The 144,179-nt window shown below is 43.0% G+C and overlaps 1 long non-coding RNA gene across 2 annotated transcripts; it reads right to left on the minus strand.

Annotated features, from left to right (window-relative positions):
• Nucleotides 1-29,850: 29,850 nt before the first annotated feature.
• Nucleotides 29,851-117,015, minus strand: LOC118530327 (uncharacterized). 2 transcript variants are annotated; one of them, XR_013444679.1, is made up of 7 exons: nt 116,911-117,015; nt 112,774-112,951; nt 69,333-69,488; nt 55,269-55,378; nt 54,625-54,720; nt 32,591-32,648; nt 29,851-29,971 (listed from the first exon to the last, which is right to left on the minus strand). It is a non-coding gene; the product is annotated as an uncharacterized LOC118530327 (long non-coding RNA). The 2 variants fall into 2 exon arrangements; XR_013444680.1 differs by lacking the exons at nt 29,851-29,971; nt 32,591-32,648; nt 54,625-54,720; nt 55,269-55,378 and adding an exon at nt 68,695-69,098.
• Nucleotides 117,016-144,179: the final 27,164 nt, after the last annotated feature.

The following is a 144,179-nucleotide window of genomic DNA, read 5'->3' on the forward strand; positions in this document are numbered from 1 at the left end:
CTCTCTATAAAAGGACACATCCCAGGACAGCATCTTTATCTCCATTCTCTTTCCAAGTCATCAATTTTAAATTAGCACGTGACCCAGAGGCACTGCAGATCCCAGGTCCGCAATCTCTTCAGAATCAGGAAAGAGAGTGGAGAGGATCAATCTTCAGCCTGTCAGCAAACCCTGAAACAACAATATCCCTGTTAACCTCGTTAGGAAGAAATCCCATTCTCTCATGCCTGGGGAGGACAGAGGCTGCAGCCCCTGAAATTAGATTATCTTCTCTGCTGGTGCAAGATGGGGCAAGACCAGGGGTGACTTCATTTTGGATTTAGTGGGTGACTAAGTGGGGCGCCTGAAGGATGTCTTTTGGGTGCGGGCACTCTGGGCAGGGAAGATATATAAAGTGACACAAAGACTTCGGAAGAAAATGCTATAAAGGCAATTGATGAAGTTGTTGACAGAACACAGACTTGGAAACCTAGTTACGTAGTATGGGTGTCGGGAATCAGTGCTATTGATGACCACAAAGAGGATACTGGATGCCGAAAGTAGAGCAGCATCTTTACTTTCCCATTTTTTTTTTCCTCAGAAAATCTCTCTGGCTGAAGTCGACGTCACTCCATGTCAAACCCAGCCAGACTGAGGAGATTATAATAACCATGGGGAAGGATCTGAAGAACAAGAGCACATTTTATCATTGCAGGAGAGATGAAAGCTTCCTTCACAGTCCAGAATAAAATTGTTAGGGCTCTGGAATGTAAGGATTTAATACAAAGTGTTCACCCATGTAAAGTCCTATTAGAACAGCCAGATGTATGTTACAGAGCCTGATATCTTGATTAGGTAACATATCTCGTCTTATTTGAAGCCATGAGAACCTACTGGTGGTGGCATGCGACTTTTTTTTTTTTTTTAAAGATTTTATTTATTTGACAGAAAGAGACACAGCCAGAGAGGGAACACAAGCAGGGGGAGTGGGAGAGGGAGAAGCAGGCTTCCCGCGGAGCAGAGAGCCCGATGTGGGGCTCGATCCCAGGACCCTGGGATCATGACCTGAGCCGAAGGCAGACGCTTAACGACTGAGCCACCCAGGCGCCCCGGCATGCGACTTTTATGAAAGGAAGCTGAGGTAACTTGCAGAGCTGTCAGTCAGCAAACATTCACAGTTGGCATGAAGTGAGGTGTATTCCCTGGTCTCGGGCAACTCACCATTGGCTGGGAGATGAGCATCACCTGGGGGCTGGGTTGAAGGGCAGAATCCCGAGCCCCTCCCCGCTCCTGAGTCAGAACCTGCACTGGAGTAGGATTCCAAGGTGGTTTACACCCACATTTAAATTGGAAAAGCTTTGAGCCTAAATGACACTCTAGCTCAGTTATTCTCAACCCTGGCCACACATTAGAACTTTCTAGAGAACTTGAAAAGTCCTGGTTCCCAGTAGAGCAGTATGTCACAAGAGGACCTGGGCCTGAAACATGAGGTGGGACCAATGTTGGTGTATTCCAGGAGCAGCAAGCAGAGCTGAGTGATGGCAAGAGTGGTGGGTGGTAAGGTCAGCAGGATAGGCTGTTCCAAGGCGACGTTCAGGCCATTAGAACTAGTAAGGGTTTTATTTGATGGGAAATTATTGGTGGGTTTTGAACTGGGACTAGCTTGTAAGCATTCAGAATAGGAAAAAACTCAAGCATTAGAAAGCAAAACAAGGGGCACCTGGGTGGCTCAGTTGGTTGAGCGTCTGACTCTTGATTTCAGCTCAGGGTCCTAGGATCAAGCTCCACATTGGGCTCCACACTCAGCAGGGAGTCTGCTTGTCCTTCTCCCTCTGCTCCCCCACTCTGCTCCCCCCCTCTAATAAATGAATAAAATATTTTTTAAAAAAGCAAAACAAAACCCCTGAGAGTAGTTAGTCTATTAATGCAGTGTAGAAACCAAAACTTTGGGGGTGCCTGGGTGGCTCAGTCGTTAAGCGTCTGCCTTCGGCTCAGGTCATGATCCCAGGGTCCTGGGATAGAGCCCAGAGCCCCGCACTGGGTTTCCTGCTCAGCAGGAGGACTGCTTCTCCCTCTCCCACTCCCCCTGCTTGTGTTCCCTCTCTCGCTGTGTTTCTGTCAAATAAATAAAATCTTTAAAAAAAAAAAAAAAGAAACCAATACTTTGTTAGGATAACAGAATCCACAGAGAAAAATGAATTAAGTAAACCCACAGGTTGAAGTTCTTACCTGCTGTTGCAAGATCAGTTGATCAACTGGTAGGGTGGGAGGAAGAAGCCGAGAGGGAGAGATTGAGAGAGAGAGCGCCCCTCCGTGGACGGGAGATTATTTACAAGGGAGCACAATAGACTGGACACCCTTCCCAGGCTACTTCTTGGGCCGCTCCCTCCCCCACCTCCAACACTTCCTCTACTACATCCTTTTTTCCAGACCCTCAGTAATGTCCCCCTGAGCGAAGTCACTGAACATCAGTTAGATGAGCTCTGGTCGAGTCTGTGTGCATGGCTCTGGTCCTCGTCCTGAAATGGGCCTACCTCCCTTCTCCCTCAAAATCACAATTCTGGGCGGGGGGATGACAGAGCAAAGTGAGGGATGGAGAAGGACATGGTGCAAAGCGTGGGAGATGACTCTCAAGGACTGTTAAATCCACCAAAGACAGTAAATAGCCTCCAACCCAGTTCTCCCCACTTCATAGATATGGAAACTGAAACCCAGCAAAGTGAAGTCTTCTGTTTGTCTGTTCATTCGTCATCAGAAATGTAGAGCTAGTTTGTGACCAGGTCCAGTCTAGAGCCCAGGCCCTCCATGAAGTTGCCAGTCCTCTGAGGAGGGCAAAACCCCTTCTTCATGAGTGCGGTTTGCCTCCAGAGAGCCCGGCACCCTCCTACCCCTGAGCCTATAGTGTGTGGGCCTGCCCTTGTCCCTGTCCTTGGAGCTTCTGTGACTATATCAAAGATTCTCACTTGAGTCAGGACAAATCCAGGAAACATGGCAATGTCAGAGGACCCTCAGAGGCTGCGGACTATAAAGAACTCTTAACTGGTGGAGGAAGTTCGAGGCCTTCCCCAACTTCATGGACCTGAGCCATTTTGGCAGGCCAGCAGGAAACCCCAAAGAACCAGAATTATAAGCCCCTTCACAGAGGTGGCTGCCAGCCCAAGAATGTCCCCTAGGGCTTGGCATGATCCCTGTACCCCATAAACAAGCCCCAGCAATCAGCACATAGCCCAGCAGGCTTCCACAGACTTGTATATAATGGCCCCCACAGTTGGGCAAATTCTGGGCAAAAGCAGTGTGACTGGACCTCTTGGATTCAGGAACCACTCAGGGTCCACTACCCAGGCATCTACTCTAGCTCATGCTGCATAACAAGTCCCTCCACAATGTGGTGGCTTCAAATAATAAGCATTTGTTAATTCTCCTGATGCTGTGGATCAGCTGAGAGGTTCTGCTCTGGGCTACCTAGGATGGTCTCACTCACATGCCTGCTCATTGGCAGGTGGCTGGTCTCAGGGGCCACAGCTGAGATGGCTGGTCTGCTCCCTGAAGTGCGACAGGCTAGCCTGGGCTTCTTCACACGGTGGGATCGGCTTGCAAAGAGCACCAAGAGAGGGCAAATTCCAAAGGGAGGACAGGGGCTCTTGAAGATTCTGTTTGTGTCATTATTTGCTACTGTCCTGCGACCAAGTCCAGATTCAAGGGGTGGGAAGATAGACTCCACCTCTTGCTGGGAGAAGCAGTAAAATTAACTTGCAGAGGGAGTACCTACAGAGATGGGAGGAATTTGTGGCCTTTTTTGCAATCAACCAAATCAACCACACTACCTGTGGTGGAGGAAATGCTCTCTAGGAGCGCTTTGTTCAAAGTCCTCTGAGCGTAAATTTCCTTCCTCACCCCATGCATGATACAGGGCTTCTCTTCCTTGTTTCCCACAATCATTTGCTTTGCCTCTTCAGTGACCGGATCCTACAGAGACATCACAATATTCCAACATGAGAAAATTCTAATAAAAATCGCTGGTGTTCCATATTATCTCCTGATTTATATATTACATCCACACACTAGTTATTTTTATCCTCGGGGTCATTCGTGCATGTACCGAGTAAAATTTTTAAAATGTATTGTTTTCCTATTAAGGATATTTTACGGGACACTTTTACTCACAGAGCCTGCTTGTGGGCAGGGGCTTTCTGCCCAATAGCAATGTCACAAATTATATTTAGTAAATCAACGTGCTGTGAGACAATAGCAGACTACATTAGAAATATAATGCTTGGCCGGTCGTTCATTGCATATATTGGATATTTTTCATATATCAACGCATGGATGTTTAAAGGTCAGGATTGCATTTACACTTGAGTTGTCTAAAATAAGAAAGCCATAACCAGGAAACTCAACAATATATTTTTCTGTGCGTGCTCCATTTTCTCTCTGGCCAAGTTCTCCAGTGTTCGGATAACACACAACCGAGCATGCATTCTGGGGTATGGCAGTGAGTTGGTGTCGAAGAGGCTGTGATTGTTTTTTAATGTGGCAGGTTTCTATGAAGAACTTGGTTTTCATTGGTACTGGTGACATCCGATATGTTTAAATTTGGAAAGACCTGACCTTGGTATTCCTCTCTGTATATGTCTAGAATTTTATGAAATAGCTCAGTCACATGCAGCCCATCTATTCCAGTCATAAAGAGAAGAGAAAAACCACCAGGAATCTATTCCAAATGCTCATCTCCTCTTAGAAGTAGCTCTCTAGCTAGTATGTGAATTCACCCTTCTATCAAAAGCATCCATGAGGGGCGCCTGGGTGGCTCAGTCGGTTAAGTGTCTGACTCTTGATTTCAGCTCAGGTCATGATCTCAGGGTCGTGGGATTGAGCCCTGAGGTGGGCCCTGCACTGGGCGTGGAGCCTGCTCAAGATTCTCTGTCTCCTTTTCCCTCTGCGCCTCCTACCCCACCCACCCCCTTCTCTCTCTCTCTCTCTCTTTCTCTAAAAAAACAAAAGCCAAAACCACCAAAAGCATCCATGAGATGTATTAGCTGCCCTTACAGGTCTTCTGGAGGTGCCCCATTTGTGTGTGCATGGAGCTAAGTGTATCTGGGCATCTGCATAAGAGAATATTGTTTCCTTCCAATGTCAAGTCACATGAAGTCCCAGCCTCTTTGGAAACACGTCCTCTTTTGAGTATAAATATGTCATGAATCATATAACACAAGGGTTGCCAAACTTTTCCTATAAAGGGCCAGATAACGAACGTTTTAGGCTTCTCGGGCCATACGTTCTCTCCCAACTACTCAGCTGAAAGCCACCACGGGAATCTGTAAGCACACGGAGGCTGTGTTCCAGTAACACTTCATTTATGGACCCCGAATTTGGAATTTCATGTCCTTTTCACACATCATGAAATAGTATTCTTTAAAAAAAAAAAATGTTGCAACCATCTGCAAATGCAAAACATGGTTGGCCCTTGGGGGGTAGAGAAACAGGCTGTGGGTCAGATTTCGCCCATGAGCCATAGTTTAGCGACTCCTGCCCTGGTACATTCATGAAGGGAGCGAAGGGAGCGAAGGGAGCAGTCATGCGACAGAGGAAGCAGGGATTCCAGACTTGAGCCCTCCCAACTCCATTTTGGCATGTCTCTTTTCTCTATAAATACATTTCTCTGGGAAAGCTGATTTCTTAAAAAAATTTAAGCGACTCTGCTTTTATATATAACCTCAGGGAAGAATTGCTTCTTTGTGCTTCTGTATTTTTTTAAGTAAATATAAAAGCCATTTGATAGCAAATTAGTTTTCCCTTTCTTTATTTGCACATCATTTCCCGGGTTTAGGTCTCTCCCTTTCCTTATTTATTCTTTACAAAGCTCCGGATTTCTTTGTCTGAGTGACGCGACAATAATCGGTGAATTGGCAACATGAGTAATAAATCACTAAGTTGTGGAACAAAACTCATTCCAATAATGGCAGCTCATTCCTCCATCCCAGAATCCGCAAATTCCATCCTTCGAGACCTTCCATTATGCATTGTAGTCCTCGCACTGTATTGTCTTTGATTATAGTATATCATAAAGACCTGTGTTCAATCTGATCCTTTTTGATCTTCCAATTTAGATCTCAAGAAGTGAATAAAATCAATGTCAGCATTTTGACAGCGGTAGTACTTCAGACTTTGTTCAGCATTTTCTGGTAACTTATGTCTCTCTGTATTCTGATGATACATGGAGAATGTTTCGCAGTGTTTGCATTCGTCTCATTGGATTGAATGTTTCTGTCTGATAGGGAGGAGGCTGAATGCCTCCATGGCCAGATAAAACCGTTCCCCGGCTCATCTCCTTCCAGATGAAGTCAACGGGTCTGAGGAATCTTTTAATGTTATTTTGCCATCCGATGCCTTCGGATTTTTTTGGTAAAAATACCAAAAATACCAGATTTATTTAGTAGCAGTTTTAACCTTTTAAGTGACTGTTTGAATACTAAACCCATTTTGATTTTCTTTCCCCATAGTCAACGTGATATGACATCAAACTGTTCTGAGTGGTTAAGGTCTCCCCTGAGGTTCTTTTGAAGCACTTCCACCAAGGTATTATTTACATCCTCCTTCATTCCTTTGTTACCACCTAAAAAAAAAATTGCACAAATCTCTGTTTTTCAGCGTAAGCCTTTTCCTTCCTTGGGTTAACCATGAATTCAATTCAGCGATTATTGGAGACTTAACGGAACACCGAGTTTGGTGCTAGGTATTGTGGAAGGTACAAATATGAGCGGGACGATGCCCAACCTCAAGGCATTCACAGTCGTCCTGAGGAAGAAGAGCCCAAATGCCAATAAGGACCAAATGGAATAGAATGTGTGAACTGGGTTTTAGGTGGAGGGCTCTAGATAACGGAGAGATTCCTTACTGCAGGTCTCATAGCATCAATTTTAACCTTTAAGGGTCCTCGGCTGTTCATATTAAACTACTGCTGTCGTTGTCTACTTTGGTCAGATAAAATGAGTCAGCAGCCTCTTTCTGCTTTGAGATCCAACAATGAAACTTTAAACCATATTAAAAACGGCATTCCCTACACCAACCAAATGTACTCAGGATTCTTGCAGGGGGGAAAAGAGCCAAAAATATGACATTGTTTGAGACATGACCTATTTTCTGTTTTGACTTTATCGTTTGAGTGCAGTAAAAAAAAACTGCTCATTAATTGCACAAAAAGTAAATCCACTGAATCGAAGAACTAGTGCGGCAGAGTTTGGGAATGTAAATTGAATTGACTGACTCAGCTGGCTGCTCAGCTCAAACTGGTAGAGCTCAAACCTCGTTCGGCTGGGCCTGGGCACAGACAGCTGAGGTTACGCTATGTGGAGAAAAGCAGAGGGACAGTTATTAAGGATCAGAGGTGAGAGGAAGTGATGGGGCTCAGAAGTCAGCAGTGAGTAAGCAGTCAAGATCTGGCCCATCTGAGATGAGGTCAGGGTAAACAGGTGTAAACAGCAACCGAAAAGCTAAACCAGCGATCCCAAGGGAAGGCAGTCTACGTGACTGAAGGAAAAAAAGCAATCCACCAGAGAATCCCTGGACCAAACGCCTGGGCTGTTTGAAAGGGCTGGTGATTATTCACATCTGACCCCAGTGAAGAGAAAATTAAGTAGGATTGTCATTTCTGGAAGCAAACGGGAAGAACATATTCTTTCACTTGGCTTCTTTAAGCCTATCACCAGAAAGATACTTTTTAAAGACAGACCTTATTGTGAATGAGCACTTGATTTAGCAAACTATGAGGTTTAACTTTTGGGATGAAACTTTGGCTGAGGACAGATCCTGATGCTCCTGAGAATGGCGCTAGGAATATTGTAGAAATCGAGAGCTTCAAGCTTTTAGGGCTCACTCTACAAGTTCTTAAATGGTCAGTCGGGAACTTGAAATTGGTAGATATTTTCTTCTCCCTTTCCAAGCTTGCACTGCTTCTTCTCTTCCTTATAAAGGACTATGTGAGAGGTCTCTGATAAAAGGTATTGCTCTGATAAAGTGCAGGTGCTGTTGGAACATAGCCCATCACCACCGGCTCAGTCACAGATTCTTGTATCTACAGATCACAGCGAAATTGAAAAGAGTGGGAGTTGGCCCTGTGGACGGATCTAATGGACCAGCAGCTGTCAGTTCATTGTTCAAACACTTGCTGTTCCTCAGTGGTGATTTTTTTCCCCCAGAAACTGGCTCAAACCAACATATGACCCTTTTGTATAATCTATATAGACTGTTGGTTTACTGCAGAGCACTTGAAATTGAAAATACAAAAGGTTTCTTTGAGTGTTAGAACAAAACAGCTTCTGACTTGCTCTGAAAATGCACATTGTGGAGATTCTTATCTGGAGGGGCCTTTGATTTCCAGCCAAGTTTAGGGGAGGATGGTCTAATAATAACACAGCAAAGCAGTTTTGAGTAGTAAATTCACATAGAGTTTTTCAGAGAATGTGGAGATAAAATCCGAAAGAGAAATTCTCAAAACAGTCCCCAAACCAATATATTCTACTCCTCCACCTCCCCGAAGCTGAAAATGAAAGCGCAGAGCAAGCCTCTCTGCATTAGCAAGAGTTGGTTATTTTTGCTCCTTTTAAAAAAATAAATAAATAACACTTGTTGGCTATTTCTGATTACTAAAAAAAATACATGCTGATTGTAGAAAATGGGAAAGTACCCAGAATCCCAGCACTCTAAGATAACCTTTCTTTCTGTAGACGCCCGTACTGTATTTTTTTTTAATTTATTCATTTATTAGAGAGAGAGTACAAGCAGGGGGAGCAGCAGAGGGAGAGGGAGAAGCAGGCTCCCCACTGAGCCCGGAGCCCGATGCGGGGCTCGATCCCAGGACCCAGAGACCATGACCTGAGTGGAAGGCAGACACTCAACCATCTGAACCACCCAGGTGCCCCTATTGTTTCTAATGAAAGTTTTGTCATGGTGTGTGTACAATTTTGTAGGAGGAAGTTATTCCTGAGAAGGTAGCCACGGTCAGTTAAATCTTCAAGAAACATCCACTGTAAATGTCAGCTGACAACAGTTGTCACTTCCCTGATATACTTTCTCCCAGGGCTTTGGCCAAATGTAATGCCTCTCACGGGATCAAAAGAGACAGTGGCACCTCAACAAATTGAGGAGAAACAAGGTAGGTGCACAGAGAGTGAGCACGGAATTGAAAGCTAGTCTTGGCCTTTTGACGCTTCCTCTATGTTAATTAGCCAAGAATTTTGTGAGCTTCTCATTTCATCCTATTCTACCCCAAAACCAAGCTAACTCCCACTCACCTGGGCTCCCCAAATGACCGTGAATGCAAACAGAAACGTGCTCTAGAAGGAGACGGCTGAACCCACAGCAAACCTCTCCGGCGTGCGTCGGTGTGCGTGTGCGCAGGCGCTGCTGTGTGCACACGCCCGTCTGCAACGATCACCCCAAATAAAGGCATTTTGGCTTTCCGAAGGGCAACAAGAAGCAATCATGAACTGATCATAAAAGCTACCATTTGCTAAGTACTACCTAGGCTCTGTGCTAGTGATTCTGCTCGCATTATTTGAATCACACTTCTTTCCTGATCACACTATTCAAACTGCAGCCTCCCTCCCGCCCCTGCCCCAGCACCCTTGAGTCCCCTTACCACACTCTACGGGGCACTTTTTTCCCTAACGCTTGTCACCTTTTACGAACTTTATCATTTACTTGTTCTGTCGTTGTTATTACTATGATCTCTGTCCCACCATTGTCTGTTTTGTTCATCAATGTAACCCAAGCTCCTCAAACAGTTTCTGGCACATAGTAGGGGTACATTAGATATGTGTTCACTGAATGAATGCGTGAAGCTTTACTCCATCTTCACACCAACCCTTTGAGATTGATGCTATCATCTCCATTTTTTAAAGATTTTATTTATTTATTTGAGAGAGACAGAAAGCGAGAGAGAGAGAGAGAGCACGATGGGGTGGGGGAGGGGCATAGGGAGATGGAGAAGCAGGCTCCTCGCTTAGCAGGGAGCCCGACTCAGGGCTCGATCCCAGGACCCTGGGATCACGACCTGAGCCCAAAGGCAGACACTTAACCAACTGAGCCACCCAGGCACCCCAATCATCTCCATTTTAAAGAAGAGAAGGTTGCAAAGGAGATTGTAAAAACTGGCCTAGGGTCACATAGCTAGTAAGTAATAACATTTTGGTTTTGAAATCAAATCTCTCTAGACTCCAAATCTCATACTTTAAAGAGTGGTCCCCAGACCAGTGCTGTTCCATGAACTGTTATGGTCGAGGTAAGTGAAATTGAGAGGGGATCTTTGGAAACTTTTATAACAGTCTGACATTGCTGCAACATCTAAGAAAGCATCTCTCGGTGGACTGGTCTCATGGAACAGGGCGCGGACCAGCTTGGCTGTTGTCATGCTCACCTGGTGAGTTACACGCGGGGCCAAGTGCACACGAGTCATGCACGGTAAGACCACATTACCGTACGTCATATTTTAGGACTACTCTGTCACCTGTAACTCTAAAGTCTATAAGAATCAAAGACAATTTAGGAATTTATTTCTTTTAATAATTTTTCATTTTTACAATGCTTTAACTTTTAGGGATTCAGATGATTAACTAAATTAAGGAAGTAAATGTTGATGCTGAATTACATTTGACAAAATAAGCTTCACTGGGACATTTTTGTCAAGAAGATAAACCATTTCTGATGGCAGCAGGAGTAGTAAACCAGATGATGCTAATCAAAGTTGAGTCCTGAGAAAGGAAGGCCAAGAGGAGTTTGTACTAGTTTTATTTGCAAGTATTTTCCTTCAAGTGGTAAGTTCAGGGTTGTAGCCATAACTGCTGGTAAAGTGCTTCAGAGTGTATTATTTGTAGAGATTTTCTAGCTTAAAAAAGCAATAAAAATATCAAAATGTGAGCAGCATTTACAGGCCAAACATAAGAAAGAAAGAGTATTGAAATAAAAAGTCAACAGAAACAGATACTCAATTTTTCACATATAAACACTAGTGCTGTGCAGGCTTCTTTTTTTAAAGATTTTATTTATTTACTTGAGAGAGAGAACAAGCACTAGCGGGGTTAGGGGCAGAGGGAGAGAGAGAAGCAGACTCCCCACTGAACAGGGAGTCCGACGTGGGGCTCGATCCCAGGACCCCAGGATCATGACCTGAGCCGAAGGCAGACGCTTAACTGGCTAAGTCACCCAGGTGCCCCATCTGTGCAGGCTTCTTATAATGTAGCCCTTCGTTTGCTAAGACTCCAAATCCATATACAATTGCCAAGGCATCAGAGAAAGACACAGCAAAGATATTCGCTTGGAAATGTTGGGTGTATTGGTGGCAAAGAAGGTCGCTCAGGTATCACTTTCCAACAAGAGGAACGGGCTAGTTTATGAAAGAGCAACTCATAGAAAACATAAAGCTTGCAAAGTGTTTTCCATTGCAACTTGGTATCATTAGCAAATAATTCATATAGCAACTTTTAGCAGATGTATGATTTCAACATGATGGAAATATTAAGAAGAATTGTTTTGTCAACCTCATTGCTAAAAATACAACTTGCACCGCACTGTGTAAAACTGGGAAGGCAAATGTTTCATCTGATAAAACACTGCCAATAAATGTGGTCAGAAGTTTAGGTTTCATGCGAAAGTAATGCTTGTTTTGTTTTTAAATAGGCTCCATGCCCAACATGGAGCTTGAACTCACAACCTTGAGATTGAGAGGCACACACTCTACCAACGGAGCCAGCCGGGCGCCTCTGGAAGTGACATGCTGGTAAGTCAGCTGCAATCACAAAAAAAAAAAAAAACATTCTGAGTAGTTACTCAGATTAAGGTGTCTCTAGAATGTAAATCAACACACTTTCCTTCATCAAGAAAATCTTGCTACGAAAATAATGTCAGCTGAACTAAACAGTGGGCTTAGTGACATGTTAAAGCTGAGAATTACGTTAAAACAAATGCATTATGGGGCGCCTGGGTGGCTCATCAGTTGAGTGTCTGACTTTGGCTCAGATCATGATCTCGGGGTCCTGGGATTGAGGACTGTTGGGCTCCCTGCTTAGTGGGGAATTTGCCTGTCCCTCTCCCTCTGCCCCTTACGCCCCCACACAGACCACTCATGTGCGCTCAATCTCTCTCTCTAAAAAAGAAACTAATGCATTACACTTCAGATTATTATCTATATTTTGTGATAACATAGAAGCTGAACATAAACAATGATTATTGCATGCTGGGTATGATGATAAGCAAGAGAAGAGTTTTATCGAGAATGTTTACACTACAGAATAAACTCTCAGTGTTTCTGCAAAATAGGAAACCAGTTTAATCCAACTTTTTAAAGGTACAAATTAGACAGCCAGTTTGATATTTTTGTGTTATATTTTCAGTATATTTTTTGATCTGAGCTCCGTGCCTATCCCATGCAAAGACATAGTGTGACATGTTTTCCGATGGCAGATAAGATCTAAAAACCAAAACAGAAGTTAGAACCTTGGAAGAACAAAATTTGTACAGATTGTTATGACCTATTTCCTAATTTAACAATTATCACAGACTTGGGTAACGATCTCGATATTGCGTATCTGCAGAAAGTTTTCTCTGAATACCTTACAATTCTGATAGAACATTTTGAGTTTTATTTTCCTTCAAAAAAAATCACACACAGGAAATTCATGGATCTTTAACCCCTCCCTTTCCTAAAAAGAGAACTTAAATTCAGTTATACTTTATAAGATTAATTGTTAGAACAGGCTGCTGATGAAAGACTGAAGATGAATTTTGAAAATACAGCATTGCTTAGTTCATTTTGGATAAAAGTTAAAAACAAATATCCCCAGCTTGCTGGAACTGCCTTAAAATACCGTCTTCCATTTCCCTCAGCACACTTAAGTAAGACTGATCTCTCTACTATGAGTGTTATTAAAACAAAACATAGAAACATTTTAGATATGCATTATGCTCTGTGAGTAGTCATGTCTAGATTAGTTAACGAGCAAGAAGGAGGCTCATTTGTTACATCAAAACTGCAAATATTAGTATATACAATGTTTGTCCAAAAATGTATATAGGCGTTTAATATAAGGAATTGCCACTTTGCTCAACTTTTATTTAGTCGTGATTATAGCGTAACAAGAAGTTATGTGTAATGATGATTATATTAATAGCCTATATGCACATTTTCATAAACAACATATATGCTTTCTGTCCTTCTCTTTTTTGCTTTATTTGCTTTGATTATATTTATTCAAACGTAATTCGATGTCTGCTGAATCTAATAAGACAGACTTGAATTTTATGTCTTTGTTTCTTTTTTCTTTTATTTTTCTAGGATTTGGGTTTTATTGCATTTTTACAAAAGTATTGGTTTACTGTGGGCCAGAAAATCGTTTGAATATCTAATCCTTTACCACAGATAGCTTGAGAAGCACTGCCCTAACCACCTCCACTTCCGGGCCATGTTGGCCTAACCAGGGAATCTGCCTCCATGTTGGTCCTTTAGATTTGGGCTGGTCCGACTCACTCACTGAATCTCCCTGAGATTTTGGATCAAAGGATTTAGCACAGATTGTTCCCTGGCATCCACGCACTCAGGTCTATTCATGTAGACTCAACCTCCTGAGCCCTCTGGAACCCCTGAGTCTTGCCTAGGACCCCAAACCGAAAGAAAGCATGACAGAGTCCTTCGGGCTGTTGAGAAATGCTGATGGAAATGTCTCTCCTTGTCCCTTAAGCACACAGATGGAATTGTGTTGAGCCAGGGCAGGGGAGGTGGACTGAAAATCAAGTTGACAAGGAGAAACATGCTAAGAATAGAGCAGAGCCTAATTATTAATGACAAGAAAGCTTGCCAGAGAGAAACAGGAGGAGGCCCAGCAACCTGCTGGGCCTTGGAGACAGGTTTGGCTTCTGTTGCCACGTACCAGTTTGCCGGAGGCCTTCAGCATGCCCTTGTCTCCTTGGAGAAACTCTCAGAGATTTGGTAGTAGATTCTCCACACTCCAGACAACACACACACAAAACCAAATCATCCAACAAATGCACCCACAAGCACTCTCAATTCTGTGTCATGGGGCACCTCTTACCAACCGGGCACTTGATAGAAATCAGGTCTTTAATCCTTACAACAACCCCATGAGCTAAATATTCTTAGCCATGTCTTACAGATGTGATGAATGAAGCGCCAAGAATTTAAAGAAGTTGTTTACCCTCCAATCCACCTACTTTTCTCCTGCTACGTCATCATCCCACCTTGGCTCCCCCCAGCACCATTTGCCTGAATTCTGCTGATCTTTCATGACCCAGCCCAAAACCTGTGGTTCTCAGCTTGGACTTTATCTCAGAATCACCTGAGAAGTTAATGCTCTCGGGTCCCGTTCCCAGGGAGTCTGGTTTCATCAATCTGAGGTGTGGCCAATTAACATAGTTACCTAGCTTTCAAAAATTCTAAATAATTCTAATGTTCACCCAAAGTAGAACACCATTAGCCCAGTCTCCACAGCTGAGTTAGATGCCCCTTTTCTGTGGGCCCACGGCACCTTATTTTTATTTAGTCATTCATTCATTTATTTACTTTTTATTACCTGTTATCAAATTTAACTTTACAGTATTTGTATTGCCTGTTGCCCCTTGTAGATTTTAAATCATTGAAGACAGGGACTTCCCTATTCATATTTGTTCATTCATTCATTCACTAACTTAGCAAGTATGCATCAAGTACCCACTGTGACTCAGGCTCTGCGCTAGTACTTAGCAATACAAAAGTGAGCAAGGTGCCACATGCACCCAGAGTTTAGTGAAGGAAACAGAAAATACAAAGACAATACATGTGTTCTTAAATATGCAGCAGAAGGATGCATCTGGGGGAAAGGTCCCAAGAGGGGTTAAGAGCCCTTTGGGCAAGAGATTCTTGGGCCCCAGCTCTCTTGAGCAGGACTAGCAGCTACATGTTTGCACGCCCAGTACAAAATGAAAATGCAAAGCCCCTTGTTCAAAAGGCAGGAGAAAAGTGCTGTCGAGGGTACTAAAATATAAATCTTGCTCTCTTTTTCCACAGCCTGACTTGTCACAGTGTTGTTTATTTGCTATTTAATGCCATTCTAAAAAAGAAAAAGTAAAATTTTAAATTATTAGCATGAATTTTTACCATTCATCTTTATACCATGCAGTGCCAGTTTTAAATGCAAATGTAAGAGCTTTTAATTCATATGAAGGATCGCTAAAATTACACAATTCCTATTTTAAAACCAGCATATGCATTCATATTTCATTCTTACTGGAACAACAGAAAGCCTGCACGAAATTAATTCAACCATTTTTATTTCACTTCTTGTTGTGCGCACATTCTACCAATACTCCGTACCTTCAGCGTCCTCATGAGTAAGGAAGGAGTTAACGGAACAGGAACTGTGTATTCGCCTATTTCCCTCTTTCCTTCTGTGTCTTCATGTTCAGCAAAAGCGGTTAGCTAATACAGGAAAGTAAATGAGTAAGAAAGGGTACGATAGGGTTTCTTGCTCATTTGTGCTTTCTTAGAATTCCTTTCGCACTCAAACAAGTTCTAGTGCACATGGGAAGTGTGGCCTTTCTGGGTCGTTTGCCCTCACTGCCTCAATTACAGATGTAACATATTTATTCTGGGCTTGCTTTGAGTCTCACAAAACTCCTACACATGTGGGTCCAGCAGAATCTCAGACTCAGGGGGCACTGTAAACGCTCTGTGCTAGAGGAGGGGCAATGAGCAGCGGAGACGGAGCGTATGGGAAATGCAGGTACTTCCTCCGCTCACGCGCGTGTCCACTGTCCCATCAGACTTCAGTTACAAAACACAAGTTCAAAGATAAAACTATAAGCATTTCAAGACAGTAATAGCAGAGCATTAAATCAAGGAGGGGATGTTCTGAGCGCAGGGCCCTGTGGGACCGCCCAGGTGGCACACTTATAAACCTGGCCCTGACTCAGAGTTTGGGCTAGAAGGGTGGGAGAAGAGGCTCTCAGTGGCCACAAGCTTTCGGTGGACTAATCTCAGGGGGTGTATTTCCTCAGTCCCGTGGACTCCTCACGCTCTGATGAGGGCTGTAATCAAAAGAGGACCCAAGTGGGACCCTCCAAAGGCAGGTCCCAGGGCAGGAGCCCTGTCCCTTACACCTGGTTCCAAAAGCAAGAGAGATGGTGACTTCTACTCCCAAAGGAAAGATGGTGGGAGCGACAGGTCTAGGAAGACTAAAAGAGTTACTGTATCCTCAACCAAGCATATTGAACAGACTCAATACATATTTATGAATAAATGAATGCAACACACATACAGCAAACAAGTGGTTGTGCGAGCAAACAGATGAGAGCATGTGTTTTGATGAAATGATACCTGACTTCCATTGGGAATGCAGGCCTACATTCAAAGCCAACTCTTTCTCCGGTTCATTAAAATGTGATTTTACATATGCCCTAATTGTGTACCATTCATATCATGCTATCATACCACACAAAGAACCACCAAAGCACCATCTTCCGTCTTCCTCTTTATATATAAATGATTTTTTTAATTACCCAAACTAACAAAATACTGAGCTCTGTGCTTTCTTGCCTCAATTATGTTTTTCATCATTATATTCCTTCTTCAACCTTGAGATTTACTTTTCTTAAATTGCATTCCCCACATCTGGGATACAAACCATTCTGTTGATACAGCAAATGCATATGATAAGGGAAATGTGCATCTGTTTTAATTCTCTAAAACCCAGGCAAGATTTGACCAAACAAATCACTAGGCCATTCAAAAATCCACTTTTTTCGTTGAGTATATTCATACAGAACTGGTAAGAAGTCAACACTGCACAAGAAAATGTTGCTCACCTATTTTTTTTTCTTGATGAACAAGGCTGAAATATTTGGATTCTGTTTGTATGCCTTTTTTCAGTTTGATTAGGACAGTGAATCTCTGTAAAATGTCCTACCACCAAAAAAGAAAAATTCATACATTCACTGAAAGAAAATAACCCACTAAAAGAAAAAAAAACCCACTAATATAGGCCTAATAGGTTCAATAAATATTACCTCTAGTTTCTCTTTTTGTTTTGAATTTTGTGTTTTAAGCAGGTACTTTGTACGTGGTCTCATTGCATGACTATGACTACCTAACCTTTATAAAGAAAAAATACTTTTCCTACTACACTCTGAAACCTTCAGAAATTCTCCCTTCACTTTTGTGGCTGAATTCTCTCAACACTGGGCTTTTTTCTTCAAAAAGGCAGACCTTGGTTGACAGACCTAACTCCTGTCTTGCTCACATGCGTATTTTCCATTACCTTCAACAATTCTAAGGCAATCTAATCAAAAGAAATCAGCCAGATTTTAAAAGGCTATGCTAATTGCTCTAATTCCTTTTATTCACTAAACCTTCCTATATTTCACCCTTCCTTAAAAGAGAATGGTAATTTTTCTTTAGGAATCAATAAACTCTCCCGGAGCCATTAAAGCTTCCAGAAAAGGCTGTCAGGTAAAATTTCTATTTTATCTGAAGTTCTTTCCATATTCATTGGTCCTACTGGCTCAAAAACACAGAAACAAGACTGGATCTGAAAAAAGTGAAATACAGCCACCAGAGCACGAAGTAATTAGCCATCTCTAGTACGAGTGGTTGGCCTGTTTCTGATGCAGAAGAGATGCTCAGGCATGATTTGTTGATTGTTTGACTGAGGTTTAAAGGGCAAGCACCTGAGGGGAAATTGGAACATTCCTTATCATTGTATCCTTTCCAACTGTGTGAAATACGTGATTTTCTATAAATCATTCTCAAAATACGTTGTGTCAGTTTCAAGAATCAGAGAAAGGCAATGTAGACCAGTTCTCCAGCAATTTGTGATGAAAATTTGATGACAAAACAGTTCAATAGCAAATAGCATTCACATTTAGTGAGACGTCGCTACGGGCCAGCCACTTACTAGGTACCAGACATGTAAGATTGAGTCCTTGATTTCTAAAAGTTCACAGTGAAGCGGGGGAAATAGTGGCATAAATAATCATCATGAAATGTGCAGGCTTGTAATACAGGTATGTGTGAAGTAGGGCAGGGACACAGAGACCCAACAGTCAATGGGGATTCAGTAGAGTGGTTAAGAGCAGAGGCTCTGGAGTTAAATGGGGTTTGAATCCTGGATCTGTAATTCACTGGGTGATCTTGCAAGTTACTTGGCCTCTCTGGACCTCAGTTTTCTCCTCTGTTATAGTGACAATGACAGTACCTATCTTATAGGGTCATTGTGAAGATTAAATGAGTAACTTACAACAGTGTCTGGGAACACAGCACTCAAGAAATTTACTCACTATTAATATGATCAGATTACACCTAAAAGGGAGCCTGGAACTTGACCTACAAAAGTAGATGGAGAAGTACAGGCTTCGCGTTATAGACACGCTTGGAGAATCCCAAGCAACTCTGTGGCTGGAGGACAGATTAACAGAATGAAAATGTGAGAATAACACATGCTGGTCTGGACTGTGACGTACGTGAACCTTAGTTCTGCTACTCACTTACGAGCTGAGCGCCTGAGCAAGTCAAACTGGCAGGAAAAGAGCAGGTGCTCCATGCATGAGAACAAGTATTACTCTAGGTGCATGGAGGGAAATGGTTTGACGTTGGCACTGAAAGTCTGGCTGAGGTGAAGTTGTGGAAGACTTAGATATTGCATGTATTACTCCACTACTGCCACAATAATGCTGTGTAACAAATAATCTCCCCCCCCCCCGAATCTTAGTAGCTTCCAACAGCAAACATTTGTTTTCTACCTCCCAGGTGGGTCAGCTGAGGTTTGGCTTATTTTGGTTGATTTTTGCTTGCAGCCGGGTTGGCCCCAGGCTGCAGACCAGTTCTGCTCCACATGTGTCACTCTGGGACTCGAAGCCACCTGTACAGAGCATGTATTTCTGGGCATGCATTCCTCATGACAATAACTGAAACCAGAGAGGGGGATCCAAGCCACATAAGTACAGTTGAAGTCTTCTCATGTCTCGTCAGCCAAGATTCCATTGACCAACGCAAGTCATGTGGGATGGGGAAATATACTGTGTTCACATTACGGAAAGAATTGCAGTCACATGGCAAAGGGCATGGATATATAATTCTATTGTGAGGAGAGGGAAGAATTAGGAACAGTAATCCAATCTGCCTGTTTAGGGGTTTTCATTCATTCTATAGATTTAAAGATCCATGAATGACGTTATATTAAGAAAATGCATGATTAGATCTAAATTTTGGAATGTTCATCCTGGTGACTATGTGGAGGATGAATGGGGTGGGGAAGAACTTGAGACATTTAGACCAGTGCTTCTGATCCATGGGCCAGACAAGACATGGTTAGGATATCGGATTGTATAAAGAGGATAAATGTGAAGAAAATTAACAGGGATGCTTGGGTGGCTCAGTTGGTTAAGTGCCTGCCTTTGGCTCAGGTCATGATCCTAGGGTCATGGTATCAAGTCCCACATCGGGCTCCTTGCTCACCGAGGAGCCTGCTTCTCCCTCTGCCCTTCACCTTGCTTGTGCGCTCTCGCTCACTCACTCTCTCTCTCTCTGACGAATAAATAAAATCTTTTAAAAAAATAAATTAGGATTAGCAAGACCTGGTGACTAACTGGATGTGCCATGAGGGGAGGGGCAGGGTTGCAAGAGAAAAAAGGTAGAGATGAGTCAGAGGTTCTAGGTTAGACAATCAGGAGGGTGGTAATGATATAGGGAGAGTGACAGAAAAGCGTTTTTCTGAGAAAAAAGACACAGGAAGATAGTGAATCTAATTTTGAAAAGTAGAGTGGTTTTGTAACATGTCAGCTTGCCTAGGCTAATCTTTGTTTCCCAGCATTCTTTTCTGTGAATGTGTTTGGTTACAATTGGTCATAGGAGACATTTTGTGTGAGATTCAGAAGGGACACCCGATGACGTTGCAGTTCCTGCGCACTGTCGCTTATCTGTTGGCTCACCTGGGTGGTGTGGGTCAGCAGCTGGGCCTGCAGCTGTTCCGCCTTCCACCTTGTCTACCTTCTGATCCTCTGACTGCTGGACCAGGGGCATGATTAGCCCCATGGCAAAGGATGCCACCTTCTCCTCCAGGACAACTACATCATTCACGTTATAGCCATAGGCCACAAGAGACGCACATGGGTTCCAGTCCTTTCTCATGGATTCCTATTTGTCCTTGCTCCACCCCCATCGACAGCTATCTTCCCTTCCCAGTTGCTCACCCTGCTGACTTTAAGCTACAGAATCCAGTGTGGAGACCACATCTTTACAGAAATAGTTGACTAACTTCTACAAGTACAAAAGTTCAAGTCCCTGTAAGAAATCATATATATGTGATTTCCTGGTGGTTCTATCTCTGCTCAAACCCTGACTACTACAGATAGGTTGAATCTGAAATGCATGTAGTAAATCTGTGTAGAAATAAGAAATATGGTCTATAGTTAAGAAAGAGAGCAGAAATGTAGAGGCGCCTGGGTGGATCAGTCACTTGGGCGACCAACTCTTGGTTTTGCCTCAGGTCATGATCTCAGGGTCCTGGGACTGAGCCCCGCATCAGCCCCATGCTCAGCGTGGAATCTGCCTGTTCCTCTCCCTCTGCTCCTCCCCCTGCTTGTGCTCGTTCTTTCTCTCTCTCTCTCTCTCTCTCACAAATAAATAAATAAGATCTTAAAAAACAAAAGAAAGAAAGTGAGCCAAAATCAGATTTGATAGTATTGGCTAGGAAGTGGGAATGATACAGGGAACAGATGCAGTTCTTTAGAGATTGTTTAAAGTAAAAGAGAGACTACCTGAAGAGAAAAAGATGGGAAATTCCAATATTCAAAGATCTGGAAGAGAGAGAAGAATCAGGAAAATGCAAGCAACAATCAAAGGGATAAGGAGGAAATCAGATGCAAAGGGATGCTCTGGAAGCCACAGGAAGAAGTGTTTGAGAAGAATGGGGTACCCACTGGGTGTCCCGGTTCTGCACAAAAGTCAAAGAGAATGAGAGGAGGATAAAGGGCCACTGACTTGGAGAATTAGAAGGGCTACAGCAGGTGGACATGACTTTGAGATAGAATCTGCTCTCAAAAGCTTAGTGAGAAGTCAAGGAATAGATAAGGCATCTGTTTTTCGAGTTTCCGAGGCATGGTGACAATGTCAAGAGATTTTTTCCTTAGGGTGAAGCAGTACAAACTTACTTCTATTTGGAAGGGAGGAAGAAAATCGGAGATCAGGATTCCAGAGAGAATGAGGGTAATGGGTGTGGTAGGTGCCGCGGCACGTGGTAGGAAGAAGCACCTATGTATAGAAGTCAGCCTTGACCAAAGCCATTGAACACAGTGTTCCTCCAAGGCAGGCAGGCAGGAAGGAAGGATATGGTGGACAGTGTATGGGGATTCCTTGATGGGCATTATCTTCTTAGTAAACTAGGAAACCCTATCATTATAGCTGTTCGGGCTTTTTTACTAATCTACATAAAAGCACTATGCTCACACTTCGCTGTGAGCCCCTGAGACTGCATCCGCTCAGAGGAGAGACCTTTTTCTAGAGGCTATGCAGGCTGGCACTGGTGCTGCCATCACTCTGGCTTCAAAGGAAGCTGAAGAGGGGCGCCTGGGTGGCTCAGTCGTTAAGCGTCTGCCTTCGGCTCAGGTCATGGTCCCAGGGTCCTGGGATCGAGCCCCACGTCGGGCTCCCTGCTCGGCCGGAAACCTGCTTCTCCCTCTCCCACTCCCCCTGCTTGTGTTCCCTCTCTTCGCTGTGTGTCTCTCTGTCAAATAAATAAATAAAATCTTAAAAAAAAAAAAAAAACAAAGGAAGCTGAAGAGCGTATTTCTCCCTTATACTTTGGGGAGATGGGAGGGGGAAGGGTCTTCTAAAGATTCTGGGAAGCTAAAAAAGCAAAACAAATACTTTCTGTGACTACTGAGCTAAAAGGGAAGATTTCATGAGAACCATAAGTGTCTCAAGTCACCATTAGGAAGACAAATAGTCATTAAGTAAAATGATTTCTCAGCAATGTGAGGTTCCAAATAAGATTGGAATGTAAAAATTTATAATTCATTTGTTCAGTTAATTATTTAGCAAATATTTCTTGAATGCCATGTGCCAGGTACTGTTGTAGCTACTGAGAATATGGTGGTGAACATGAGAATAATTAAAGTAGGCGTTATGGAGACGATGATAAAATGATGATAAATATGTGGGGAGGGGGATGCAGCAGGCTTAAGGGACTGAAAGGGATGGAAATAAAGGTTGCAAGTTTAGATGGGACTTTAAGGGAATGTCTCTCAAAGGAAGGGACTTTTGAACAGAGCCCTGAATGCAGTGAGGGAGAGAGCTGTATAAAGTGTCCCCCAAAAGGTGTTTCCAGAATAGGCAGCAGCAAGTGCAAAGTCCCTGAGGGAGAAATAACCTTGGAGTGTTTGAAGAACACCCAAATGGCCCATGTGACTGTAGCAGGTGGTGTGGGGAGGGACGGGGGAAATGGTAAGAGGTAAGACCATCAGGTGAGTGAGCCTCAGTAACATAGGGCCTTGTAAGCCATGGTAAGAAGACTGCATTTTCTTTTAAGCATGAGGAAATCTATTAGGGAATTTTGAGCAGGAGAGTGACATGATTTGATCGTGTTGATGGCTGGACGAGAGTATAAACTATAGGTGGGCAGCACTGGAAGCAGAGAGACTAGATCAGAAGGCATTACGCTGGTTACAGCTGTGGGGAGAGGGTCTGAGCTGCAAGAAGTTGTCTTAACGAGGCTGTTATCACTAAATACCACAGGTGGCTGGCTTCAACAATACACATTTATTTCTGGGGCGCCTGGGTAGCTCAGTTGGTTACGCATCCAACTCTTGAATTTCGGCTCAGGTCATGGTCTCGTGGTCCTGGGATGGAGCCCCACGTCGGGCTCTGTGTTCAGCAGGGAGTCTGCTGGAGTGTCTCCCTCTCCCTCTGCCCCTCCCCCTATTCGTGTGCTCTCTCTCTCTCTAATAAATAAATCTTCAAAAAAATTTTTTTAAAAGATAAGAACACAAGCCAAGGCAGAAAACTGGAAAATGTGTCAAGCAGAATAAAAGCTACAAGAGTCCAGATGAAGATTGGATGGGCAGTGAGGACGGGGCATGGGAAGGGGAAGGTCGAGAAGAGACTGTTGGAAAGGTAAGTGGGGGCGAGATAATGGAGGATCTGCTTGTGTGCTTCCGACTGTATTTTGTTTAAGATTTTATTTTTAAGTAAGCTCTACACCCAACGTGGGGCTTGAACCTATGGCCCCAAGATCAAGCGTCACACGCTCCACTGACTGAGCCAGCCAGGTGCCTCCAGATTGTATTTGAAAACATAATTCCCCCCTCAGAGAATTTTCTTTGCTTCTGCAGGGGGCATGGGGACACCAGCAATTCAGGATCCCTCAATCCAGTTTTTGGGCAGGAAATGTTCTGATGTTCTTAGACGACTTGAGTCTGGGCTGCAAGTTCATGGTAGGTTTGCTTCTGGCGTTTTCTGACTCCTAGAGTGGCTTACTAGCGTCCCTACCCTCGACAGCCCCTGGACTCTGACTTTTACCTTCCTCGCCCTGAGAATCTGTCAAAGCACAGCTTGTTCTCTCAGCTGCCTGGTCAGGATGCTGCCGTCATCTTCCCGAATTTCCTCCCAGATCAGTCTCTCGTTACTATTTTGTTTACCTGCTCAATGTTTTTAAGAAGATTGAAAAATATGTTGTCCAGCTGGAACATTGTTCAGAATCACTTCGTTCCCCTTGCTGGGTGTGGAAGTTCTGCTGAGTTGCTACTTTCAATTTATGATAAAAAATCTGAAGTGGACGCTCAGCACTGCGGAGCAATCTTAATACATTCTGCAGTGAAGTCACTCCCTCTTTTTCTGAGATCACTGATAGAAGCTTTCTTCTTTCTTCTCGAGTGTTCAGCACCCCTTCCTGCCTCCTCACTCTCAGCTGGGGCTCTCGATCCAAATTACACTGAAGTATTAGAAGCGAAGGGAATGGCTGCTTCTTTCCACCGCTTGTCATCATAACTGCAGCTCTACCCCTGTGCTCCTCATCTACCATGGAGGAAATGTCTCAACTCCTACCGGAGCCCAGGGATCTACTTACCACTGGATCCCATCCCCTGTGCCTACTCGGTGATCTTCCCCTGTTGTTTATCCCCTTGTCCTGTAGCACTCCTTTCCCTTTTCCAACCGCATCATCATGAAAACATAGCCATCACATATTTACGATGTTTCATATTAAAAAGCAAAACAAGGGCGCCTGGGTGGTTCAGTTGGTTAAGCGACTGCCTTCGGCTCAGGTCATGATCCCAGGGTCCCAGGATCAAGTCCTGCATCGGGCTCCCTGCTCAGCGGGGAGTCTGTCTCTCCCTCTGCCCCTCCCCCCTCTCGTGCTCTCTCTTTCTCTCTCTCTCTTGCTCTTTCCCTCGCTCTCTCAAATAAATAAATAAATAAATCTGAAAAAAGGGCAAAACAAAACAACAACCTTTTCCTTGTTTAATTTTTATTTAAATTCAAGTTAGTTAATATATAGTGTAGTATTGGTTTCAGGGGTAGAATTTAGTGATTCATCACTTGCATACAATACCCCGTGCTCATCCTAACAAGCGCTCTCCCTAACGCCCATCACGGTTACCCCATCCCCTGCCCACCTCCCCTGCAGCAACCCTCAGTTTGTTCTCTATCATGAAGAGTCTGTTATGGTTCGCCTCCCTCTCTGTTTTTATCTTATTTTATTTTTCCTTCCCTTCCAACAACAGCCTTTTCTTGACTACATATTCCCCCTCAGCTAAGCAAAACTCCCCAAAGGAGGCATTTCTTACTTGATTCTGTTTTCTTAATCTCTCATCCCCTCGCCAACAGGTCCCAGTTATGGTTTCTTCCCCAGCTCTCTGCTGAAACCTCTCCTGTCATGCTTGCTTATGACCTCCATCTTGTTAAATCCAAAGGTCAATTCTCAAGTAACTTTTAACATAGTTTGTCTCTCTCTTGTCTTTCAACTTTTTATTTTATTTTTTTAAAGATATATTTTACTTATTTTAGAGAGAGAGAGTGTGTGAGCATGAGTGGGAGAGAGAGAGAATCTCAAACAGACTCCCCATTGAGCATGGAGCCCGACACTGGGCTCGATCCCACGACCCTGAGATCATGACCTGAGCCGAAATCAGGAATTGGACACTTAATGGACTGAGCCACCCAGGCGCCCCTGTTCTTTTCTTTGTCTAGAATTTCGCTCCCACAACTTTTATTTAAATTGAGATATGATTGCCATTTAACATTATATAGGTTTCTGGTGTATAACATAATGATTTGATATTTGTATATATTGAGAAATGATCACCACAATAAGCCTAGCTAACATCCTTCACCACACAGAGTTAGAGAATTTTTGGTGTGTGCTGAGAACTTTTAAGAGGTACTCTCTTAGCAACTTTCAAATATAGAGTATTCTTAACTATAGTCGCCATGCTGTACATTACATTCTCGTGCCTTATCTTATAACCACAAGTTTGTACCTTTCTGACCAGTTTCACCCACCCCCCTTTTTTAAACAGCAGCTGAAACAAGATGTAAATCTATATCTCTCTCATCCAACAGTTCAAAGGTACAAAGGCCAAAGCTTCCAAAAGATACGGCTTCCGTCTCTCCATCCAAGGCAGCTGCCCCAGCTCTCCCACCTCTCAGGCAGCTATCTTCCCCACCATTTCTGCCCACAGAAACCAAGTTCTTTTGCAAAGCCCACCCACTCTAGTAAGTTGTCCTGGCCCGGAAGTCAGAATTCATCTGTCCAATCCCTGTTTCTTCATTCGTTGATTTTTTTTTTTTTTTTTGAAAGATGAAGGTTTCTTCATGTATTTGACACAAGGCTGGAAAGAAGAGGACTTTGGGGTGACAGGCACATCTGCCTGAGGAGGTGCCAGGAGCTGGCATCCACCAGGCCCTTCCTCTGCCAGGAGGCCTCTCTGGAAGGAGCAGACAGCTCACAGAAGCCCTGGATGCCCTCTGTGCCCATCACAGAAAAGTCAGAACTGTCCCTTTCTTGCCCACCTGCCTGGGCTCCAGGGGGAAGAAGCGGATACTTACCCGATTCGGGCCCAGGTCCAGCCCCTGGGTGAGGATCTCCAAGATCCGGGCGCTGTGGCCGATCTTCTCCGCCGTGCCCACCCCACGGATGCAGGAGACCTCGGGCAGTTGTGCGCAGGGCCCGGTGGAGTGGCCAAGGCCAGAGCTGGCCGCACGTCACGTTCCCGACGTGCTCAGGTTTGCGGCGAGGGCTGCGGTGGCCGCGCAGAGCCGCTTCTCCAGTCCCGCGGGCGCATGGCCAGCGAGCAGGTGCGCGTCCGGCCCGCCACCAGGCCCGTCTGGTGGGCAGGAACTGCAGCGGCCGCAGCGGCGGGGAAAAAGGCCGTGCGTTTGTTCTTCGATTCTAACATCTCTGTCGCATATTATAGTTGTGCGTTGCTCACTGCCTGCTATTCTGTGAGTCTGAAGAGGGCAGAGCCCGTGTCCTGTCCATCTCTGTCGTCTGCATCAGCGGCCTGGCTCCCTGCACAGAACAGGTGACCGTAAACGTCGGCCGCCTTGAACGGTGACAGCTGAATAAATGTCAAAGCTGTGGTTAAAAGCTATAGATTCTCTCTTCCTGTCTCCAGGTCTAATCAGATAATGTTCCCGGCTTTTACCCAACTTTGAAAAAGTTACTTTCAAGGTCAGGAGAGAGGGAATATTCTGCCCGTTTTCTTTTATGAGCAGACACAAAGATTAGGTTTGCTTTTTTTTCCTTTTTAGTTCTCCTAACATTGAGCTGATTGATGGAAGGTAGAGAAAAGTAATAAACCTTTATTCACAGAACTACAAAACCCTCTCCAGCTGCCACCCCCTTCCCTCTCTGGAGATAGATGGGGCCCTTGCTGTTAGGAAATACACAGCAGAGGGGGGAGTTTCCAGGAATCCCTCTGCTACTCATCTACATCTTGACTACTTCTTGATAAAAATATCACCCTCTAGACAGAAGCTGTCATCAAGACAAGCAGGCCACATACACATTTAACTGTTTGGTTTCTTAAAAGAAGAGCAGCTTCACCATGAAAAACGGCTCCTTTTTCCAGCATTAGCGAGGAAGCGTACTGGGTCACCAGGAGCAATTTCAGAAATCAATTGATCATAATGTCCCACGTCGCAGCGCTCTCCCGTTCTTTCTTTCAGTGAGTGACAAGTGGCCGGCGCCCAGCTGGCCGAGGAGGTAAAACCAGTGGGGATGATGTGGCCCCACGTGGACGTCTGGTCATCCCGCAGCCTAGCTCAGGCTCGTTCACATGGTGGTCTCCAGGCTCGGCGTGCAGCCACCCGGTGAGTCCCAGCACACGGGCTTTCAAGCCTCTGCTTGGGTCAGGGTCCTGGGACACCAGGCCAGCCCAGATGGAGCAGATGGAGAAATAAAGGGCACCTCTGAATGGGAGGACCGACAAGGCCACGTTGAGCAGGGGCGCGCACACCCGGACGGGAAGGATCTGTGACTGTTTTTGCGATATACCGCAGGCCCCAGCCTCCACAACACTCGCCTGCCTGAATTCCCTCTTCTCTGTCGCTCTCCCAGAAGGTAACAGCAGAAAAGCATGTGACCGAAAAAAGGAAGTGGTACCAACTGCCTTTCCTGGAGCCCTTTCCCCTTGGCCCATCTTGGGTTTGCTGCATGCCACCTTGGAAGGCAGTCAAAGCAAACACCTGGAAAGAAGAGAGAAAGAACATGCTGCGAGGACAAAGGCTCCATGCAGGTCTACTGGTCCGGAGGTGGAATGGGAGAGGGAGGGCAGCGGGTTTCCTGGGGAGTGAACTGTTGGGTGGATGAGAAAGGAAACATGGCAGGAGGCAGGAGGGGGTGGAGCTAAGAGAGGTTCCCGCTGCGCTTTTGCTCCTTCCTCCCTCCATCCGCCAGCTCAACAGTGGCTCAGTCATTCCGAGGCCATGCTTCCTGGAAAAATGGGCAGCGTGGCTTAAAAAGTAGATGATTGCACACAAAAACTCCATTTACAAGGAAGAATTTTAAGATTTTACATTTAACCTTTTCTTTTGAGGTCGTTTCAAGGAACAGAAGAATCGCAAGAATTTGAATCATACAGAGAACAGGTGACCCTTTATCCAGAGTCACTTACTGTTAACATCTTGCCTCTTTTGCTTTATCATTTATGCTCTCATTTTCTCTCTGTCTCTGTGTGTGTGTGTGTCTCTTTCTCCACTACTCTGAAATAATTTAATGTATATGCATATATAAAGATCTTCCTTGACTTAAAATGGGCTTACCTCGATAAACCCGTTGTAAGCTTAGAATATCATAAGTCAAGGGGCGCCTGAGTGGCTCAGTTGGTTAAGCGTCTGCCTCCGGCTGAGGTCATGATCCCAAGGTCCCAGGATCAAGTCCCACATCAGGCTCCCCACTCATCATTGGGGAGTCTGCTTCTCCCTCTGTCCCTCACCCCACTTATGCTCTCTTTCTCTCTCTCTCATAAATAAATAAATAATTTTTTAAAAAATATCATAAGTCAAAACTGCATTTACCACATCTAACCTACCAAACATCACAGCTCAGCCTAGCCCACCTTAAACCTGCTCAGAACACTTACATTAGTCTACAGTCGGGCAAAATCATGTCACACAAAGCTATTTCATAATAAAATGTTGAATATGCCGTGTAATATATTCAATTCTGAGCTGAAAGTGAAAAACAGAATGGTTCTAAGTGTGCCGGTCACTGATCCTCGTGACTGCCTGGCTCTGCAGCCCGGCACCGCAGCAGAGTATCGTCCTGCGTGGTGCTAGCCTGGGGAAAGATCCAAACTCAAAATTCAAAGTAAAGTTCTGCTGAATGCATATCGCTTTTACACCATTTTAAAGTCAAAAAACCCTAAGTGGAACCATCATGATTTGGGAACTGTCTATATATACATGTACTATAGTGCATGGGGGTGTATATATATATATATATATTTGAAACCATTCAAGGGTAAATTACATATATCGTGGCTCTCTATCTGAAATACTTCAGTATGTATTTTCTAAGTATAGATTCTCAAAGAGAATATCCTTTAAAATTCTGAGAACAAACACTGAGGAGGGGCCCCTCATCTAGCGGGTGGGAACCCCGAGCCGTGCACCACGGTGCTTGGCCGGGCAAAGCCCTCGCCCACGGGCTCTTGCCTCCAGCCACAGCAGTCCTCCCCTGTGCCCCTCTGTAAGTGCGACTCGGCCGCAAGAAAGGAGCAAGGCACAGAAAGAGACGGGGACGGCCAGGGCCTCTAGCCTCGAGAGAGGTGAAGAGCAAGACATTCATGATTGCTTCTGGGAAATCAAACAACTGGAGCTGAGGAGGGAGGAAGAAGACTTAAAGTTGTTTTTTTAATTTCAAGCAGGCATGGGGAGGAAGGAAAGCACTATGCTGAAAGGGGACACACGGGCTTTTAGAAGACATGGACAGACATCCCAAAGACACCCTTTCTCTCCTTGCTTAATTTGCTCAGGACCGCCTTTCAGGGAAGTCTTGGGAGGCCCTAAACACCACGGGCATCTCAGTGGTACACATTGAAGCGATATGTCTTTTCTCCTAAAAACATTCTAGCTTCCTTTTCTTCATTTGGAATGATCACTTCCGCATCATTCTCCCAATGTGAGAAGCCGCAGGCTCCAGCTCGGAGGCTGTCGTCTGCAGCTTGCTGGCCTCTAGTGGCCGGGAAGGAACCTCCCAGCTCCTGGTCCTGCCTGGCTTCACTGTGACGAGACAGGCACCTGGAGGCAGCGGTGGACGCTGTCTTTCTTACTAACCATGGGAAGGGCTTCCGGGGAATATTGGACAATCCGCTGCTTTACCCAAACCATCGTTTACCTGGATAAGAAACTTCCGTTGGCCCAGAGCAAATCATGGAGGCCGCATTTAGGCCCACTCTCAAGCCCCTTGTTTCTGGGATGTGGATAATGTTCTATGGATAAGGCTTTCCAATTTCTCTGATGAAAGATGCAAAAATAGATGGCAGGTGAGATATGTTTGGAGCAGACTCTCACAAGCCTGTGAGGAGGAAGATCAAGTGGAAATAACATATGTTTGTAGACTCTAAAGTACATACACGGGGCGGCTGGGTGGCTCAGTCAGTTAAGCATCTGCCTTCGGCTCAGGTCATGATCCCAGGGTCCTGGGATCGAGCCCCGCATCGGGCTCCCTGCTCAGCGGGAAGCCTGCTTCCCCCTCTCCCTCTGCCTGCCGCTCCCCCTGCTTGTGCTCTCTCTCTCTCCCCACCATCAAATAAATAAATAAATAAAATCCTTAAATATATATATATAAAGAAGTACATACATATCCAACATTATTTTTGGAAAAAAATCAGTGATCATGTGGCCTCCGTAAGTCTCTTGGACATTTGCAACTTCTCCAAGCTTCAGTTTGCTCATCTGGGAATGACAGTACACCCTGCAGGCATGTATTTGCCGAAATTATGTGAGTCAATAGGTCAATTGATCTTGATCTTTTACTGTGCAGAACTGACACTAGATATGTAATAAATTTAGCTATTATTATTATTTTATTGTATTATTATTATCATCGTTATCAAAGATATAGTCCCATCCTCAGTTTTACGACAGAACAGGAGAATCTTTCCCTAAGTTGAAATTCTACTTCACAGTTGATAAAGGTCTTTGAAGTACATGTAGATCCCATTTAAGTAAGGCAGCGCCAAAAATTCCTCAGAGTTCTCCTCATGTAGATGGAACCATAGCTCTTCTAAGGGGAAAGATATATTTGAATGGCCCCTTGATATGAAGATACCATAGAAGGGACCTAAGTGGACTTTGAGGAGTCGACCGGGTGGGTTGGCTTTAAAGCCCTCTCGGGCCCACAATTCCACATCACACGACTCTGTGACCTGCGTTATCACCTGCAGTTGTATGAGCACAGGAAAACAGCAGAAGAGACCGGAGACATGTCACAGCACAGGCCCTGGGTCAGCCCTGCGCCACACTGGAGGGGAACTCCATCCTTTCATCCTCGGACACGGGCACTCTGCTCCCTCCCAGCCACACAGGGATGCTCTCGGAATGGGACAGAGGCTGCCAGTGACGGCAATCTCCCTCCTAGTTCCATGTACCAAGAATGCTTTCCAAGTGGACAAAAGATTGGCATCAAGCTGAAGTAAATCAAAATGGTAAGACTTTGCAGGATGGCTGGAAAAACAAAACAGACCTAAGTAAATAACTGATTGTAAACACTGGCAAGGGTGATTTAGATGTCAATCTGATTTCTGCGTGTTATAAATAATATCAATTCTTAGTATTTTGGCAGAAAATAATGCAAATAATATCACATAATTTGTCAGTTCTATCTGACAGCAGTAGAGTTAGTAGAACTCTGTGATTAGTGTGCACAGGAAGAAACCATATATGTTAGTATTGGGACGTAGAACCTACATATACTCAGTTCTTCAATATAGAAGGGCAAAATAACAAGTTGGTGAATGAACTGTAGTAAATACTAATAATGAGCCAAAAACTGTTAAGAAAAATTCGCCATTATAAATCAGCCATAGCTTGACATGTAAGATATTTATAGTTTGGAATTACATGGCAAAAATATAATAATATCAAAATAGCTCCTGTTTGTTGAGCACTTAATTGAATACCAGATGCTATGCAAAGTGATTTTCATACATTATCTCATTTAATTCTTTTTTTATTTTTTTAAGATTTTATTTATTTATTTGAGAGAGAGACAGAGACAGAGACAGAGAGAGAGAGCATGAGTGGATAGAGGGGCAGAGGGAGAGGGAGAAGCAGGCTCCCTGCGAGCCCAACACATGGCTCCATCCCAGGACCCCGGGATCATGACCTGAGCCGAAGGCAGACACTTAACAACTAAGCCACCCAGGCGCCCCTATCTCATTTAATTCTTGAGACAGATAGTGTATTATCCCATTTTACAGATGAATCCACAGTTCTTATAGAACTTTTTTCTTCTCCTTCATATAATTTGCCACAATTTATAATTACACATTTGTTTCCTTGGGTATTTGATTGACGTCAAACATGCAATTACAATGTATGCTTCTTGAGTATAGCAACTATCACCTTTTTGCTAAGCTTTCCTTAGCAAAGTGCTCAGCACATAGCAATAAATATTTGTTAACTAAAGGAATGAATCTCATAGCGTTATGAAATTTGCCCGTGGTCACTCAGCTTTGGGAAGCCCTGTTTTAGGAACTGTTAACTTTTGGATATACTGCATATACTATATTGGTTTTAAATTTATGAAAATATGGAGTTGAGACAGCCATCTTAAAACCATAAAAAGTCAGAAGTGATATCAGCAACATGGCTGAATAAGAGGTCCCTCATTCATATCCCCATTTTAACAGCAATTTGGAATCTATCCATGGGCAAAAGCCACTTTGTGGGAGCTGTGTGATTGAGCACTGTAAGCCAAGGGACTTGGGAAAAGTGTCACCCATCCATGCATCAGGTAAGGAGTAGACAGAACTTGGTCTCAGCTGTGGACCCTGCAGTGGCCCATGAACTGGTTCCAGCCCCCTTGGCCTTGGTGCAAAGCCCTTGGAGAACACAGTCTTAGATAATCACCCATGGACAAAAGAGCCTTCGTGCAAGTCCAGGTTTCCAGCGGACAAGTTCCAGCACACTGTTGGAGAAAAAAAATTATGAGTTTGGACACATTGGAGAGGGTAAGAGGAATAGCTGGACTTTACCCGTGTCACCCCTTTCCCAGGTGGCACAGCTCAGTGCCAAGGAGAGCTTCCCAGTCCAGGATTCCTCCCACGGGGAGTGTATGAATGAGTACTCATCTTCCCCAACTGTGCAGGATGCTGCCAAAGAGAACTATTTCTCTCTCTCACCCCATCTAGAGTACTGAATTGTGAGCTGCATGACTGGGGGGTGGAAAGAGACTGGGAGCAGCAGACAGAATACTCAGAGGGCATTAACGGATACAGATCCTAAGAACTGCATCAGGGATTCCATGTACAGCTCAGAACACCTCACCCACAGATCCCTGCAATGGGCCCTGTGCTCCATGCCTCACCCACATGCACCCTCACCCTGTGACCAGCTCCCTCTGCATGCTCTTGATCAGCTAAAGTCAGCTTTGGCAGATGGCTAGCGAGCATGTGCAGAAAGCCTGCCTAAATCTGTGGGCAGGGAGAGACCACAAACCTGAGCTTTAGCTCTGCCTCTGGGAAAGCAAAAGGAAGGCTGTCAGCACACAAGCCTGGTACTTTGCAAGATCAATAGAAGGCATCCGAGCTTAAGAATTCTGCCAAAACAAGAAGCCTGTGGCAGGGAAGAAAGGAAAGAAGGCTGTTGGTGTGAAGAAGCAGAAGAAACCTGTGGTGGGGAAAAAGGCTGCAGCTACCAAGAAACCAGCAGCTGACAAGAAGCCTGCCGAAAAGAAACCCACTGCAGAGAAGCCTACTGCCTAAAAACTTAGGTTTATTCTATAAAAGTCAAATCATTTTGGACAGCTAATTTTGAATAAAGACCTGATCAAAGCCAGTGAAAATTAATTAATTAATTAATTAATTAAATTTAAAAAAAAAGAATTCTGCCAAAAGAGGGAGTAAGAAACATGGAGCAGGTATATCCATAGAAGGTCTGGGAAAGCCTTAGAATCCCTATCAGGGCTGACAGAAGGTATTTATCTCCTAAAGGCAGTTAGTAAAGACTAGAGGAGGTGACGGTTACTTCCAATGGGAAGACAGTGATGCAAGACTTCAAAGAACATGAAAAATCAGGGAAACACGACACCACCAAAGGATCACAATAATCTTCCAGTAACCAACCCCAGAGACATGGAGATCTGTGCTTTACCTGATAAAGAATCAAAATCAATTAATAAGATGGCATTGGTAAATCCGTACTTATCAATAATTGCTCTAAAGGTAAATGAATCAAATTATCCAATCAAAAGGTATAGAGTGACTGGATGGATAAAGAAAAAAATAAGACACAACTATATACTGTCTACAAGAGAGTCACTTCAGCTTTATGGATACATGTGAGTTCAAAGTGAGGATGGGAAAAGATATTCTGTGCAAGTGGAAACCAAAAGAGAGCATGGGTAGCAGTACTTATATCAAACAAAATAGACTTTAAGCCAAAAATGGTAACAAGAGACAAAGAAAGTCATACTATAATGATAAAGGAGTCAATTCATCAAGAGGATATAATAATCATAAGTATATATGAACACAACATCAGGGCACCTAAATATATTAAGCAAATACAAACAGATCTACATGGAGAAATAGACAACAATACAATCATAGTAGGAGATTTCAACACCCCACTTTCAACAATGAATAGATCATCCAGACAGAAAATCAATAAACATTGCAATTGAACTATACTTTAGACCAAAATGACCTAAAACACACATGCAGAATATTCCACCCCACAGCAGAATACACATTCTTCTCAAGTGCACATGGAACATCCTCCAAGATATATCATAGGCTGACCATAGAACAAGTCTTAGCAAATTTAAGAAGATTAAAGTCATACCAAGTATCTTTTCTGAACACAATTGTATGAAACCAGAAATCAGTAAGAAGTAGAAAACTGAAAAAATTCACAGATATGTGGATATTAAAACATAGTCCTGAACAAACAACAAGTCAAAGAAGAAATCAAAAGGGAAATTTAAAAAAATCTTGAAACAAATGAAAATGGAAATACAACATACCAAAACTTATGTGATGCAGCAAAAGCAGTTCTAGGAGGGAATTTTATAGGCACACCTAGCTGGCTCAGTCAGTGGAGCATACAACTCTTGATCTTGGGGTTGGAAGTTCGAGCCCCATTTTGGGTGTAGAGATTACTTAAAAATAAAATATTTTTTAAAAAGTAAGAGGGAATTTAATAATGATAAATGCCTACCTTAAGAGACAACAAAGATCTCAAGCAAACAACCTAAGTACACCTCAAGAAATAGAAAAAAGAGCAAACTAAGCCCAAAGTTAGCAGAAGGAAGGAAATAACAAAGATCAGACCAGAAACAAATGAAATGGAGACCAGAAAGACAATAGAAAAGATCAACTAGACTAAGAAAAAAAAGAGAGCAGATACAAATAAATAACATCAAGAGTGAAAAAAGATATTACAACTGATACCACAGAAATACAGAAGGCTCATAAGAGACTCTTGTGAATAATTACATGCCACCCAAGTAAATAACCAAGAAGAAATGGATAAATTCCTAGAAACATACAACTTATCAAGACTGAATCATGAAGAAATAGAAAACCTAAACAGAGCAATAATGAGTAAAGAAGTTGATTCAATAACCAAAAATCTCCCAACAAAGAAAAGCCCAGGATCAACTGGTTTTGCTAGGGAATTATACCAAACATTTAAAGAAGAGTGAATGCCAATCCTTCTCAAACTCTTCCAAAAAACTGAAGAGGAATTTACAACCCCAAACTCATTTTGCAAGACCAGCACTACCCTGATGCCAAAGCCAGATAAGGACACTGCAAGACAAAACTATAGACCAATATCTGATAAATATAGATGCAAAAAATGCAAAATATTAGGAAACCAAATTCAACAGCATATTAAAAGGATCACTCACCATGACCAAGTGGAATTCATCCCTGGGATGCAAGGATGGTTCAACGTATGCAAACCAATCCACGTGATACACCACATTAATAAAGTGAAAGTTAAAAATAAACTACACCAGAATTAAAATGAAAACTTAATAAACAATAAAAAGAAAAGAAAAAACCACACCATAATCTCAATATATGCAGAAAAGGCATTTAACAAAACCCAAGTCCTTTTATGATAAAAAAAAAATACTTAACAAATTAAGTACAGAAGGAAGTAGCTCAATATAGTAAAGGCAGCCCACAGCTAACATCATACTTAATGGGGAAAGATTGAAAATTCTTTTTCTAAAATCAGGAACAATATGGGCGCCTGGGTGGTTCATTCGTTAAGCGTCTGCCTTCGGCTCAGGTCATGATCCCAGGGTCCTGGGATCGAGTCCCACATCGGGCTCCCTGCTCCACAGGAAGCCTGCTTCTCCCTCTCCCACTCCCCCGGCTTGTGTTCCTGCTCTCACTATGTCTCTCTCTGTCAAATAAATAAATAAAATCTTTAAAAAATAAAAATAAAAAATAAAATAAAATCAGGAACAATATAAGAGTACTCACTCTTACCTCTCTTCAACACATTTCTGGAAGCCCTAGCCAGAGAGATTAAGCAAGAAGAAATAAAAGGCATCCAAAAATATAAATAAATAAAAGGCATCCAAATCAGAAAGAAAGAAGTAAAAATGTCTGTGTTTGCAAATGATACGAATTTATATATAGAAAATCCTTAAGACTCTACCCCAAAAAAAACCCTGTTAGAACTAATGAACTAATTCAGGATACTAAATCAACACACAGAAATCAGTTACACTTCAGTACATGAACAGCATAATATCTGAAAAAGAAATAACACAATCTCATTCATAATAACATCAACAACAATAAAAATACTCAGGAATAAATTTAACCAAGGAGGTGAAAGATTTGTACTCTGAAAATTAAGACTTTGATGAAAGAAACTGAAGAAGAAACAAATAAAAGGAAAGATATCCTGTGTTCATGAACTGGAAAAATTAATATTGTTAAAATGTCCATATTACCCCAAAACATGTATACCTTCAATGCCGTATCTACCAAAATTGCAGTAACATTTTTCACAGAAATAGAAAAAGCAATTCTAAAATTCATTTGGAACTCCAAAAGATCCTGAATAGCCAAAGCAATCCCAAGAAAGAAAGATAAAGTTAGAGGCACCACACTTCCTGATTTAAAACTACATTACAAAACTATAATTATCAAAACAATATGGTACTGGCATAAAAACAGACACATAAACCAATGAAACAGAATCAAGAGTCCAGAAATCAACCCAAGTATATATGGTCACTGACATTTGAAAAGGGAACCAAGAACACCCAATGGAGAAAGGATAGTCTCTTCAATAAGTCGTGTTGGGGAAAGTGGATAATCACACAGAAAGAATGAAATTGGACCCTTATTTTACACCACCCACAAAAGTTAACTCAAAACTGATTGAACACTTAAACTTAAGACTTGAAACCGTAAAACTCCTGGAAGAAAAAATAGGGGAAAATCTCATTGACAATGGTCTTGGCAACAGTATTCTGGACATGACACCAAAGCAAAAATAAATAAGTAGGACTATAATCAACAACATGAGAGGGCAACCTACAGAATGGGCGAAAATATTTGCAAACCACTTATCTGATAAAGGGTTAATATCCAAAATACATAAGGAGTTCATACAACTCAAAAGCAAAAAAACAAACAATCCAATTTAAAAGTGGACAGAGGAACTGAATAGACATTTTTCCAAAGAAGAGATACAAATGGCCAACAGGTACATGAGAAGATACTCAACATCACTCATCACTGGGGAGACGCAAATCAAAACCACCATGAGATTATCACCTCGTGCCTGTTAGAATGGCAATTATAAAAAAGACAAGAGATAACAAGTGTTGGCAAGGTTGTAGAAAAAAGGGAACTCTTGTGCGCCACTGATAGAAATGTAAATTGATGTAGCCACCATGGAAAACGGTATGGAGGTTCCTCAAAAAATTAAAAATAGAATTACCATATGATCTAGCAATCACTCTTTTGAGTATACATCCAAGGGAAATAAAATCAGGGTCTCAAAGAGAGATCTGCACTCCCATGTTCACTGCAGCATTATTTACAATAGCTAAGATATGTAAACAACCTAACTGTCCTACAGATGAATGGATAAAGCAGATGTAGCATACATATACAACAGGTTATTAGTGAGCCATGACACTGAAGCAAATTCCCCCATTTGCAACAACACGGATGGATCTTCAGGGCATTATGCTAAGTGAAATAAGTCAGACAAAGAATAGACTGTATGCGATCACTTATATGTGAAATCTGAAAAAGTCGTCCTCATAAAAGCAGAGAGTGGAATGGTGGTTCACCAGGGGCTGGGTTGGGGCGGGGGGGGTGGAGATGTCAGTCAAACGTTCAAACTTTCAATTATAAGGTGAGTAAGTTCTGAAGATCTAATGTACAGCACGATGACTACGTTAACAATTGTATCATATATTTAAAAGTTGCTGAGAATAAATCTTCAATGTTCTCACTACAAAAAGGAAATGATAATTATGTGGGGTGAGCTAACCCTGCTGTGGTAATCATTTCATAATATATAAGTCTATCAAATCATCACGTTGTATGCCTTAAACTTACACAATGCTGTATGTCAATTATATCTCAATAAAGCCGGAATAAAAACTGTAAGGGGTCAAACAGAAGGAAAAGCTCAAATGATTATAGAGCTGCTGGCTCCAAAGTCCTTGAATTGCTGGATAAATGCAAGCAACCACCTACGTTCAGACTTTCTGTTTTGGGGGAAAAAAACGAGCCCTGTTTTTATGGAAGCTGTTGTAAGGCAGGTTTGATGCTACTTGCAGTTTAAAGTACTCATGATGGACTCCCCTGCCCACATGAGAGCCGCCGATGTTGTTCAGCTGCTCACATGGACAGCTTTGAACAACTACACCATAGAGGTTCTCTGTGGTCCAGAAAAATAGTCTGTTTCACAGGGCAGTTGAGGAACTCGAGGGCTCTTGGCTCTTTGTGCTTCTAAGATCGGGAGGAAGGCAGGGACAGGGATAGTTTAGAGCAAAGTTTTGGACTCCGCTCTAAAGACTGTGAGATTCGGGACTCCCAGGTCTATTCTAAAATCTCTTAATGTGACACTGGATTGACAAAGTGTTTACTCAACGCCGAAGCCCTGAGGAGTATGGAGAAAAAGCAAACTGAGGGAAGTAAACATAAGGGGATGCAGAATATACCTGGAGATGAGGAACTGACTTTCAGGTTGGCTGGCTTGACTGGCGTGGGTGCCAGTCAAGGGGTTGAGAGGAGGACTGATGTCATGACGCAGGTCAGCAGCAGGAAGGGGAGCGCGCGGTTGGCCAGGTGAGCAGGTTTCCCAGGGCACCTGAGACCCAAGGAGTCTTCCTACCCCTCTGCCCATGCGAGGCGTAGCTCCACGCGTATGCACATGGCCTGAAGGACTGACGGCCCCTGGGACTGTTAGAGATTCTCAGAGAGATCTGGGACCCAAAAAGTGGTGGACACTCCCTCCTGATCCGATCAACCTGATGAACTTCAGAATGCAGGTGGACAGTCATTTCAGCCACACGGTAATGCTGCACGTTTTCTAACACGTGGACCCAACAGCAGTCACAGATGAGTGTCACTCTTTGGTGCACATGAAGTTTTGGATTCCTACCTGCTACTATACTTGTGTCACTTGAACTTCGGATGTGCGTCCGCGGAATGATAAACTTGTTACCAGGCCCTGGTTGTGATTGCTCCTGCCTCCCGTATTAACCAGAATTGGGGGTGTTCGGGCCCCTTCCCTTCTCTGTTTGTATGGTTAATAGAGTGCTGATTCCATTGCACCAGCAGGGCCCACATCAACTCAGAGAGCCAAAGGTTAAAGGAAGACCACAAAGGTAATCTCCTCTATTTTCCAGGTGAATAAACTGAGGCCCAGAATTGTTACAAAGCTAATTTGAGTACAAACCAACAATATGCCTCTACAATGCCATTCTTGTATCCTGGTGCACCCCTCCTGGTAGGAAAGGGTCCCTATGCAGTTTTCTAAAACGCCCCTTATACAGAAGACATGAACGGACATTTCTCCAAAGAAGACATCCAGATGGCCAACAGACACATGAAAAGATGCTCAACATCACTCATCATCAGGGAAAGACAAATTAAAACTACAATGAGCTATCACCTCATACCTGTCAGAATGGCTAAAATCAACAACACAAGAAACAAGTGTTGGTCAGGATGCAGAGAAAGGGGAACCCTCCTACACTGTTGGTGGGAATGCAAACTGGGGCAGCCACTGTGGAGAACAGTATGGAGGTTCCTCAAAGTTAAAAATAGAACTACCCTATGACCCAGCAATCGCACTACTGGGTATTTACCCAAAGAATACGAAAGCACTAATTCAAAGGGATATATGCACCCCTATTTTTATTGCACCATTACTTATAATAGCCACATTATGGAAGCAGCCCAAGTGTCCATCAATAGGGGAATGGATAAAGAAGATGTGAGGGGTGTGTGTGTGTGTGTGTGTGTGTGTGTGTGTGTGTGTGTGTGATGGAATATTACTCAGCCATCAAAAAGAATGAAATTTTTGCCACATGGATGGAACTAGAGAGTTATAATGCTAAGCGAAATAAACCAGAGAAAGACAAATGCCATATGATTTCACTCATATGTGGAATTTAAGAAACAAAACAAATGAACAAAGGGGGAAAAAAAGAGACAAACCAAAAAGCAGACTCCTAACTCTACAGAACAAACAGATGGTTACCAGAGGGGAGGTGAGTGGGGTATGGGTGAAATAGGCGATGGGGATTAAAGAGTAGGGGTATCACGATGAGCACCAAGTAATAAATATATGGAAGCGTTGAGTCATTATATTGTACACCTGAAACTAATGTAACACTGTAGGTTAACTACACTGGAATTAAAATAAAATTTTAAAAATAGGGGCACCTGGGTGGCTCAGTCAATTAAGCATCTGCCTTCAGCTCAGTCATGATCTCGGGGTCCTGGGATCAAGCCCCGTGTCGGGCTCCCCGCTCAGTAGGGAGTCTGCTTCTCCCTCTGCCTCTGCTGCTCCCCAGCACTTGTGCACTCTCTCTCTTTCTCTCTCTCAGATAAATAAATAAAAGCTTTTTGAGAAATTAAAAAAATAAGTACTTAAATAAATTAACTGAAAGCCCCTTATAGGGTTGCACCCACCGATGATTGCAGGAAGCTTTAGTGCCATATGGGGTTGTCAGTACTCCACACCAGTGCAAGGGACCTCCATGGGAGGTAGCAATGACCAAAATGTGTCATTTAGCTGAAAGAAGGTGGGTTGACAATGCAGTCATTTGGAAAACCATTTAATTTCAGTTGCTGCCAACTTCAGATAAGAAGCATATACACAATCACCTAAGCCAGGAGTACCACTCAATATTTTTTCTAAGTATTTAAATATTACCACTTATTGGTGATTACCTCTGCATATTTGTAGGAAAACAAATAAAATGAAACCTATTACTGGGATCTTAAGCCACATTTTGTTGTGAGGAATTTAAATAAATTTTATATTTCAGTCTGCCAACTATGTTATTCTTTCTAGTTTCTGAATATAAGTAATTAAAACAGTAATGGGTCTGTAATCAAAGTTTATATTAGTATTTCAATTATTAAAGTACTGAGAAAATGATTTCCCACAAAACACATTTTTACTTAACTAATTAAATAATTTCCCATTTTACGCTAGGAGAAGAAAAGAGAGTAGAAAATAACATTGAGGTTTCTAACGTGAGGAACTCAGAGGATGAATTCACATAATTAGAAATACACTAATAGCTGTGGGGAATTGTTTGCAAAAAGAACTGTAATAATTTCCCCTCTCTCTCCATGCCCTTGACACTGACTCTTGGCCTGCCCGTGTGACTTGCTTTGGTTAATGAAACAATAGCAGATGTGACGTAAGTCAAGAAGACTTGAGAAGTACTTGGGCGTCGATCTCGGGAGCTCTATAATCACAACCGTGTGAATGAGCCCAGGCTAGCCCACTGAATAATGAGGGACACATGGCCAAGTCAATAACCAAACACATGAATGAAGCCATCGGGGATGAGCCAACCTCAGCCTAGGTTACCTAGACCAGAAGAACAGCCAGGCAAATATGAAGAAATTATCAATATTTCGCTTTTTTAAAAATGTCTCTTAAGCTTTTAAAATTCTTGTAAATGTTATAAAAGGTATCATGCTTTAAACACTGCATTTATAGAGAGAGAAAAAAAGAAAAGATTAAACAATGTATAGCTGAGTTTCTTTGTTCCGTTTGCCATAAAATTTATTGGAAGAATTGTGTACGCTCATTACGTCTCCACCTTTCATTGGATTTCTGTCCGCTCCACTCTCCCGAACCTGCTCTGAGAATGCCCAACTCCTCTGGCCTACCACTCTCGCCCTTCTCAGTGTCCTTGCTGACTGTGCCTCTTCTTCCCAGTCTCTAAAGGTTGAGCATCTCGGTCTTCTCTTCTATTTTTTTTACACTACTCCCCTGTGTAACTCATTCTGTGCCACAGCTTTCAACGCCGTGTGTCCACTCCTGACTCCCACACTTGTATCTCCGACCCTGCCCTATCTTCTGAATGCCTGGCTTCAAGAGCCAACTACCTACTAGACCTCCACCTGGGTATCAAACTAACATGTCCAAAATCAGACTCTTGATGCCCCACCCTGGACACCCAACATTCCCTTCCGACAGCTTTCCTAGTATCAGTTACTAGCATCTCCATCATTCAGACCAGACTAAAGGATAGAAACTGTCCTCGATTCTTTCCTTTCTCTCTCCCTTTAGGCAATCTGTGTTAGTTCTATGCCCAAATATATCACGTGTGCATCCTCTTTTCTCCACCTGCTATTTTAACATATTAGTTCAAAAGACCTCCGTTCCTTTTATAAGCTACTACAGTAGGCTCCTAAATAGATCCTGTTTTCATTCTTTCTCTACCCTAGTCTGTTCTCCAGACAGCTGCCAAAATGATCACTTAAAAACATCCAACACGACTCTTGGTTTCGGTTCAGGTGATGATCTCAGCATCCAGGGATCGAGTCCCTGCATCGGGCTCCCTGCTCAGCGGGGAGCCTGCTTCTCCCTCTGCCTGCCACTCCCCATGCTTGTGTTCTCTCTCTCTCAGATAAATAAATAAAATCTTTTTAAAAAATTGAACATATATCATATTCCCACCTTGCTTAAATCCTCCAATGACTTTAAGTTTCACGACAAATAAAGTACAAACTCCTTACCGTATAATTAGCCCCTGCATTCCTCTCTGACCCTGTGTAACTCCCCCACAAGACTGTCAAACCCAGGGGTGCCTGGGCGGCTCAGTCGGTTAAGCGTCCGCCTTCGAATCAGGTCATGGTCCCAGGGTCCTGCAGGGAGCTTCTCCCTTCTTCTCTGCCCCTTCCCCGCTCATGCTCTCTCTCTCAAATAAATAAAATCTTTAAAAAAAAAAAAGAGGGCGCCTGGGTGGCTCAGTTGGTTAAGCGTCTGCCTTCGGCTCAGGTCAGGATCCCAGGGTACTGGGATCGAGTCCCACATCGGGCTCCCTGCTCTGCAGGGAGTCTGCTTCTCCCTCTGCCCCTCCCCCCACTCATTCTCTCAATCTCTTGCTCTCTCAAATAAATAAATAAAATCCTTAAAAAAATTAAAATAAAAATTATAAAATTAAAATTAAAAAAAGAGGGGGGCGGAGCAAGATGGCGGAGGAGTAGGAGACCTGGATTTCGTCTCCTCTCAGGAATTCAGCTGGATAGGGATCAAACCATTCTGAACACCTACAAACTTAACAGGAGATCGAAGAAAAGAAAAGCAACAACTCTCTGAACAGAAAAGCGACCACTTTCTGGAAGGTAGGACGCGCGGAGAAGTGAATCCGAGGAGAAGTGAATTCGAGGCGATATTCGGGAGGATAGACGGCGGGGGAGGGGCCTCCATCGGCCGCTTCTGGCAAGTGATAGAGCCGCGGAGCACAAAATCGGAACTTTTAGAAGTCTGCTCCGCTGAGGGACGTCACTCTGGTGGCTAAGCGGGGGGTGGAACCCTCGTGGGACAGTGTGGCCTCAGGACCCTCGGGGTCACAGAAAGACCAGGGGTGCCTGAATGCGGCAGAGCTCCCAGGTATCGGAGCAGGGAAGCCGGCTGCAGAGACGGAGCCCAGGCGCGGGCTCTCAGCTCGGGGTTGCCATAAACCGTGATCCGCGGCACAGTCGGGCCCCTGCTCCTCCAGCAGGGACCCAACAAGCGGCAGATCCGGGGAGACTTACCTTCCTCCCCCGGGAGGAGAGGTGCGGGAGCGCACGGCAGGGATCTGCTGGGTTTGGAGACTCCACACCAAGTCGGGTGCCAGAGATAGAAACGCGCGGTCACAGGCCGGGTGAGCACGGAGTGCGGCCGGAGACCGGGGAGACGGGAGTGACTGACTGCTTTTCTCTGGGGGCTCGCTGAGGAGCAGGGCCCCGAGTTCTCGGCTCCTCCGGGGTGGAGATTGGGAGGCCGCCATTTTCACTCTCCGCCTCCAAAGCTGTACGGAAAGCTTGCAGGGAACAAAAGCTCTGGAGAGCAAACCCGAGCAGATTACTTAGCCCGGACCGGGCAAGGGCGGGGCAATTCCGCCTCCGGCAGAGACATTTGGGAACCACGGCAACAGGCCCCTCCCCCAGGAGATCAGCGAGAACAGCCAGCCAAGACCAAGTTTACCGATCAGTGAGAACAGCGGAACTCCAGCGCTAGGGGAATACTGCACATAGAATTCATGGCTTTTTTACCATGATTCTTTAGTCTTTCAAAGTTAATTATTTTTTTTAACTGTCTTTTTTCTTTTTTTTTTTTTTTGAATTTTTCTTTTTCCCTTTTTCAACCAACATCTTATCAATCCCTTTTTTAAAAAACATTTTTATTTTTCATTTTTAGAGTCATATTCTATCCCTTCATAGTAGTTACCCGTATTTTTGGCATATATATATATAAGTTGTTCTCTCTTTAAAATTTTGAGATAGTTTCTTCTAACAGATCAAAATATACTCTAAATCTCTAGTGTATGGTTTTTTTCTACTCCCCTGCCTGATCACATTCTCTCCCTTTTTTTTCTTTTTTTTTTAAATCCTCTTCTTTCTTTTTTCAAACAACTTATCAATTCCTTTTATAAAATTTTTTTATAATTTCCATCTTTACAGTCATATTCCATCCCTTCATCATATCAACCCTTATTTTTGTACATATATAAGTTTTTCTTTCTTTAAACTTTTGGGAGGCACTTTCTTTTAACAGACCAAAATACACCCAAAACCTAGTGTGTGGCACTGATCTATAAACCAGCCTGATCATATGTGATCACATTCTGTTTTTGTTTTGTTTTGTTTTGTTCTGTTTTTGTTTGTTTTTATCTTTATCTTTTTCTTTTTCTTTTTTCTCTCTTTCCCTTTCTTTTCCCACTGCTTCAGGTCTTTTCTGATTTGTTTAGAGTATATTTTCTGGGGACGTTGTTACCCTGCTAGCATTTTGTTCTCTCATTAATCTATTCTCCTCTGCACAAAATGACAAGATGGAAAAAATCACCTCAACAAAAAGAACAAGAGGTAGTACCGACTGCCAGGGACCTACTCAATACGGACATTAGTACGATGTCAGATCTAGAGTTCAGAATCATCACTTTAAAGATACTAGCTGGGCTTGAAAAAAGCATGGAAGTTATTAGAGAAACCCTTTCTGGAGAAGTAAAAGAACTAAAATCTAACCAAGTAGAAATCAAAAAGGCTATTAATGAGGTGCAATCAAAAATGGGGGCGCTAACTGCTAGGATAAATGAGGCAGAAGAAAGAATCAGTGAGATAGAAGACCAAATGATGGAAAATAAAGAAGCTGAGAAAAAGAGAGAGAAACAACTACTGGATCACGAGGGCAGAATTCGAGAGATAAACGATACCATAAGACGAAACAACATTAGAATAATTGGGATCCCAGAAGAAGAAGAGAGAGAGGGGCAGAAGGTATAATGGAGCAAATTATAGCAGAGAACTTCCCTAATTTGGGGAAGGAAACAGGCATCAAAACCCAGGAGGCACAGAGAACCCCTCTCAAAATCAATAAAAATAGGTCAACACCCCGACATCTAATAGTAAAACTTACGAGTCTCAGAGACAAAGAGAAAATCCTGAAAGCAGCTCGGGAGAAGAGATATGTAACCTACAATGGTAGAAACATTAGATTGGCAACAGACCTATCCACAGAGACCTGGCAGGCCAGAAAGGACTGGCAGGACATATTCAGAGCACTAAATGAGAAAAATATGCAGCCAAGAATACTATATCCAGCTAGGCTGTCATTGAAAATTGAAGGAGAGATAAAAAGCTTCCAGGACAAACAAAAACTAAAGGAATTTGCAAACACGAAACCAGCCCTACAAGAAATATTGAAAGGGGTCCTCTAAGCAAAGAGAGAGCCTAAAAGCAACATAGACCAGAAAGGAACACAAACAATATACAGTAACAGTCACCTTACAGGCAATACAATGGCACTAAATTCCTATCTTTCAATAGTTACCCTGAATGTAAATGGGCTAAATGCCCCAATCAAAAGACACAGGCTATCAGATTGGATTAAAAAACAAGACCCATCGATATGCTGTCTGCAAGAGACTCATTTTAGAACCAAAGACACCCCCAGATTTAAAGTGAGGGGATGGAAAACTATTTACCATGCTAATGGACACCAAAAGAAAGCTGGGGTGGCAATCCTTATAGCAGACAAATTAGATTTTAAACCAAAGACTGTAATAAGAGATGAGGAAGGACACTATATCCTACTTAAAGGGTCTATCCAACAAGAAGATCTAACAATTGTAAATATCTATGCCCCTAACATGGGAGCAGCCAATTATATAAGGCAATTAATAACAAAAGCAAAGAAACACATCGACAACAATACAATAAGAGTGGGGGACTTTAACACCCCCCTCACTGAAATGGACAGATCGTCTAAGCAAAAGATCAACAAGGAAATAAAGACTTTAAATGACACACTGGACCAAATGGACTTCACAGACATATTCAGAACATTCCATCCCAAAGCAACGGAATACACATTCTTCTCTAGTGCCCATGGAACATTCTCCAGAATAGATCACATCCTAGGTCACAAATCAGGTCTCAACTGGTACCAAAAGATTGGGATCATTCCCTGCCTATTTTCAGACCACAATGCTTTGAAACTAGAACTCAATCACAAGAGGAAAGTCAGAAAGAACTCAAATACATGGAGGCTAAAGAGCATCCTACTGAAGAATGAATGGGTCAACCAGGAAATTAAAGAAGAATTAAAAAAAATTCATGGAAACCAATGAAAATGAAAACACAACTATTCAAAATCTTTGGGATGCAGCAAAGGCAGTCCTAAGAGGAAAGTATATAGCAATACAAGCCTTTCTCAAGAAACAAGAAAGGTCTCAAGTACACAACCTAACCCTACACCTAAAGGAGCTGGAGAAAGAACAGCAAATAAAGCCTAAACCCAGCAGGAGAAGAGAAATAATAAAGATCAGAGCAGAAATCAATGAAATAGAAACTAAAAGAACAGTAGAACGGATCAACAAAACAAGGAGCTGGTTCTTTGAAAGAATTAACAAGATTGATAAACCCCTGGCCAGACTTATCAAAAAGAAAAGAGAAATGACCCAAATCAACAAAATCATGAATGAAAGAGGAGAGATCACAACCAACACCAAAGAAATACAAACAATTATAAGAACATATTATGAGCAACTCCGTGCCAGCAAATTAGATAATCTGGAAGAAATGGATGCATTCCTAGAGATGTACAAACTACCAAAACTGAACCAGGAAGAAATAGAAAACCTGAACAGACCTATAACCACTAAGGAAATGGAAGCAGTCATCAAAAATCTCCCAAAACACAAAAGCCCAGGGCCAGATGGCTTCCCAGGGGAATTCCACCAAACATTTAAAGAAGAATTAATACCTATTCTTCTGAAACTGTTCCAAAAAATAGAAATGGAAGGAAAACTTCCAAACTCATTTTATGAGGCCAGCATTACCTTGATCCCAAAACCAGACAAAGACCCCATCCAAAAGGAGAATTACAGACCAATATCCCTGATGAACATGGATGCAAAAATTCTCACCAAAATACTAGCCAATAGGATCCAACAGTACATTAAAAGGATTATTCACCACGATCAAGTGGGATTTATCCCTGGGCTGCAAGGTTGGTTTAACATCCGCAAATCAATCAGCGTGATACAATACACTAACAAAAGAAAGAACAAGAATCATATGATCCTCTCAATAGATCCAGAAAAAGCATTTGACAAAGTACAGCATCCTTTCTTGATCAAAACTGTTCAGAGTATAGGCATAGAGGGTACATACCTCAATATCATAAAAGCCATCTATGAAAAACCTACAGCGAATATCATTCTCAATGGGGAAGAACTGAGAGCTTTCCCCCTAAGGTCAGGAACGCGGCAGGGATGTCCACTATCACCACTGCTATTCAACATAGTATTGGAAGTCCTAGCCACAGCAATCAGACAACAAAAAGAAATAAAAGGCATCCAAATCGGCAAAGAAGAAGTCAAACTCTCACTCTTTGCAGATGATATGATACTTTATGTGGAAAATCCCAAAGACTCCGCCCCAAAACTGCTAGAACTCATACAGGAATTCAGTAAAGTGGCAGGATATAAAATCAATGCACAGAAGTCAGTGGCATTCCTATACACCAACAACAAGACAGAAGAAAGAGAAATTAAGGAGTCGATCCCATTTACAATTGCACCCAAAACCATAAGATACCTAGGAATAAATCTAACCAAAGAGGCAAAGGATCTGTACTCAGAAAACTATAAAATACTCATGAAAGAAATTGAGGAAGACATAAATAAATGGAAAAACGTTCCATGCTCATGGATTGGAAGAACAAATATTGTGAAGATGTCAATGCTACCTAGAGCAATCTACACATTCAATGCAATCCCCATCAAAATACCATCCACTTTTTTCAAAGAAATGGAACAAATAATCCTAAAATTTGTATGGAACCAGAAAAGACCCCGCATAGCCAGAGGAATGTTGAAAAAGAAAAGCAAAGCTGGCGGCATCACAATTCCGGACTTCCAGCTCTATTACAAAGCTGTCATCATCAAGACAGTATGGTACTGGCACAAAAACAGGCACATAGATCAATGGAACAGAATAGAGAGCCCAGAAATGGACCCTCAACTCTATGGTCAACTAATCTTTGCCAAAGCAGGAAAGAATGTCCAATGGAAAAAAGACAGTCTCTTCAACAAATGGTGTTGGGAAAATTGGACAGCCACATGCAGAAGAATGAAACTGGACCATTTCCTTACACCACACACAAAAATAGACTCCAAATGGTTGAAAGACCTCAATGTGAGACAGGAGTCCATCAAAATCCTAAAGGAGAACACAGGCAGCAACCTCTTCGACCTCAGCCGCAGCAACTTCTTCCTAGAAACATCGCCAAAGGCAAGGGAAGCAAGGGCAAAAATGAACTATTGGGACTTCATCAAGATAAAAAGCTTTTGCAAAGCAAAGGAAACAGTCAACAAAACCAAAAGACAACTGACAGAATGGGAGAAGATATTTGCAAATGACATATCAGATAAAGGGCTAGTATCCAAAATCTATAAAGAACTCATCAAACTCAACACCCAAAGAACAAAGAATCCACTCAAGAAATGGGCAGAAGACATGAACAGACATTTTTCCAAAGAAGACATCCAAATGGCCAACAGACACATGAAAAAGTGCTCAATATCGCTCGGCATCAGGGAAATCCAAATCAAAACCTCAATGAGATACCACCTCACACCAGTCAGAATGGCTAAAATTAACAAGTCAGGAAATGTCAGATGTTGGCGGGGATGCGGAGAAAGGGGAACCCTCCTACACTGTTGGTGGGAATGCAAGCTGGTGCAGCCACTCTGGAAAACAGTATGGAGGTTCCTCAAAAAGTTGAAAATAGAGCTACCATATGATCCAGCAATTGCACTACTGGGTATTTACCCCAAAGATACAAAAGTAGGGATCCGAAAGGGTACGTGCACCCCAATGTTTATAGCAGTAATGTCCACAATAGCCAAACTGTGGAAAGAGCCAAGATGTCCATCAACAGATGAATGGATAAAGATGTGGTATATCTATACAATGGAATATTATGCAGCCATCAAAAGGAATGAGATCTTGCCATTTGCAACGACGTGGTTGGAACTGGAGGGTATTATGCTGAGCGAAATAAGTCAAACAGAGAAAGACATGTATCATATGACCTCACTGATATGAGGAATTCTTAATCTCAGGAAACAAACTGAGGGTTGCTGGAGTGGGGGGTGGGGTGGGAGGGATGGGGTGACTGGGTGATGGACACTGGGGAGGGTATGTGCTCTGGTAAGCGCTGTGAATTGTGCAAGACTGTTGAATCTCAGATCTGTACCTCTGAAACAAATAATGCAATATATGTTAAGAAAGAAAAAAAAAAGAAGAAGAATGTAGCAGGAGGGGAAGAATGAAGGGGGGGAAATCGGAGGGGTAGATGAACCATGAGAGACGATGGACTCTGAAAAACAAACTGAGGGTTCTAGAGGGGAGGGGGGTGGGAGGATGGGTTAGCCTGGTGATGGGTATTGAGGAGGGCATGTTCTGCATGGAGCACTGGGTGTTATGCACAAACAATGAATCATGGAACACTATATCTAAAACTAATGATGTAATGTATGGGGATTAACATAACAATAAAAAATTTAAAAAAATTAAAAAAAGAATGTCAAACTCATGAATTTTGCTTTGATTATATTTTTGCTTGTTGCCAACAGTCAATTCAATAGGCATGTATTAAATGATTGAACAGTCATAAAGTGAATAAATGGCTGTATTGGTACTTGTGTTTTTGACATCATCATTTTTTATTTAATATACCAGAAGTGTATGAAATACATATGCTTTAAAAACTTAGTAAATGTAAGTACCTCTATCCATGAAACTCTGCAGTGAGAGCCACCAGCAGGCTGGTCAGCGGATGCCTCCATGGAACTGGGGAATCTCAATGGGAATTATGAAATCGTGGAGTTATAAAATAAAATAATAGTGACGTTCTCCTAGATTTCCCATGTATTTATATATTATAAACAGTAGATGTGGGCCAGTATCTTCATACACAGCGATAAGAAGCACAGGATTTAGAGTTGGGCTGGAGATTTCCATTTGACCATCCAGTCTACTCTCTACCGACCCATATTCCATTCTGTGCCCCCAAAACGGAACTATCTCATCTTGTGGCTTAGGGTTGGGTGTGGTCAATGGAAGCATTAATAGGAGATTGGAAGGTGGGAAAAGAGTAAGGACAAAAAGAAAAAAAAAAAGAAGAAGAAGAATGTAGCAGGAGGGGAAGAATGAAGGGGGGGAAATCGGAGGGGGAGATGAACCATGAGAGACGATGGACTCTGAAAAACAAACTGAGGGTTCTAGAGGGGAGGGGGTTGGGAGGATGGGTTAGCCTGGTGATGGGTATTGAGGAGGGCACGTTCTGCATGGAGCACTGGGTGTTATGCACAAACAATGAATCATGGAACACTATATCTAAAACTAATGATGTAATGTATGGGGATTAACATAACAATAAAAAAATTAAAAAAAAAAAAAAGAGTAAGGACAGAGGATTTACTCCCCTTCTGCTGGACTATGAGTTGCCATATCCTTCTATGAAAGGCCATAAATTCTGTCTGGTGGTCCTTTCCACAGAGCTACTCTCCCCTGGTTCTGGTCATTCTTTCCTCCTTCTGCTCCCTCATGTTGACACCATCCCTTCTTTGAACCCTGCCCCCACCTTTGTAAATGGCCCCTTTCTTAACTCACCTTGATTACCCAATTTAAATGTGCGATATGGTTTATGCCAGGCCCCTGAATGGTACAGTAATTGATCCCAGACTTGGCCCTGAGACACAGAGCACTAAAGTGGCATTCTGGGATACAATGGGTCACAGATTTGAGGAGTGCGCAGAGAACTTCCTGGGGACATCGGGAATCCCTGGGGATTCAGTGACATCGCAAAAATTCAAATGATCACACAGTGTAGGTGAAGGGCAAGGTTCTGTGAGAGCAAATGGTTGCGGAGTTTGATCACCATGCAGTGATAGTGATCATAAAGAGCGTGGATCAGCTGCTGTTTCTCATTACCCCACAGCTCCAGCGCCCCGAGGCCTGACATAACCAGAAGCACAGAGGCTCTGGTTTCTCCCCCACCCCCTCAGACTCACACGGGGAAGGAGGCTACGTAGCCTCCCTCGCAGGTCTTCCTAAAGACTAGGTGGCAGAGGCCGGAGCTGCAGAGGGTTGAACCCTCCATATGGTAAACTCTGACCAATGAAAGAGAGGAGGCAGGAGGAGGTCGGCAGACACCTTCCTCTTCCTTTTTCCTTCCAAAAGATGGGTTCCCAGGAGCAGTGGCCGGCGAAGCCCGTCTGGAGACAAGTCGCATGGCCAAACAGTCAGCTATATTTTTCTCTTGAAGGTCTGGCCAGGCTTGTTAATGAATCACCTTGCATTTGCTTTCCCTGCTTCTTTGCCTTGCTTTCCCTTTTCCCTCATGGTTGCTGCCCTGGGATTGGACCTCTCAATTAGGGGGGACATACCATCCAGGTTTGCCTAGGACTGAGGGGGTTTCCAGGATGGGAGACGATCAGTGTTCAAACCTGGACAGTCACAGGCAAACCCCACTGGCCATAAAGCATTAGGATTTAAGCGCTGTTTTCTAAAGAATCCTAGGTAAACCGACTGGGACCAGTGGGAGCAGACCCCCGGAGTGGATCGTAAGGCTAGATGGAAAAGAGCCTCAGGTCACCGAAGCACTCCCCTGTGACGCAGAGTTCAACTCCTGGCAGGGACACCTGGGACCGGTTTTAATACATTGCTGGGACGGTTCTTGAAGCTTCAGGCAGACACGATGATGGCTGATGGCAGACAGGCTGGGACTGCCTGGCAGAGCACAAAGAGGTCTCAAGGTCGGGGGGGCGGGGTGGAGAAGGTGGCAGTGGATTAACACAACTGGAGAGCCACCGTCCCTGACTTTTCTCTGCGGGGGCCACAGGACCCTTCCTTTATTAAAGGAATAAGGAATGCACCCTCGAGAAGGGCAGCGCTTGCTGTGAGAAATTCGGTGCAGCCATCCTCTGCCTACCAACCTTGAAAATAAAGAGATGCTGCCACGAAACCCCAGGCTTCCTAATATGAACAGAGATGCTGGGGCTCGGCTCCCTGGCCCTCCGGTTTCCACTAGACGGGAGCACCAACAGGAGACCAGGGAACTCAGGGGGGTTACTCACCCAGCTGCATCCCCACGGAAGGTCAAGGCTCCTGTAAGCCAGCCCTCTCCACTCAGCCTTTCTGCCTCCAAGTTCACTGCCTCCCCCCTTCCCACGTTAGTCCTAGGAAGCCCTTGTTACTAGCTCCAGGAAACGATGCTGTGACTGTGGGCTTCCCAACACCCCTCTCTACTGTGTAAAGAATCCCTTTCCTTAAATTGATTAATTTGACTGTACCATCTGTTTCCTGCCAGGACCCCATATACGCTTAGAACACATTTGGAAATTTTTCCCGGAAACCTTGGAGGGAGGAACCAGGTGGCTAGGGAAAAGGAATGGGAGGAAAATTTTCCAATGTACACTTTTTGAATTTAGAACCACAAAACGCATTACTTATTTAAAAGAACATTCCATACTAATGTACACCTTTTTTTAAAATTTTCTTTATTTATTTGAAGTGAGCTCTACGCCGAACATGGGGCTTGAACTCACAACCCCAAGATCAAGAGTCCCATGCTCCCCTGACTGAGCCAGCCAGGTGCTCCTCATGTACACTTTTAATAGCGAGGTTAAGTCTGTGAAAGACAGAGGGGACATGATGTGGCTTTGCTATCGTAAGCTTTGAACATGTGACACAGGATTTCCAGTTCTAGAAATTGATTCTCAAAAAAGAAGGGAAGGTACAAAACTTCATGTACAAGGAGGATTCACTGCAGCCTTTCCTTATATAATAGAACATTTGCCAACAATGTAAATGCCCAACAATAGGGGCGTTTGGAGAGAAACATAGGACAAACATCTCCGTAGCCATCAAAGATAGTGTTTTTAGAAATATTTTGAAGAACACAGTAGAATGTCATGATAGAAAGTTATAGGGCAGAAAGAGAATACAAACGAGTGTGTATAATTTTGTAAAATGTGTGTGTATTAATCTCTATTTTACCAATGAAGGCACCTAGGCAGAGAAGAGTTAATACTTGAATGTGTTCAAGTTTATAGGACTTATGAATTTGGGTTTGGGGGGCTATGAGTAACAGAATGTCCAACTTAAAGAACTGAAACAAGAGAAGTATTTACTTTTCTCACCAAGAGATCTGAGGGTGGACAATACTAGGGTTATTCTGGCTGCTCAATTATATCATTAGAGACCCATATTCGTTCTCTCATTCCACTCGGTCACCTTCAGTGTGTGAGCTTTTTGTCCTCAGGCTTGTCACCTTTATAAATAATCTCTACACCCAATGTGGGGCTCAAACATAACAACCCTGAGATCAAGAGTCACATGCTCTACCAACTGAGCCAGCCAGGTGCCCCTACAGTTTTAATTTTAAAAACTGTCACAAAATGACTGCTGCAGCTCCAAATGTCACATCATCACAGGCAATGACCCAAGCAGGAAGGCCTTAGGAGCCAATTGGGTTCTAGCAGGCTCTTGGTCTGGGTTAGCTCTTCGCCACGGCTTGCACCCATGATACAACCCAGGGGTTTTCCAAATACATCTGCACTGCACAATGGGCTGCCTTATCATCAACTGGACTGCTCTTGCTTAAATGACTTGAAACAAACCCAGAAATAAAAGTCAAACCTGTAATGGATTCTCTTCATCTGTAAAATGAGTAGGTTGAACGAGATCATCTCTGAGGTCCCTTCCAGCTCTGCCGGGCTCTGATGCGAAAAAAGCCTGGCAGAAAACCCACCAAATTATTAACTGTGGTTAATTTGGGATAGTGAGATTATTCATTTTCTTCTTTACGATTTTTCTTCTTGCCCAAATTTTCTGTAATGACTATGTGTTATTTATGTAATGAGGAAATACATCATTTTTTAAAATATCATAAATGTTCTAAACTAGGAAACTGTTTTAAACTAACTTTACAAATGTAATATGTGGGATTTTTTAAGTTTGTCGGCCAATAGTTCAGCCTCTTTTCTTAAGACTTATTCCCATACTTTGACCACCCCGGTGTATAGGAATAATTGTCATCTGCAGTTTTAGTTATGGGCATCCTAGTAAAATAGTGGGCGTAGGTAAGGGCAAGTGGTAAGCAATCTATTTCTTCTCATGTGAGCCTGACTGCCTTAAACAACTGAAATTCCTCCAAGAAAAGACACAGAATATGTGGGTAAACTCACGATGCATTTAACTACCTGTAAAACATAGTTACAAATCAGAGGATTGTGAAAGTAATCACATCTAGATTTATTTCCAAGACTCTCAGAACTGCTTACCAATCTTTGTACTTTGTTTCTCATGGAAACTGAGTTGTCTTTCAACAAATTCCAAAGGTCTTTGGGTCTAATGCACCTCACAAATTCCTTACCATTCATGAGACATGGACCTGTTAAAAAAAAACAAAAAACAAACAACAACAACAAAAAAAAAACCCAAGAAGGCGAGTTAATGTTTTTATTGGCAACAAATACCGTCAGTTGAGTTTCCTATAGTGACAGACTCACTTCATTCATTTTTGAGAAAATGTCTGCCAAATACCCACATCAGAAGCACTGTAGTTTGTCTCTATCAGTCTTTTTTTTTTTTTAATTAAGTAGTCTCCACGCCCAGTGTGGAGCCCAATGCAGGGCTCGAACTCACGACCCTGAGATGGAGACCTGAGCGGAGATCAAGAGTCTGACGCTTAACTGACTGAGCCACCCAGGTGCCCCTATCAGTCATTCTTTCAAGTGAAAATGGTGCTCCCCGAACAAAGCAAAGAATTCAATTCACAGCTCAAACAATCCCACAAGTCCTTTGCTTGAGACAACCACCATCCTTTGGTATGCCGCATAAAATCTGTTTCATTAAAAAAAAGATATGTGTTTGAGGATCGAAATTTAACAAAATTGGGGCGCCTGGGTGGCTCAGTCGTTAAGCGTCTGCCTTCGGCTCAGGTCATGATCCCAGGGTCCTGGGATCGAGCCCCGCATCGGGCTCCCTGCTCAGCAGGAAGCCTGCTTCTCCCTCTCCCACTCCCCCTGCTTGTGTTCCCTCTCTCGCTGTGTGTCTCTCTCTCAAATAAATAAATAAAATCTTTAAAAAAAAAAAAAAAGAAATTTAACAAAATTAACGGTTTTTACTGCATATTCAAGGGCACTGTAAGTGAAACTGCCTTTTTTGGGCAACTATGTGGAGACAAGAATATAATGTCTATTAGTACAGGATGGTGTCAGTGCCGTAATTTGTGTTAAGAAGTTAGCAGTTTGCCCACATTTGCTTTTGCACCAAGAATGCATTTGCAACACAGAGAAAAATGCAAATAAAGTCTCGGGATTATTATTTTGACCTCATGGGACTCCCAGGGGTCTGCAGACCACACTTTGAGAAACCACTGCTCTCGACTATGGACAGGTAAAATTCAATTTTAAAAATAACTAAATTAAGAAGGGAAATAAAACCAGGACAAAAATAAATTATATTTGTGAATTAATAAAGTAAAAAAAAATAGACTCTCATCCCTTAAATAAATATATTCTACATTATCAGTGATCTCTGTAAGTTAAGTCTTGGGTAATAATAAATGAAAAGATAATTTGGATTCTTATACATTTTTTCTAAAATAATTTATTTTTCTTACTAGGCAACATTCTATCACCCTACCAAATTTTCAAACACATTATTATGCTAGTTTGTTAATTATTCTCCCTACCCCATCCCCACTCCACCCTGAGTTTCTTGAGATTAGAGACTATATATTATTCATAATATATGTAATATATATGAATATATATATTACATATATTATATACATAATATATGAAACTAACACTTGGCACATAGTAGGTGTTCCATAGATGTTTGTTTTACTGAATGAATATATTTATCAATCAATCAAGAAACAATATGAGTTTTTAAAATTAAAACTGTAGGGGCACCTGGCTGGCTCAGTTGGTAGAGCATGTGACTCTTGATCTCAGGGTTGTTATGTTTGAGCCCCACATTGGGTGTAGAGATTATTTATAAATAAAATCTTTAAAAAATAATTAAAACTGTATGCAAGCTAGTTGAAATAAGAAGCTAATATATAATTTTCTTCAGAGGCAGATATATTTAAAGAAATTACCTAAAAATTTATCTCCAATGAGTTTGTAAAGTATTGCCAATGAAAGAGAATTTTGCCCAACATAACTTGTAGTCACAAAATTATTTAATTACTTCATTTTTCTCTATTCTTATTTCTTAGTCCACTAAATATCAAAAGCAGAATGTTTGCAATGCAGACATGAAGTCTCGTGCCCTGGGAATCGAAGTCTAGTTTCAGACTATCAGAATGATTTTTTGCCACATAAAAAGCACGGAGCCAAGTCTAAAACACCCACACATAAGCAAACACAAATGCATGCAGGCGTGCACGCACATCTCAAAACATGGACGACAGGAAACAAGGCATATGACAAATGCACCAGAAGATAATAAGGGGTGGATGTGTGCATGTGTGTCTGTTTAGAGGAATGTAGTATGGTTCTCAGTTTGGTAATGCTATCTATTCTAGACTTTAAATTTTCTTTTTTTTTATAATGAAGGATTTTTTTTTTAAGATTTATTTATTTGAGAGAAAAAGCACAAGCAGGGGGAGGAGCAGAGGGAGAGGGAGAAGGAGACTCCCCTCTGAGCAGCGAGCCTGATGCGGGGCTCGATTTCGGGACTCCAGGATCATGACCTGAGCTGAAGGCAGACACTTAACCGACTGAGCCACCCAGGTGCCCCTTTTTAAATTTTCCTTAGCAATTTTAAGAAACTAGAATGGACCACAGAGGTCACTGGTCCAGTTCTACCAACTTACAGATAAGAGAAAGATGCCCAGTGAGCTTAAGTATAACCTTTAAGACAATATAAAAACAAAGATGGGTTATTTTATTGACGCTTGGGCTCCCCTCCCAATGTCCCCCACCCCCGCACATTTTATACATGAATGAAGATTCGGGGATTGTGTCTATTATGATCTCCAAAAGAGTGAGATTGCTTTTTCTAGATTTGCTTTGATTCATTATTAATGTTTGGTCAGCTGTTTATGAATGAGGCCATCTCCTTGATCAAACCCTCATTTGAATAATTTTCAAAACCAATCATTTCAGGTTAAGATACAGCCACCAACAGCATGTAACCTGCATGATTGCAACTTGGAAGGGGTTTCTAAGGTACAGATCACTGTTTAAAGAGATACTGGGGTGCCTGGTTGGCTCAGTTGGTGGAGCATGTGATTCTTGATCTCAGGGCTGTAAGTCTGAGCCCCATGTAAGGTGTAGAGGTTACTTAAAAATAAACTCTTTTAGGGGCACCTGGGTGGCTCGGTAAGTTAGGTGTCCCTCAACTCTCAGATTTCGTCTCAGGTCATAATTTCAGCATCGTGAGATCCAGCCCCACGTTGGGCTCGGTGCTGGACATAGAGTCTGCTTAAGATTCTCTCCTTCCGGGGCGCCTGGGTGGCTCAGTCAGTTAAGCGTCTGCCTTCAGCCCAGGTCATAATCCCAGGGTCCTGAGATCGAGCCCCATATCGGGCTCCTTGCTCAGCGGGTAGCCTGCTTCTCCCTCTCCCACTCCCCCTGCTTGTGTTCCCTCTCTCGCTGTCTCTGTCAAATAAATAAATACAATCTTAAAAAAAAAAGTCTCTCCTCTTCCCTCTGCCCCTCCAGCCCCACCTCCACATGCACACGCACGCACTCTCTTTCTCTAAAAATAAAATAAAATAAATTATTTTAAAAAAAGAGATATTACAGTGGAACTTCATCCTATATTCATTTAACTTATGTGAATTAAGCTATATGCATTAAGCAAAAAAGAATCAAATAGAGAAATAATCATTTAAATATTAGTTACTTGAATATATTCAAATTTAAATAAATTGGTATTTAAGTATCAGGTGATTCTGACCATTTCATTCAGTGAGATATGAATCTGATGTTCTCTCAGTTGGTCTCTGGATGTAGCAGCTTAATAGAGGATCATTCGATCAATGTTTAATGAGGACTTACTAAGTGCCAGTACTGTTCTACGTTCCAGGGATACAACAATAAGCAAGATAAATAAGGTCATTTGGAAACTACTTGATGTGGGCTGGTTTGCCAGAGTCACTTTCTCAATGTCTCCACTTCTGGCCTTAAGAGTTCCCATTTGTGCTATAGCGCTGAGAGCGTGTCTCTTGCAAATCTCCCCCTGCCACCCCCCAACCCCACCCTGCTCTCTCGCTCATACTGTTATTTTTACCTGATGCTTGTTGACCTGTGGTGAGGGGCAGGAGACAAGAACATTCTCTGATGGTCTGATTAAACCTCATTCTTAAGAGTCTTCGAGTCTCACAAGTGCTTTTGACTCTCCAGCTGCAGTTTTGCCCTAGTACATACTCTTTATTTTCAAGTTCATTTACATATTTTTTGTTAGTAATCTCTACATCCAGTGTGGGCTCAAACTCACGACCCAGAGATCCAGAGTCACATGCTCTTCGGACTGAGCCAGCCAAGCGCCCCTCCCTAGTACATATTCTTGCCTTTCCTTCGGAGGTGGAGTTGCTCTTTTTCTTGTCTCTTCAAAACTACACCGGCTTTTCACCAGTGCCCTATGAGAACTACTTGTGTTGTGTGTCCCCCATAAATGTAGACTTTCGTTCCATAGGGGAAGTAGCAAAGATGGGCTGAGCAAAGTTTCAGAAGTGGCTTCGGTTCTCTGCCAGCCAGCAGCTTGATGGAAGCTTTGTCACCATTCTCCCCGAACTTCCCTATGAATCCCTGGTGGCGCCTGTGGAGGAAAATCCTGCAGGAGGATGAAGTCTTCAAACTAGCTCACACTTGGCCTTGAGCAATTCTTTAAAAACAGTTGGCTGAGTCCTCTTACCAGCTTATATGGAGTCCAGCAGCATCTGCCCCACATCAGCAAATGTTCAGGTCCTCTATCCCCCTGCAAGAATTTGGCACTCCTCAGATTTTGGATAATGTGGTTGCCCTATAACCTCGGTTTTCTGGTTCATTCAAGAAAAATCACTACTTTCCAGTTTGTCCAGATTTTCCTTGTTGTATGAATGCAAGAGACTCTCATGCAGCTCTCTACACCTCTAAGCTAAAACCAGAAGACCTTACTGGAGGGTTTTAAGCAGCGTAGTAATATGATTGAATTTACATTAAAAGCTCAATGGGGGCTCCTGTAGAAGTCTGAGGATAGGACAATGGAAAAGTACAGAAACCAAACAGAAAGCTTTGCATTTGTTCCGATAAGACATGTTGGCGGCTTGGGCTTAGCTGCTAGCAGTAGAAATGGGAAGGGTGGATATTTCAGGACATGTTCTTTTTTTTCTTTTTAAGATTTTATTTATTTATTTGACAGAGAGAAACACAAAGAGAAAGGGAACACAAGCAGGGGGAGTGGGAGAGGAAGAAGCAGGCTCTCCGCTGAGTAGGGAGCCCGATGCGGGGCTCGATCCCAGGACCCTGGGATCATGACCTGAGCCAAAGGCAGACGCTTAACAACTGAGCCACCCAGGTGCCCCTTAGGACATGTTCTTGAGGCGAACTAGAAAAGATCTGGTGATGTGGGGTGTATTAATCAGGATCCACTCAGGAGACAAAAACCACAACAATAATTTGCAATGGGAAAACTTAGTATAAGTAATTAACTAGCAACAGGGGCTTAACTACTACTAAGAAGAGTGAAACTAGCTCTGTAAGAATGGCAATGAAGGAAGCAGCCACTATCTCGAAGGCTTTGGGAGAGTAACCAGAGAAAGAACAAACAGGGAGAAGGGCACCGGTTCAGAGATTCAGACCTTGCTGGAGAGGGTATGGTCTCCTGGATGACCGTGAAGTTCACTGAGGTGCTCCAAGCCTGGGATGACACGCAATAGGCCAGTATCTGTGTGCCAGAGACACTCACTATAAAGCTGCCTACTGTGATGCTCACAAAACTCATTAGTTCTTAGATTTGGTGGTAAATTCTAATGAATATACCTGCACTTTGACCCAGCAAATTCCATTCCAGGTATTTACTCAAGAAAAATGAAAACATACGTCTACAAAAAGGCATGAAAGAACTTTGTGGGAAGATGGAAATTTCTCTATCCTGATCATGGTGGTGGTTACAGTGCGTATACATTTGTCAAAAATCACTGAACCTTAAACTTAAAATCGGTGTTGGGAGAAGGAGGGGCTCTTGGAGATAAAAGACAGAAGAAAGTGTGAAATGGTTGTCTCTAATTTGGGAAGTGAATTTACAAGAGAAATATAATAGGATTAGCCAGGACTACTGAAGGCTTACTAGATATTTGCAGTAACAAATTTAGAGAGTCCTCAACAGAAGTTGTGTCATTTTTTCCAGCAAATTTCAGCTTCTCAATCACTGATACGGAGTGGACGGATAATTGACTATATACAGGGTTAGAATTTTGCTAGGAGAACATGATGAGGGTAAGAGAGACAAGGGGTTGGGGCATCTGTAAGACAGGAATGATTTGAGTGATGATCCAATGGATTAGAAAGTGAATATTTAAAGATACAGAATGTGTGTTTCACATAACATGGCCTCAAACGCAAGCCAATTATTTCATCTGGGGCTCAAAAGAAAATTAACAGGGATGCCTGGGTGGCTCAGTCGGTTAAGCGTCTGCCTTCGGCTCAGGTCATGATCCCAGGGTCCTGGGATCGAGTCCCGCATAGGGCTCCCTGCTCCGCGGGGAGCCTGCTTCTCCCTCTGCCTCTGTCTCTCATGAATAAATAAATAAAATCTTTAAAAAAAGAAAATTAACAATCTCTCCCAATAACAGAGGGAAAAATGTTTGCTTTGATTGTAAATGGGAACTGCCTAAGGGATATCCAATGGCAATTTTTTGATTTTCTCCCTTACACATTAACTGGGAAACCTAACCCCACAAATATATGTGGCTTCACTAGAGTACAGCAGTTACTGATTGCTTCAAAACAAACCACCCTAAAACTTCTTGATTTACAACAACAGCCATTTTATTTGCTCAAGATTCTGTAGGTCAGCAACTGGGGCTGGATTCAGCTATGTAGTTCTTCTGCGGGCCTTGCCTTATGTAGTTTCAGTTATCTGGTGGTTCAACCGGGACTGAACGGTCTAAGACGGCCTCACTCACGCGTTGGCAGTTAGTGTTGGCTATTCACTGGGCCATGAGTCTCCAGCTGACTGGCCCGGGCTTGTTTACATGAAAATTGGATTCTAAAAGCAGCAAAAGAGTAGGCAAGACCCAATGCACAAGCACTTTACTAGCGTCTGCTTGTGTCCCATCCGCTAATGTCCCATTGGCCAAAGGAAGTCACATGACCAAGCCTAGCGTCTCTGAAGAGGGCGGGGCGAGGACGGAGACTCCCCAACGGCAAAGGCAAACAGGGACGTGTAGTGCCTGGAGGGCTGGTAATTTAACTATCGACCCCAAGGAGATTAGGAGCAGTGTTCTCTTCCTACAGCCAGCAACTAACAGCTAAAACTAAACAGAAAAGTGAACCAGTCATGCTTCTGGAGAAACAACATTTTCCTAAGAGTATTATAACCTAGTCTAGGACGTCTGCAATTTTTCTCAATGTCACAAAATCCTAAAGACAATCAATTTGAAAATCCATGTGTCATCAAACATTTTGAGAAGAGAGAGGTCGTACAATTACATGATGATAGTGTTCAGCAGCTTCGAAAACTTGTTAACTTGGCCCTTAAGCTTTGAATGAGCATATTTGTAGACAGGAGTTTGAACCATTTGACCTTTAATGTTCTTTTCCAGTACTGAGATTTTTATGATAAACCATTTAGTAATCAGTCTATTACAGCTTGTTCTATCTTGGCTGAGAAAATGCCCTTTTTTCTTACAAGCTTATACACATACGCCTCTGCATAAAGCCGAGCTCGGAGACAAATGACAGTTCTGTTTCATAATATTTGTCTCCTGACAGAAGAGGACCAGCTCTTGAGTTATTGCCTCATTAGTGAAAATAAAAATCATTGACAACTCCCAGGATTATGGGAATGGAAATATTGAAACTTTGATTTACAAGGGCTATTTCTGACTTTCATTTTTCTTTGAAAACCAGAAACTTGGCTTTCTCTGCCCCATTCCTAGATTAGTGGAAAGGCTGTAGAAGGAAATGTTGAAGGTCAGAAGTAGCAAAACAATTTTGGGCACGGACAGAGAAGAAAAAAAGTAATCATTATCGTGTTTTCTGATGATGAGAACGGAAAATATAAATAATTGTCATTGTTCTCTAAAGAATTCCCGAGTAGAGTTACAGTGCTTCTCTCATAGGACATGATGAAAAGAGAGCTTGGCTGACCCAGAATTAGATCCCCAAGTTTTTCATTCGCTCTGCTAGCACAGCAAAGTTTATGGGCAACTTATAATTGCCTGAGTGCCCAAAGGTTATGGATCAATCACTCAGACTGCCAGTCATGCCAACGCCCGAGCCTGGGAATAGTCAGAGAGGCTTGGGATCTTTTTTCACTAAGGCAAGATGGCTTATTGTTAGATTTGGGCAAAAAACAGAGTGAAAGGAAAATGCTATTGACATACTTAGTGAGAAACATCATTTATATCTGACAGTAGCACATTTTTAATAATGAGGCCAGCAGGGAAAAGACAGAGAGGAGGAAAGATCTTACAAGGAGAGTTCTGCTCAGCAAGCCAACTCAGCTGTGTGAAGTGGACCCAAAAGTCCATGGGGCGGGGGGGGAGAATATATTTTAAAAATGCAGTGCGCAGCGTTCACATTTATTTTCAGGGGGAAAAAAATGCTTTGAGAATCAACCCCACTAACTTCACCTCATCTCACCTCATTTATTCTTGCCAGCTAAAATGTGTTCATTACACACATCTGAAATCCTTTTTTATAACGGAGCTTGTTTTTTTCCAATTGCTCAAATATTCGACATCACCTTTTTAAAAAATGGAAATTTCACTTTGCCACAGGTTGGTATTAGGTAGCTATATGATACTTTTGGTGTTTTATATTTGTAGGGATAGGATGAATTATTTAAGAGGTGGGCCTGAGACTTATCAGACAAGCATTTGAGAAAAAGTAAAGTAGGAGTCCTACATCAATCCATATACAAAAATCAACTCCAGGGGCACCTGGGTGGCTCAGTCGGTTGAGCATCTGCCTTCAGCTCAGGTCATGATTCCAGGGTCCTGGGACCGAGTACCGCATCGGGCTTCCTGCTCAGCAGAGAGCCTGCTTCTCCCTCTCCCTGCCGCTTCCCCTGCTTGTGCTCTCTCTCTGTGTCAAATAAGTAAATAAAATCTTAAAAAAAAAAAAAAACCTTTAAAAAAATCAAATATTACCATTTAGCTAAATGTTAAAAATATACAAAATGAAGAGAATTTGGATATTTACATAATTTGGATATTTACATAATTAAGTGCAAAAAGCACTTACCAAGAAAGCATAGGAAAAACGCCATAATAAATTTAACTAAGATTTTTTAAGTGCCAAAGCATCAATACATCTCTTTTAGAAAGTCTGTAAATAAAATTAAAGCACAGTTTTAAAAGTGGGGAAAGTAGTTGCAACATATATAGTGGAAAAAAGCTGAGGCCCTTAATATCTAAAGAACTCTTAGCTATCAATAAGAAAGATAAACGTTCCAATTAAAAATGAGCAATTTCCAAAAGGAGACATACAAATCCCAGTAAACCTCACAATCAAAGATAGGGCAATTGCAAACATTAATGAGATATCAAGTAGCACCTTTGAAATTAATAAAGTAAAAAGAATGACGCCCCAAGCATAGGTAAGAATACAGGAAAATAAACGTTCTCATACATAACTGGCGAGGTGGGGCTAACTCCATGATTTCTAACGGGCAATTGGTAATTTGCATCAAAAAATGTTAAAACTCTGCATCTCCTCTGAACCCACTTTTGCAAGTTAGCTTAAGGATAAAACCACAAAGATGTCCAAAGTGATATGTGTAAGTATTTCATCACAGTGAAAATTTGGAAGCTAACTAAATGTTCTAAAATAATGGAATTGTTCAGAAATCGCAATGCATACAAAGGAAAAGACCATGCCAGGGGTCAAACTGTGTCATAAAAAATATTTCTAGGCATGAAGAAAGATATACTACTTACATAAAAAGGAAAAAAAAAAAGCAGGCTATCAGCCAATATACGTACTGTACATCCCCACGGTGGGGGCAGGATCCACACCAGAACTGGCACTGCGTACAGAGCCTTAGTTCCTGGACTTGGCCAATCCCCTGACAACCCCGTGATTCTGAGAGGCGTGACGGTGATGTCACCAGCTACCCAGAACATAATGCTATCCCAATTTAGCCTCCTTCTCCGGACTGGGGGATGGACCATCTAGAATCATTGTGACACAGTTCTAGGTTGTCATGGTAGTGGTGACTTAGGGAGGGGTGACATAAAACCCACTTTGTGGGCTGGAGGAAATATGGCTTCACTGAACACAATAGGAGTAATGAATTATTGTTATCCCAGTGGCACGCCTCTCCTTACCCCCAACACTCCCATTCCCTTTATCCTGCTTTGTTTCTTCTCCATGTACATCACCTTCTAATACTTTCTAGAATTTACATACTTATTTTTATTATCTGTCTCCCCCTACTGGTATGAAGGCAGAAATTTTTGTCTGTTTTATTCACTGTATATGCCCAGCACCTAGAACAGTACCTGGTCCACAGCAGGACCTCAATAAATATTAAGTACATGAATGAATGAATGAATGAATGATGAATGAGTGAATGAATGGAAGCTCGTATTTACTATATGCTTTCCATTCATCGGGCACCTTAATTCAATTAGTTAAGGAGAGCTTTTAGGAGAAAAGAGATCAGAAACCATATGTGGGGTAGTGGGGAAAGGGAGGAGCAGTGGCTCACCCTCTTGGCCTTGCCTGTGCTTGTGAGGGTGTTGGGTAAGGCTTGATAAGTGATAAGCGAGACAAATGTCTCTTCAAATGCAAGTGTGGGGAGTTGTCTCTGTCTCCCCACCAACTGTCCCCGGGAGACGCTGCCCACTGAGTACACAGTAAGGACCCCAAAGTGAGAGAGCTAGGGACACCTCTCTCATTCACTGTATTCTACATTCAAAGCTGATGGACACTTTACCAATAATCCAGAATCCCACATCAGGGAGCAGAGGAGTGGCCTTAAATTGTGTCTCAATAATGAGAATAGTTCCAGTACTGAGCTGATATTCATAATGGTGGTCATTTCTAATGAATTTTTTATTTTATTTATTTCTTTAAGATTTTATTTATTTATTTGACAGAGACACAGCGAGAGAGGGAACACAAGCAGGGGGAGTGGGAGAGGGAGAAGCAGGCTTCCCGCTGAGCAGGGAGCCCAATGCGGGGCTCGATCCCAGGACCCTGGGATCATGACCTGAGCCGAAGGCAGACACTTAACGACTGAGCCACCCAGGCACCCCTCTAATGAATTTTTTAAAATCCACCTTTTTGGTCTCACTACTTAGAATCCCTCTTTTGCTTTCTATATTCAAATTCGTCATTCTCAGAAGAATCACACTTTTATGCTAGAAAGATTAGTTCTTTGAATCATACCTCGTAATTACAACTCATTATATTTTCCTGCTGAGCCAGATCAGCTCTGCGCTTATTTGGGTAGAAGTGAAGTTTAAGAACGTGTGTCCTGTCCTTCTCTCCCCATGTTATCTGTCGTAACTACTGGCTTTTGCCTCTTTTGCTGATCATTAGTTTGAATGTGCCTACAATGACTCACGCCTCCATTTCCACCATTAACAACAGAAAAAAGGATGCCTCCTCCCGCGAGTACAAAACAGCCAGGTTTCACAACGTGAATAGGAACTTCAAAATTATTGCCAGTTCCTGACATGCAAATAATTCTTTTAGAATTGCAGTTTTTCCCGTCCAAATTATACTTGAAAAACTACCGGCTTCCTAGAATAAACTCTATGTAATGTCCAGCTCATGCCACCCCCACAATAACAGGAAGAATACTGCCTCATATTTCTCCCTTGAAAGGCAATGCAGTCTAGTTGATAAGAGATCAGAGCAGACACCGGAAAACCTGATTGTATTTATGACTCTATTTCTTAGACACTGCACTTTTTTTCTTTTCCTTTCTTGGCCTCTTTCCCCCCCCTCCTCCCTGCTCCTTCTCATCTCTTCTCTCCCTCCCCAACCCCTTTCTCTCTCTCTCCTCTGCCTCTCTCCCTCTCAGTCTGTCTCTCTCTCTCTCTCTCCCCTTCTAAAATGAAATATTTGGGGGCACCTGGGTGGCTCAGTCAGGTTAAGCATCTGACTCTTGATTTCAACTCAGGTCATGATGGGGTGGTGAGATCAAGCCCCCCGTCGGGCTCCATGCTCAGTGGGGAGTCTGCTTGAGTTTCTCTCTCTCCCTCTCCCTCTGCTCCTCCCGCCTCTCTAAAATAATAAATCTTAAAAAAATAAAAACCAAAATGAAATATTTGTTACAAATAAATTTATACTAGAAACCACAATACCAAGTGATGCCAGGAAGGTGGAGGAAGTGGACCTCTCATACGTCGCTTGTGGTAGGAGAGAACGGCACAACCATTTGGGGGAAAGGTTCGGCAGCTTCTTATAGAGTTAAAACATGCATCTCATGTATGGCCAGCAGTTCTGCTCCTAGGTATTTGCCCCAGAGAAATGAAAAGAGTTATCCACAAAAAGACTGATAGAAGATGCCGGAGCCACTTTCTTCATATCTGCAAACTAGAAACTACACTAATGCCCATCAACAAATGAACGCATACACAAATTGTGGGATGTTCATACAAAGGATTACTGCTCAGCCTACAAAATAATGAACTGCTGATACATGCACTAGCCTGGATGAATCTCACCAACATTGTGGACACAAAAGAGCTCATACTATAGAGTTCCCATTTATATGAAGTTTTAGAACACATAAAACTAATCTACGGTGATAGAAATAAGTTCACTAGTTCCCTGGGGCAGCAAGGATGGCTGTGGTGACGGGGGACTGACCTCAAGGGGAGGAAGGACACTTTCTGGTATAGTGGAAATGCTTTTTATCTTTACCGGTGTAGAACTTTTAAGGTTGTTTGTATTTGTCAAAACTCATCAGACTATATACTTTATGCCTATGCATTTTATTGTGTGTAAATTGTAACTCACTAAAGTTGACTGAAAAATTCCTACTGGGTTCTAGGCAAGAGTTTAGAAGAAAAAAAAATTTTCCCCGGAGTACACAGGTGGATCCTATCTGTAAGTTCACGTATCGGTAGGCTAGAGGAGGTGATTGAATCAGGGAGGTCACAGGTACGTTGATAAAACTGCTATCTGCTCCATCAAGTTCAACAGACAGTGACGGCTTAAATCTGCAGCGTAACATGTTAGACATTATTAGAGATAGAAAAAGCAATTCAAAATCGCCACTCTCAAGTTCCTGCTAATTCTTTTGGGCTGAGTGGTGATTAAAAAAACAATAGGCAGGGGGCGCTTGGGTGGCTCTGTCGTTGAGCATCTGCCTTCGGCTCAGGTCATGGTCCCAGGGTCCTGGGATCGAGCCCCGCATCGGGCTCCCTGCTCAGTGGAGAGCCTGCTTCTCCCTCTCCCGCTCCCACTGCTGCGTTCTCTCTCTCTCTGTGTCTCTCTCTGTCAAATAAATAAATAAAATTTAAAAAAAAAATAGGCAGGCGCTCAACTAATTATTGTAAAATAAAGAATAATAAAAGGGTACCATGGGATCATACTTAATGCCTACTTACTCAATTCATGGAAATGTCACAATCTCTTGGATGTCTTACTGATTTGTGGTTCCTAAGTCCTCTGGGAGGAATTCTGAGGGGTATTGTGCAGCCCAAGAATGGATTGGCACTGGGATTAAGACTCTTTCTTTTTTTTTTTTTTTAAAGATTTTATTTATTTATTTGAGAGAGAGAGAATGAGAGACAGAGAGCATGAGAGGGAGGAGGGTCAGAGGGAGAAGCAGACTCCCTGCCGAGCAGGGAGCCCGATGCGGGACTCGATCCCGGGACTCCAGGATCATGACCTGAGCTGAAGGCAGTTGCTTAACCAACTGAGCCACCCAGGCGCCCAAGACTCTTTCACAAAGAAGCTGGGACAGGGTTGCCTTCCCTCCTCCTGGAAAAAAAAAAAAAAAAAAAATGACCAGGAACATAAAAAACAAGCCTAAGAGGGCGGTGAGTCAAAGGATGGCACCTAATTTGAGACCCACGGGTAGGAATGATAGAAGATACTTAATATGATTGTCAAGATCAGGGCTATACAGAACAGCTTCCCATGGTCTTAGTCTAGGTCTTAATTAAGCAGAGTTGTAAAACTGGAAATGCAAATGGATTCATCAGAGTAGGTTACCTTCGTGGCTTCACACAATCAAGTTTCTTTTCTTCCTCCCTCAAAGTGCCGTGCAGACATTCTTGTCTGAGCAGCCGTCCGGGACCGCTGTCCTCCGGATGATGACTCAGGAACCCAGAGGCTTTCATTTTGTGACTCTGGTAGTTCTGGTGCCATCTAGTTAACAGATGAGGACACAAACATACAGACCATTATGTGGAATGTTTTCTAGGTTAGGCCTAGACGGGCATACATCCGTCGTGCCCAAATTCCACAGACCAGAGCTCAGTCACATCATCCCACTCAGATGCAAGGGTGGCTGAGAAATTTGGTTTAGCTGTGTGCCTAGCACACAGAAGAGCCAGACTGGTGACCACCAACAGTCTTGACCACAGCAAGGTTACCTATTGAGCAATTTGAGAACTCTCAATGTCCAATGTTCAATTACTCAGCAGCAGCTGAAAGATACACAGTGGGGGCTGGAGATGGGGAAGGTAGGATGCATTCTCCTCTTGAGATAAAAAGTGCTGTGCTCCTCCTGAGGAATAGGGGAGCAAATCATCAACACCTGAAACTAGAAGAGCCATTTAGGGCACAAAACAAATGCAAGGTTCCCCAAGAGGCAGAGAAGAAAAATAGCAGAGGTTGGGGGTCTCCATAACCCTGCCAAAGACATGACAAAATGGCCCCTATGCTTTCAGAACCCCCACGCCTGGAGCGGATGCGTTGCTCAGAGCAGGAGGAGTTTGGATTGGATCGACTGGACTGAATTGTCAATAGACAGCGTTCCAGGAGTTTAGCTGGGAAGTCTAATCAGACACCGCACACATTATTAGCTGGGCTCTTGTTTTTTCCCTCTATGTAGACTGAAAAATGAAGGGCACTTGCTCAAAAATTTAAACATGGAAGTACCCTATGATCCAGCCATCCTACTTGTGAGTCCATACCCCAAAGAATTAAAAGCAGGGACTCAAACAGATATTTGCACACCCACGTTCATGGCAGCTTTAGTCACAATAGCCAAAAGGTGGAAACAACCCAAATGTCCATCAACAGATGAATGGATGAACAAAACGTGATATACACAGGGGCGGTGGAGCATGCGACTCCTGATCTTGGGGCCATGAGTTCGAGCCCCGCGTTGGGTATAAAGCTTACTTAAATAAACAAACAAACAAATAAACAAATAAAAATTCAGCGTGCACATGCAGTGGAGTATCATTCAGCTTTAAAAAGGAAATTTTGAGGGCGCCTGGGTGGCTCAGTTGGTTAAGCGACTGCCTTCGGCTCAGGTCATGATCCTGGAGTCCCAGGATGGAGTCCCGCATCGGGCTCCCTGCTCGGCAGGGAGTCTGCTTCTCCCTCTGACCCTCCTCCCTCTCATGCTCTCTGTCTCTCATTCTCTCTCTCTCAAATAAATAAATAAAATCTTTAAAAAAATAAAAAATAAAATAAAATAAAAAGGAAATTTTGACACATGCTACAACATGGATGAAACTTGAATACAGTACACTAAGTGAAATAAGCCAGACACACTAAAACACACACACACACACACACACAAATATTGTATGATTTCACTTAGCGAGGTCTCGAGGATAAGCAAATTCATAGAGGTCGAAAGTAGAATAGAGGTGACCAGAGGTAGGGGATGGCAGTTATTGTTTAATAGGTATAGACTTTCTGTTTGGGATGATGAGAAAGTCCTGGACATGGGTAATGGTGATGATTGGACAGTGCTGTGATCGCTCCTAATGCCACTGAATTGTACACCTAAAAATGGTTAAAAGAGTAAATTTCATGTTATGTATATTTTACCGCAAGAAAAAAAGGTTCCCCCAAAAATGAAAGGCACAGGCTGTCTATTAGAGAAACAAGGTGTTAAGAGCCACATAGAGAAGGATACTAGTTGGTAAATGGGGATGGGAGGAATCCAGTAAGGCTTCATGGGAGAGAGAGTTACATCAGCTGGGCCCTGGAAAACTTCTGGATGGAGATTAGAAGAGCAAAGAGGGAGGATATAATCCGGGCTGTGGGGAAATGTGAGCAAGGGCAGAGTCATAAAAGTATGCAACATATCTAAGAAAAATGGAGAGCGGTTCAGTTTATTCATTGCATCTCCTACTTTCCCCTGCTGGCGGTGCTAATATTCTCTCCTTGGAGCTGTGTTCGGGGAGGGCTAAGTTGTTCAGCACTCCCTAGACTGCATGCACCGCAGAAAACTAGTGGGCTTAACCTGAAAAGGAATAACCCTCAGCTGTCTGCACAGAAATATTTCCACTTGACTCCTACTAGGGGAGTTAACAGAACTATAGAAGATACAAGTGTTATCTTTTTCAAGGGGAGGGAGTCATTGTGTTCTGAGGAATTTCATCCACAGAATCTGTTTTTATGTTGTCAGAGGCAGGGATGGATAATGTTTCTGAAATGGTATCTACAGTGTTCTCTCCCCCGGGCTTCCTCCTTTGTTACTCCCTGCTCAACCCTCTGGGTGATCGTGTGCAAGGGGCCTCAAGGGACAGATACAACAGGGTGGTGTGGTTTTCTGGGTTTTGTTTTTTAATTGAGGCATTAGTGACATATAACATATTCGTTTCAGACAGGGTGGTGTTTTAGATCCTTAACAAAAGTTAGGCAAGGCTCTTTTCTCTGGACAAGGCATCATTTTGATGCTCTTAAAACCAACAAGATAGAAGTTTCTGAACACCGGTAGTCAGGTTTGCTTATTTGTGTCTGCGGGATTTTAACTTTTTGTTCTCTGTCCAAGACAATTCTAAGTCATGTCAAGTAGTGTATTATCTGCACAGCTTCCAGCCTTCTGCTGGAGATGGACTTCGTCTTCCTATTTCTGAACCGCTCTGCATCATGAGCTGCCTTAGCTTACCTGATCTGAGGAGCGGACTGACCTCACCCTACAGCCCAGCCCTGGAGGCCTGTCAGATACACTCTTTGAAAGGAGGGAGATCTTCCGACCTTTTTGTTCCTTGTCCTGGGGCAGAAATAAAGAGCTGGGGAGACAGCCCAGCTGACCTTCATGCCTTATCCAGGGGCGGTCTCTCTCTAGTAACTGCATCAAACAGGAAGTGAACATAATTTCTCAAAACATATTTTCATAGTAGAAAAATGAGACCATACTCTAGCCAAGTGATCAAAATTAACACCCCAAGTAAAAGGCAAACAGACGTGGTGTGTGCCTCCACATGAGATACCCCGAGACCTTAACGTCCCTGAAAAGTATCCCCTGGTTGCTTTCGGGAAATTCGGGAGCATCCTTGTAATTAATTCCTTTGGTAGAAAGATGTACCCTCCCTGTCTCTCCCAAAGCAGTACTTCTTAAACTTTATTGGGGATCTTGCTCAAATGTAGATTCTGGTTTAGTAGATCTGGGGTGAGGCTCAACATTCTGCATTTCAAATGAACTCTTAGGTGACCTGGATGTTGCTGGTCCTGCAGGCTACATTTTGAATAGCAGGGGTTCTCAAAGTGTGGTCCCTGGACCAGCAGTAGCAGTATCGTCTAGGAACTTGTTAGAGATGCACATTCTCACACCGGCTTCCAATACCTACTTGATTACTCAATCAAGAACTCTGGGCATGGGGTCCAGTCCAGCCAGGGCCAGAACTAGGATTAGGCAACATTTAAGGAGGCACGGTTCATGCGAGTGCGAGGTCGGACCTGAGTTCAGCAATCCGTGTCTTCCAAGTCGTCCAGAATATTCTGATGCAGGCCAGAGTTAGAGAACCATTGTCTCCTTTCTTCTCACTACATCACTTCACTGCAATAGCAGCCTAACTATATTTAAATGATCTGGGCCCCGGGGGTGCCTAGCTGGCTCAGTCCGAAGAGCATGCGACTCTTGATCTCGGGATCGTGAATTCGAGCACCATGTTGGGTGTAGAGATTACTTTTTTCAAAATTAATTTAAAAAATTATCAGGGACCCACCTCAGACCCATGGAATCAGGACTTTTGGGGGCAGAAAGGTGTTCATCTGATCCATAAAGGGGTATGAATGAGAATGCTCATCAAAGAACTGTTTGCCATGGAAGGACTTAGGAAAAAAATATGACCATGATACATTGGATAAGCAAAATGCGTGCAGTCATACTGCAGTTAGAAGCAAGGAACTAGAGGAACACCTGGGTGGCTCAGTCGGTTAACCACCTGACTCTTGATCTCAGCTCAGGTCTTGATCTCAGGATCGTGAGTTCAAGCCCCGCATTGGGCTCCACGCTGGGTGTGAAGCATACTTCAAAAAAAGAAAAGGCAAGGAACTAGATGTACCATAGAGCAATGTGACAAGGGCAGAAAAAGAGACAAAAATTGTGAGAGACTGCTTTAGAGCACAATACCACTTATGTAAAATTAACATGAATGTATGTTTTTAAATACACTATTTCACATTGTATGTTAATAAAAAATAAAAAAATAAATACACTATTTCTTTTCAAATAAAGATCCATGAATAGAGAGGGGAGCTGAGTTGAAGTGGAATGGGAGTGAGGACCAGGGATAAAGGGGAAAACATTGGTAAATAATGAGACAAACAAGTAAGCATAAAAGGGAAGAGCTTTGCCCAGGCAGAGATGAAAATGTGCTTTGAGTTGAGGAACATGATTAACTCAACTCCAACATGAGGTCCACTAGTTGGCAGGGTGTGTAAAAATCTCTGCAGATGGAGTCAGGAAATCCATTGAAAACAAGACCCCCAGATGAGTCCGCTGCAGGCCGCCAACATCCTTAATTCCAAAGCATTTTTATTTTTCAGCACTTCCTTGATTTGGCCGCTACTGAACTCTCCGGTCACCCTGGCTTCCATGTTGCAATCCAGTAACATAGCAAATGTCATGATGTGTCCCACCCCCAGATCTTATGTATGCTGTGCTCCTGCCTGGAGCCCCCCCCCCTTTTTTTTAAGTAATCTCTACGCTCAACATGGGGCTGGAAATTCCGACCCAGAGATCAAGAGTCAGATGCTCTACCAACTGAGCCAGTCGGGCGCCCCTGGAACATTGTTTTTATCTTCCTTCACCTGGCTAACTCTTATTCTTTCCAACTCAGAGCAGGTACCATCTCATCGGGAAAGTGTCTCTGACCCCTCTGGCTGGGTTAAGCTGATCCTCTGGCATTCAGAGCACTGGGTTACTTGGTGGCTACATATTATGCTGAAATCACTGATTTGTGTGTTTTTAAACCTCTCCAGCCCAAGGACTCGCTCTTACCCCCTTTTGTACCACAGTGCCTATTAATATGGTGCCTGTGATTTGATGGTGTTTCAAACGTGGTAGGGCTTAACCAGCACCAGGAATGTTATTTATGTATTCATTCACTTAAACAAGACGTTGTTCAGAAAGGACTGAAGGCAGCACTTGAGAACTAAACTCCCGAGAAAGAGAATGTGGAATTTCACTGTAACAGCCACCAGCAAAGTCAGCCCTCCGCAGCCACAGGGATCCATCATGGCCGCCTGGCCTCACAGACCAAGATCGGAGCAGGAGCCTGCGGTTCTGGCTGTGGCCGGTTGCCGAAAGATCTCCATCCCTGCCTGCTACTGCCATCTCCAGGGGACTGGTTGATTTTCACCCAGCTGCAGGACTCCAGCTGCCAGGAGAAAGTCACAGCTCTGGAGTAAAATCACCTTCACCAATTAATGGAAAGACAGCTCGTTCTTCCCTCTTCTTGTTCAGGCCTCTGAGAGAGATGTTGCACAGCGCTGTGACTTCCGGTCAGGTAGAGACCAGAGACCATTTTACACTGCTTCCTCATCGACACCAAATAATTTCGGAATTTACAGCCTCACAAGAAAACTCCAAAATATTAGACTGCCTTTACAAAATCAGGGACTTACATGATGGATTGATGCAGGAAATCGGGAAGTTCATTAGAAGATTCACGGGGCGCCTGGGTGGCTCAGTCGTTAAGCGTCTGCCTTTGGCTCAGGTCATGATCTTGGGGTCCTGGGGTCCAGCCCCGCATCGGGCTCCCTGCTCCTCAGGAAGCCTGCTTCTCCCTCTCCCACTCCCCCTGCTTGTGTTCCCTCTCTCGCTGTGTCTCTCTCTGTCAAATAAATAAATAAGATCTTAAAAAAAAAAAAAAGATTCACAAACCCTCCACTGAGAAAACATTTACAGTTATAGTCATGCTCCCTCCCCTCCCACAGAAAGGAAAATAAATGTTTTATTTAAATCAATGTTATGAAAGTTACAAAACAAAAAAACAAACCCTGAAACACGGAGTCTAAAACGAATTTGCCTCTCATGTCCAGAATATTCTTTAGTCTTAGTATCATTACATTTCTAAAAGAATCATCATAAAGGATAGGTTATTTGTTTTAACAGACAAAATTATACTTGCTTAATGATAGGAAACACTGTTTGGTAAAATCCAAATTCAATTAGCTAAAATCACCTTTCCTATAATCTGTTAAGGCGCTATCTCACAATGAATCAAATAATCAAGGGGAAAAAACAATCAAGGAAAAAACTGGGATACTCGCTAAAGCAGGATTTCTCAGCCTCAACATTATTGGTATTTTGGGTGGGATCATTCTTTCTTGCTGGGTGTGGGGGCCGTTCCACATGTTGTAGGATGTTTAGCAGCTTCCCTGGCCTCTACCCACCAAATGTCCACCCACCCTCAGTCATTGACAATCAAAATATCCCCTGGGTGAAAGAGGGGAGCAAAATAACCCCCCCATCAAAAACCACTGCACCTGAGGTAGACACAAAGCCATTCACAGATAAGATACAGATTATAGAGTTTGTAAATTAGAACATGACACAGAATACATAAACCTCTCCCCTGGTCCAAACCCCAAACCCCAAAGATTGGTCTTCCCCAATGCAAAGGTGTCAAACTTGCCAATACTATATTTGGGAGCAGATCCTTTTCTTAACAGCATTTCAAAATCTAGCCAAGCTATATCTGATAGAGGAAGTCTATCTTGCAATAATTCACATGTTCTTTCACTCGAAAAATAGACCCCTCAATTTTGGATTCTAACGAAACACTACCCAAGGACAACGAAGGAGCTGTGTGGACCTCAGTGAACAGGCTTAACCATTCTTGACAAGAACTCATTAGCAATTTATAATGCAGCAACTATTCATTAAGTGGTTTCAGTAGGCAGCATAATGCCCCCCAACCAAAGTTGTCCAGGTCCTAATCCCCAGAACCTGTAAAGCAAAAGGAACTTCGCGGATGTGCTTACATCAAAGATCTTAAGAGAGAGGGACGCCTGGCTGGCTCAGTGGGTACAGCATGTGACTCTTGATCTCGGGGTGTAAGTTTGAGCCCCACATTGGGTGTAGACCTTACTTAAAAATAAAATATTCAAAGAAAAAAAAAATCTTGAGATGGAGAGATTATCCTGTATTATCCAGGCAGGCTCAAGGTAATGGTTAAGGGTCTTATAAGGGAAAGAGGGAGGAGGTCCTTATAAGGGAAAGGGAAGGATATATGATACCCAAAAACAGAAGAGGTCTGAGTGATGTGACTGCTGGCTTTGAAGATGGAAGAGGCCTGGAGCCAAGGAACGAAGGCAGCCTCTAGAAACTGAAAAGGCAAGGAAGAGATCCTCTCCTCCAGAAGGAATGAGACTCTGACCTTCAAAAGGGCAAGAAATGCATCTGTTTATTTAAGCCACTAACTTTGTGCTAATTAGTTACAGCAGCAAATAAAACTAATGCAGTGAAAATCCAACAGGAATATTATGACCTGTGAAGCCAGGAGGCCATTTCATAGTTTCAGTAAGCATAATTAATATTTTAAACCGTAAAGATCTTGGACAATACTATGCATTACCTCTCCCTTGTAATAGCTGAGAATATCCAGCTTTTAGATGTTAGACGCTAGTCCAAATGTATTACGATGTATTAATTCATTTAGTCATTATATCAACACTGTGATGAAAATACTTTGAGGATTTTCATTTTTCTAATAAGAAAACCAGGATCCAGAAAGTTTAAGTATGTAACCATTTCAAGCTCACACAGCTACGAAATGGTAGCACTGGGCGTCAAAGCCAGGCATGCTGTCTCCAAAATCGAAATAAGCACCACCCAGAGCAGTTCCATGAACTTCAGGGGTGGAATGTTTAAAAAACACCCCCCCACACACTGCTACACCCAAAGAGGGCGCTTGACCGAAAGCACTATGGCACCTGCGTTTCCAAGTGTAGGGACGTCTGCTGTTTTGCCCAGCCAGCATTCCTGCCACCTTATTTATTTGTTTGTTTGCTTGTTTGTTCGTTATTTTGTAATCTCTACACCCAACGTGGGGCTCGAACTCATGACACTGCTGTCAAGAGTTGCACGCTCTCCCGACTGAGGCAGCCCCCTGCCCCCTCATTGGGAGGGTAGTATCACAACCTTCCTTAGGCAATCACCCCCTCCCACACTGCCTACCGTTTCTCTGGACTGTCACTCAAGATGCCCTGCCCCGGTTCTGGCCAGTTTGACACAAGCCAGACCGATACGATCCCCTCCCTGCTCTGGAATGTGGACAGATTCTCCTTGATCCCTGGAGGGTCTCTGGTTCCCGTCTTTTCTAAGGCTTGTTAGTTCAGCTTTTTTCTGTTTTGCTGAGCCACCCCATATCTTTCCAATAAAAGTCCTTTATCATTTAAGTGTACAGGAGTCAGTTACTTTCCTTCCAAATACAAAAGTCTACCTGAAACGGAGCCTTCCAGAGACCTCTTACTTGTTCAGAACCCTAGCTGGGAAGTGCCTTGCCCAGCACATGAAAAGAGCTGGCACACTCTCTCCGGGCCCTAGAGCAGGCAGAGCACAGGAAGCTTCGAGAGGACAGGCAGAGCTCGGAGTGAAGGAGGCTGCAGACTGCAGAGCCACACAAATAAAGTAAAGCTACCGTCTGATCATCACTCAGACGCGGTTGGGGAGGTAGACCATTTATCCTTAGCAACTACTGTTGCATAGACTATGTATCTAGACTGAACTGGGAGCCATGATTCGACCATCCCAGCACCCCCTAGTGTTGACACAAACAAGGGCGGCACTGAACCTAGACGACACAGAACGTGAGGTGAGGACCCTGCCGGCATAACGAATCCTCTTCTTGCCTTCACGCTGCTGTCGTAAGCTGTCCCAAGCCAGTGGACACTAGGTGCCCACGGCAGTCAAGATACTGTTGACAGAGTTGACAAATCAAATAAGGATTGCTTCCAACAGAACGCTATCTTAACAGGGCTTATTTTTTTTATAGTTACCATATAAAAGGAGAACACGAATAGGCTTCGGCAGCCCTAGGTATCATCTCGATCTAAAAATGTTGCACTGGGACGCGTTTTCCCTCCTCAGTACCTGTTACACACACATACAGCTCAAAATCCACAGTCTCCAACCCATCAACGTTAAGATAAAAACTTTGAGATCAGCAGCAGCTTCGCTTACCTGATTTTAACAGGTCTTAAAGTCACTTTCAGGGCGCCTGGGTGGCTCAGTTGGTTAAGCGACTGCCTTCGGCTCAGGTCATGATCCTGGAGTCCCTGGATCGAGTCCCGCATCGGGCTCCCTGCTCGGCGGGGAGTCTGCTTCTCCCTCTGACCCTCCCCCTTCTCATGTACTCACTCTCTCTCATTCTCAAATAAATAAATAAAATCTTTAAAAAAAAAAAAAAAAGTCACTTTCAGTTGTCAAAACTTTTTTAATTACAAAAAGCTACATTTTTCCAATAAACAAAATGTCAAACGTTTTGAGATTGCCTGAGGCAGACTTTTTTAAGTATTGTGGGGTTTTTTGTTGGTTTGTTTTTTTACTTTCCATTCGTGACTGACTCAGGGACATAAAGTCCTTATGTATACTGTCATCACTCCCTCATCTTTTTCAACAGTTTTGTCCTAGATTCAGCCTAGAGAAGACAAGTTTTACCCTCACTCTTTAAGAATGTCACTGAGAAGTCATTCTACGTCTCTGAGATAGCTAACTCCATGATTAGTAGATCTTATGGAAAAAAATATATATCCGGTGTAGTCTTTTGACTGAAAGTCATACATTTCTAGGGACATTAAGAGAACAAAAGCAAATTAAGAATGCATTCAGATTTCAGTTTGTTTTTTGTTTTTTGGGGTTTTTTTTGGTTACAAAAATAGATTGCAGTGGGTCTGGATTCAACAACCATCAGGGGTTGGTTTGTTTGCTTACATCCCTAGTACTTACAGATCTTATCACTGGAAGTTTGTACCTTTTGACCCCCTTCATCCAATCCCTGCATTCCTCACAACCTGCCTCTGGTAACAAATCTGATCTCTTTGGCTATGAACTTTTCAAAAAACTTCCATGTATAGGGGCACCTGGGTGGCTCCTGTCCGACTCTTGACCCCAGCTCAGGTCTTGATCTTGGGGTCATGAGTTCAAGCCTCACGTTGGGCTCCATGCTGGGTATGAAGCCTGCTTTAAAAAAAAAAAAATTCCGTGTGTAAATGAGATCATACAGTATTTTTCTTTCTCTGTCTGACATTTCACTTAGCATAATGCCCTCAAGTTCCATCTGTGCTGTGGCAAATGTCAGGATTTCCTTTATTACGGCTGAATTATATATGTATACATATCTCACATTTTCTTTATCCATTCATTCACTGAGGGACATTTAGGTTGCTTTCATGACTTGGCTATTATAAATAATGCTGCTGTGAACATGGGGATGCATATATCCCTAAATGTGTTTTCATTTTCTTTGCATATATTCCCAGAAGAGGAATTGCTGGATCAACAGTCATCAGATTTGACTTCTCATCAAAGCATACCCACTAATTAGCTATGTATCAGGAGAGATCGCAAAAAATCTCCCCAGTCCCTCGCCTTTCCCTGTTTCAGCTTCTACCATCAAAAAGTGGAGTCTATTTCCCTGCCCTTAAAATCATAGCTGTTCTCAAGATTCGCTTTGGCTACAAGAATGCAACCAAAGTGACACCATGTGAGTTGTAAGTCTAGGCCCCAAGGGGCATTGCAACTTCCCCTCTTGCTAATTTTGGAACCTGGCACCACTCACCAGTTGAATAGACCTGGACTAGTTTACTGGAGGTTAAGAGGCCACGGGGAGAGGGGCTCTAACTACGCTAGCCATCCCAGCCAGGGTTCCAGACATAGTAGTAACAGCCCCGTCAAGAAAAGTGGAGCCTGGTTCAGATCATAAAAACTACCAGCAGAATGAGGAGCCAACCGCGCTCAGGGCGGAGTCTGCTTGAGATTCTCTCTCCCTCTGTCCCTCCGCTCATGCGCTCTCGCGCTCGCTCTCAAATAAATAAATAAATCTTTAAAAAAAAGGGGGGGAATGATGAGCCAAATAAATGGTTATTTTAAGCCACTGTTAGGGTATTTGTGATGCAGCAAAAGCTAACTTGTATAATGGCCCTTAAACGGAACACTTAAGCTCTCTGGGTTCTGTAAATCGAGGGGACTGAAGCAGCCCTAGAATTTTCTTATTGCAAAAACATTCTTGGTGATTTATTTACCACCCTGTTTACTCTGGAGCACCCAAGCGAAAGGAAGCTAAAAAGAAGACTGACACAATTGTATACAAAGATTCAAGGTGGGTAGCGTAGCATAGTATGTGAAAATGTTGGTAAACATTAAAACATTATACAAAATTAACTTGTCATTGTAATTACACACACATTAGGAGTACAAATTAGCCTAAGGAAAATAAATGAAGACCAGCACAAAACCATGGAGGGGTACTCCATCTCCAAGGCAGCCTGGAAAATGTGAAGAATGAATTAATGGTGATGGAGCACCCACAATGTTCCTCGTGATTTATGGACATTAGCTCATTTAACCTTCAAAGGGATCCTATTAAGTAGTGTTATTATCAACCCATCTTACAGATGAGAAAACTAAGGCTTGGAGATGGTAAATAATTTGCCTAGATTCAAAGAGAATAAGATACACTAAGGAGGGTATGAACACAGGCCTTTGAACCTCAAAGCCTCAAGTATCTCTTTGCTTTCACTAAATTAGCTGCTGCCACCCAGCAGAGAAAATTAGCCATCATTAAACATTTTTCTCACTCTTTATTGTCAGCCTATAGATAAAAATGGCATAAGAAGATTATCCATGCACTCAAGATCTTATTGTCCCAAAACATTTTCTGTTAATTTTGGGACATTTTTCCCCCCATCTGTTTTCTCTATACTGGGTTTTTCTTTAATCAGATAAAAAAGATTTTCATTACATATTTTTTAAATCATGCATGTTATATGTGAACATATGCTTCTTATAAAAAGTCAAAGAGGGACGGGGCGCCTGGGTGGCTCAGTCGTTAAGCGTCTGCCTTCGGCTCAGGTCACGATCCCAAGATCCTGGGATCGAGCCCCGCATCGGGCTCCCTGCTCCGCGGGAAGCCTGCTTCTCCCTCTCCCACTCCCCCTGCTTGTGCTCCCTCTCTCGCTGTGTCTCTCTCTGTCAAATAAATAAATAAAATCTTTAAAAAAAAAAAAAAGTCAAAGAGGGGTGCCTGGCTGGCTCAGTCAGTAGATCATACCACTCTTGATCTCAGGGTCGTGAGTTCAAGCCCCACGCTGGGGGTAGAGTTTACTTTAAAAAAAAAAATATAGGAGCGCCTGGGTGGCTCAGTCGTTAAGCGTCTGCCTTCAGCTCAGGTCATGATCCCAGGGTCCTGGGATCGAGCCCTGCATCAGGCTTCCTGCTCAGCGGGGAGCCTGCTCCCCCTGCTTGTGTTCCCTCTCTCACTGTCTCTGTCAAATGAATAAATAAAATCTTAAAAAAAAAGGCAAAGAGGAGTGCCTGCCTTGCTCAGTCGGTGGAGCGTGCCACTCTTGATCCTGGAGTTGTGAGTTGGAGCCCCTCGTCTGGTGTAGCGATTACTTAAAAATAAAAATCTTAGAGGCGCCTGGGTGGCTCAGTCCGTTGGGCGTCTGCCTTCAGCTCAGGTCATGATCCCGGGGTTCTGGGATCGAGTCCCACATCGGGCTCCTAGCTCAGTGGGGAGCCTGCTTCTCCTTCTCTCTCTGCCTGTCCCCCTCCACTCCTGCTCTGTTCTCTCACTTCCCCTCTTTCAAATAAATAAAATCTTTAAAAAAAATAAAAACCTTAAAAAAAAAGTCAAAGAATCAAAGGCTTACTAGATTTTTTAGAAAGGATCAATTTGGTGTGTACTTTTCCAAACACTATTACATAAAAGATTCTTCTGCATTATAATAAATTATTTCTTATATGCAGATATTACAGATTTTTGTTTTACACATATGGGATAATTCTAAATATATTTGTTGCGATATGCGAGATCTTTGCATATCGGGACATAGAGATCTGCCACGTTTTTTAAAACTATGCAAAGGGGGCATGTACCATATTTTATTCAACCCTTCTCTTATCCATACTTAGGCTGTTTTTAATATTTTACTGCAACAACATAATTATGCACCTACTTTTTTAAAAAGTGCCTCAGCAAATATAATTACACATATAGTGTTATAAATATGAGAGCATTTCTATTTATAGATGTGGACATAGTTTTAATTTTCAAAAATACTACCCCCACAAAAAAGTGTATAAAAAGGGGCGCCTGTGTGGCTCAGTCGGTTAAGTGTCCAGCTCTTGGTCTCAGCTCAGGTCTTGATCTCAGGGAAGTGAGTTCAAGCCCTGCATTAGGCTCAACGCTCCTACTTAAAAAAAGGAAAAAAAAAAAAAACCTCCCAAATTTACTATCCAAAAAAAAATACTGTTCCAAATAGAGTATAAGGGTCCATTTCCACCACTCTAGTGAATACCAGATATACATATTTTTTTCCTAATCTGATTAGAGACAGATTGTTATTGCTTAATTTACATTTCTCTGATTTCAAACAAGTATTAGTTCTTATGTTCATTGCACATTGAATTCTCTTCAATAAATTATTAATTTCTTGTATTCAATTTTAATTGATTTTTTTTTTTTTTTTTTTTAAAGATTTTATTTATTTGACAGAGAGAGACACAGCGAGAGAGGGAACACAAGCAGGGGGAGTGGGAGAGGGAGAAGCAGGCTTCCCGCCGAGCAGGGAGCCTGATGCGGGGCTCGATCCCAGGACCCTGGGATCATGACCTGAGCTGAAGGCAGACGCTTAACGACTGAGCCACCCAGGCGCCCCAATTTTAATTGATTTTTTTAAAAAAGATTTTATTTATTTATTTGACAGAGAGAGACACAGCGAGAGAGAGCACACAAGCAGGGGGAGTGGGAGAGGGAGAAACAGGCTTTCCGCTGAGCAGGGAGCCCAATGCGGGGCTCGATCCCAGGAAACAAGGATCACGACCTGAGCTGAAGCCAGAAGCTTAACAACTGAGCCACCCAGGTGCCCCTGGATTGTTTTTCTTTTACACACACACACACACACACACACTAAGTGGATATTGAACCTTTGATATATATATTTAAAATATACTCCCATCCTGTCGCTTATCTTTTATCTTGGTTTATGGTATATTTCAACGTACAAAAATGTTAAATTTGCACATATTCAAATATGTCTATATTTTCCTTTTTGGATTCCAGGGTTTTCAAAATAATTTTCCCCCCCACTCAGATTGTGTGTGTGTGTGTGTGTATGTGTGTGTACTTCTAGTACTTCCTAAGGTTTAGTAACATTTAGATATTTAATTCATCTGGACTTTATTTTGTATTTGATGTAGAAGGGCTCTACTTTTTTTAAAGATTTTATTTATTTACCTGAGAGGGAGAGAGAGCATTCCCGTGAGCACACGGTGGGGGTTGGGGGGACAGAGGGAAAGGGACACGCAGACTTCCCACTGACAAGTGAGCCCAACGTGGGGCTCTATCCCAGGACCCTGAGATCATGACCCAGGAAGGCTCTACTTTTAACCCAATGAATTGCTGGTTTTCCTAACACCATCATAACACCATCACCGATGATGCCAATGCCAAAGTACTTTTATTATTTTAGCTTTATAACCTGTTTTATGTCTGGCAGAGCAAGTTGCTCTTCATTATTCCTAGTTTTCAAAAACCTCTATTATTCTTGTACATTATCTCTTTTACATTAAATTTAGAATCACCTTATCAAGATTCTAATTAACGCTGCATTAAATTTATAGGTTAATTCTGGGGGGAAATGACAGGTCTATGTGGTAGGCAGATTAATGTCCCCCGAAAGAAGCCCACGTCTTAATGCCTGGAGCCTCTTAATATGTTATATTACATGGCAAAGGGCAATTAAAGTTGCAGGTGGAATGAAGGTTGCTAATCAGCTGACCTTAAGATAGATTTTTCTGGATTCTCTGGGTAGGCCAAATGTAACCATAAGCGTCCTTAAAAGTCAAAGAGGAGGGGCGCCTGGGTGGCTCAGTCGTTAAGCATCTGCCTTTGGCTCAGGTCATGATCCCAGGGTCCTGGGATCGAGCCCCGCATCGGGCTTCCTGCTTGGTGGGAAGCCTGCTTCTCCATCTCCCACTCCCCCTGCTTGTGTTCCCGCTCTCGCTGTCTCTCTCTCTCTGTCAAATAAATAAATAAAATCTTTAAAAAAAAAAAAGTCAAAGGGGAACGCAGAAAGATAGAGTCAGAGGGAGATATGATTATGGAAGAGGAGTCAGAAAGGTGCGATGTTGCTGGCTATGAGGATGGAGGAAGGTGACCACGAGCAAAGGAATGCAGTGGCCTCTAGAAGCAGGAAAAGGCAAGAAAATGGAGTCTCTCCTGGAGCCTTTAAAAAGGAATATAGCCCTGCTGACACCTTTATTTTAGCCCACTGACACCCATGTTGAACTTCTAAGCTGTAGAGATATAAGATAATAAATTTATGGGGCGCCTGGGTGGCTCAGTTGGTTAAGCAACTGCCTTCGGCTCAGGTCATGATCCTGGAGTCCCGGGATCGAGTCCCGCATCGGGTTCCCTGCTCGGCAGGGAGTCTGCTTCTCCCTCTGACCCTCCTCCCTCTCATGCTCTCTGTCTCTCATTCTCTATCAAATAAATAAATAAAATCTTAAAAAAAAAAAAAAAGATAATAAATTTATGTTGTTTTAAGCCCCTAAAGTTGTAGTAATTTTAGGGGCGCCTGGCTGGCTTAGTTGGAAAAGCATGCAACTTTTGACCTCAGGATCATAAGTTCAAGCCCCATGTTGGGTGTAGAGATTACTGAAAAAATTAAAAGGAAAAAAACCTTTAAAATACATAAATGAAAATAAAGTCATAGTGATTTTTTTTACAGCAGCAACAGAAAACTATTACACTCTACAATGTTGCAATTTCTGTGACAGTTGGGATGTTTGGTTGCAAGAAACAGAAACAGACTCTGTCTAATTTAAATACAAAAGGAATTTACTGAAATGGTATTAGAGATCTTATAGAATTCACAAACCTTTGGAAAACCAAGGTCTGGAAGTAAAGCAAGAACCAAGAGAGGCCAGAAAGCAAGATGCAGAACCAGAGTTTTTGCGTCATTGTTCCAAAGAAAAAATCAGAAACCATTCTGGGTATTCAAGCAGAGAGAGTTTAATACAAGGAATTGGTTACATGGGTGTGGGAAGTGCTGAAAGAGCAAAATGTGAAAGGAGGCCAGAGGAAAAGGGAGAAGCAGTAACTATGCAGAGGAGTGTTACAGATCAGTGTGGTACTACTGCCCTCGAGCTGGAGCCCCTGAGCCTGCACTCCCCATCGAGTTTCTGGAGACACCACCGTTGTTACTACTACTATTGAAATTGCACTACGGCTGAGCAGGAAATCAGTATCCCACACTCTCACTAATGCTGCTGGAGCCCAGAGCTTTCCACCGTTACCCTCAGCTCTTTTCTCTGGTGGTGCTCTTGTCAGAGACCGCCTCCAAAGATGGGAAAAAAGACTTCTCCACTGCCTTAAAATTTTCCATCGGTATTTTCCATCCGCAAAATCTAACTGAAAGCCAGCTGGGTCGCCTGGCTCAGTTGGTTAAGCATCTGCCTTCGGCTCAGGTCATGATCCCAGGGTCCTGGGATTGAGCCCCAGGTCAGGCTCCCTGCTCAGCGGGGAGTCTGCTTCTCCCTCCCCCTCTCCCTCTGCCCTTCCCCCTGCTCATGCGCTCTCTCTCTTTCTCTCAAATAAATAAATAATCTCAAAAAAAGAGAAAGAAAGAAAGAAACCCAGCTAATAAGGGAGTTTGGGGAATGTAGTGTGCAGGGTTTTAAGCCCAGCAGTGTTCGACAGAAAAATGAAAAGTGAGTGTAGAGCTGCGAGATAATGAACATAGGAAGAGTATGGTTAACCCATTTCTACTGCTGTGTAACAAATTACCACAAATGTAGCACCCTAAGACAACCTACATTTATTAACTGATGTTTTCCCTGGGTCAGGAGATTAGACGTGGCGTAAATGACTCCTCTGCTCAGGACTTTGACTGAGGTGTTGGCCAGGGCTGTGATCTCATCTGAGCATCCAGGTCCTTGCCCAAGATCACCTGGTTGTTGGCAGAATTCAGCACCTTGTGGCTGTAGGATTGAGGTCCCTGCTTTCCTGCTGGCCATTGACCAGGGACGGCTCCCACCTCCTAGCTTCTTGCTATGCGGCCCCCTCACCATACAGCAGCTGCTTCTTCAAGGCAGCAGGAGAATCTCTTCAATGTAACATAATCAAGGGAGTGACTACGTCCTCCCATTTGCATTATTCTATTGGCTAGGAGCTGGTCACAGGTTCCACTGCCACTCAAAGGGAAGGGATTATCCAAGGGTGTGACTCGTCGGAGGGTCACCTTAGGGTGTGTTCACCATAGTTAGGATGTGGATGCTGACACCAGCACCACACACCACTGATGCTGAATTCTTATGACCACCATGCCTATGAATAATTTGTAAACTTTTCTGAATCTTGATATCACTCCTTCAAGATTCAAGGAGAGTGGCATTCGTTGGCTAAACCTGGTCATATGCTCACTCATCCCCTCCCTAGATAATGATGGGAAGGAGCATTTCCTTCCTTTATTTTTCACAATGGTTCCACCAATGTTACACAAAAGAGAGTTTCCCTCCCAAATAGAAAAGTGTCTTCTTGGATGCCCACTTGCTATATCCCTCCATTTAGTCAGGTCTTCTTCTAGAATATAACATAGTGTTGTAGTTTAATTCATAAAAGACTTGTATGTTTTTGTTAGATTTTTTTAAAATAGTCATTTTTTTAAGACTTTATTTTTAAGTAATCTCTACACCCAACGAGGGGCTCGAACTTACAAACCCGAGATCAAGAGCCGCATGTTCTACCGACTGAGCCTGTCAGGCACCCGTTTGCTAGATTCTTTTAATTATTCCAGAATTTCAGTTGCACATGACAGGAACCAGAGCAGATGAACAAAAAGAAAAAATAAAATATACTGGTTCATTCATTGAGAATACCAGGGATGGAATTAATTTAGAGACACCAAGAACTCTTGAGAGAAAGGAGGGAGGGAGAGAGAACTAGACATAGAGACAGAGATAGAAAGATGGAGATGAAGATAGATAACAAATATGTCCTGTCTACAACCCCTCCAAGCACAAAAGACCTTCTTCCATGAGATAGGGAAATATGGGGGCGCCTGGGTAGCTCAGTCATTGGGCGTCTGCCTTCGGCTCGGGTTGTGATCCCAGGGTCTTGGGAACGAGCCCCACATCGGACTCCCTGCTCTGCGAGAAGCCTGCTTCTCCGTCTCCCACTCCCCCTGCTTGTGTTCCCTCTCTCGCTGTCTCTATCAAATAAATAAATGAAATCTTAAAAAAGAGAGAGAGAGATAGGGAAATATGTGACCTAACTGCACAAAGGTAATAGGAAATTCACAGTCCCAAAATTTGCATGAGTAAAAATGTAACTTCTAAATATAATGTCCCAATATTTTACTGGAAGTTAGAAAACTCATTAATTATGTGAGATAATTTCTCAGTGTTTAAGAGTCATTACTATAGAAATCCTTTAAATAATGTGTTTTAGAGATATTTTATCTAAAATAATTAAACTTTTCAATAACCTAAAAAATGTAACCTCCTTAACTATAGTTATTGAGCCCCCCAAGGCAGTCAGCAGTATAAAGCTTAATCTTGCCGATCCAAGGTAATTCAGCCATTTCCAGATTGAAACTCAGACACTTTTGAGTAATTGAGTACTCCCATCCCCCTTGTCCTCAGAAATAAGCTAGGTTCTTTCTGGGGGACTTACTACAAATCAGGCTTCAATAGGAACAGGGTTTCTAAATACAGAGGTCCTGTCTTTTACCCAGAATTAATTGGAACTCGCTCATCTGGTCTTTGTCATTGAGTTCTGGCATTCATTGCTCAAGTCCATAATCTCATCATGGCCTGTGATGACCAAGACACAATCCTGACTCTTCTCCATCTTGCCCCCAGGCACTTCAGGCCCATTAGCACTCTCTCAGAGGTTCAGGAACACTCAGCTGCTTTCCTCACAACAGGGTGGTGTACACGGGCCCCTGGGAGACTGACATCAGGTAATCTGCTGGGGGACCTCCATCAGCATCAGTATCCTCTGTCCTGGTGCCCTGCTAAATGACAGCCTTCTCTTAAAGGTTTACAGTCTCCTGGCTACACTTGACATGCGTGACACACTTTCTTCTACCCGAAGATCCCAGGAGAGGCTTGCATCACTTCCTCCCACCTCAGACCCATCCCAGACAGTGACAGCCAGGCCCCAAGGCTCTCTTAGGGACTCTCACTTATCTCTAACTCCCTCATTTTGCCTCCAAATTCCACTCCTTCCTCACCCTAATGGAATCCCTACCTGGTCTGGGGCAGGAATTACTCCTACATCATCTTGCATTCTTACTTCGTTGTGTATAGTCCTCATGTTCTACTTCACTTAGGAAGTCACAAAAAGAGTAAAATGGAAAAAATGCTTTGAAAATTCTAAAGCTCTTTAAAAATATCAGGTGACATTTCAGCTAATGTCTTCATAATAAGTAATACCCTTAGAACTTAGTATTTCTTCACACTTATAGGGTTAAAAAAAAAAAAGGAAAAACAAAGCAGTTCACAATTGATCATCTTAAAATCTGAATTTACAAAGTTTCTGGACATGATATTCTTTAACAAGATACCTTCTTTCTCCAGGGCATGACTCCCTTTTGCAAAAATTTGCATTAGCTATAATAGCAGCTGATTTTTCTTTTAGGTATCAAAACTAGATTTAGATTTCATTTTTCTTCTTATGTCACACACAATTATAAGATGACTTCCTCAAAAAACACTGACCACACGATTAACATATTCACCTCAGTCAGCCCAAACAGTCCATGGTCTTGAATTAAAATAAAGAGGAGAATGTGTGACGTTCAACTTGAAATCAGAAATAAAGGGGTGCCTGGGTGGCTCAGATGGTTAAGTGTCTGCCTTCGGCTCAGGTCATGATCTCAGGGTCCTGGGATCGATCCCCGCATCAGGCTCCCTGCTTGGCGGGGAGCCTGCTTCTCCCTCTCCCTCCGCCGTTCCCCCTGCTTGTGCTCTCTCACTCTCTCTGTCAAATAAATAAATAAAATCTTTAAAAAAAAAAAAAAAAGAGAAATCAGAAACAAAGTTCCCCGGGAAGTATTAGAGGGATTCTACAGGTTGGGGGAACTTTTTATAACCTTTCTCACTCTTGATCATGTATCAGGGTATCCCTAGGGTGGTCGGACTTATAGTGCTTGATATTTTATATTTCATTTTTCTACTTTGTACAGTTTTACCCTGATATAAAATCACATGCAGACTTAAAGAAAAAAATGTTACCATAAAGAGAATGCATGGAAAGGAAAAGGGCTAGTTGCATCTACCTGATTTACTCTGATGATGACCCTCTAAAAAAGTAGTAATATTTATTGAGCACTTACTGTGGGCAAGGCACTGGGCTAGATCTTGCACTTACATTATCTGGTTTAATCATCAAAACAACTTCATGGGGTAGATACTCTCATTAACTTTATTTCATAAATGAGGAAAATAAGAACCGGAGAATTTAAGTAACTTACCCATGATCCATGATCAATCCTACAAATGAAATATTAGGCTAATAAGAGCACCTAACTCATAAGGTTGCTTGAGCATAAAATGAAATTTTCGTGTAAAGCAATTAGAATATTATAGAAGCTTAATAAACATTAGTCATTAGGATGAGAAAGAGAAAAAGAAAAGAACTGATCTGCAATGACAGAAAATTTAGTAAAACCAATGAGAGAAGCAAAGATAAGATACAGAGAGAGAAAAAAAGAAATATTAGCAGTCACACCCTGGTTCCAAGTATTCCTGGGGCCCAGGGACACCCTGGCACTCTGGGAGTCAATAAATGCTCCATTCTGATTAAACTGCTATGGTCTGAATGTGTCCCCCCCTCAGATTCATATGTTAAATCCTAACTCCCAAAGGCGATGGTATTACAAGGGTGGGGGAGCTTAGGCGGTCATGAGGGAGGAGTCCTCATGAATGGGATTAGTGCCTTTTTTTTAAAGATTTATTTATTTATTTGAGAGAGGGAGACAGTGCATGTGCACACAGGCGTGAGCAGGGGGAGGGGCAGAGCGAGAGGGCGAGGGCGAGAGAGAGAGAGAGTCTCAAGCAGACTCCCCCACTGAATGAAGAGCTGGATGCCGGGGCTCCATCCCAGGACCCTGAGATCATGACCTGAGGCGAAACCAAGAGTGGAATGCTTAACCGACTGAACCACCCAGGCGCCCCAAGTGTTTGCCTTTCTAGCCAAGCTCTTCATGAGGAAATGTCGCGTTAAAGGCTCAAAGACAGGTTTTTACTTCCAGCCATGGTGGAATAACTGGGGCTCACCATACCCTCCCACCACGAACAATTAAAAACTGGCGGCGAATACGTGAGACAGGAGCTTTTGGACATTGCACAACAGCGGTACAGGACCAGAAGCACGCAGGGAACACAGATCAGCGTGTCTTACAATCACCCCGGTGTTCTGGCCAGAGGCAAACTGCAGACTGTGGTGCAGAATCCCAAGCACAGCAGGGAGGTACTGTTGAATGGAAGAGACAGACAGTGCTCAGGAGACTTAGGTGGTGATACTTTGTGGAGCAGAGTACCACGAAGAGGGGCATGTGCAGAGAAATAGCTCCAAAGATAAACTTAGGGGCCCCCTGAATCTGTTGCTGAATATTAAGCTACACATGCAACAGGTGAAAATACTTGATGTTGGGCAGAAGAGAAATTAGAGCTGTCATCTGAGTAATTCCCAGAGATGACACAGAACTTGAGATGTTTAAATTCTGACCAGCTACAGAAATGTCCTGTTGAACGTCCAGGCCTTCAGTGTGGAGTTCAGAAGATCATGCTTTGGTAAAGAGACTAAACTAGCCCTAGAGTAAAGGCTATTATAAATTCACCCTCATAAAGCTAAAAATAAGCCTCAAAGGGATCAAGATGATCTGTAAGTAATTTAAGTGACCATCAGTACAATGCCCAACGATTTTTTTAATTTTTTATTTTAATTCCAGTTAGTTATGCCCCACGTTTGTTAAAGAAAGACAAGACCTAGCAGTCCACGATGTAAAATCACAATGTTCAGCACCCATTTAAAACTGACTAGACATGCAAAGAAGAAGGACAATGTGATCTATAACCAGGAGAAAAAAATCAGTCACCAGAAACAGAATAAAAAATGACAGCTATGATGGATTTAGTGGAAAGGACTCTAAAACAGCCAATATGCGGTGCCTGGCCGGCTCAGTCAGTAGAGCATGCAACTCTTGATCTTTGGGTCATGAGTTCAAGCCCCATGTTGGGCAGAGAGGTTACTTAAAAAAAAATTAAAAGATAAAAGAATCCTTGGGGTGTCTGGGTGGCTCAGTCAGTTAGGCGTCTGCCTTCAGCTCAGGTCATGGTCTCAGGGTCCTGGGATCAAGCCCCACATCAGGCTCCCTGCTCAGTGGGGAGTCGGCTTCTCCCTCTCCCTCTGCCTCTGTCCCCCACTCATGCTCTCTCTCCTTCTCTCTCAAATAAATAAAAAAATCTTTAAAAAAAATAAAAATAAACTAAAAAAGATAAAAGAATCCTTAAAAATAAAGATAAAAACACAGAAACTTTTTAAAAATAAATAAAAGAGCTATTATAACTATGTTCAAGTATTTAAAGGAAAACATGAGCCTAGCAAGAAATGAACGATAAAATAAATAACCAAATAGAACTTCTAGAGATGAAAAGTACGCTCTCTGAGAGGAAACTATAGGTACTGAAAAGAAACTCAATAGGACAAAATAAGCTGAACCCATTTTACAAAAGGACCAGTTCCTTGGAAGACAGCACTGAGGATTCACATGGAATGCAATACTGAGGGGTGCCTGGGTGGCTCAGTGGGTTAACGTCTGCCTTCGGCTCAGGTCATGGTCTCAGGGTCCTGGCATCGAGCCCCACATCAGGCTCTCTGCTCAGCATGGAGTCTGCTTCTCCCTGTCCCTCTGCCCCTCCACCTTGCTCATGTGTGCTCTCTCTCAAATAAATAAATAAAAATCTTTAAAAAACAATATAAGTGTGTCAAATCCACACATTATACACAAACTTACACAATGTTGTATGTCCATTATGTCTCAGTAATGCTGGGGGTGGGGGTAGAAGAAAAGCCTTCCACATGACCTTCCAAAGATCTAGTCTCTTTCTATTTTCCAGGTCCTTGTGATCTCTGTGATCTTCTACTGGAACTGCTGTATCCAGCCAGAAGATAAGGAAAGAGAGAGTGTGTGGCTAAGACATATCAGCTCTTAACTGCCTCCTATCAGAAGTGACATATCACTCCCAATTCACATTACATTGGCAAGAGCTACTGGTCATGTGGCTCCGCTTAGCGGCAAGGAGACTGGGAAGTATAGTTTGCCCTGTGCCCAAGCAGAGAAAACTGGTGGTTTTTTTTTTTTTAAGATTTTATTTATTTATCTGAGAGAGAGAATGGGAGAGAGAGAGCGAGCATGAGAGGGAGGAGGGTCAGAGGGAGAAGCAGACTCCCTGCCGAGCAGGGAGCCCGATGCAGGACTCGATCCCAGGACTCCAGAATCATGACCTGAGCCGAAGGCAGTCGCTTAACCAACTGAGCCACCCAGGAGCCCAGAAAACTGGGTTGTTAATCCTGAAGCTAGTCTCTGCCACAGCTACGAAAGAGAAAAAACAAACAAACAAACAAACAAAAAACAGATTATCTTCACCAGAATGACAGTCTGACAGCAGCCTGTGAAACTGTAATTCAAGAGACAGTTTAACACAGACTCTCGGACTACCCCTAAAATAAATATTAAAGGAAAAATTTCCACAACAAGAGAATGAAACCAAAGGGAAGAAATAAAGGGGAAAAAACAACATTAATCTTGGGAATCATTAATATTTTGGTAAAGGTGATGACCTGTTGTATGTAAGAAAAAAAGATTATATATTTTTTACTCATAAAACTTAAAAACTATTTTAGTTTTTATTTATTTACTTTTTTACAAAGGCGATAGAAGTTTATTGACTATACCTCAAGGGAGTGGTGGGCAGGACAGCAGAGGCGAGACTGTCTGCCTACCAAGTATTTTAAAAGAGAGATCTCATTTCCAACCACCACAAAAATGGTTTGGTACCTACCAGTAAGGTTAAGCATTATTAAAGGACGTAAAAGAATAGCTAAAGAAAATAAGAGCTGCGGTGTTCATGGATGGTGCGTCTGTCAGCTTTGGCAAGATTGTGCTGATTTCGGTGTTAAGAATCTGTAGCTTCTTCTATTCCTCCAAAGTCCCTGAATTCAGGCTCCCTGCTTGCAAAGGGGCCAAATCTTGGCGGGGCATATCTCTTTCTGGTGGCATCCCTCCCAATGCAGCCCATAGGAGGGAAGGCACATTACTGTTCTTCTGTTTCCTGTCCTGTCTCCCTGAACCCACAGGCTCGTTCAGCACCATACCTGCCTTTCCAAGGTATCAGTGATGTTGCACTTTAATGACTGTTTCTTTTTTGGTTGTTGTTTAAGATTTTATTTATTTATTTGACAGAATGGGGGAGGGGGAGCGCACAAGCATGGGGAGTGGCAGGCAGAGAGAGAAGGAGAAGCAGGCTCCCCACTGAGCAGGCAGTACAACGCGGGGCTCGATCCCAGGACCCTGGGATCATGAGTTGAGCCGAAGGCAGACGCTTAACCGACTGAGCCACCCAGGCGCCCCTGGTTCTTTTCCAAACACCACTTATCTTCAGAGCCAATGCCACATTGTCGAATGGTTTTTGTGTTTTATGGCTGCAGCTCTTTTTTTGCTATTATCTCCTTTCGTCCGTTTTAGGCTTAGTTATAAAGCAGTAACCAATGACCTAAACAGCTCAGTGCCTTCCAACAGCAAAGTGGATTCTTTGCTTTTGTGACAGCCAGCCAGGTCCTGCTCAAGCCTGTGGACGCTCTGGCCTGTTGGCTGAGGGGGTGGCCTCTGTCTGGGGCACTGCAGCTCTCAGGGCAGAGGGAGGAGAGGCCTGTGATGGCTCTTCAAGTTCCACTCAAAAGCCACACAGGTTGGGGTGCCCGGCTGGCTCAGTTGGGTGGAGCATGCAACCCTTGATCTTGGGGTTGTGATTTCGAGTCCCACGTTGGGTGTAGAGATTATTTAAAAATGAAATCTTGGGGCGCCTGGGTGGCTCAGTCATTAAGCATCTGCCTTCAGCTCAGGTCATGGCCCAGGGTCCTGGGATCGAGCCCCGCATTGGGCTCCCTGCTCGGCGGGAAGCCTGCTTCTCCCTCTCCCACTCCCCCTGCTTGTGTTCGCTCTCTGGCTGTGTCTCTCTCTGTCAAATAAATAAATAAAATCTTTAAAAAATAAAAAAATAAATAAATAAAAAATAAATAAAAATGAAATCTTGTGGGGCACCTGGGTGGCTCAGTTGGTTAAGCGACTGCTTTCGGCTCAGGTCATGATCCTGGAGTCCTGGGATCGAGCCCCGCATTGGGCTCCCTCCTCAGCAGGGAGTCTGCTTCTCCCTCTGACCCTCCTCCCTCTCATGCTCTCTCTCTATCATTCTCTCTCTCTCTCTCAATAAATAAATACAAATCTTAAAAAAAAAAGAAATCTTGAAAGAAAAAAGAAAAGCGGCACAAGTTACTTCTCACATCAGCTTGGTGAAAGCGGCCAAATCTTCCCTCAAATGGACCTATCAATGGAGCCATATCTCATGCTCTCCCAGAAAGGGGAAAAGACTCTTTGGAATAATTATATAATCTACCACAGATGTGAAATCTCGATATTGGAAAGATGTCAGTTCTCCCCAAACAAAGTGATTAGTTTCATGCAATTCCAAAAAACTCCCAGCATGTTTATTGCTGTTATCACTGGGGGACCGATCGATTTAGCTTGTGATTCTCTCATCTGTTTTGCTTTCGCAGAACCTGGAAAGCTGATTCCAAAATGCTTATGGCAGCACACAGTACCGAAACTTGCCAAAGCCATCCTAAAGGGGGCCATCAAGGAGGGGAGATTTCCTTTATGAGGTAGTCCTCCTCATTATAAAGCTATATAAACTGTGAGATTGGGACATTGGGACAGAAATAGACTCAGCAATTCCAGTTGTAGGAAATAGTATAAAGGTATTATTAGACAGATAGTTACAAAGAGATGCTCAAGAATTTTTAGCATAAAAATTGCAGTTTGTAATAGCATAAAATTGGAAACAACCTATATGTGCATCAATAGTTGAATGAATGAATGCTTTGTAGTCCATGAAAAAGCAGAATGCTGTATTAACTTTTTAAATGACCCAGAGCTACAAATATCAATATGTATAACTTTTTTTTTTAAGTAGGCTCCATGCCCAATATGGGGCTTGAACTCACAACACCAAGGTCAAGAGTTGCATGATCTATCGACTCAGGCAGCCAGGTGCCCCGATATGTGTAACTCTTATAAACACACGATAGGGGTGCCTGGGTGGCTCAGTCGTTAAGCGTCTGCCTTCGGCTCAGGTCATGATCCCGGGGTCCTAGGATTGAGCCCCGCCATCGGGCTCCCTGCTCGGCAGGAAGCCTGCTTCTCCCTCTCCCACTCCCCCTGCTTGTGTTCCCTCTCTCGCTGTGTCTCTCTCTGTCAAATAAATAAATAAAATCTTAAAAAAAAAAAAAAACACATGATAAATGGAAAAAAAGGAGGTTGCAAGACCCATACTTTATAATAACATCTACAGACCTTTTAAGATCTAAGCAGTACCATATATTATATTCATGTAATACATATACTACCTATATTATTTGTGTATATACATATGTGGAGTTAAATATTCTTATTTTGTATATATATTAAATCTACCATTCTGTTAAAGATAACATTTTGGCAAATTTGGGACAGTGGTGAACTTGAAGAGGGAGAGAGAGGAAAGGAATGGGTTTGAGGGGTCAATACAGAGAGCTTCATCTATTCCTGAAATGTTTCATCCCTCAGAATATATCTGAAGCAGGGGAGCTTGGGTGACTCAGTCAGTTAAGCACCTGACTCTTGATTCTAGCTCAGGTCATGATCTCAGAGTTGTGAGATCGAGCCCCTCAACTGGCTCCCCGCTAAGCGGGGAGTCTGCTAGAGATTCTCTCTCTGCCTCTCCCTCTGCCTCTGCCCCGCCCACATGCACGCACGCGCGCTCTCCCTAAAATAAATAAATAAATCTTCAAAAAAAACCCAGAATGTATCTGAAGCAAATATGGCAAAATGTTAATGTACCAAGTGTCAGATATGCAGGTATTTATTTCTCAGAACTTTATATGCTTGCAGTACTTCATAATAAAGTATTTCTAGCACCTAGCAATAGTCAGTTAACATTTTCTACTGCAAACTGTCAAACATCTTTTATTCATATACATGTGCAAATATGTAAATTCAGATTTTAAACAATATTGAGCTCATGGACTTCATAGTACTTTATTACATGCTATTTCATTTCAATAGCATCATGAATATTGTTTATGTTAATGAATATATATTTAGAATGTCTTAATGGTTTTTAATATTTCATTATACATTTGTATCATTTTTAACCAATCTTGTATTGTCATATATTGTTTCTAATATTTCGTTGTCATAATCTAAACTGTAATAAATGTTATTTTATTGTCTTTGTTCAATTATGTGATTATATTCTTACAAAAAATTCCTTCAAGTGGAGAGGCTTAGATAAATAAAAGAAATGCACCTTTGAAAGCTTCAAAACATATTGCCAAGTTGCCCTTCTGAAAATATATCCCAATTTATACTTTAAGTGTGACTCAGATTCTATTTTTTTCTATTTTAGTCTTTACCAGTTTTAATAACCTTTACTTATGGATCTTTGGAATGCCTAAACGTCCCAACTGACAGAGGGTAGCCTGGGCTATTTCTCTAAAAGCTAATTGTCCTAAGACAACTGTGTTTGCTTAACTGTAAAACTTCTCAACAAACTACCTATAATTATAAATTGCATTTTGCTGAGTCATAGGGAAATGTAACAAATCTTGGGGAAATATTGTCTAGACCCTTGAGGCCAGTGCTATACATTTTATTATAGGTCTTTTGAACTCTGTAGAAAGTGTGCAGTTTTCTTTTACTTCAACTGGTAACTCGTCCTGAAGTCTAATTAGTCTAATTGGATGGGGAGATTAAAAGGTCGAGGATACTAATCCAGAGCAAGAGGTTTGTTTATTCCACTGGCAATTTCCTGCTGTTTCTTGAAAGTGCCCTGAGTGTCTGAGTGACAAGTCCCCTTTCGTTTCTAACAACAGACCAATGAAAATTAAAATCATGTTCCAGGTTTTGGTAAATGTGGGCCTCACCCTTCCAGTTTCTGGTTTGACAAGTACTTTAGGGATGCAACAAAACCAAACAAAACCTTAACCAAGTTAGTGTGGTGCCAGGTGAAACAAGATACAGAAAAGGTCACCTTGGAGGGTCTTATTAAAGTTTTAACCCTTGGGGCGCCTGGGTGGCTCAGTCAGTTAAGCGTCTGCCTTCGGCTCAGGTCATGATCCCGGGGTCCTGGGATGGAGCCCCATATCAGGCTCCTTGCTCCTTGTGGGGAGTCTGCTTCTCCCTCTGCCTCTACCCCCCACCCCCACTCCACCATGCTTGTGCTCTCTCTCTCACAAATAAATAAATAAAATCTTTTTTTAAAAGAGTTTTAACTTTTACTACAAACTTATTACCTAAGAAATGGCTTAAGCAAAATAATGTCTTAAGATGTTTTAAGTAAAAAAACTGCGTAAGTAAAATATGTCCTTGTATGATTGCTCTAGGTTAGGCCTCTATAAGCACTAATGGACATAGAGGACATAATGAACCCATAGTTTGGATCTGGTGAATGAGATTAAAGCAGCATGCTCAGATTTCTTCAGTTGACCCCCAGAAAACTTTCTTGACTCAGCTTTTATAATCCAAGGACAACTACCTTAATTTTATTAAGGTTTCTTAAATTGCATTCCTGGTAAGGCTTCTTCGTGTAGTAACAAATTATTTTTATGGGCAATCTTCTAGTTCCAACTAACTACAGACCTATTGGTCTGCTGACCACTCAATTTAAATTCAATATTCATTCCTATTTGATATATTTTATGTATAAGATTGTTCAGACAATATTTTACATGGGCATGAATGGCTACTAATACACTTTTCATAACTTTTGGGAACATCTGTTAAGAATAACAAGTTATATGTCAGTTTAATTTTTTTTTTTTCAAGATTTTTTATTTATTTGACAGAGAGAGACACACCGAGAGAGGGAACACAAGCAGGGGGAGTGGGAGAGGGAGAAGCAAGCTTCCCGCTGAGCAGGGAGCCCGATGCGGGGCTCGATCCCAGGACCCTGGGATCATGACCTGAGCCGAAGGCAGACGCTCAACGACTGAGCCACCCAAGTGCCCCTATGTCAGTTTAGTTTGACTACTCCTTAACCAGTGGCTGTCAGATATGAATGGCAAGTCACTGATCTCCACAGGGACCCCTGATTATTCATACTTATTAGGGCCCTTGCCTCAGCACCACTGTGAGAAATACGGTCTGTTCAAATGGCCTCCTGAGAGCCAAGTCAATAATTTTAAGTGGTGTAATATAGGTCTGTATTCTACTGCTCTCCCCTCGCTTTGTGTCTTGCCTATTTGCAAAACCCTCTTTTAGATAGCCTAGAATCATACCCTCTCACTTTAAGTCCCATTGTAGAATAGAAGATTTGTATTTTTCGCTACTGACATGAACTTGTAGCAGCAATATCAACAGACAATTAGCTGTAATCTAATTATCATCAGAAATACTTCAAAAGATAAATTACTCTAAAATGCCATTATCTGGGGGGCGCCTGGGTGGCTCAGTTGGTTAAGCGATTGCCTTCGGCTCAGGTCATGATCCTGGAGTCACTGGATCGAGTCCCGCATCGGGCTCCCTGCTCGGCGAGGAGCCTGCTTCTCCCTCTAACCCTCCCCCCTCTCATGTGCTCTCTCTCTCTCTCTCTCATTCTCGCTCTCTCAAATAAATAAATAAATCTTTAAAAAATAAAATAAAATAAAATACCATTATCTGGGGCAAATGATCCTGCATCATGATTAAGACTGGCTGCGAGTGATAGCAACTCAAAAAACATTAGCTTCGATGCAACTGAAGCTCATCTGCCTCTCATACCCTGAGGTATAGGGTTTGTCTCCCATACACCGCAAAGCACATCTTACCTTGGCCTCCAGCTTACTAGCCACTTTCTTCCCCATCCTTCCCAATCAGCATAATGTCACCAATGCAGTGAATCAATGCCATACTCTGTGGAACTGCCCAGATCTCTTTGGACTATGTGGTAACAGAGGATAGGCAAGGTAACACAGCCTTGTGGCAAGACAGTAAGTGCACATGGGAAAGACAAGAACACATTTGCCAAATTAAGGAGTGCATATCACGTACCTGAGACCATGTTAATCTGTTCTAACATTGACACCATGTCTGGCATGGCAACCATGAATGGGCCTATCATGCAACAGTCCATGCTCATTTCTCAGGACCCATGCAGTTTCTTCAGGGGCCAGACCACCAAATTAAGGGATTCATGAGATCTTTTTATGTCCTTAACTGTAGAAATAATCACTATCCCCTAGGATACAATATTGCTTTTGAGTTACTACCTTGGCTGCTGGGGAAAGGGTGAGGGAATACAGGGCAGAGGAAGGATCGTGTTTCATCCATTTGGCCTTCCCTACTGTGATGGCTCTCACCCCACACACAGACCAAGCACCAATGTGGGGATTAAATCAATCGCCAAGTATGTCCATCCCAATCATGCATTCAAGGACTAGAAAGTTACTAATGGGTGAGTCCATAAAAAAAGTAGAGAGATTGTAAGCTAGACTGTGGCCCCCATATGTCTCCACTCTAACAAGAGGCCTGATGATCCTCTGAGTCTCCGTATATCAAGGCCAACTTGGAGTCTACGTCCAATCATCTTCAAAATGTCTGCGTATTTCCCTTTCCTAACTGTAGATGGGCAAAAATAATTTTCCCTCTAGTCTTCTAGGTTGTTGGCTTAGACCCCCACCCTGCAATAAATGACAGTTTCACAGGAGAAAAACAGAAGTCTAGTGACATGGGAGCACCCAGCTGGCCCAGTCAGTAGAGTATGTAACTCTTGATCTTGGGGCTGAGATTGAGCCCCACGTTGGGTATAGAGATTACTTAAAAATATTACTTAAAAATAAAATCTTAAAAAAAAAAAAAAAAGAAGTTTGGGATGCCTGGGTGGCTCAGTTGGTTAAGTGTCTGCCTTTGGCTCAGGTCATGATCCCAGGGTTCTGCATCACGGGCTCCTTGCTCAGTGCGGAGGCCGCTTCTCCCTCTGCCTGCCACACCCCCTGCTTGTGCTTTCTTTCTCTCTCTCTGACAAACAAATAAATAAAATCTAAAAAAATAATAAAATAAAAAGAAGTTTAATAACGTGTATACCTCTTGAAACTATGGGAGGTACCCAGGAAAACTGAGTAACTCTCTAACATGGCCCAAACCACCCCCTTAAATACCATCTTCAAAGACAAAAGATGTTTGGGGGGAAGGGGAAGATCAGTTTTGGGAGGTGACCAGGAAAGGCCCAGTAATCAAGGGTGTGGTTGTTATGCAAATTTAAGCCGTTGTCTTCTCCAAGGATAGAGAGTTTCTAGAAATTTAGAGTTATTCTTTCCTTCCTGGTACAGGGAAGGAGACACCCTTACAAAAGATTTCCCCTTATAAATGGACTGTGTCCTACAAAAACTGGTAACTTCTACTCAGTTTTCAGAGCTTCTTGTGTGTCCACAGTTTTCTTAAAAATAAACATCCCAGGGGCGCCTGGGTGGCTCAGTTGGTTAAGCGACTGCCTTCGGCTCAGGTCATGATCCTGGAGTCCCGGGATCGAGTCCCACATCGGGCTCCCTGCTCGGCGGGGAGTCTGCTTCTCCCTCTCCCGCTTCCCCCCTCTTGTGCTCTCTCTCTCTCAATAAAATAAATAAAATCTAAAAAAAAAAAAAAAAGAAAACATTTAAAAAAAAATAAATAAAAAATAAACATCCCAGATTAATCCTTATACCAAAGAGGAATATTTGAGGATGGGAAATGCTGCTCCCCTTCCCAAGTATACAGGTACCTGAGTAAACAATAGCTGGTTCCCTTGGGAAAACACTGGGGGAATTATGGTGGTCTACCCTGTCATGGTGTTGCAGCTTCCTTCCCCCTGGGGAGCTGAAGACATGGCCACCTCTTAATTCAATACATTCCAGTACCGAAAACTGGCTGAATGGACAATGAAATGGGCAGTGGGTCATGACTTTTTACTGGAGCAACACTCTAAGCCTTCTGCACGTCCACCTTCGCCTCCTTTGGATTATACAGTAGTCTCCCCCTTATCCGCGGTCTTCCTTCCTACAGTTTCAGTTACCCGCAGTCAACCACAGTCCGGAAGCAGATGACCCTCCTTCTTAGGAATTGTCAGAAGGTCAATAGTAGCCAAACTCGAGGTCACAATGCCTGTACGGTTCACCTCACTTCATCTCAGCAGCTAAGTATCTTACCATCTCACATCATCACAAGAAGAGTAAATATAATACAGTAAGATATTTTCAGAGAGACAGAGACCATATTCACATAATTTTTATTACAGTATAATAGTTCTATTTTACTGTTATTGTTGTTAATCTCTTACTGTACCTAAGTTATAAATTAAACTTCATCATAGATATGTATGTATAGGGAAAAGCTTAGTATATACCGGGTTCAGTACTATCCACGGTTTCAGGCATCCACTGGGGGGCTTGGAACATATCCTCTGCAGATAAGGGAGGACTACTGTGTGTGTGTGTGTGTGTATTTATTTTTTGGAGAGAGAGAAAGAGAGAGCATGTGTAAGCACGAGCCTGGGTGCACGAGCCAGGGGAAGGGGGAGAGGGGGAGGGGGAGAATCTCAAGCAGACTCCCTGCTAAGAACAGAGCCCCCCACAGGGCTCGATCAATCTCATGATCCTGAGATCATAACCTGAGCCGAAACCAAGAGTCAGACACTTAACCAAATGAGCCACCCAGGCGCCTCAGGACTACTGTGTAGATTAGCAGCATCTTTGTATGCCCATTGGTTTTCCCCGAGGCAGCTATAGTTGAGCCCCTAGGGAGCTGTAGTTTTATAACCATCCTCACAATTCTCTCCTAGTTAAAGCCCCTTGGCGGCTCCTCCATCCTTTCTGGTCATAATTGCATTCCCATAGTTTCTGGCAGTTAAGCACCATCATCTGGCCTCTACTGCCTGAGTGCCGTTTTACCATTTTCTTTACTATCAACAAGCCAAACTTTGTGACGGTCTCTCTGTCTTAACCTTACAGTGGAAGCCTCCACTAAATGTTTCAGTAAGGCTGATATCCGGCTCCCCAGCACATTTCTGATGGCCTCGGTGAATGGTGTGTCCTCTGGATTTTTCCATGGGGCATAATCCACTGGTGAGTCATCTGGTCTCGTGTAATATATGCATTCCTGTCTGCCCACCTCTCTCAGACTCTTAATTCCTTGCTCTATTGTCTGTTGTGACAATTTGGGCATTTCAACTTCGCTCAGTTTGGGCTACCACTTTCTCCAGGCATCTAGAAATTTCCCTAACAGACCCCATCTCCGGGGTCCTTGCCAGGGTATCCCAAGAGAGTGCCAGTCAAACAATAAACTCTGCCTTATCCAATTATAGTTTTCAGGCCCATGACTCAATCATCCTCAAAACCCAGTCCACTGTTTCTCCCACAGCTCTTGCTGGCACATGCTGACCGGTCTTAGAGCTCCTTTGGGGTATGGCCCCTTTCCTCCTTTATCAGGCCCAGCATATCCCCAGATGAGTTATGCTGTTGCATGATTCTAGTTATCGGCCTGGCAACCAAGAGATAAAGTTGGGCAGATCCTGAGCGGGTGGTGGGGGTGCTGGTGGGGGGGTGCGCTGTGTGGCTGTTGCCTCATGGGGGAGAAGACTCTACAATATCTTTCTACACTGGAGGTGGGGAGCATTATGGCTCTTAATAGGGAGGAGTGGGTCATCCTTGAAGGCTCTCAGGGTTCAGAGGAGCTGGTGTTAAAGAACAAAATTCAACTGAGTACATTTTAAATATCTTAGTGGCTTTGTTTAGCCATCCATGAGTTGGGCAGCATCCAATCTAGCCAAGAGAAAGGAGCTCCAAAGAGCTGTACAGCTCAAGAGGGTTTTATAGACCAATATGAGTAGGAAAAAGGAAGCTATGCTGGGTGTTTGCGGATTGGTTGAAGCAGGGTTACTTTCCTTCTCTGGAACCAAGGGAAGTCTTGCAGCGCGGTCAGCTCACTTGTGCCGGACACGCAAGTGCTGACTGGTTGACTTAGGCCTTCCTTTTCTGGGAAAGCCGAGTACAAAAATTTCATACAGTTTTGGTGTGCAGTCATGGGGCTGAGCACAAATGACTTCAACCCGTCCCTAATTTGGTTTCTTGAACCCTGGGAGGCCCAGTCTTCAGGGGCCTCCACCCACATATGCTCGTCTCACGTAGCAGCGTCCCGGGGTTGCCCCCAACAGGGCTCTGACCTTGCGGGAACAGACTGCCTCAGTCAAGCATTCCATCAGCTTTGAAGGCCGATGAATATAACCATTTAATCTTGAGTTTTGCCTTCAGCTTTTTCCGCTCTCCCACTGCAGAAGATAAGAGCCCCTTTGTAAACTACCAGAGAGGACTTGTGGCCTTCACACCTGGTTTTCAATGGTGTATTGACTGCCTTTGGTTTTTCATTATCTCTCTGTAGGGTATGATAGAACTTAACAGCAAGCAGACAATTCCATTGTTCTCTTCCGTGCGGCCTCCTCCTCCCTGTCCTCCAGCCTCCAGCCTCCACCTCCCACCCTCCAGACTCCAGACTTCTCAAACCGCCTGAGCATTCCCCTCCATGAGAACCTTTCCCCAAATCACAACCAGTGTACGTTTTCACAATTAGACCAGCACGTTCTCCGCACCCTACACACTACCCAGGCTGGGGTCTTCCCGGCCAGACGGGTGGTGAGCGACCCTCACTGACCTCCACCCTTTCTCCTGGTCTCTCAGGCCACGTCGGGTACCGGCTGCGTCCGTTCAAATCCTCTGGGCAGCAAACAAGGAAGCAGAGTGAAGGGTGAAAAAGGTCCCTCGGATGAGTTTAACACTTGGGAAAAATGAAGTCAGAGGAAGCAGGGCCAACAGAAAGCCTTCCGACTGTGTTGCAGATCTGACACCAGTAAAAAAAAAAAAGAAGGAGAAAGAATCGGGCAGGGAGAGGCTCAGACCACAGGGCAGATCTGACGGAGCCTCCAAAAGAGCCAAAGAGCTCTGAGCAAAGACGGCCTGTTCCAGAATACTGATGTGCAGCAGAAGTGGCCAGGCCTTGGCCACCCTGGGCTCAGTCTTTGGCTAGGGCTTCCCCAGGGAGAGCAGGGCCCCGCGGGTGACCAGCAAGTTCTCTCTTGAAGGAAGATGCGACCGGCACATCTCGTTTGCTGGAGCTGCCAAATACAACACATGCCCCTCCTCATTTTCTCCGGTAATATGAATACCTTCTCTACTGAACGAGAGAGTCAAAGAGGCTTTAATTCTTGTAGCTTCTTTTGAAAGAGAACTGCCTCACCTTCAACCTCCACTGACAGAAAAGTAGACAAAAAGGATAATCACTACCATTTACTAAGCACCTGCTTCTGTAGATACTAAACAAGGTGCCTGGCATAAATTATCATTAACCTTTATCCTATTTATTGCCTGAGAGTAACCCTAATCTCCAAAAAGAGACCATCTCACGCTATTGGCAGAACTGGATAGAACAAAAGCTGCCACCTTCCCCCACTCAGGTTCATGCTCATTCTTGTCCCCTTTCTCCCCCCGCTTTATTTTGTGAACTCCCAACTTGTGTGTGCTCTTGGCTGACACACGTTCCTGGTTCTGTCTGTTGGTTTCTTCAACTTTAACTACTCCTTAATTTTCAGCTCATTTTCACTTGGTTTCCCTTCCAGGCTTCCATCCCTCAGATACAGTAATGCAGGCTTTGGTCCATTTCCTGGCCTATACCCTGCTACCCTCTGGTCTCTATCCCAGTCATGCGTGTAAAAGGCACCTAACTCCGGGGCACTTGGGTGGCTCAGTGGGTTAAGCATCTGACTCTTGATTTCGGCTCAGGTCATGATCTCAGGGTCCTGAGATTGAGCCCCATGTCAGGCTCTGCCCTGGGCATGGAGCCTGCTTACGATTCTCTTTCTTCCTCTCTCCCTCCGCCCCTCCACCCCCATTCTCTCGCTCTCTCCCTTCCTCTCTTAAAAAAACAAACCAAAAAAAGGCACCCAACTCCATCTTCGGCCTACCCAGGGGTGATCCCCGCTTGGTCTCCATTAGCTGGGGAGTAAGAAAAAAAATTAAATAATCAGGTAAGATAGATATTATCATCCTAATTTTACAGATGAAGAAACTGAGTCCCAAACTGAATTTGGGTAAGTGCTCAAAAGCTAGTATATTGTGCACATAGGTGTCTTAGATATTGTTAAGATACATTATTTAAAACTTAAGAAATAAGGGGGAAAATTAAGTTGTGTTAGGGAACAAGAATTCCTGTCCCTTTCAAGGGTCCTTCTAGCTGGACTAAGAATCAAACTGGGGGCGCCTGGGTGGCTCAGTCAGTTAAGTGACTTCGGCTCAAGTCATGATCCCAGGGTCCTGGGACTGAACCCCACGTCGGGCTCCATGCTCAGCGGGGAGTCTGCTTCTCCCTCTCCCTCTGCCCCTCCCCTGCTCGTGCTCTCTCTCTCAAATACACAAAATCTTTTTTAAATATTTTATTTTTATTTATTTATCTGAGCGAGTGAGAGAGAGAGAGAGAGAGAGCACGAGCAGGGGGAGGGGCAGAGGGAGAAACAGACTCCCCTCTGAGCAGGGAGCCCGATGCAGGGCTCGATCCCAGGACCCTGAGATCATGACCTGAGCCAAAGGCAGACGCTCAACCAACTGAGCCACCCAGGTGCCCAATAAATAAATAAAATCTTAAAAAAAAAAAAAAAAGAAACTGACATAAGACAGATTAACAGAAGAAAATCAAATTTACTAGTGTATGTTCAGGGAATCCAACAGCATAGAAATTCCAAAGACAGTCAGGCAAAATAAAGTATATATGTCATCCTGAACTAAGAAAGGGATAGGGGTCTGGGACTTCAGAGGAAAGAAATGCACTTCACAGGGCAATAAGAAGAGCAGATGTTTGGTAATTAGATGTTTGTCCTACCATACAGATGGGTCACTCAGATAAAGTTTGTCTGATAATAACCCTTATTCGGGGAAAAAATCCCCAATTTAGATTCTTCTATGTGGTTAAGAGAGGAGCAAAGTTTCTCTTGAGCTCACAAGGTCTCAATGGCCTTCAGCTCAGAATAATCTTCATGATAAAGTGGCCCATCTTGGGGTGGCCTGCCCTTGGCCCCTACAGTTGTATGTCCTTTCAAAGTCATCTTGGGATGTTGACAGGATACTCAAGGATTATTTAATTATCTAGGGGATATAGATCTGTGTGTAACTGCCATTTACTATTAATTAAGGGCTCAGACTCTGAAGTTATATGGTAATTCTTCTGTCCAATAGAAAATAGAGCCCCGAAGTTAGTTTCATTGCCCTTTGGACATTAATCAGTTGTCTCTAACTTAGCAAATTTAAACTGCCTTTCCTAGTGGACTATAAATATGCCAGTCCTCAAAATGCTCTTTGAACCAGCATTACCATCTTACTGATCCCCCTCATTAATGAGTTGAATAAAATCTTTGACATACATCCATTCTATATTTGTATGAGCACTATTGTTTTTAGCTTTTGAAAATCACTCTTTGATACTACGATGTTTGACTTCAAAGTCCTTGGTCTTTTCAGATACTAGATGACCTTTCAAGATGGGCATGCTGATATATATTGGAACAGGGATAAAGTTGTCACCCCCTGAGGTTAATTTTCTCTAGAACTGAGATAGCATATGCTACTTATCTCTCCTCATGTCAAAGACAGGGCCCCATCTTGGGCCAATTGTTTGAGAAGAGCTTTCCTCTTGCAGAGACTTCTGGTAAAAAGGATAGCTTGGGTACAGTGACCATGAGATCTATCTCAAAAATTGTTTCTGAAATTTTTGCAATCTTCAAATACAGCCCATGTCATTGAAGCAGAGGCTTAAATTCCTCTTTGAGGGTTCTTTTGCATTTGGAAGCCTCTGGGGTACCTAAAAGTAAAGCCAAAATCCTATTCCAGAATGGACTTTGAGGAGTGGGGGGAGGGGCAGAGGGAGAGAATCTTCAAGCAGATTGCCCACTGAGTGTGGAGCCAAACGCAGGGTCGATGAATCTCACAACCTATGAGATCACGACCTGAGCTGAAACCAAAAGTTGGTTGGATGTTTAACCGACTGAGCCACCCAGGTGCCCCTAAATTATTTTAAGTAAGGATAACAGTTGAAGAAATAGTGGACTATGCCACCCCAAAATATGCCTCTGGCATAAGAACTACTTTGAAGTGGCATATTTTCGAGAAAAAGTAGACATGAAGAAGCTCTAAAATCAAAGTAGAATACAGCCTTTTGTGAGAAAAATTTACATTTAGAAGGTTAATCTCCATTTGCAAGCAGGTCTCGCTCTCAGTACCAGGAAGGGAAGGATGACTTTAAATTGTAGGAAACTTATCAATGGAGAAGGCAAGGACTTAAATCTGTATAACAATTTGTGTTTTTCCAATAGCCTTCCATACCAGGCCTCCCCCAACCACCAACATCTTTCTTTTGTCTTTAGCTGACATTTCTATTTAAGGTGATATCTTAGGCCATTTCAGAGAGTTTTACTCAGTTTTCCTGGCCTCTCCCATGTATACAGGAGATATACATGTTATTAAACTTCTGTTTTTCTCCTGTTAATGTGTCTTTTATTGCAGGTGGTATCTCAGCCAAGAGTTCAGAAGGGTAGAGGGAAAATTACTCCCCCTACCTTACATGGGTATTCAAGGGGGGTAGTTACTGAAAGTATGCCTAAGGAGGGTTCTAGGATTCTGGAAATATTCTTTTTTTTGATCTGGATACTACTTACGCATGTGTGTACACTTGCTGAAATTTTGTAGAGCACTTAAGATTTGTACATTACATATATGTTGTATTTTAATTAGAAGTTTACAGGTCATGAAATAAAATCTTTAAAAAAAAAGGGTGCCTGGGTGGCTCAGTCGGTTAAGCGGCTGCCTTCGGCTCAGGTTATGATCCCAGGGTCCTGGGATCGAGTCCCACATCAGGCTCCCTGCTCTGCGGGGAGCCTTGCTTCTCCCTCTCCCACTCCCCCTGCTTGTGTTCCCTCTCTCACTGTGTCTCTCTCTGTCAAATAAATAAATAAAATCTTTAAAAAAAAAAAGAAGTTTACAGGTCATGGGGAGTAAGGAGTGCACTTGTCATGATGAGCCCCGGGTGATGTATGGAATTACTGAATCACTATACTGTACACATGAAACTAATATAATACTGTATGTCAACTACGCTGAAATTAAAATGAAAAAAGGTTTACATTGTTATTCCACTTTCCTTTTGCCCTAAGGACACTTCTCTTCAGTGAACTCAGGGTTTAGGAAAAACTCTAGGTTGGGAAGTGTCTTGTGTATCACTTCTGCCCAGGGTGACCAACTTATCCCAGTTGGCCTGGGACTTTTCTGGGTTGTTTGTTTGTTTGTTTGTTTTTAAGTAGGCTGCACCGCCAGCATGGAGCCCCATGCGGGGCTTGAACTCATGATCCTGAGATCAACACCTGAGCCGAGATAAAGAGTTGGACACCTAACCGACTGAGCCTCCCAAGCACCCCCTTCCCTGGTTTTTGTACTGAAAGTTCAGCTGGTCACCCTGTTTCTGTCTATAAATATAATAGAATTTGGGGAAGGAATTATTAACTAAACTAACTAAACTAAAAAGAATTGACTTTCTGGAATGGGAGGAAGAAGACCATACATTATAATCTCCATAAATTATACAAGGCTTATTGTTTACTCTTCATCACAATCAATGAAAGATCTCTGTTTGGAAAATCAAAGACACACTATTATCACTTTGAAAAGTCTGAATCTACATTAACCTAAAAGCATGAGTCACACACGCACACACACAGAACCATCTGAACCTAGATCCAGAGGGAGCCATTCAACTGGAAAGTTTACTTTTAAAAAAGGTCAAGTTATTCTCCCTGAAGTTCCTGTAGACAAGTGATTTTAGAGATAGAGGCCCCTTGAGATCTAAAGGAAATGCTATTATAATATAAATAAACCTCATGCAAGCCAGCTGTGACATTTGATACCAGAGAGAATATGACCGAAAATACACAGCACCACTCTGGCTTTTCTCAAACAGAAAGGGAATTGTCAGAGACAACTATAACTTGCAAGGACAAAACCCAAAACATGTTAATTTTTATTTATAGGATGAAGGCTGAAGATGCTGGAGGGTGGATGGTAGGGGTGGGCTGCGGGATAGCTACCCAACAGAAATACTGAATTCAATCTTGGCTGGACATGTCCAAAATGGGAAGCCAGAGAAGAGAAGACGCAGTTTAAACGAACTTCTCAGTCAATAAGTCCCTTAAACAAAATGTTGTTCCTTTAATGTCTTCTATTACATAGTGATTAAATGGGCTCCCACGCAGCTCTGATTAAAAACACTTAATGTTCCCTCCAAAATTGCTTTGGGGAGAGCAATCTCATGTCAGGGAAATTAATTCAAAAGGACTTCCCTACAAGGGCTGAGGGAAATTTGCACCTTCAATCCACAATTTGGAAAATATCAGGCTTTAGATTACTTTTGGAAGTTTACAAATTAAATTCAAAAAGCCCGATACTGAGTGAGGTGATCTTTACACAGTCCACATACACATTTAGTCTTTAAAACTACCTTTTTTTTTTTAAAGGTAATCTCTACACCCAATGTGGGGCTCAAACTCACGACCCTGAGATCCAGAGTCATGCTCTACTGACTGAGCCAGCCAGGTGGCTCTAAAACTATCCTTTTAATAATTACCAATATTCTTCAGTAGAATGTACTTGTCTACCAGAGTAAACTATTTGAATAGCGTGTTTTATTTTTTATTATTTTTAAAGATTTTATTTATTTATTTGACAGAGAGATAGCGAGAGCAGGAACACAAGCAGAGGGATGGGAGAGGGAGAAGCAGGCTTCCTGCCGAGCAAGGAGCCCGATGTGGGGCTCGATCCCAGGACCCTGGGATCAAGACCCAAGCCAAAGGCAGACACCCAACCAACTGAGCCACCCAGGTGCCCCGAGGCAGTACTTTGAACTTTTGCCTTCACGACTTTTGGACACACTATGTATTTAAACTCCGCACATGCGCAGCTTTACTATTCAGCTACAGCCCTCAAAGGGACCCCTGTGCAGGTTTTTGGATCTTTTCTCTCTAGTCCCCTCACCCTCCAGTACTTCACCCAGCATACTCATCTCCCTTCACTGGACAATCTTTCTGGACTTCATCGGTGAAAGGGAGCAGAATTTGCCATCCCAAAATAAGCCTCTTTGGCAGATTGATTATTTCGGGCTGATTATTTTTGAGAGGCTTCGGACACGAGAAATCTCTAAAAACAGAGAAGTTGCCCTTTTGGTTTTTTTGTTTTGTTTTTAAAAGATATTATTTTGAAGTAATCTCTACACCCAACATGAGGCTACCAAACTCACCACCCCTCGATCCACAGTCACATGTTCCACCAATCAGGAGTCACATGTTCGACTGACAGAACCAGCCAGGGGCCCCCAGAAGTCACCCTTTTGTAAGAGACATTTACATTTATAAGGGAAATCTCCATCTGTCAGGGTGTCTCCCTCTCTGGATGGGGGAGGAGGGGAGAATGACTCTAAATCTCTAGAAACATATCAATGAAGAAGGCAAGGACTTAAAATCTGTAGAACAACCATAACCTTGTTTATTGTGCTTTTCTGGTAACCTCCCATAATGGACTCCGCACCCCAACATGCCCCAACATCTTTTCTTTTTTAAGTAAACTCTCCCCCCAACGTGGGGCTTGAACTCATGACCCCAAGATCAAAAGTCACATGCTTTACCAACTAAGCCAGCCAGGAGTCCCATCTTCTTTTGTCTTCAGCTAGAGACAGTATTTAAGGTGGTAGCTTAGGTCATTTGGGGGAGCTACTCAGTTTTCCTGGGTCTCTCCCATGTATACAGGAGATATACATGTTACTAAACTTCTCTTTTTCTCCCATTAATCTGTCTTTTCTTTTGGGGGGGCGGGGGCTTCTCAGCCAAGAACATAGAAGGAATGGAGGTAAAAGTATTTTTCCTCACTTACATGGGCAACGACATACATTAGGACAGTTTGCTTGGCCTTGTGTCCTCTTGGAAAGAGACGCCTCTCAGCCCTTTCCACATGTGACTCTTAATTCTTCCCTCCAAACGGATTCTCTGGCAAAAGCCGTAGCTTAACACAACTGTGGGGAGCACCATTCACATACATGATCCAAGGGGAGCCGGTCAACTAGAGTTGCGTGATGTCTAGGCCCTGTCGTTCTCTCCGGTCCTATTTCTGTTCTCGTGTAAAAAGGATTGGTCACTCGTTCACATTGCCCTTAAAGCCACAGTTTCTATGCCTTTTTTGACTGTTTACCCCATCAGTAGTAAAATTTTCGATCACAATCTCCAATATATATACATAACCTTTACTTATGAAATATATACATGTGTCAACACATACACGAATTTCATTAAGTTTAAAATACAAACTAAATATGTACAGAACTTCTCTCTCTCCCTCTCCCTCTGCCCCTACCCCCTCTCTAAAATAAATAAATCTTTTTTAAAAAATGCATACAGGTTAAAAGTGAAAGCATGGGAAACTATATACCGTACTAACACTAATCAAAATAAAGCTGGAGTGGTTATATTAATATCAAATTCAAATTAGATTTCAGAGCAAAAAATAATACCAGGAATAAAGAGGATCATTTCCTAATGATAAAGCAGTCAATTCACCATAGTATATAAATCATAAATGTTTATGAACTTATTAACACTACTTTAAAATACCTGAAGCAGGGGCACCTGCGTGGCTCAGTTGGTTGAGCAGCCAACTCTTGATTTCCGCTCAGGTCATGGTCTCAGAGTCGTGGGATGGAGCCCCGTGTCCGGCTCCACGCTCAGCACAAGTCTGCTCAAGATTGTCTCTCTCCCTCTGCCCCTCCATCCGCTCCTGCTCTCTCTTTCTCTAAAATAAATAAATGAATAAATCTTAAAAAGAAAATAAAATACCTGAAGCAAAAACTGATAGAACTGAAAAGTAGAGAGTACCATAATTAGTCAGATATTTAAATATCCCCCTCTCAATAATTAATAGAACAAGTAAACAGAAAATCAGCAAGTATATGGAGAGGTAAGCACTTATCAATTCACATGACCCAATTAACATCTATTCAATATTCCATCCACCAAGAGCAGAATACGCAATCTTTTCAAATATACGTGGAATATCTACCAAGATAAATCACAGTGTGGGCCAGAAAGCAAGTCTCAATAAATTAAAAAGGATTCAAATTATGCAAAGTGTGTTATAGGACCACAATGGGAATTAAATTAGAAATCAAACAGAAAGATCTCTGGAAAATTCCCAAATGACACAACTTTAATTCATGGACAAAGCAGAAATCTAGAAAAATTAGAAGGTATTTTTAACTGTATGAAAATGAAATATGACATATTACAATCTGCAAGATGCACCTAAAACAGTGCTTAGAGGGAAAATTATAGCACTAAAAACCTACATCACAAAAGAAGAAAAGTCTGAATTCAATGACCTGTTTCCAGGATTAGCTGGGAAGTTAGAGGACTATACAAGCCATGTATAGAGATTCTCTGGAATGGATGCTTTTTTGAGATTCTTATTCTTGGCCTCTTTCGGGAACTGATAACAACAAATAGGCCACATCCCTTCTTATTCTCACTGCCCCCTCAGCTAGAAAGAAGCTCCCCAGCTCCACTTCCGTCACCTTAGAAGACTGAGCGGAAACTAGATTCAGGCTCAGGAAAAAGAACACAGGAAAGGCCCTTGAGGCCAGTTTCTAGTCTAGGCAAAACCAGTGCTCACCCAACATTAGTGATGTAATTTGCCTCACCTGGGTCAAGATGTCCACACAGAGGCATGGGGGCCAAAGCACCACGGAGTATATATTAGCCTGCTTGGGCCGCCACAAAAAAATTCGATAGGCTAGGTGATTTAAACAGCAGAAATTTATTTGCTCACAATTTTGGTGAGAAGTCCAAGATCAAGGTGCCAGCCAATTCAGTTCCTGGTGAGAGCGCTCGTTGGACCGCAGATGGCCAAATTCTATGTCCTCACATGGCCCTTCCTCGGGGCACGTGCATAGAGACCAAAAGGGATCTCTCTTCTTGCCCTGATAAAGCCACTAATCCCATCATGCGGCCCTACTCTCAGGACCTCATCTAACCCAACCTCCTCTCAAAAGCCTCTCCAAATATAGGGCTTCAACATATAAATGGGGGGAGGGCACAAATCTTCAGTCCATAGTAGAGTTCCTACTAAAATAGCTCTCCCAGAAATCTGTAATACGACAAGTTGCTTGTGGAGAATTCTGGGACTTTGGTTCCAGTCATCATTATCTCCTCCTTGAAGACCCAGCAAATATTATGCATTGTTTTGGACACTAGAAAAGAAGCCTTTATTAACTCAGAGCTCATGACATTACAACATTAGTACAATAACCGTAACAAGAAGGGAGATATGCTGCAGAAAGGAGTGAGGGGCAGAGAGAGAACTGCAGAGTAGCTGAATGCCAATGAAACAAAAGCAGGACTTCTTATCCAAGGTGACCTTGAAGCTGGGGCTCTTCCAATCATCAGCTGTGGGACTTTGGACAGGTTCTATCTTGGAAGCTCAATTTCTACATTTGTAAAATGAGAAGAGTAATAGAAACCACTCTCAAATTTGTTGTGAGACCAGAAGATTACATGAAGAACACTTGAAAATATTTATTTCAATATTATGTTGCCAATCATTTGGGTCAGTGTCTTCTCAGCTATTATCCCCCACCAGAGACACACATCTGAGACACTGTATCACAGAATCCTGTTCCCACGGGACACGATTTGTGCCCCTCCTCCTCTCTCCTGGTGTGAATATTTAGAGACATCAAATTGAGGTTAAATATCTTCTCACCCAGTCTGAATGCTTTCATGAATTTTAATAGTCTGAATTATATAATCCCACCATGCCTTCTCCTTGTAAGGAATCAAAAAGATCCAATTCTACTCCAATGACTTTGGTTAAAGGTTTCCCAATGTATTTTAGGATGATGAAAAAGAAAAATCCATTAATTTATTAACCCAATAAATATTTGAGTGTCCATCAAGTACTGGTCTAGGTACCAGCCATATAGCAGTAAACAAAATACATCCAAGTCCCTTACATTTCACAGCAGTATAAATAACTATAATGATATAAACTTCTCAAAGTCTCTTGACTTTGTTCTGGAACTTCTGTTTAGAATAGTCGTCGTCTCCATTCTCAAATAAAATTGGGATTTAATTTGTATTTTGACAGTGTGCAAACTAACGAAGCTATCTTTAGTGCTAGAGATGAAGGAATCTGGAGTAGATTTATTACATGAAATGAACATCAAGAAAATGACATATAGAGAAAATGAACATGCTGAGAAGAGAAAGAAAAATCTCTTTGTGACAATCATTCATTTTTCATTCTCTGTAAAGGTTTATTTTACATTGTAAGAAGGGAGGAAACATCATGAAGTATTTAGACTATATTACAAGCTACAGATCCACATTCAATGTATCTAAAAGAGAATAAAAGAATTGCAGAAGTAACTTAATCTGACAACCCTATTGAAAAATTCTAACAGTACATGGGTTTTCCCACCTTGAGTTTCTAAAGTCACTGTGTAGCTGTTTTACGAGACTTTGAAAGTCAAGTTTTTGACAGGGCCCAGAAAAATCAGCCTTACTGCTAGTTATAACATCATCTTTGAGCACTTATATCCATCATATCAAAACTAGCAAAAGTTGGGCGCCTGGGTGGCTCAGTTGGTTGAGCGACTGCCTTCGGCTCAGGTCATGATCCTGGAGTCCCTGGATCGAGTCCCACATCGGGCTCCCTGCTCGGCGGGGAGTCTGCTTCTCCCTCTGCCCCTCCCCCCTCTCATGTGCTCTCTCTCATTCTCTCTCTCTCAAATAAATAAATAAAATCTTTAAAAAAAAAAAAAACTAGCAAAAGTTTAGCTGCAACTTTTGGGGGTGGGGGGGCTGGGGCTGTCAGGGTTTCCTTTTTCATAGTGAGTCCTAGGACACTGCACGATATGGCTATCTGAGGGAACCAGTTTTCTATTTCACTGGCCCCATGCCTCCTACAAGTTGCTGACTCACTTTATGGAGTGGAATTAAGAACCTGTCTGAATCAATAGGCATTTGTGGCAGAGAGTGCTAGTTGCCCCAACATCCATTTTCGCTTTCTTCTAAGGAAATAGAAATTTCAGCTAGGCACAGCATTAACAAAGGTCAGCCAGATCTTGGAAAGCAGCTCACAGGCTGCAGAAGAATAGCACTGGGGTAAACAAGAAACATTTATAATGTTGAACAGTGTCTGCTGCATCTTGCTGCTTTTAGCAACACCCTACAGAGGGATGGACCCAACCAGAGCTAGTCAGACGTGGGGGGGGGGGGGGTGTGCAAATCGCCACCACTAGCTGCCCATCTGCGGAACTAGGGCAGCTGCAGGAGGGCACGCAGGGGTGCAGGGCATGGGACAGAGTCTTGGGCAGTTGCACATCTTGGTCAGGTTCCCGGGGTCTGTGATCCCTTCAACCCCTAGGCCCTGCTGCTTCCTGCCTCCTTCCTCCAGAGGAGTTCATGGCCAGGACGGACTCTTACTGCCCTGAGGCTGACCCCCCGGGATGGTTTCCGCTATATGTAATTGACAAGCAGCAAACAGACCAGAAGCTTATTAAATGTTAGAGAGAATCTGAAAACCAAAGAAACCGAAAGGCAGGTTTGCAAATGCCTGTGATGATGAGATCCTGCACGGGAAAGGAAAAATAGCTTTCCCTTTATCCTTTGAGGTTCTTGGCTGAGACCCCCCCTCCCCCATAATAAAACCCAGATTAATAGGAGAAAGACAAACAAGTTCAATGACATACATACCTCCTGTATACATGGCAGAGACCCAGGAAAAGTGAGTAACTCCCCGAAACGGCTCCAGCCACCACTTTAAATACCGGCTTCAGCAAAAGACAAAATATGTTGGGGGTGGGGAGTCTGTTTTGGGAGGCTACCGGGCCAGGCACGGTAAACAAGGGTGTAGTTGTTATGCAGATTTAAATCCCTGCCTTCTCCCTCCCTGGCAGTTTCTAGAGATTTAGAGTCAACCACCTCTTCCTGGAACCAGGAGGGAACCACCCTTACAAATGCAGATTCCCCTAAGACCTGTAAATGTCTCTCACAGAAGTGCAACTTCTACTCCGTGTTCAGAGCTTCTCCCGAGTCTGCAGTTTCTTAAAAATAACCAGCCCCAAATAATCCTTACGCCGCAGAGGCGTGTTTTGGGGTGGCAAATTCCGCTCCCCTCCACCTTCAGGCCATGTTGAGGTCCCCAAACTGCTCAGCAAAGAACGGACGGTGAAAGCGGACCCATCCCCAAGAGAGGTCCAGGGCGAATGTGGCCATAAACAATCAATGGAAATGAACCTTCTGGAGGGCCAGAGAGGACAATGGACAAGGATTTTCTTTAAGGAAGCAGAGCTAAGGGCTATCAGATGGGCTAACTAAGGAATTTGATCCAGTTCGAGGACAAGGAGCTTTTGCATTTCCAAGCCAGTGGGACTCCATAATCGCCAGGAAGTGACCACTGCCGAGGGTTGTCCCGTTGGTCTGGAATTTCCAGCACCGTGTCCGCGATCACCCCACTCCTACTCTACCGTGAGGTTGTGGAAGGCGCGCATCACTTGTCTTTTTTACAGATTGCAGGATCATTTGATACATTTGAACCTCACAGAGGGGATATTACACATCCCTCAGAGATCCTGAACTTTGAGATGCATGCAAGCGTAGGGAAGGAAAAATCATTCTCTCTCGACTCCTCGGTTCTTGGCTAAGACCCCCGCTATAATAAAGGAGAGATTAACGGGAGAAAAACAAACAGAAGTTTAATAACATGTACACCTCCTGCACACATGGGAGAGACCCAGGGAGACTGAGTAACTCCCTGAAATGGCCCAAGCCACCCCCTTAAATACCTTCAGATAAAGATAAAAGACGTTGGGGGAGAGGGGATGCCATTTATGGGAGGTGACAGGGAAAACACAGTAAACGAGGGTAAGGTTGTTAGGCAGATTGAAGTCTTTACCTTCTCCATTGATAAGAGTTTCTGGTTTTATTTTATTTTCCTAAAGATTTTTTCTTTATTTGAGAGAGAGAGAACGAGCAGAGGGAGAGGTGGAGGGAGAAGCAGGCTCCCCATTGAGCAGGGAGCCCGACACGGGGCTCGATTCCAGGACCCTGGGATCATGACCTGAGTCAAATGAAACACTTAAACATCTGAGCCACCGAGGAACCAAAGAGTTTCTGGTTTTAGTCATCCTCCTCATCCTGGGACAGAAGGAACCATCCTCACAGAGATTTCTTATAAAGGTAAATGTCTCTCTCTCTTTTTTCAAAGATTTTATTTGAGAGAGAGAGCGCACAAGCGGGGGTGGGGGGGGCGGGGGGCGGTGCAGAGGGAGAGGAAGAAGCAGGCTCTCCACTGAGTAGGGAGCCAGATGCGGGGCTCAATCCCAGGACCCTGGGATCACAACCTGAGCCAAAGGCAGACACTTAACCCCCTGAGCCGCCCAGGCGCCCCTAAAGGTAAACGTCTCTTACAAAAGGGTAACCTCCACTAGGTTTCAGAGCTTCTCCTGTTATCTGCAGTTTCTTAAAAATAACTAGCTCTCAAGATGATCAATATGACAAAGAGGCCTATTTTAGGGTGGCATAATCTGCTCCCCTTCAGTAGCAATGGGATTATACTGGGGAGTTCTCTCCCTTAGCAATGGGTATGTTCTGGTGTGTGGGAAGAAGGGTACAAAGATGTTTGTGTGTCCAGAAAATCAGAACAACAGGGGCCAAGAGTTCCCCCCAAATCTACTTGCCCCTTGTATCATAATAGAATTTTGAGCTGAATATGTAGCCCCCTAAAATAAGAACTTCATTTCCCAGTCTTCCTTGTAATTAGATGTGGTCATGAAACTAAGTTCTGGCCAATGGGATGTGAGATGGCATGCGGTATGCAACTTTCAGGTGATGCCCTTAAAGGGAAGGCACGTGTCTACCCCTCTCCTGCTTCCTGTTAGTTGGAGTATGGAGGTGGTAGAGAGCCCTCTGGGGCCAGGAGGCTGTGGCAGCATTCTGTAGATGGCAGAACAAGATAGAAGGAGTCTGGTTTCTTGGTACTATAAAGCACCATACTAGCCTAGACTTTGACAGAAGAGATTTTATTTATCTGTTACACACCGCCAAACTTATTAACTTATTAATAGGCAATTATGTATCATAATCTAGTTCTAGAAACCCAGAATGGAGTATTTTTCAGCTTTGTGTCAGAATGATAACTTTTGTAGCTTCAAGCAATATGAAATGTAAAATGTGACAAAGAATTAATAACTTTACCATGTTAAGAAAGTCATTCAAATTTGTGAGAAAGACGCTTAAACCCTATAGTTAAGAGAATGAACAGTTGACTGATACTTGAGGAAATATATATGGTAAAGGAAAATCACTTAGAAAATGTTGACCCTATATAGACATCAAACGAGTGAAAAATTAAACTAATCTAGAGATTTCATGTTGCACCTAGTAATTATATTAGCTAGTGCTTATTGAGGACTTATTTCACACTTGGCACTATGCTAAGTGTTTTAGGTCATTTCATCTTCACAACATTTTATATATGAAGAACTCAGACTTGAAGAGTTTAAGCAACTCACCCAAGGTCACATAATTAGGAAATGTTTAGAGCAGGATTTCAAAGCCAGGCATGTCTGATTTTAGTCAGTACTTCAACTACTAAACAATATTGCCAAAACAACATTTATAACGATGACAACATACAATGCTGGAGACTAATAAAGTTGTTTACTCATTCATTACTGCCCGGTTTGCTCTCAGATACCTCACTGCCCTTCTCTTGCTCTATACTGTATCATAGGAAACCAAATTTCCCAGGTTCCTTTATTCTCTGACTTCTGGGTAGTTTTGCCCAGTGGACAATATCTGCAGAAGATTAGAGAGCAAGAAAAACAAAGTACTTTTCTCCCTCTCTTTTTCTGCTTCTTGTAGCATCTCTTCCATGGATTCAGCTTTGCTAGAACAAACCTCCCTTGATGGCTCAAACTACTACCGGACAGTTCTGGCCACGCCTACCTAGCTGTGGTTCTAGTTCTCTTCAGATGGCCTTGGTTTCTGAGCTTTGGTAACACTATCTTATATCCAAGTGTCCCTCCATCCCTAGGGGTGGCGGCATCTTTCTGCTCTTGCCAATCTTTGAGTTAATTCACCATTGGCTTTTCAGCTTCTCCATTATTTGTGAAGTCAATTTCCTGTTTTATTTTCCCTCTGTCAAACGTACTAGAGTGGTTTTTGTGGGTTTTTGCTGGAACCTGACTTAATTACAGACAAACACCCCTTTTGGGAATAAGAGCAATCTTCTTTTCTTTTTTTTTTTTAAGATTTTATTTATTTGTCAGACAGAGAGAGAAAACACAAGCAGGAGGGGCAGCGGGCAGAAGGAGAAGCAGGCTCCCCACTGAGCAAGGAGCCCAATGCGGGGCTCAATCCCAGGACCCCAGGATCATGACCTGAGCTGAAGGCAGACGCTTAACTGACTGAGCCACCCAGGTGTCCTGGGCAGCAAATATTTTTGAACAATAATAAAATCTACTACAATAATAAAGGCTATGAAGAAATATGGAAAATGTTTAATATAATAAGTAAGCAAAATCTACAAAAAGATTTTACATACACTCTTGTGGTGGAATCTGCTAGCTGTCCGCCACAATCCATTCCTTGGGCATGTGGAGTTAGATGTAATCATATGATTAAGTTCTAATCAATGATGCTTCCTGCCTGGAAATAGCAGCAGATCCCACAGGTTATGGGCTCAATCTCACAGGACTACCCCTTCCACCCTTGAGACACCAGTCACAGGTCCAGCTTGTCATCCGAGCTTCTGTCCAACTAGCTAGAGATCAGAGGCTCCCATCATCCCCTTCTCAGGCTCAATTAATTTGCTAGAGCAGCTCACAGAATTTAGGAAAACAGTTTACTTACTGGATTACCAGGTTTTTATAAAAGGCTATAACTCAGAAACAGCCAGATGGAAGATATGTGTAGGGCACAGTATGGGGGAAGAAGCATAGAGCTTCTATGCCCTCTCTGGAAGGCAACCCACATGGCACCTCCACATGTTCACCAACCCAGAAGCTCTCTAAGTCCTGTCCTTTTGGGTCTTTATGGAGGGTTCATTAAATAGGCATGGTTGATTAGATCATTGGCCATTGGTGATTAATTCAACCTCCAGCCCCTCTCCCCTCCCCAGAGGTTTGCGGGTGGGGCTGAAAGTTCCAACCCTTTAATTACAAGGTTGGTTCCCTGGGCAACCAGCTCCTATCCTTAGGGGTTTTCCAAAAATTACCTTGTTGACACAAACTCAGGTGTGGTTGAAAGGAGCTTGTTATGAATAACAAAAGGCACTTTCATAGCTCTTATGACTTGGGAATTCCAAGGGTTTTAGGATCTTTATGCCAGGAATGGGCACACAGACCAAATATGTATTTTTTATCACAAATCACAATATAACAAGGATTTACTCTCATGCACCCTGATTTATCATCTCCCAGCTATTCCCTCCCATACCTCTGGACTCATGATGGTGGGTCAGAAGATTACAGAATGAGAGACGCGTGGGTGGCTCAGTCAGTTAAGCATCTGCCTTCAGCTCAGGTCATGTTCCCAGGGTCCTGGGATCAAGCCCCGCATCCGGCTCCCTGCTCAGCGGGGAGCCTGCTTCTCCCTTTCCCTCTGCCTGCTGCTCCCTCTGCTTCTGCTTGTACACTCTCTCTTTCTCTCTCTCTCTCTGACAAATAACTAAATAAAATCTTTAAAAAAAAAAAAGAAGATTACAGAATGAAAAGTTTAAGAAGAATTCTTGTGACATCACTTCTCTATGATTGGGAGGATGAGATTTGAGAATAAACAAATGACCTTTTTAGATACCAAAAGAAGTTTTAAAAAACTATACATAATTTCTCCCTGGTAAAATTGAAATAATGATAAACTTTAATTTTGAATATTTATTATTTCATTTATAATAACTGAACACATATTTACTCATTTTCATTATGAGTTTTACACATGACCTCTTTGGGGACACTCTCCCCAGACAATTGTCTCCTTCTTGTAACTTTTCCCAGAGTCCACTATGCCAAACACTTCCTCTAGACCATAGGTTCTAGAACATCAAAGATACAAACTATAGGTTCATTTGCTTCATTCTATTATGCTTATTTGTTTATGTGACATTTTTCTCAAATAGACTAGAAATACCTTGAAGCTAAGGACTTTGTCTTATTCATCTCTGTATTCTCAGAATCTGACTCAATAAATGTATGTTGAACAATGAATGAATTCCTAAGACATGAGTAAATGGCACTTGCTATTTCTGGCAGATAGGTTATTACATTTGGAAAGAGAGGATCAAAGTCCCATATTGACTGGTCCAGTTACTTATTACCTTGGGCAATTCTCTTAACTTCAATTTTCATCTGTCAAATGTTTCTTTGTACTAGTCCATCTGTGCTACCCAAGTCCACCTGCCCCCAAATGTGCCACTTCAGCATATTGATTATTTTGAATTAAAGTTACTTAAGGGGCGCCTATCCGGCTCAGTCAGTAGAGCATGTGACTCTCGATCTCGGGGTCCTGAGTTCGAGCCCCTTGTTGGTGTACAGATTACCTAAAAATTTTTTTTTTTTACTTTATGAATTAAAGTTACTTGAGAAACAGCCAGAGCAAGAAGAACACCCTGACTTTTGTTGTCAGACAGCAGAAAGTAAATTTCTCATGTGAAAGTTCCCCTCCCTATAACAGGAGGTAAAGCGACATCCTTATCACCAGATCTAGGGAATTCAGAGCCAAGAAGGCTGTCTAAACAAACTTGGTTTCTTTCACTAATTTTCCACCCCAGCCCAAACCTGTTGAGGATTCCTTATTAATTGAAACTCCAAGAGAGACTATAGACTCTGAGAAACAAACTGAGGGTTTTAGAGGGGAGGGGGCTGGGGGGATGGGTTAGCCCAGTGATGGGTATTAAAGAGGGCACGTTCTGCATGGAGCACTGGGTGTTATATGCAAACAATGAATCGTGGATCACTGCATCGAAAACTGGTGATGTATTGTATGGTGACTAACAGAACATAATAAAATAAAATTAAAAAAAAAAAAAGAAACTCCCAAACGTAAGTTTTCTTTGTCCCATCAATTTCTCCCAAATTGATAGTTTCTTTGTTTAAAAAGCATAAAAACTGGGGCATCTGGCTGGCTCAGTTAGAAGATTGTGTGACTTGATCTCGGGGTTGTGAGTTCGAGCCCCACCTCGGGTGTAGCAATTACTTAAATAAATAAACCTTTAAAAAAAAGTATGAAAGCTGCCTACCTTGGTCATTCTTTTGAGGTCTCAATTTTATTATTGGTCCTCCACGGACACATAATTAAACTTCATTTTTTTTCTCCTATTAACTCTGTGTTATGTCAATTTAATTCTTAGGCCAGCTAGAAGAAGCTTGAAGAGTAGAATAAAATTATTCCTCCCCTACACATGTTTACTATGAAAAGGAAATTCTGTAGTTCAGAAAGACCTCAAGACCATCCAAGAAAGAAAGTGACTAAAACAGAAGCCATTGTTTATGTCTTGATGGGGCACCTGGGTGGCTCAGTGGGTTAAGCACCTGCCTTCGGCTCAGGTTGTGATCCCAGGGTCCTGGGGTGGAGACCCATGTCAGGCTCTCTGCTCAGTGGGGAGTCTGCTTCTCACTCTCCCTTTGCCTTCTACTCCCCCTACTTGTGCTCTCTCTCTTAAGTAAATAAATAAAATCTTTAAAAAATGGGGTGCCTGGGTGGCTTAGTTGTTAAGCATCTGCCTTCGGCTCAGGTCATAGTCCCAGGGTCCTGGGATTGAGCCCCACATCGGGCTCCCTGCTCGGCAGGAAGCCTGCTTCTCCCTCTCCAACTCTCCCTGCTTGTGTTCCATCTCTTGCTATGTCTTTATCAAATAAATAAATAAATAAATAAATAAATAAATAAATCTTAAAAAAAACTGCTTTCTATGTCTTGAGGGGTTGGCCCTGTCTTCCCAAGAGCAAAGAAGATTCTCAGTTACCATATTTTGTAAACTGTACTAATCCCTCAATCATTAACATTTGCTGAGGAGGGGTTTAAATCTTGCCTCTGTCCAAACTCACTGTGCCACCTTAGTTCTCCAGGTTTGTTTCCTTTTGTAGAATTACATTTTAACTTAACAGATGCTTCTAGAGTACTTATGTCTTCAGAAGTTATACGTTGAAAGCATTAAGAAAAGATAGGATTCATTTTATTAACACAGAATATAAATATTTTTGGTTAATTTGCCTTCCCCATCTCAGTCAGGGTCTTGAGTGTTCCAACTATTTATTTCTTATTCATTCATGGTATATCAGCTTAGAATCTTTTGTTTGCAAGCAACAGAAAATCTACCTTAAACAGGCTTATGCAGAAAAGAAAATGTATTAGTTCATGTAACTGAATGGTATAGGAGATAGGGCTGGCTTTTTTTTTTTTTAATTTTTAAAATTATTTTGAAGATTTTATTTATTTATTTATTTAGAGAGCAAGCGAGCATGAGCAGGGGGAGGGGCAGAGGTAGAGGGAGAGAGAGAATCTCAAGCCGACTCCACGCTGAGCACAGAGTCTGATACCATGACTCTGAGATCACGACCTAAGCCAAAATCAAGAGTTGGATTCTCAACCGAGTGAGCCACCCAGGTGCCCCATCAAGACATATAAGGAGTTCAAATGATACCCCCAAGCCTATTTCCTTTTTTTTTCTCTCTCTCGTTCTTCATCTCTCAATTCATTTCCTTTGGGTTGTTACTATTCTTTTTTTTTTTTTTTTTTGAAGATTTTATTTATTTGACAGAGAGAGAGAGAACACAGGCAGGGGGAGGGGCAGAGGGAGAAGCAGGCTCCCCGCTGAGCAAGAAGTCTGATGCGGGGCTCGATCCCAGGACTCTGGGATCATGACCTGAGCCGAAGGCAGACCCTTGACTACTGAGCCACCCAAGCGCTCCAGGTTGTTACCATTCTTTAGATGAGTTCCCTCTATAGTCATGAGATGCTATTGTAACTCCAGATCTTCCATCTTCTAGAAAAAGTGAGAATGTCTTCCCTGGATGTCTCACAAAAGTCTTATTGCATCTGAGTTTTTCTGCCTGAGTCACGTGACCACCCCTGAACCAATTATTGTGGCTTAAGGATTATGAGGCTCAGGGGGCCTGGGTGGCTCAGTCATTAAGCATCTGCCTTCGGCTCAGGTCATGATCCCAGGGTCCTGGAATCGAGCCCCGCATCGGGCTCCCGGCTCGGCCGGAAACCTGCTTCTCCCTCTCCCACTCCCCCTGCTTGTGTTCCCTCTCTTGCTGTGTCTCTCTCTGTCAAATAAATAAATAAAATCTTTAAAAAAAAAAAAAAGAGATTTGAGATGAATAACTGAGTGCAGGAAGTTTATTGAGAAATTCTCTTGGGAAATACACCAGTAAGGAAGGAAAACAAAATGGGATAGAGGGAAACACTGACCCATGACGACAATGCAATTAAGACTTCAGGCTATCTCACATGGAGCTCTGAAGCTGAAATGGTCCTTCAGAGTATCCCAAATTAATGAAAGGATTCCAAGTCTTTCTATTTCCACCTCAGCCCTTCACTGGCTGTGGGTCACCCGCTGGGAAAGTGCATAACCTTTGTGAGGCAGATCCCTGAAGCAAAGGCAATTCCCAGTGAGTTTTAGATGTCACCTGTCAGGAATCAATAGCCCCAGTAACTTGGGGATAGGTGCACTGCTCTGAACAGGGGATCTCAGTGGATTACCGCAGTATCCACTACAAATGCTCTCTACCATTACTGTAATCTTAGTAAGGTCACTCCATAAGAACTTTACCTAATTCACCTACCCACTCATTCTCTTCTACCTGCTTAGCCGTAAATGGTGCTTACCTCTGCTGTCTTCCCCCGGCACTGTTACCCAACCACTGTATCTGTGCAAATCTACATTGCTGGCTCATTACAGAGAGATTTTTATTTATTTACTTATTTTAAACATTTTTTTAAAGATTTTATTTATTCATTTATTTGACAGAGAGAGAGAGATAGAGAGCACAAGCAGGGGGAATGTCAGGCAGAGGGAGAGGGAGAAGCAGGCTCCCCACTGAGCAGGGAGCCCGACACAGGGCTCGATCTCAGGACCCCGAGATCATGACTTGAGTCAAAGGCAGACACTTAGCCAACTGAGCCACCCAGGCACCCCTAAACTCTTTTTTTTTTAACTAATCTCTCTGCCCAACATAAGGCTCAAACTCACAATCCCTGAGATGAAAAGTTGCATGCTCTACTGACTGAACCAGCCAGGCATCCCCAGAGAAGAGATTTTTTTTTTTTTAAGATTTATTTATTTATTTATTTGAGAGAGAGAGAATGAGAGACAGATAGCAAGAGAGGGAAGAGGGTCAGAGGGAGAAGCAGACCCCCCGCTGAGCAGGGAGCCTGATGCGGGACTCAATCCCGGGACTCCGGGATCATGACCTGAGCCGAAGGCAGTCGCTTAACCAACTGAGCCACCCAGGTGCCCCAGAGAAGAGATTTTTAAAATAAATCTATTTATGATTCTCTCAACTTGAGAGTTGAGGAAGGTGGGCAACTGGCAGTCTGTACATTACAATTCCCTCAGAGCATTGTTGAGCTTATGTAGCATTAAGGAAAGATACAATGAGAGTTACAGTGAATTTATTTAGAAGTAGATACTGAGCATGTTTTCTATTTGAAATGTAATATTTTGGGGAAAAGGGATTAGAGATTACTTTGTACTGGTCAAGAGAACTGGAACCCTGAATGTTTTTATTCCAATTATTAATTAACCTTTGACTTTAAACAAGAAAAAGACATTGAACCAATTTTGATTAAGCTATATTAAGAGAGATAGGTTTCCACTCCTGAGATGACAGCCTTGGTAGAGATGAACCAGCGGGGAGGTGACCACTGGATGGGGGCACTGGTGGTTAGGAATGAGGACTAGCAAGGAAAGGGAGGGATGTGAAAGGGTTGATCCTGGTCAGCAGCTGGAGTTGCTGAGATTGGTGTACTGTATCCATCCAGTTCAGGTGATGGCCTGAGACCAATCCTATTTCTCTGGCTTGTTCTAAAAAGAGTGCTGGTGAGTATAGATGAGTCATGTTCCAGAAAGAGCACTATCCCATTATCCATCACCAGATCACAACTCCCAAGTCAGAGAATGCTGAAACATGAGACAATGAGTGTGCCCTGCCCTGCTGGTGCTGGGCAACTGGCATCTTTACCTTCTTGGTCCTTTGCACTTAATTCATAATTTTATTTTTCTTCTTTAAACGTCTTGGTATAAGAGGGCTAAATCCCATTGTTCCTTGTGGTTATGATAAGGACGATTAGAATAGGCTGCCTTTACTTCTTCCAGCAAGCTCAGAAGGCACTTTGACACACTCATTATTTAGGGTACTGGCCAGTACAGGGACAAGTGCTAAATGAAGGTTAGGAGGGAAGCAAAATAGGAGGTAGAACACAGGGAACAATTTAGGTTATGAGGAACCTCTTTCCCACTGAGAATCGCCAAATCACAAGGTAAAAATCAATCAAGGAGTCTACACAGAAGTGAACATTAACATAATTTAAAGAGAGTATTTTAGTAGAAAGAGTACACTTGTCTGAAAGTGATTCTGAGAAATTATGATGCTGGTTTGCAGGCAAAAAGCTAACTAGAACCAGAGACCTGCCTTTCTCCCAGAGGGAGGGGGTGCAATCCAGCCTAGCCTCCCATGGGACCTCCTCCTCTCACAAGAGGACTGTAATATCCCATCAGCTTCAAGGTCCCCGAAAATGCCTATAAACAGCAGGTATCCCGAATCCAGATTACCTGGCACCAAGCAAGCCAAGTAGTCCATCACCAACAAGGTTCCTCCTAGGCTTGCTCCATAAGAAGGGATCCTGCCAGTGGAAGCCAGGCTCACTCTTCAGGTCCAACAAGGGTTCCCTCTTGCTAAGGCTCAATTAGCTGCTACTGGCCCAACCCACCACCTGCAGAAACCAACACTGAGCCACAGTAAGGCACCATTTCTCAAGGAGACCAGCCAGTCACTTGGGCAAAATGATTACTTTGGATCTCTTCCACATGGGGTGGGTGTGACTGTGGGGCAGCAATTCATTCTTTTCAGGACTGATTCATACTCTAGTTGTGAGTTTGCCTTTCCTATCCACAGGTCCCCCCGCAGGACTACCATTCAAGAGTTTACAAAATGGTCATCCATTGACATGGTATCCCATACAGTGTTGACTAAAACCAACAGACTGTGTTACTGCAAAGGAGCTGCACGTGACCATGAGAACTAGTGGTCTCATTATATGCTTTGTCACTCAGAAGCAGACAGCTTAATGAAATTGGCCCATTAAAGGCCCACTAACTTTTTAGCTCTTGGTATATATGCTGCCAAAGTAAGCACAACTTTTTTTTTTTTTTTTAAAGATTTTATTTATTTATTTGACAGAGAGACACAGCGAGAGAGGGAACAGAAGCAGCGGGAGTGGGAGAGGGAGAAGCAGGCTTCCCGCGGAGCAGGGAGCCCGATGCGGGGCTTGATCCCAGGACCCTGGGATCATGACCTGAGCCGAAGGCAGACGCTTAACGACTGAGCCACCCAGGCGCCCCTAAGCACAACTTTTTAGCTTTTAGACCATACCGTGTGGAATTGGGGTGACTTGGTGAGAGGGGGCCTTGTTAGTCCCATGAAGAGCCACTATTCTTGTGACCATGAGTAACCCTGGGTGAGATCAGAAGAAGAGCAGCCCAGCTGAGGCCAATCTAAGTTGCTGACCTACCGGGGTACCTGACTGACTCAGTCGGTGGAATGTGCAACTCTTGATCTCTGGGTTGTAAATTCAAGGCCCACGTTGGGTGTAGAGATTACCAAAAAAGAAAAAGTAAATAAAAATTTAAAAATCCTTGGGACGCCTGGGTGGCTCAGTTGGTTAAGCGACTGCCTTCGGCTCAGGTCATGATACTGGAGTCCCTGGATCGAGTCCCGCATCAGGCTCCCTGCTCGGCAGGGAGTCTGCTTCTCCCTCTGACCCTCCTCCCTCTCATGCTCTCTGTCTCTCATTCTCTCTCTCTCAAATAAATAAATAAAATCTTAAAAAAAAAAAAAAAATTTAAAAATCCTTAAATTGGGGCGCCTGGGTGGCTCTGTCGGTTGAGCCTGGGTCTAGAACTATAACCTAAACACTTCCTTCAGCTGAAATAAGAGAAGGCTAAAAGGGAGATTTTGATTAGTTATTATCTCTCAGGGATTATTGTTATTACTGATTTTCTCTTCCACTGGCGAAGGCAAAGCCAAAGTGAGGGGACCTCTGAGAGCTGAGTTAGGGGTGTCATAAAGATGTATCACACTCCAGGGGTGCTTGGGTGGCTCAGATGGTTAAGCGTCTGCCTTCGGCTCAGGTCATGATCCTGGGGTGTCCTGGGATCGAGCCCCACATCAGGCTCCTGGCTCAACGGGGAGCCTGCTTCTCCCTCTCCCTCTGCCTCTCTCCCTGCTCATGCTCTCTGTCTCCCTCTCTGTATCTCTGTGTCTCAAGTGAATGAATAAAATCTTTAAAAAAAAAAAAGATGTATCACATTCCAGCTGCTTGATTGAACTGTAGCTACCTGAGAATTTTAGGGGAGACAGAGAATTTTACTTTTTTTTTTTTTTAAAGATTTTATTTATTTGTTTGTCAGAGAGAGAGAGAGAGCACAAGCAGGGGGAGCCCCAGGCACAAGGAGAGGGAGAAGCAGGCTTCCTGCTGAGCAGGGAACCCGATGTGGGGCTCCATTCCAGGACCCTGGGATCACGACCTGAGCCGAAGGCAGACACTTAACTGACAGCCACCCAGGTGCCCCCAGAGCAGAGAATTTTAGGGAGAGCTGGCCACACATATCCTTGGAGTTTGGAGACCAGAATCAGCATAGACAGTGCTGCCTGCCTTTTGCCAGAAGAATTCTGAAGACAGGAAGCTTGCTGGAGCAGCAATGACAGGACAGCCTATCTGTTACTCAGCATAGCAAGGATATGTGTGTTTCCTATGGATCGAGTGATGGTCACAGGAAGCAAAAAAGCTTGAGCCTCTTGCTTGTGCCCTGCCAAAGGCCCTGCCAATGGGTGAGGGGATCCTGGCAGTAGGAAGCTGTGGGTACTCCACAACGGCAGTCTGCATCCAAGAATTATGCCATGAGGAGGGTCTTGAAGAATCACGCTCACCTCATAGAGAACCAGCATTTGGATGCCAGTCACACAGAAGACATGGACAACCAAGAGAGGACTTTCAGCAACATCAGAAAGTAAAAGAGACCAGGGGTTGAGGAGAAGCCCGACAGAGGAAAGAGCATCATATGTGTCCTAGGATGTGTTAACAAATCTTCCCAGTGGGAGCCTAAGAAGAACCTCCAAAAGCAACCAGCAGAGAAAGCCAATTTTAGGTATCTGCTGTGTCCAGAGAGGACAAAACCATCTTAAGACTGTAACCTGTGAAGCAGGAAATTACCTACCTCCATTCCCACCCTCTTCATCCTTGGAGGAGAAGAAACTGTGGTCAGAAAAATGGGGAAGGAGAAATGGGAGTGTAAGGAACAGAAAGAGGATTATACTCGCTTCTTTGACTTTAAGCCCCTTGTGGCAGAACCCAACTGGGAGAGAGGACAAGAAGTAACTACAAATCGGGGCACCTGGGCAGCTCAGTCGTTAAGCATCTGCCTTCGGCTCAGGTCATGATCCCAGGGTCCTGGGATTCGAGCCCCGCGTTGGGCTCCCTGCTCAGGGGGAAGCCTGCTTCTTCCTCTCCCACTCCCCCTGCTTGTGTTCCCTCTCTCACTCTCTCTCTCTCTTTCTGTCAAATAAATAAATAAAATCTTAAAAAAAGAGAAATAACTATAAATCAAGTTCTGAGTTTTGATTATTTTATCAGGCTGCAGGTTCCCCACCACCACCTCCCAACAAGCCACCCTTCTCTCTAAAGTCATGGAATTTTTAGCTAGGTACGAGACTGCTGAGAATAAGAATACATTTCTCAGTCTCCATTGCAGGTAAATAGGTTAATGTGAATAAGTTCTGGCTAACAGGTTATGAATATAAAGGATGTTAACAACTTCTGGGTTGTACCCTTAAAGGAAATGGGTACATCTTCCCCTTCCTGATGACTGGAATGTGCTGTGGTACTGAGCCATTCTGGACCAAATATGCTAGGACAGTACTCTAGGGATGGTGGAGCAAGAAGACAGAAGACAAACTCCAGCTTACTCTGTGGAGCAGAGCTGCTGTTATTAGTCCACTTTTGCCATCGAATAAGGGAAAGTCTCAGGGGCATACTACAATGCACATTTATTTCTCACTCATGGCTTTGGGAGTGGGCTGGGGCAGCTCTGTTTGGTATGAAATGCTGAACTCAAAACAGGTTTTTTTTTTTTTAACCAGTGTTTTAACACAACAGTGCCCGCTGTGTGGGGTGGGTGACAGGAGTGGAAGGCCCCCTTTCTGACAACATCCAGCTTCTAAAATGAGTGGCTCTCCACAGGGGAGCTGCTCTGCTGGTGGATGTGGGTCAAGTTCAGCTCCACTCTAGTGTCTCTTTCTCATTCCCAGGTCAGAGGGAGATTGTAGCTCTCAGGACAGTGCACGTTTCTTCCCATAGCAGCAGTTGGATCCAGTTTGCAGTTTTTCCCACACTTGCAGACACAGCATCTTGAGCCCTGATCCATCAGAGACAGCAGCACCAGTAGGGGCTGTTCCCTCCTCAGAGGTCTGAGTTTCAGCTCCACACAGCTCCTCTTCTAGATCTCTAAATTTTCATAATCCCAGCCTCTTCCCTTGGTCCCCCTAGCTCCGCCCATGGTAGCTGCTACGCCACTAGAGCACAGTCGCTATCTCTGCCACATACTGAGTTCTCTTCTTGCATTTTCAGTTATCTAATTATCATTTCTTTGTACTAAATTCTGTTAAAATAATCGGGTGGTTTGTTTCCCGACATTCCCCTGACTGATTCAATGGACTAAATCCTATGCCTGAGACCGCCCTCAAGAATTCTCTCTTTGACATACTTCATGATAGCCTGCTCCCAGTACCTGCTACTCCTCTCTGCACTTATTTTCGTCATAGAATTTACTCTGCTCAACTGTCGTCATTATTTTTTTCTCATTCATCGCCATCCCAGGCCAATAGCTACCTGAGCACAGAGTACACGTCCCTTTCCTCAGTACTGGCACACAGAAAACTATGAACAACACATGTTTGAATGAATGAATAAATTCATTTCATTTTCCCAGGGAGGAAAATAAAACAGGAACGGAAGCAGATAATAGTATGCGATTTGGAAGGCTCACGTAGCGCCAAAATGAAAGAGAAAGTTAGATGGTGATGTGAGAAACAGGAGGGCTGTGGCTCCCAGCAGCGAGCCCAGCTCCGAGCAGCCAGCGAGCTCTCGGTAAAAAACGCGAATCGACAACAGGATGAAAGGGCAGCTGAGACTTCGCAAAGAATACTCGGTGACCGGGAGAGCAGGGAGAAGGAAAGGGCTGGAGGACTCCCGGGGACGCCAAATTAGCCGTTCGGGCTCTAGAGGGATGACCCAAGCCTTAGGGAACGCCCCTCTTTTCTCAACCAGTTCTGCCCAACCCTTTCCCGGGTTTCAGTTCTGGTTCCTCCGCCCACTCCTCCGCCCCGCGCCTCTAGAAGGAAACAGGTAAAACACGGAGAACTGGGTCTTACTTCAGGAGCCGTTCTGGGCATGCGTCAATCCCCGCCACTGCGCAGGCGCAGTAACTTCCGCTGTAACTGGTACCGCCCATTTTCGCTTAGCGGGAGCGTTTGCTCTCAGGCCAGCTCAGGCTGCCCTTATTGACCACTTTTCCTGTCGGCCCCCGCCTTCTAGTTGCTGTGGGGGAAGTCTCGCGACATCGCCTTCGGCAGTCTCCGGCGGCGCCATCTTTGTGCCTGGCGAGCGACGGCGCCCGACAGGAGTCCTGAAAGCCCACGGTTCGCTTGCCAAGCTCTAGCCGAGACCGGATCCAGGAAATACGAGGCGGGCCTCGGTGGGAGGGACGCACTGAGGGAGGAGGGAGGAAAGGAAAGGGGGCGGCGGCAGCGGCGGTAGCGGCGGCGGCAGCGGCAGAGGCAGCAGCAGCAGCAGCCGCGGCGGTAGCGGCGGCGGCGGCGGCTCCTCTCACCGGATCCGGTCCCCGCGCGGCGCGCACCCGAGGGGGGTCGGGCGGGGAAGCGGCGCCGGCCCGGACCCCCCCGCGGGAGCAAGCGGCGGGCGAGAAGGCAAGGCAGCGGCAGCGGCAGACAGGGAAGAGCGGCTGCCGGGTGAGTGTCCCCGAGGAGGGCCCGGCACCTGCCCGATCCTGGGCGTCGGGGGTGGCCCCGGGGTCGTCTCGGTGACCCAGCGCCCGGGCGGTGGGCGTGCGTGCTACTGCGGGGGTCCTGGGGGCTCGGCTCGGCCTGGGGTTGCGGCGGACACTAGGAACTGCGGGGCTGCCGGAGGTCTGCGCAGGGCCTGACGCGCCCGCCCCAGACGCCCCGGGAGGCCGAGGAGAGAGGGAGTGGCCGGGGGCCTCGGTTGGCCCTCGCCCCTCGAACGGGGGGGATGATGTTCTTCCTCGCCGCACCCTAAACATTGCGGAGAGTGAACCTCGGTGGACGGGCTTCAAGCCCCCCAGCAAGGCGTTTGGGGGTGAGGGCTAATCAGCATCAAGGTTGGGTCTGTTCAGGGTGTTGAGAGATGTGGGGGAAGGTTAGTAGTAATAGTAATTGTTCTATACGGGGTTTGTAAATTGGTGGCAGGTGTGGAGTAAGGCGAAAACATTGTCTCCGTTCTTTTAACAAAGATCACACAAGCAGTCCTCTGAGGTCCAGTGACAGATTAGAGTTATTCCCAGTTGGAGTTGTGTAGTTTAGTACTGTGTGCCAGCTCATTAAAGTGCATAAAAACAGGATTTGGGGGGATGGGAGGGGAGAACAAGGTGGGTTATAAAGTAGGCTGCATATAAAGTCGAAAGTTCATAGGGTTGATAAAAAGCGTTTTTGTCCTTAGTGAAACGTAATTTATTTAAATTGCTTAAGGACATTTGTCACCTTTGGTCCAGACAGGGCTTGTCAATTCCATGTGTTCTTCAGTGACGTTTGTCAGTCCGACAGTAATTTCGGCATCTGATGTATTTATTTCTGGTTTGTAAAAGAACAAGAATGAATGGGAAAGAAGAACAATTTGACAAACGTAGCTTCTTTTGCTCACTTTTTCATTTTGGAAGAATGAAGGGATTTATTTTTTTCTTTGCCTTGTAAATGTTTTCTAGTCGTATATCAAAACATTTGTAAGAAGGAAGAAATATTTCGATCAAGAAAAGGTTTTTGAGATAAGAGTTTAGTTTTTCACGGTGTTTTAAAGGGCATGATCACCCATGGTAAATTTTGTGATGGTGTCAAGAGTGCAAGCAAATACACATACATATTTTAAAGCATTGTGTCATATGAAGTTTTTCAACTTTAGCCCCCCCCCCGTTTGCCTGTGACTGCTTTAATCAAAGGAAAGATTTGTGAAGATAAATACTAAATATATGACTTTCATCTTTGCATTGGACAGGACTTGTGTTCTGTCACTCTGAATTTTCTTCCACGTGTGGATTCGACAATTACACAGATTTTTCATTAGCAAATTCTGTACAGTTTGTGTTGGAGCGAAGGGAGCTAACCTTGAGTATGTTCAGGCACTGGTTTGGGTGGGTTATGTACCTTTCCATTTAATCCTCATAGTTACCCTGTGCAGGTAGTTTTATTCCTGCTGTACAGATAACCACACTAACCTCCAGTATTCTTAAGTAATTTTCCTGAGGAAGTTATATAGCTGGCAAATTGCAGAGCTAGAACTCAAACTCATGTGTGTCTGATTTTAGAATATGTGCTTTTTCTACTATACTCTGCATGAGTGTGTGTGCTGATAAAAATTTCATGAAAATGGAAATTTTTGTTACAAAGAAACCTTTCAGTTCTTTTGGTAATCTTGAAAGATTTCAGTGTTCTTGGTTGAAGATAATCTTAAGGTTTTTTGTTTTTTTTTCTTTCTTTCTCATGTGTTCATTTTCTAGCCAGAGGTAACATTTTAACAGAAGTCTGCTGATTAGTAAGGATTCCTAGTAGCCTGTAGTGACCTATGTGAAATTCAGATGTTTTCAGTAACTTTGGCTGCAGTTTCAGCATGTCCAGGGTAATTCAAAGATCAAATATTTTGTTTATTTTGGTCCTGAATAGTTTTTCAAATTATATTACTAAAATAAAATGCCACCTATTTCTAGGGGTCTTAATTTGCTTTATCGTAGCTAGGAGGTATACACACCCATACCCACCCACCTACTTTCTCCAACAAGTGGAGTACTTGATAACAGACACTGTTTTTCTTCTTTTTAATTTAGTACAGAGGTTTTGGATCCATTTTGTCGTTTGCAGAAAATACGGCAGCTATTCTGGGATCCAGCATAATCTTCTGTGGGGCTAGGAAGTGAAAGATCTTCCAGGTTCCCAGGCAGTATCGGATATGTCAGTGAAACAGCAGGAACATCTTGCCAGTGCATGGCTGATAGTCACTTTTGTCCCCTAATGGTCTCTGCTCTTGCATCTTTTTTTTTTTTTTTTTTTTAAAGATTTTATTTATTTACCCGACAGAGAGAGACACAGCAAGAGAGGGAACACAAGCAGGGGGAGTGGGAGAGGGAGAAGCAGGCTTCCCACAGAGCAGGGAGCCCGATGCGGGGCTTGATCCCAGGACCCTAGGATCATGACCTGAGCCGAAGGCAGACGCTTAACGACTGAGCCACCCAGGCGCCTCTGCTCTTGCATCTTTGATGTGCTGCTGAGCTTGCCTCCTGGCCATTATCTCTGCTCAGGAGAGAGTTCAACTGGAAGAGTAGCAGCTTAAATAGGGGGAAAAAACGGATGCTAAGTGTCTCGCACTCATCCTCCAGCTGGTCATTTGGTTAGGTTTACCTGTTGAATTAATTATCCCTGGCTGGGAGTTCTGGAAATGTTATTATGGAATTTGGGATTTACTGCACCATCTTTTAAGATGTAAATTGTTTGGGGTCCCTCGGTTAAGTAGCCCTGTCTTTTGGAAACATGGGCATTAGAGGCTGGAGGTAAAAGATGTCCTGTGCTCCTCAGGATGCATTTGTGTATGTGTATGAGTTTGGAGCTTTGCTTGAAATACTAACTTGGAGTCCTGACAGGCAGTGTTTGGTCTCAGTGAGCAAGTTCTTCATTATAGTTATACTCCCAAGAAAGAGTTAAATATCCTTCCTTATTTGTGAAGGTAATTACTCAAGATACTTGGGCTATTGGGGTGAAAAAATTGACAAATGATAATGTAACTGAGTGCTCACTTTGTAAATAAAAAAGCCTTTCTGAAATGATTTATATTGCCACTGTATAAAGAAAAGGCACCAGGAATTTATCTCACATGTATTTAGATGTATGTTTTCATATCTTCCACATAATAAACCTCAATATATTACCATGGCTACAAATACTCATTTGTTTAAAAGTGAAATGAACCTGAGGAAATACTGGAAACTGTCAAGATGAATTAATCCTAAATATTTAAGAAGAGTTAGTATAGTTTAATTCGTTGGCAGTTCTATTAACTTATTTGTCTGGCGCTCCACCATCCCACTTCCTGCTTCAAATTTCCTTAGGTTCCTTCCTCTCTTTCTCCTACTAGTTGTTCCTGCTAGTACCTGGAGCCCTTACTTCCCTTAGTTCTAATTGACACTGAAGTCTTTGGCAGAGTGGATGCTGATGAGGAGGGGAACAAAACTCTTAAGTCCATTCCCGTTCTCCGAGTCCCTGTGCTCTAGGAGATCAAGAAGGATCCGGACAAGACCTCTTAACCCACTCCTTTCATTATTGAAAAGGAGAGTGAGAGTAGCCAGAGTGAGAGAGGCAGCGTCAAGATCCTTGCCACGGTTTCTTTTTCTTTTCCTCCCCTTTCCTAAGCATTCAGGAGGAAAGTTTGTAAAAGCTCATCTGCTCCAGGAGCCGACCCTGCTCCCTTGTCCTCTTCTGCAGCCCACCCTGACCCCCACACTTTTCCCTTGCTCTTTCAGCTGCCATCCCGCCCTTCATCCTTCTCTCCCAAGTAGGTCTAGTCTTCCTTATCCCAGGATCGCCTCCCACTGCAGCTCTGCCTTTTTGTCCTTTTAACTCTGAAGCCTCATGCAGTGCCAACTGCCGTCTTTCCTGCCTTTTCTCCTGCTCTGCCTCGATCATGGAAGCCTAGGCCTGTGGTCCTAGGGGAGGAAACAGTTATACTCCAGGACTGAGTGGGGCAGGGATACTTGGTTTTATTCTAAGTTGATTGCTAAATGAGTTTTCCCATAGAAACGTTGCCCATGCAGGTTTGGTATTTTATTATACTTCTGTAACCTTATGGGTGTTTTAGCTTTTGTGGATTCGTTTGGATTCCTGCCACATAGACCTTTGTTTGCTGGGAAGGCAAGTTCTGAGATTCAAATAGATGACTTAAAAAAATCAGCGTGTGCTCCAGAAGTTGTTGGGGGGTTGCATGCTTTTTGTTAATTACTCAGTGGGATGGTATGGAGCACACCTTTTAGCTGTCCAAAATTAGATATGTGGATCAGGTGGCTCTTCTGGGAGACAAACTGATAGCCTTTTTAGATCGTCAGTGAAGAATTTCTGAATTTAGGCAGATGTTTTGAAATGTAGTTGTTCAGTCCATCCCAGGTTAATATTTGTCCTTAAAGCAGTTGTTACAGTGTTGTGGAAAAAACAGAGTTTTGCTTTGTCATAAAAAGAATATCTTGTTCCCACTATTTCTTGTTGCTGTTTTGAAACTTTTCAAGGGTATTTGAACTCTAGCAGTTATTTTATCCTAGTTTACCTAATGGTAAACAGAGACAATGTGTTTGTTTTATGTTGAAGATTTTAAAATAAAGTTTTATTAGTCTGTTGTTGAAGCTGCATGCCTTTACCACTGTAGTGTTCAAACAAGTGAGGGATTTCAAGCAAAATACATTTTAAATTTGTTCTCTGTAAATGTGCTCAGTCTTTGCTTGGTGGAAAGACAGATTCCTAATAAAAGGCAAGATGGGTCTCTCTCTCTTTTTTTTTTTTTTTTTGGTCTCCAAACCACTCTTGTTTTAAAAGTGGAGTAAGCACCCTTTATTTATTTTAAGAGTTTGCCAAATTATTTAATAACACACACAGTGCAGTGGTTAAAAACATTTCTCAGGGTAAAATGCTTAAATGTTCAAATCTTACTTTTGACACTAGCTCTGTGATCTTGGGCAAGTTGCTTAATCACTGACCTGTTTCCTCATTTTTGAAATTGGGGTAGTGTAATACTTACCTCACAGGATTTTTGTGAGGATTAAATGAGCCAGAGGATGTATAGTATATTTTTAGAACATAACTAGTGATGGTAAATACTCAAGAAGAGTTAGTTTTTTTTATTACGTTGTCATCAATATTGTTACTGCTGCTGTTACTACATTCTGAGATGACACCCCTTCTGTTCCGGGTGTGTGTGTGAGTGAGAGAGACTGTGAGTGAGAGTGTGAGAGAGAACTGTGAGTGAGAGATAACATTTATTCGGTAGTAATTTTTCATGCAAAGCTTATGGGGGGCCAGGGAGAGCAGTATATTAACTGTTGGATATATCCAAAATTGGCTGTAGTGCAGGAAATGCATAAAATATTAAGCTAATTTTTTTTCAGTAACACCATTCCTATTATGTTAAGTATAAGAAACTGTGCCACTTTGGTATATGAGCAAAACTGGATTATGTAACTGCGGTGTCTTTTATTAAAATTTGTTTAATTATCTTGGCGTCTATAAGGCCATAATCTGTGTAGAGGGAGCCTCAGTTTTTATTTTTTTAAAGATTTTATTTATTTATTTGACAGAGAACGAGAGCACAAGCAGGGGGAGCAGCAGAGAGAGAGGGAGAAGCAGACTCCCCGCTGAGCAGGGAGCCCGATGTGGGGCTCGATCCCAGGACCCCGGGATCATGACCTGAGCCGAAGGCAGCCGCTTAACCAACTGAGCCACCCAGGCGCCCTGAGCCTCAGTTTTTAAATGGTCCATTTATAAGACTTTCTTTTTGGAATTCACCACCATTTCCCATAGAAAAAATGTCACATATGGCCTTTAGATTCCCAGACCAGTCCCACATATCTGAATTTGAAGACTGATAGTGCTATATAAACTAACTTGTATGTGTAACAGTGTCTCAATAAGAATATGCACTGAGTGCCTCAGGTAGCAAGATTATGAGCACAATCTTGAAGGTGGGATGGGGAGTCACATTCCTTCACGATCCTAGCAAGGACTCCCAAGTCTTGGGCAGAGGGCTTGTTTCTCTAAGTGGATGCTGAGGACAGGGTGAGTAGTGGGACCTGGTCTCTAGAAAGCAGAAGTTTTTTCCTGGTGTGGCTCCTCAGAAGGCTGTTTAGTATGGTGGTTGCCCTCAAATCTCTGTTCCATCACTTATAGAACTTATCTGTAAAACATAGATATTAGTACTGTACTGTCTACCTTATAGGTTCTTGGGAGGGTTCAATGTGTTAATATATATATAAAGCACTTAAAACAGCAGCTAGCCCATAGGCAAGTGCATAAGTAACATTATACACGTATTTATTATTGTTACTGTTTTAGGACTATAGAATACCCCCCTCTCTCTGGGATGCCTGGGTGGCTCATTCGGTTAAGCCCCATTGGCAGCCCTGCAACGGGCTCCCTGCTCAGTGGGAAGTCTGCTTGTCCCTCTCCCTCTGCTTCTCCGCACTGTTCATGCTCTCTCTCTCTCCCCCTCTCAAATAAATAAAATCTTAAAAAAAAGAGAGTCCTGTGATAGTGGAAAGAATGGGGATGGCATGGAGAGTAAAGCATTTTTATATTAAAAATATGTTTCACAGGACTAAACGGGTTATTTTATGTACTGTACACTTTTTTTTTTTTTTTTTTTTTTTTTTTTTTTAGATTTTTATTTATTTATTATTTGGCAGAGAGAGAATGAGAGAGGGAGACAGTGAGAGAGGGAACACAAGCAGGGGGAGTGGGAGAGGGAGAAGCAGGCTTCCCGCTGAGCAGGGAGCCCGATGCGGGGCTCGATCCCAGGACCCTGGGATCATGACCTGAGCCGAAGGCAGACACTTAACGACTGAGCCACCCAGGCGCCCTGTACTGTACACTTTTGATGGAGTTAGCTTCAGAATGACAAGTCATTTTTCCTTTTAAAAATGTTAAAGTTGGGGCACCTGGGTGGCTCAGTCGGTTAAGTGTCTGCCTTCAGCTCAAGTCATGATCCCAGGGTCCTGGGATCGAGCTCCATGTCGGGCTCCCTGCTCAGCTGTGAGCTGCTTCTCCCTCTCCCTCTGCCCCTCCTCCCTGCTCATGCTCTCTCTCTCTCAAATAAATAAGTAAAACCTTAAAAAAATAAATAAAAATGTTAAAGTTACATAGAAAGCATACTTTCTTCATATTAAATGTAGAAGCTACCTGGAATGATTTGGAGAAATTATTTTTTTGGACTTACTGATTTAATAAGAAATTAGTATTAAGTTAGTACTATAATTTTATTGTCACTGAGTCTTTGTTTTTGTTTTTTGTTTTTTTTATTACGTACTGATTTCAGGTTGTGGTCATGATTGGTTTTTTGGGTCTTTTTCAGGGGTACCATATGCTATAGGTGCTATTGACATTCTGAATTACCACACATGCTTTAAGTTTGATGTCAGAGTCGTCATTTAGTGTAAACAGAAAGTTATCTGTTAGGTTGCACATCATGAACTTTACTTTTAGAAAGTCTTATCTTTTCTGCTCCAGAAATAGCTTTTGGCTATTAGTCATGAATGGCAAAGAAATTAATTTTGAGTTGGTAACATTTGGATGAAACTGTTTCAGTTGAATATAGCATGTATTGAGCGACACTGCCAGTAGACAAATTCTCTTGCTGGGTAGGAATCCTCTAGAACTTAAAGAAAATTGGGAAAGTGATGAACTTAATTAAGTAACTTTGTTTCTATTTATGGAGAGCTGCTTATGACCTTGGACAAATCAGCCAATTCAGAAGACCTTGGTTTCTTCATAAAATTAGGAGATTTGACTAGATGTGTGAATCTATTAGTTTACTTCTTAGATTTGAAAGACCCTCTTATTTAATAAAAACGTAAGATCAAGTGGCTTCTGTTAGAGCTTTATGAATCAATACTAGTCACTAAATCTAGATATAAATCAGTTTACCTTTTTGGGTTTGAATAGTTTCAAACCAATTTTACTGTAAGTTTGAGAGTTCCTAGTTGGTTTGGCATCTCTGAATATTTTTTTTGGTAGTTAGCATGTTGTCTAATACCTACTTTAAGTTTTTGTTAGTTATTTGATTTCTGTGATTTGACCTGAACCAATCAAACTTTTTTTTTTTTTTAATGTTTTATTTATTTATTTGTCAGAGAGAGCACAAGCAGAGAGAGCTGCAGGCAGAGGCAGAAGCAGGCTCCCCGCTGAGCAGGGAGCCCGATGCAGGGCTCGATCCCAGGACCCTGGGATCATGACCTGAGCCGAAGGCAGTCGCTTAACCGACTGAGCCACCCAGGCGCCCCCCAATCAAACTTTTTTGCTCTCCTGTCCCCTAACAAATTTTGAAAAATAAGTACTCCTTCATACTTAAAAAAAGAATTTATTAAAAGTGTATAAAATATGCAGAAAGCATACATCAGTAGTAAACAGCTCAGTGCATTTTCACCAACTGAGCACACTTTTGTACCAGCACCTAGATCAAGAAAGTGAACATTACCAGTCACTTAGAAGCCCTTTTGTGTGCCCTTCTGATCATTTACTACCCTACCCACCCCCCCACCATTTCCCTGACTTTTTTTTTTTTTTAATAACTGGAAATTTGTACCTCTTCATCTCCTTCACCATTTTCCTGATGTTTAACATCACATGGTTTTGTCTACTTTTGTACTTTATGTAAATGGAGTCCTCTTGTATTCTTGGGCGACATTATGAATGTGAGATTTATTTACATATTGTGTATAGTTGTAGACTGTTTCTTCTCATTAGGGTATATTCCTTTGTGTGGCTATATCACTATTATTTTGTTGCTGATAGATACGTAGGTAGGTCTCAGTTTTTGGAGAATCTCTTTGTGACCTTGGAGTAGGCTAAGATTTTTTTTTTTTTTAAAGATTTTATTTATTTATTTGACAGAGAGAGACACAGCGAGAGAGGGAACACGAGCAGGGGGAGTGGGAGAGGGAGAAGCAGGCTTCCCGCTGAGCAGGGAGCCTGATGCGGGGCTCCATCCCAGGACCCCGGGATCGTGACCTGAGCCGAAGGCAGACACTTAACGACTGAGCCACCCAGGCGCCACTAGGCTAAGATTTCTTAAACAAGACTTTTTCAATAATAAGTATTTCTTTAGGAATTGCCACTGGAGAAAGAAGAGAGAATTGGTTTATTTTAATATGGACATCTGAAACATTTTTTTCAATGTTAATAAATAGTAAAATCTTTTACTCCAAATCTCAGGCAAAGTGTCAGTATTTACAACTAAATTTTCTAGGTGACTGAGGTTTGTGTTTTTATAACTATTTTGGACTGAATTCCTTCAAGAATGTGTCATGTACTTCGTTGACTATTTTGACTTGCTGATTTGTAGAAGTTCTTTGTTATGTGCTAGAAATGAGCCCTTGCTGGTTGCATGAGCATGTTTTTTCATTTTTGATGTGTCTTTTGATAAACCAAAATTCTTTAATGTCGTCTGATTTAGAAATATTTTCCTTTGTATTTAAATTAGATACCAGGTTCCGTTTAAAATATCCTTCCCTATCTCAGGGTCTTGAAGATATTCTCTTTCATCTTCCAGAAGCTATATTATTTTGGCTTTCTTTTTTTTTTTAAGATTTTATTTATTTAATTGACAGAGAGAGAGAGAGACAGCAAGACAGGGGACACAAGCAGGGGGAGTGGGAGAGGGAGAAGCAGGCTTCCCACTGAGCAGGGAGCCCGATGCGGGGCTCGATCCCAGGACCCTGGGATCATGACCTGAGCCAAAGGCAGTCGCTTAACCAACTGAGCCACCCAGGCGGCCCTATTTTGGCTTTCATGTATAGGTCTAGCATGTACCTGAAATTGATTTTTGTGTATTGTGTGAGAAAGGGGAAAATATCGTTTTCTACATGGCTAGTTAATTGTCCCAGCACGGTGTTTTTCCTACTTTTGTCAGGAATCAAATATTCCTATGTTTGTGGTTCTGTTTCACAGCTGTCTATTCTGTTCCATTGTTCACTGCACTGATACCACACTGTGTTCTTCACTAAAACTTTATCATAAGTCTTGATGATCAGTAGAACAGGTTCTTCCACCTGCTTGTCTTTTCAGAGCATCTTGGGTATTCTTGGGCCTTTGCACATTTATAATGCGTTTTTATCATCATGTCACTTTCCACACATCACATCATGTCACTTTCCACACATCACATGTACACACACAAAAAATCTGTTGGGATTTTGATTGGATTTCTGTGAAATCTATAGAGCAATTTAGAATTGACATCTTTATCATTTTATTTTCTAATTCATGATCATGATCTCTGTTTATTTAGGTCCTCTTTAATTTCTCTCAATAATGTTTATAATTTTCTTCAGGAGAGACGTTTGCAACATTTAAGATTTTTATTCCTAGATACTTGATATTTTTTGATATTGTAGTTTTTGAAGAGATCATTTTGTTTGTTGCTTATCAAAATACGATTGACTTTTATATTGACCTTATATATAACAATTGTGCTAAATGCTTATTACCTTTAGTAATTTATCTTCAGGCTTTTTGTTTCTTCCTTTCGAATTGCTGTACTTTTGTTTCTTAGTGCTGACTAGTATTAAGATTATATTATTGAATAGAAGTGGAAATACAGGGCACCATTGTCGTCTTCCTTTTTGCAAACGGGAAACTTTCAATATTTCTTCATTAAATATATATTTGCTTTAATTTTTTTCCCAGTTACCCTCT

Source organism: Halichoerus grypus, chromosome X, assembly GCF_964656455.1.
Source record: "Halichoerus grypus chromosome X, mHalGry1.hap1.1, whole genome shotgun sequence".
NCBI lineage: Eukaryota > Metazoa > Chordata > Mammalia > Carnivora > Phocidae > Halichoerus > Halichoerus grypus.